We start from the raw sequence: 143,617 nt of genomic DNA on the forward strand, positions 1-143,617 counted from the left end.
AGACAATGTCCCCGCAGCAGGAGTGCTCAATAATTTCTTGAATGAAGCAGCTCATAAAATATCCCCAACATGCAGCTACATATAGTAGTGTCACTCCAATTGGTCTATCTGAACTGACCTCAATAGTTAGTGCTTCTAAATCAACAACCTGTTTTTTAAATCCAATCCCAACTCCACTATTTATCAATCAATCAATCAATCAATCTTTCATTTGTATAGCGCCAAATCATAATCAATGGTATCTCAAGACACTTTACAGTAGAGCAGTCTTAAGGACGGACTCTTCATTTTATGGATACACACATATGCATATATACGTATATACACATACATATGTATCCCACACCCAACATGAATTCATCATGGCGGCAAGGAAAACCTTCTGTTAAGCAGCAAGAACCTTGTGTGGATCCCATTCCTATGATGAACAGCCATCCACGTTATGCTGTGTTGGGTGTGTGCAGAGGAAAGGGTGGAGACAGAGTTGTTGAGACTCTGTAACTCCACACTGAGGATCCCACGGACCTGCAAGACAAAAGCCAGAAGGAGTACAGGAGCAAACACACGAGGGAAGAAGCAGACATAGAGGCTAATACAGGAGTAATGTGATCTCTTCCCCTAGTTTTAGTCAGTACACGTGCTGCAGCATTTTGAACCAGCTGAAGTGTCTTAAGCGACTTGCTCGGGCAGCCTTCAAAAGGAGAATTACAATAATCCAGTCGAGAGGTAACAAAAGCATGGAGTAGCTTTTTGGCGTCGCTCTGAGACAGGATAGGTCTGATTTTAGCAATGTTACGGAGATGAAAGAAGCAGTTCTTGAAGTTTGTTTTATGTGAGAGTTGAAGGATAAATCCTGATCAAATAGAACCCCAAGGTTTCTAACAGTTGTGCTTCGTGCCAGAGTAATGCCATCTAGGGCAGTTAGGCTAGCATAGGTTTCTCTAAGGTGTCGTGGGCCCAGTACAATGACCTCAGTCTTGTCTGAGTTAAGAAGAAGTAAATTTTGGTCCATCCAGGCCCTAATGTCCTTTAGACAGGCCTCAAGTTTAGATAGCTGATTTGTCTCACCTGACTTCATTGATACATACAGTTGGGTATCATCAGCATAGCAGTGAAAGTTAAAAGAGTATTTTCTCATAACATTACCAAGGGGGATCATATAGATACAGAAGAGGATTGGACGTAGCACAGAGCCCTGAGGAACCCCGTAGCTTACTTTAGTGTACACAGAAGACTTATTATTCACGTGTACAAACTGGTACCTATCAGATAGGTAGGACTTAAACCACTTTAGGGCAGTCCCTGTGATTCCAAGTAATTCCTCTAATCTCTCTAGTAGAATATAGTGATCTATAGTGTCAAAAGCTGCACTAAGATCTAATAAAACCAGCACTGAGAGTCGTCCTTCATCTGAAGCCCAGAGTAGATCATTAGTTACTTTAACTAAAGCAGTCTCTGTGCTGTGTTGAGCTCTAACACCTGACTGGAAGTCCTCGAACAGGCTGTTTATTTGAAGGAAGTCACAGAGCTGAGCCGCCACAACTTTCTCAAGAATCTTTGAAATAAAAGGAAGATTAGATATAGGCCTGTAGTTTGCTAAAGTGCTGGAATCAAGAGTAGGTTTTTTGAGAAGGGGTTTGATTACAGCTACTTTAAAGGACTGTGGCACGTAGCCTATTGATAGGGATATACAGTATTTATTGTCTCCAACAAAGATGGGTAGACTAGGGGAACAACTTCTTTAAACAGCTTAGTTGGGATCGGATCTGAAAGGCAGGTCGATGGTTTGGAGGATGAAATAATAGAGTTAAGTTCCTGAAGTCCTATATGTGTGAAACAGTTTAGGTTAGGCCTATTTACATTTAATGGTACAGCAGGCCCAGGTGAAGGCAGGGAGTGGCTAATTTTATCTCTAATCTTATGAATTTTATCGTTAAAAAATGTCATAAAGTCCTCACAGCTGAGGGCTAGAGGAATCATGGGCTCAATAGAGCTCTGACTTTGTGTTAGCCTGGCTACAGTGCTGAAAAGGTACCTCGGATTATTTTTATTTTCTTCAATTAGTGAGGAATAGTATGTAGATCGAGTATGTCGTAAGGCTGTCATGTATTTACTATGGCTTTCTTGCCAGAGTATTCGTGACTCCTCTGTTTTATTGGAGCGCCACATTCTCTCTAATTTACGGGTTGTTTGTTTGAGTGTGTGAGTTTCAGAGCTAAACCACATAGGTTTCCTCTGACGTTTAATAGTTTTTTCCCTCAATGGGGCAATTGAGTCCAAGGTGGATTTTAGTAGACTAGCAGAGCTATCGACAAGCAGATCAAGTTGAGAGGGGCTATAATTAATATCATAGTTATTTATTGGATGGTGCACTGAGTTTAAGGCAGCAGGAATGGCCTCTTTAAATTTAGCCACAGCACTACTGGACAGATTTCTACTCGGAACTATTTTATTGCACAGTGCAAGATCCTCTAGGATAATGTTAAAAGATATAAAAAAGTGGGGCGGTGTTTTGCTCAGTGGGTTGAGCGCCCGCCCCATGTACAGAGGCCATAGCTCCCCACCTGCAGCGGGTCCTGGTTCGATTCCCAGCCTGGGACCCCCTCCTGCGTGCCATCCCCTGCTCTCCCTGACCCCCCCCCTGTCAAGCAACTGTCATATAAAGGCCACTAGAGCCAAAAAAAAATCCTTTAAAAAAAAATAAAAGATATAAAAAAGTGATCTGATAGCAGAGGATTTTCAGGGTAGACTTTTAGTTCATTAATATCAAGGCCATATTCTAAAAGATCAAGAGTATGGTTTAAACGATGAGTAGCTTCATTAATAGTTTGAAAAAAGCCAACTGAGTCTATTAGGGACATAAAGGCTGAGCTCAGGCTATCACTATCTTTGTCAACATGGATATTAAAATCTCCTACTATCAGTATTTTATCAGAACTGAGGACTAAGTTGATATAAACTCAGAGAATTCTGATAGAAATTCAGAATTAGGGCCTGGAGGACGGTAAATTATCGCAAATAAGACTGGCTGGCAGGTTTTTGATTCGGTATGAGACAAATTTAGAACCACGCTTTCAAAGGAATTTAAAGATGTTCTTCCACTAATTAGCACTAAGTTGAACTGGATTAATACATCTCTAGTAACAGGTTAGGTGCCACAGGCCTTTAAAACCACTGTAATCAAACCTCTCCTTAAAAAAACCTTTCCTCAATTATAGACCAAATATCCAATCTCCCTTTTGTTTCCAAAGTTCTGGAAAAAGTCATTCCAGGTCAACTATGTGATCACCTACATAGGAACAATTTATACAAGAGCTTTCAGTCTGGCTTTAGAGATAAGATTATATAGTAGAACGCGAACATTTGATTCAAACACGATCCACCATCTACACATAGCTCTAATGGGCTGCAATGGGATGACGTCCAGTCAGACACAGTTGTGCCGGGTTGTAGACAACTTCTGTACCCATTGCATAACCATTCATACTGCACACAGTGCTTCACACTGATGTTACGACTGAGGTCGTATATGTGAGTGTGTCTGTCTATGCTGTGTGTGTGTGCTTTGGTGGGTGTGTCGTGTCAGCCTATCATCCGGGATTCATTCCACCTGCGGAGGAGGGGATGGAGTGACGCGTCCCTTCCTGATTGGTCTAACCTGCACAGGCCGACCAGTCAAAGGGGAGGAGACAACGCTGCCTGACGGCACGGCGGGGCAGAGAGAGGCGCATCGTGTCACTCTTTACTGGTCTCAACCATTGGAGCAGACAACAGTCAGGAGTGTGGGACGAGTGTGAGAGACTTTTGAGCGGCCGTATTTTATTTGTGTTTATTTTGGCCCACAGCTCCCTCCTTTAGTTAATTCTCTTTTGTGTTATAGAAAATTGTGAATAAATAATTGTAAACTTAGTTTTGTCAATGTGTCTGCTTGAGAACAGGGAAAGGTGGCACACCTTCATCTTACGGTCCAGTTCTCCTAGGCTGGGCCGTAACACTGATGTCCACCCCATATGTCATTACGTGTGACCAGTACAAGACAAAACCTCATCTGTTGTGGTAGCATTTCAGAGCATGGAGGATGCCGCAAGACGTTTAATGTTACCCTAACCACTAGGGACGAGTGTATCGTGTTTTTCCTGCAGTCTGTGCCTTCTCCTTGCCCTCTTTTCAGTTTTAGGTGTCTTGATGCTGGAGCTGACAGTTCCTGATCAATAGTTCGTGGCTCAGCTAGTCTGAAACACTCAGATGGACAGATCAAAGGTTCGCGACTTAACTTGTCTACCTTCTATCGTATTTTGTTTGCCCTTCTGTTCACTAACCCCAACCAGTTGAAGCGGATGGAGTTTTTTCTTCCCAATGTTGCTAAATGCTTGTTCATGTGGATCTTGTTGGATTCTTTATTTCTTACTATGGACTATATTGTGTTAAGTGCTTCAAGATGACTTTGTTGTAATTTGCACTATATAAATAAAGTTGAATTGAACATGTATAGTATACTTGTTTTGAAAAATATTTTTTAAGAGATTGATAATTAGTGTAATCTATAATTATTAATTTGATCACATCATCACCTAACTAATTTTTTCTTTTTTTAATTTTCTAACTTGATGAACATGGGAGTGAGAAAAAGGCCATCAAATTTATTCACGTTCTAAGAGTGTCACCTTCACAGTAAAGACAATGAATAAAAATTGCACATTGAAACATCAGGCCAAAGGTTGTTTGATAATTTGGACACACCTCTATACATATTTCACATTACTTGTTCAATACACACACAATATCCCTCATATGGTTCTACACCAGATCTGCAGTCTCTTGATGTGTTATTTTACACTGAGAGCATGTTATTACTCTGAAACCAAAGTAACATCAGTGAGGCTCCTGAATCCTCGAGACAAAGACAAGCTGGGATGGTGATGCCCTCTGGTGATCACTGTGATGTTTGAGCACTATGAGGGATTCTGTGAGTTCTCCTAGCTTCTAGTGGTGAGTATCCATCTATTTACCTTCTATAACTATGTATCCGCATCAGGATCGCAGAGCACTAAAGCCAATAAAAGCTTCAAATGATATTAGAGCCTGTAAACCCAAACGCAAGTGATTGTAAGCTCAAGTCCTGGAGGGCATGTTTTACGTGTTGCTCTCCTACTAAGTACTGGAACATGAAGCCATATCAGAATGTAACATGGCCATTGGACTGAGAATATGCATTTTATTTTATTGGCTCAATACCATTTCTTTATTTACATCATAAAGTGATTAGATCTCTTCCACATGCTTCCCTTCCATCATGTCTCTTGAACGGGACACAGAAATAATAGTTTAGATTGTCAATTATTTCGTGCAAATTGCATCTTTTTACAACACTTCATCCTGAATATGACTTATGGTTCAGGTGATAACTTCTATTATAATACAGCCTGTGAACTCCCCGTGTATTACAGGGAAACTCCCTCCGGAAAAAAGGGAAACCAACACCGGGCGTTCCCCGGTAATACACGAACTGTATTATAAAGTACTCGTTAGTTTACATGATATTAAAGGATAAAAAGTTCATGGTGGTGTAGGAGGACAAGGGTAGTTAATAATGGGTTATATGAATGAGAATATTCATTATTATTAATATTAGTTCAACGAATTACTGGGTGCCACCTCTTAAAAAGAGGAAATATGTCTAAGTTTTTCTTTAGACTAAACAAAGTATTGAATCAGGGAAGTGGATTTGTACAGCACATCTACACCTAAAATACACAGCTTTAATAAATCAGAGGAATCAACAATTACAGTTTAACCTTTTATTTGCATAATTCAGTAAGAAACCAAAACAATGTGGTGATTAAACCATGATGAAATGCATTTCTAACCTAATAAAAGTGGGGATTAGATGTAGTAAAGTGAATCACTATTCTAAACTAATCTAGTCTAACTTTTGTAAAAACAAAGAATAGAATCATAAAGCAAGCTCATTAAACAAAGAGGAAAAGACAGACAGGGGAGAACGGACAAACATGTGGTGGATTGTGAGTGAAGTATATGTAACTGGAGTGTAGATATGAGTGTTTGAATGAGGATGTATTGTAGTTTAGATGAGTCAGTTCTGCTGACCAGTGAACCATTGTTCACTGGTCCATACCTTGAGATGCGGTCTGGGTTGGACCTGGAGGCGTTCTGGGTTTGCAGGAACAACGTCCGTGTGTCAGTATAGCTGCACTGGCGTGCCGCCGTTGAGTTCTGTTTCATTAAACAGCAGGGTTTCTATTGGCCGGTCCACAACCCCTTCGGGGATGATCGCAGCCGGTTTCAGACTAGGAGAAGGGACCACGTTTTGGTCCGCGATTCAGATGTTGGAAGGTCGGCTTTCAGGCACGCTCTTTTGCGTCTTAGGCTTTCGCTGCGAGCAAGGTTCTTAAAAAGTCTAACTGATGCAACTACAAATAAAAGAAAAATTAAATGAAAGACTGGAAACATGAGGGACACGTGTGAGCATGAACGCCCGCGTCCAAAACTAAAGTTTCTGGAGTGCGTCTTTTTTTAAAAGAATTTGGAGACGCCTTTTGGAGGAGGTGTCTTGGTTGATCATATCGGTGATTGGTCAATGTCTCTGCTTTCAGCTTGTGGTGTGAAGTGGAATGACAGACAACAGAAGGAATTCCTAAACATAGAAAAATGCCTAATAATTAATTCCACATATTTCAAAACATTTTTTCAACATCATATCTTAATATATCATATATTATGAAAAAGTCAGATACCAGACACGGCTGAAAAATAGCATAGTTAGTACTTCATAAACCTGAATGTCTAAATTCATGTTAGGTTTTTTCTTTAGCATATGGTTAACTGTATAATACCTTAAACTAAGCTTTGTGATGTTTTCTAGTATTTCAAGCACCTTTTAAATGATGAAACATTTTAAAAATAAAATTCCGTTGGTTATTGAATTACCTAAAGAGTGGCATAGGACAGACAATATTTGCAATTTCAATTTCTGCAACGTCCTGTGGGACCTCTGGTTTGGGTTCTGGAGGTGACAAAATCTGTAGGGGGTCGGAGCCAAGAGTATGAAAACTTAGCATGTAAACATTGACTAATTGTTTCCTTTTGATTGTAATGTAACAGAGAGGCGATAACAGGAGCAAAACTGTTCTTGGATTCTCCTGTTCCTTTGTTCGGACAGGAATTGGGAGAAGGTCCCCCTGTGGGGCACGTTTGCATTTCACAGTGGGAGACAGACCTTCTGACTCCATTGAATGTTGAAACTAGTATCCCTAGGTCAGAGTTCACCTTGGAGGATTTGATTCCCTACAGTGGTATGTTTGTCTTCTCAGAGTCTTGCTCTTCTGAGAGTTCTTTGGCATCATAACTGTTCTTAGCACTGCACACTTATAGGCTGAGGCTTCACATGTTGTTCTGGAATCTGTTGAAGCCACCAGTTCTTCCTGTTTGGGACTCACTGCCCCAAGTGCTCCTATACTACTGTACTACCATGTGGGTCTTTACCTTCCACATCTTCTCCAGTTGGTCTTTTAGCCAGCAGCTGTTTGTCAGTCTAAGGCTGAAATAAGTTGAGCACAAACGGTAAGGACACGTGTTTGTAGATTATTTTTGTTGTAACAATGATTCTTGGCAGCAAGTCTTATAATGTTAAACATAAATGCTTTAAAATGGGGCCATATTTGTACAGACCTGGCATTTGTGGGGATGAGGATGTGGGTTGCACCAATGAAAACCATATTAAATCGTCCGTGCCAATCAGCTTATTATGACATTGACTGTTGTTTTGTGTTTGGTGGATTGATGTCTACAGAAACAAGACATATTGGTAATTTAAGTAAGTTATTCCTTATTTTACATAAAATCATTTTGTCAGCGTGCAATTTTGTGAGAACGTTTGGTGCTTGAATGGCGTCGGAGTTTTAAAATCGTCAGTTTTAAGAATTTAATGTTAAAACAGTGAAATTGCATAAAATATTGAATAACACAATAAAAACAATATGCAGCTAAATCCATCAACTCTTAGAACGCTGGTTTGATAGAAGAACCAGTGTCCTCGTCAAACTAAATCCAATAAATCAGAAAGCAAACAGCAGGTAATTAAAGTGAACAGTGAGCTGTTTAATATTGAACTATTCTAAGGTGAAGTTTCCTCAGAGTTACAATCATCAGAGTCTCTGAGCATGGCATCATCCAGACCAACCAGTGTCAGATCAGACTGGACCTCCTCCTCGTCCGACTGAACCAGAGGCTCCTCAGTGTCCTCACAGGCCACGTCCTCCTCCTGCTGAGCCACAGCGTCCCACTGAGGAGGATCCTTGGTTTGGACAAGAGCTTGGCTCAAAGACTCAGAGGAGTAAGAGCCTCCGTCTGGACCTTAGAACAGAATCAGGAGTTTACACTTCAATAAATCCACACAAAAGCATTTTAACTAATTGAAAAACAGTATTAAGAGTTGAGTTTGGATGCATTGGTTGGCTGTGTTCCTTAGATATGTTGATTTTTTTTTCTAAGTAATTAAAATGTAAGAAAAAATATGTAGATTTTTTCTACGTAGATTGAACATAGTTACTTTCTCATATTCATAATTGCAAAAAAAAATAGTTTGTCAATCAATCAATCTTTATTTGTATAGCGCCAAATCATAACCAATGGTATCTCAAGACACTTTACAGTAGAGCAGTCTTAAGGACAGACTCTTCATTTTATGGATACACACATATGCATATATACGTATATACACATACATATGTATCCCACACCCAACATGAATTCATCATGGCGGCAAGGAAAACCTTCTGTTAAGCAGCAGGAACCTTGTGTGGATCCCATTCCTATGATGAACAGCCATCCACGTTATGCTGTGTTGGGTGTGTGCAGAGGAGAGGGTGGAGACAGAGCCGCTGAGGCTCTGTAACTCCACACTGAGGATCCCACGGACCTGCAAGACAAAAGCCAGAAGGAGTACAGGAGCAAACACACAAGGGAAGAAGCAGACATAGAGGGAGTGTTTGAGAGAGGAATGGGACCCTCTCCGGTCCCTCTCTAGCCTAAATTACCTCTCTCTTAACGCCCTCTCCAACCTCTCTCCAACCGAGCATGCCAGACCCCCCCCCGGCAGTCTATGCCTATTGCATCTTAATTATGAGCTATGAGCTGGTTCCTAACTAAAAGCTTTACCAAAGAGGAATGTTTTGAGCCTAACCTTAAAGGTAGAGGGGGTGTCTGCCCCCCGAACCGTGGTTGGTAGATGGTTCCAGAGAAGTGGGGCCTGATAACTGAAAGCTCTTCCTCCTATACTACTTCTAGAGACAAATGGAACAACGAGTAGTCCAGCATTTTGAGAGCGTAGTGTTCTGGGGGGATTGTATGGCACTACAAGCTCCTTGAGATAGACTGGTGCCTGTCCATTTAGGGCTTTATAAGTGAGAAGAAGAATCTTGAATTCTATTCTATATTTTATGGGAAGCCAATGCAGAGAGGCTAATACAGGAGTAATGTGATCTCTTCTCCTAGTTTTAGTTAAGTTTAGTTAAAATAATTCTAGCACACTTTCTGTAAATCGAATAAACTTTATTTCACTTCTCAAATATCACTGTGTTTGTCTCCTATATGATAAATTTAACTGGAATTTGTTATCCAAACAACCAATGATTTATAAAGGAAAATCATGAACATTTACAAGGGTGCCCAAACTTTTTCATACCACTGTATAGGCCTGTAGTTTGCTAAAGTGCTGGAAGGTTTTTTGAGAAGGGGTTTGATTACAGCTACTTTAAAGGACTGTGGCACGTAGCCTATTGATAGGGATATATTTATTGTCTCCAACAAAGATGGGCAGACCAGGGGAACAACTTCTTTAAACAGCTTAGTTGGGATTGGATCTGAAAGGCAGGTCGATGGTTTGGAGGATGAAATAATAGAGTTAAGTTCCTGAAGTCCTATATGTGTGAAACAGTTTAGGTTAGGCCTATTTACATTTAATGGTACAGCAGGCCCAGGTGAAGGCAGGGAGTGGCTAATTTTATCTCTAATCTTATGAATTTTATCGTTAAAAAATGTCATAAAGTCCTCACAGCTGAGGGCTAGAGGAATCATGGGCTCAATAGAGCTCTGACTTTGTGTTAGCCTGGCTACAGTGCTGAAAAGGTACCTCGCATTATTTTTATTTTCTTCAATTAGTGAGGAATAGTATGTAGATCGACTATGTCGTAAGGCTGTCATGTATTTACTATGGCTTTCTTGCCAGAGTATTCGTGACTCCTCTGTTTTATTGGAGCGCCACATTCTCTCTAATTTACGGGTTGTTTGTTTGAGTGTGTGAGTTTCAGAGCTAAACCACGGAGCTTTCCTCTGACGTTTAATAGTTTTTTCCCTCAATGGGGCAATTGAGTCCAAGGTGGATTTTAGTAGACTAGCAGAGCTATCGACAAGCAGATCCAGTTGAGAGGGGTTATAATTAATATCATAGTTATTTATTGGATGGTGCACTGAGTTTAAGGCAGCAGGAATGGCCTCTTTAAATTTAGCCACAGCACTATTGGACAGATTTCTACTCGTAACTATTTTATTGCACAGTGCGAGATCCTCTAGGATAATGTTAAAAGATATTAAAAAGTGATCTGATAGCAGAGGATTTTCAGGGTAGACTTTTAGTTCATTAATATCAAGGCCATATGTTAGAACAAGATCAAGAGTATGATTTAAACGATGAGTAGCTTCATTAATTGTCAGTACCAAATGAAGTGAATGTCTACGGACACTGACTCATCAGGGTTTCTTCTCATGCCCTTGTTACATCCTTTTAGTTTAAAATTAGTTTAAAAGATAAAAAACATTTATTAGTGGCTCTTTTGGAGAATCGTCATTTCTGTGCAAGAATGATATACTGTAAAGTATCAATCTTTATTTCAGTGTTAGAGTAAATAAAACCAGTACCTGAGGTCAGGGATGAAGTGCTTGTATCGTCATCAACAGAGTTGAGAAAATCATCCAAAGCTTCCTGGTCTGATACACTGGCGACAGTCATTTCATCAAGAGCACCAACTTCAGTCTTTGTCGGCTCTGAAAAAAAAAAAAAAAAAAATGTGCACAGATCTAGGTCAGCTCCAGGTAAAGGTTTAGCTGTTCAGGTGAATCCAACTAGTCAGTAATGTGCATTAAATATACTGCCTATGTTGCTTTTCACACCATCAGCTTCTTTGTTTTCAAATATCTTTTTTTGTATGCCCATTCATGAATCCTACCTTTAGAATGCAGGTATCCAGCGAATAGATACTGCTTCATATCATGGTTAAAAGCTTCCTCGTAGACTTTCTGTCGTTCTTTGAGTTTTTGCTGCATGGCCTGTTCCAGTTCTGCAACTTTCTGTTCATGCTCCGAGTCCAGTTCCACTGCAGACACACACAGAAACACGCTGAGATCTCAGCTGTGGGTAGAGGTGATGAAAACTAACTTTGCGTCAGCCTCAAAGAGGTTGTTCTCAGCTGAGAGCTTAGATCTTGGGGTGAGGACTGTGTCCCAATAAATGTCATTAATTAAGTCAGGCAAGCACATCATCAGCATATTTGTAATAATTACAGTACTAACACACAGTGACAGTACTGTGTCTTAGTGCTGTACACAGTTTACATTGTAAAACTGAATTACTGATCAACAGAGTGAGTGAAGCTGATACTGTTAATATTTAGAAATGGGAACAATCAATGTTGTTTTTCAGTTCCAATTGTTTCCTTTTCTCCTTCCTTAAAATAACACTCTTCCTTGCTTTAGCTTTTCTTCATTTGACAATAAAAGCTATGTGATACATCGGGCAAGTAGACAATTACATGAAACCAGAAAGAAGCAAAAAACAATGCATGTAGAGTCAATCATTTCAATAATTAGGCCACAGCGTCTGGCATCGTAGAGACTATTACCTAGTACAGATGTGCTATAAATCCTATCTGTGCTAAAAAAAAACAGGATGAATTACGGCCGGGCCCACGGAACTTTTCCGTGCCAAATAGCACTTACCATGTGCCGGGGAATTCAGTCAAATGTCTCGTTCCACCGAGTAAAGAAATGGGGCACCTGTGGCACATATGGAGTAATGGGCCCCATTCATATATTGGTATGTGCCAATGATTCGGTACCACCAACCGTCATAATATTTGACCCACTAATAAAAGAGAAAACAACTAACGGAAGTTACGAAAAAAAGAGGGGGTGCAAAGCATAATCGTAATCTACATTGAATTACTTTTGAAACAATATATCACACAACTATGTTCCCATAAATTTGGAAATTACCGGAAATGGGGTGGGGTGGGCCCTCGGGCCCCATTTCAAAAAAAGGGCTCACAGCATCTCATCATATTCATTCATAAAGTATGAACACCAAACTGCATTCTGATCTAACGAGAACTAATGGAGGAGTAGTCATTTGAAAAATGTGGGCCCCTGGCACCCCCGTGACACGTACGGGCTAATGGGTCCCATTTATATATTGGTATATGCCAATAATTGAACCATCTGAATGAACCATCTTAATATTTGACTCGCTAATGAATGACAAAATGACTTTAGTTTTTCAATCAAAAATTTGGCTCCAAACGTCGATGCGTACACACCAATAGATTATACCTACCAATTTTCAGCCCGATCAGTTCACGAATAACAGAGGAGCAGCGATTTTAACTAGTGTACACAACAACAAGAAGAACGAGACAATTTCCGCAGAAATCGTGGGAGGGGCTCTTGGGCGGTTGAAAGGTAGAAATCCATAAAAAAATGGCCAAACAGTTAAAGTTCTAAGTTTTAGGTGTTTAGCCTTGCGTTAGCATTAGCATTGCGCTAGTATTAGCATTGCGCTAGCATTAACACTGCGTTAGAATTAACATTAGCATAACATTAACATAGCATTATCATTGCGCTAGAATTTGCATTAGCGTAGCATTAGCGTAGCATTAGCATAGCATTAACATAGCATTATCATAAGCATTCTGTTAGCATTAACATTGCACTAGAATTAGCATTACGTTAGCATTACACTAACATTAACTTTGTGTTAGCATTAGTATTGCATTAGCATTAACATAAACATTGCGCTAGCATTAGCATTACGCTCGCATTAGCATTGCATTAGAATTAACATTGCATTAGCATCAGCATTGCGTTAGAATTAACATTAGCATAGCATTAGCATAGAATTAGCATAGCATTAGCATAGCACTAACATTGCGTTAGCATTAACATTGTGTTAGCATTAATATTGCGTTAGCATTAGCATTGTGCTAGCATTAACATTGTGTTAGCATTAACATTGCGCTAGCATTAGCATTAGTATAGCATAGCATAACATTAACATAGCATTAGCATAGCATCAACATAGTGCTAGCATTGCATTAGCATTAACATTGCGCTAGCATTGTGCTAACATTAATATTGTGCTAGCAGTAGCATTGCGCTAGCATTAACATTGCAATAGCACTGTGCTAGCATTAGCATTGCGATAGCATTAGCATTGCGCTAACATTAGCATTGTGTTAGCATTAGCATTGTGCTAGCATTAACATTGCGCTAGCATTAACATTACCATTAATGTTAGCATTAGCATTAACAATAGCATTGCACTTGCATTAACATTACGCTAGCATTAGCATTACGTTAGCATCGTGCTAACATTAGCATTGCGCTAGCATTAACATTGCGCTAGCATTAGCATTGTGTTAACATTAACATTGTGCTGGCATTAGCATTGTGCTAGCACTAGCATTGCACTAACATTAACATTGTGCTAGCAATAACATTACACTAGCACTAACATTAGCATTGCGCTAGCATTACGCTAACATTAGCATTGTACTAGCATTAGCATTGTAGTAGCAATAGCATTACCTTTGCGCTAGCATTGACATTGTAGTAGCATTAGCATTACCTTTGCGTTAGCATTAGCATTACCTTTGCGTTAGCATTGACGTAGCCTTAGCATTAGCATTGCGTTAGCATTAGCATTGCGTTAGCATTAGTGTAACGTTGGCATTAGCGTAGTGTTGGCAATAGCGTAGCGTTAGCAATAGCGTAAGCATTAACCTCGCATTTGCAAAAGCTTTACATTAGCATTAGCCTAGCATTTACATTACCCTACCATTAACATTAGCCCAGTAAACAGTAAGACCAGTACCACCAGGTAGAAATCCAGTTCACACAGTAGTGTGTTTAAAAATCCCAGTATGAGCTGAAAGTGAACAAACAGCTGAACATGTCAAAGTTTGAATGGTTGAAATCCATTAAAAAATGACTGAGTAATTAACGATTTAGGTTTTAAGTGTGAAATGAGAATCTGCAAACCCCACACTAAAAAAGAATTGGCGATGAAGAGGAGGGGTGATGAAGAGCTGAATTTTTGACACATTTCGGAGTTTGAATGGTGAAAATCAGTTGAAAAATGGCCAAACAGTGAAAGTTTGAAGTTGTAGGTGTGAAAAGAGAACCTGCAAACCCCACACTAAAGGTGAATTGGTGATGAAGAGGATGGGTGAAGATGAAGAGCTGAATTTTTGACACATTTCAGAGTTTGAATGGTGGAAATTGGTTGAAGAATGACTAAGTAATTAACGATTTAAGTTTTGAGTGTGAAAAGAGAACCTGCAAACCCCACACTAAAGGTGAATTGATGTTATGGCAATTATTATATTCATCATCATATCATCAAATGTGTGTTCATGTGTACAATTTGTCATGTTTTAATACATGATGACTGCATTACTCTTTGCACTTTTGAACAGCTGAGTCATGTTAGATTAACAGTACAGATCGTATTGTATCCACAGTTCAACACACAGTCTCTACTGAAGGCCAAACTCAAGCTCACATGCAGATATACACGCACACACACTATCAAGGACAGATAACAGTGACGCCAGCCTTCCTCATAATATACACGTCTTCATCATCCTCAAACGTCTCTCACGCGATTTCCGACCATCACGCACGTTTTGATGCAACTTTTGCGTGGGTTTTCTCAAAACTCTGGGACTAGTTACGCGCCGAACTTTTGGCAGAAGATGAATAATTAGAAGAGACACGCGGAAGAGGCATCGAGCCACTCATTCACTCCATTGGAGTGAATGAGTGGCTCGATGCGAGGCCGCGAGCCCCTAACAAGAACAAGAAGAACAAAGTGAGTGGCGTTATGAGTCTGGTAGCCCGGCCTGAAAACGAATAACAACACAGAGGCCTTTACTACGAAGCTGGATGAACATATCTGGGATATCTCTCCGTTAGCAGGCTTGACTTCACTAAACAATCACAATCCCAGATCAGCTGTAGTACAAAGGCGGTTATGAACACCTTCAATTAATCCAGGGGTCTCCAATCTGGATCAGTGCATGCATAAAAGCGGTGGAGTTTGCAGCATCTGATCAATCACGAACATGGAAAAACTCTGCAGAGGAACAGACGATTATTCTCAAAATAAAATCCCTAATCCAGGCCCAAAAGCAACACTGTCGCTGCAGCAAAGGCCAGGAAGGAATGCCAGCAGACTGTGTTAATGTTTAAACTACTGAGATTACACAATAATAATTATCCAAACAATAAATGGACAACACTCTGATCAGTCAGTTTTACACTCTTACTGCACACATAATTACACACTGACAGAACGATTAGTTCTGTGTTCCATGTTTCTGCAGTTAGAAGACAAGAACTTTCAAGGATTGTACATTTTATCGCATTGTGTTATGTGTATATTTGTAATTTTATTCCCTTTAGGATGACGCATAACTGTCCAGGGCCTACAGATGAAAAATAGCTCTTAGGCTAATTCTGACATATTTACAGAAATGCATATTAATATGCACTGTCCCTATAATAAATAGAATAAATAGAGGTGTCGCTTCTCTGCAACTACTGGTGCGTTCTTATGTGAGGAATGCATGGTTGAAAGCTGCTCAAAGAGATAACATGTTTTAAAGGGTACTTGACACCAAACGTCAAGTTGATGCTAAATGCAAGACCACATTCTAAATAGTAAGTCCACCAAATATTTTACAATATTATTAAACAATTACATTTTCATTTAGCAGATGTTTTCAACGATTAGAAGAAAGTAATCACTCAATTGATGAAAAGGAAATGACAATTAGACAAGGGCCCATGTTAACTCACTCAGTGCCATTGACAGGATAACTCGTCATTTCAAATCCAAACGCTCAGTGCCAATGACGAGATAACTCGTCATTTGCGTTTTTTCACGGGGATTACTAGAAAACACCCTGGTGGAGGTCCCACATCAATATCTAAACTGTGGGGTGATGTAGTGACCAACTGTGCCCTGAAGATGGCAGCAGTACACCTTTAGACGAGAGATTAGCCATTGATGCTACGATTAGCTGGGGAGGAGAAGCAGGAACGAGTGAGATTATGGCGTGTCGGGGGGGGAGGGGTACAAAATACCCCCAGCCTGTGAGCCAGATAGCAAAATAATAGGTGACACGTAGGAGGGTAGCAGTGAACCTTTGGATGAGATATCATCCATGCTCAGAGGTCAGAGGGAGAGGAGGAAAGGCTTATGAGACAGAAAATGGCGCTACGTACAGAGTTGACGTTCCCAGCAGCGCACACTCGACCAGAGCATGTGTGGAACTCATGGATAGTGTGGCGATGGTGAGATAAAATAAAAAAAACAGGGAACGCAGTGACAATCGGCATGTCCGGGAGGAAGAGGACATTGCGTGTGTACAGACTGATGGGAGAGAAACTTGGAGGAACGCCAAAATACAGTAAGAAATCCATTCAACTCTGACCCAGATAGCAAAATATTAATAATTTTGCCATCAAAAGCCCTGTCTGTGTTTTGTTATATATATATATATAAGAAAACAATGTTCAGATGCTAGAGTTGTCACTAAAGCAAAAAAAAAATTGCTTTAAAGTCACAGAGGGGTTTTTTTTAGAAAAAGGCTGTTTTCTCAGCTTTTTGCTCTGAAACTGAAAATTTGTGTAAAACTTGCTCTATTTAACGGCTGATTACAAAAGAACGAAACGAGCCAGAAACAAATTCTTTTTTTTTTTTGATGAAAGTAGAGGCTTCAACCTTTCAGAATCTGGTGTGAAAATTTTCTGTGGGTCTTTAAAAATCAGTCAAAATGCTCAAAAACAGCTGGCACTGAGGGGGGTAGAAAATCTGAAAATGGCTGGCACTGTATGAGTTAAGCTAATTTGACTTTTCTGTGCTTTAAACATCATCAAAGTGCTATTTGGGCTTCACACACATGCCCAAAGTGTTTTTTTCATTGATTCCCTCAATCGTTTGAGGATGATTTGCTCCTTTCTTACTGCAGGGCGAGCCCAAACACCTCGCTTCAATTTGATGACGCGTTGACACGGCACTGAGCTGGAAAAGCCGCGCCTCCAGGAAGCTCTCTTCCGTTATTGACACGTAAACAGACACTCCCACGAAGGTGAGGATTTCTGCATCCTTTGCGAAGTGCTATGTATGTACAGTATCTTCTAGTCTATGTATGTACCTGGCGAACGCCCAGTCCCCACACTCTGTCTCGTGTTCATAAAGCAGCATGAGCTCAACTACGGAGTGGGTGGGAGGAGGGCGGGCCGTTCTCTGGCCCTACGTCACCGTGTGGGGAGGAGGAAGTCAATGTCTCGTCTATAGACACGCCCACTCATGAATATGTATAAGTAGGCCGCAAATCAGCCTGTTTGTTTAGAGTTGCTCAGAAAGTGACTTTTCAGAGGCTAAAACTCTGGAAAACAGGCGAGTTTAGGAAGAAAAAAAAAACCTCAAATACTATGTTTTTGGGGTTCTTAGAACAAATGGAGATGGGTGAAAAATAGCATGATATGGGACCTTTAATGTTACATTTTACTGTTGCTTTTCGTGCATTTCAGATCAGGTTTTTGGAGCATGACCATATATGGTCACACTGTCATTATCATTCTGACGAGTTAGGCAACGTCCTAATTATTATCATAACACCAACTACGCTCAATGATGACTCCATTCTCTGTAGCAACTCATTGTAAGAAGACTTCTGGGAATGGAGTTTCTTAATGGCGGTGGCTATCCGTACGGTTGCTGTGTCAATTTACTGACATTCTATCCGTACGCAGCGCCCCTATTTGGCTAGTTTAGGTCATGTGATAGGTCAGTCATTTGCCAGTTTAGGTCGCGTGACAAACTAAACCTTACTGTAAACTTAACCCTAACCCTAAATATTGTTGCAATATTGGGTTATAACCCAACCCTAAGACACTACATACTTGTACTTCGGTAAACGTACCAATAGCACCAGGGGTTGCCCGTACTGCAACTGTACAAATAGACACTTTGTTTCTTTACTTACACCTTACCTACAGCAGAGCAGAAAGCAGGGCTGCTTCCTCATCATATTGAGTTAATCTGCAACTCCTGCTTAGATTCATTAGAGCATGAAGGGGAAAATTTTTTAAGTGAACCTTTCCAGAAATCAAACTTTTGTGTGCTTTGCACGTATCGCTACTAGCTGAGGATTCCTGAGCTGACGTCACAGTCAGATTGTTGGATTTCTGCAGTAGTGCTTGGCAGAGGTGGAAAATTCAATGTTCAAAATTACAGACATCATTTGGCACTTTTATTATTGGATATCAGCATGATTTTTAGAGAGAATAAGATGGTTTTAAAAACAAAAAAAGTCTATTTGTGATGGAGTCAAAAAAAATCTTGTAAGCACTATGCAGCAGCTTCAACTGTCGACATTCAAGTAAATTCTCCCGTTTTTCAGAAAAAATACCTTTGATTATTTGATCGATGAGGCCAAGACCAAGTCTTTAAATGTGTTATAAACAATGTTAGGTAGAGTCTTTTGTCAAATAAAAAAAGATAGAAACACACATCTCACCTTCTAGCATTTCCAAGTCCTTCCTGGTACGAAAAACAAAAATTTGTATTAAGATTCATGTTTGTACAGTTTTGTTGTAGAGTTCAATGAATGGATAAACAGGTAGGTCACAGAGTTAGATGGTGTTACTTTTCAGCACAGCTATCAGCACACTTAGGGATGTGTTCACACTGCAGGCAAATGTAGCCCAAATCCAATTTTTTGGGAGTCAAGTGACCAGATCTGATTTTTTTAAATCAGTGTGAACACTCAAATCTGACTCATATCTGATCTTTTCAAATCAGACTTGGACCACTTTTATATGAGGTCCTAAATCAGATACAGATCGGATCTTTTTCAATGCGATCTCAGTGTAAACAGACAAGGAGGATGTATTGCGCGTTTGATACGTTGACGTCAGCAGCTGTGCACTGTCCTCTGCTCACCGTGGAGCAGAGAGGAACAGGGACAGAATTGGTACAGGCTTGAAGCATCCACTTTTTAATCAATCCTTCTTCTGCACACGAACATGGATCATCCTTATATTTGATACGTGGATTATGTAAATAGATCTACTGTCTCTGGCTCGCACTGAGCCTGTGTTTGATGCTGGTTACCCCGTGCGCTGATCGGATGTTGACATTAACAGTTGTCTGTTAATAAAAGCATGCTTCCCACTAAACCAAGCGCAAATATGTCATTTGTATGAAGAAAAAAATTGGTTTTAACTGTCGGTTTTGGGTCGGGCACGGATATAAATACCTAATGTCTGTCGGACCTGTCGGTTACGGTTTTGCTCTATCGGGTTTGGGTCAAAGCTTGAAGGTTCGTATCAATTCAACTCAACTTTATTATATCATTAATATATGTATTATTTATCATAAATGGTCTGTGTATAAAACTGCGCCATAAAAAGTCAAAACAAAATATTGATCTCTTTCTTTTTCCTCATCCTCCTCTGCACCTGCTCATTCATTCTCAGGCTCCGCTGTACAAAAAAATTGAGACAAACGCGACAATGCGCATGCGTGTCAGTTTGGAGCCACAAACCGTTCACATTGGAGAATGATACAGGTCAGATTTTAAATGGTAATGTGAACGGACAAACAAAAAATCGGATCTGAGCAAAAAAATTGGATTTGAGCATTAAGGCTTGCAGTGTGAACTTAGCCTACACACTTTTTGATATCCGCTTGATAAAATATTAAAAATGTGAGCCTTCCTACACTCTAGATTATCAAAAAATTACTTCAAGTAGAAAATACGTAGAAAGTTTTAGTGAGAACTTATTACGCTGGCTAAGCCCATCACTGTGGACAAAAGCTCTGCTGAGGATTCATGCAGTTTTTAGTTTGTTGTTAAGCCCTACTTCTCATTAAATTACTCTAGACCACATTTCATCCCAAAAGTTAAACGATAAAATTTAAATTAAGAGATGATAAAGACTTGACAACTTTTCTGTGTTAGGAGAAGAGTGCGCAAAACTCTTTGGACAATGTAAACAAGTGAGTGTTCACAGTGGAATTCACAACAAACCTTCAAGTGGCTATTTCAAACTGTTACATCTTTTTTGACATCTTTCAAGCCATTTTAATCAGTTAACGTTTGCTACGTCAGCTTATCATCTCATGTAATGAATCAGTTTTCAGTAATATCGGCCAATCATGATCGGCTTCTAATAAACATGAATTTTATTCTAAGATCAAACAAAATGACAACAGAACAGGCAGTGCTCTATCTGGGCTCATACATATTTTGATAACAAGTTTTATTTTTTCTTTAAAGCAGTGGATTATGCTAATCAAGAAGTTCATTATCCACATGATGCTTGATTACAGTTCTTCTGGGATCCCTTACCTCTTCTTCTTCTTATAGACTTCTAATTGTTCGATATGATGATGTTTAATCGATTGTTGGTCGCACTGAGAACAGAGATTCTCCAAGTATGCCAGTCTGCTTTCCATTTCATCAAAGTCACCTTCCAGATGAGCTGCAATTACAAACAAAAAGACTTTGCACCACAATTTAAAAGAGCTGCAAAAGGAGAACAAACATGAACCTTTCAAAGAAATAAAAATCCAATCAGTAATGATGAAATTTTATTTATTAAATGCTGGGAATTTTTCCTTTTCATGATAGTTTTGGTAAATCTGAGATGAAGAGACTTGCAGTAAAAAAAAGAGTTTAGAAATAATAGCAAAAGTTACGACAGAAGGAAGAAGGGTTTATAGTAAATCAATACTTGGGGCCTAATTTTAACATTCAGACAGGGATAGCAACAGCAAAATGTACTTTCAGCTGAAATGTGTTTGGGGTTGCATTTAAAAATGATACTTGGTCACTGTTTTCTTCAATGCTTTGCACTGATTCTCATAATCTTCACTTTTCTCTTTGGATTTCTAGCTTTGAGTTATTTGTATTTACAGTTCACACTTTGTAGCGGTATTTCTAGTTTGAAAACGTCTTCCTCTTTGCAGCAAGTTCTGTCAACTTCTGCCCTGTCTTCCTCTTGAATAATAATAATGCATTGAATTTAAATTGTGCCTTTTTTTTCACCCAAAGCGCTTTACATGGCATTATTCTTTCACCCCACATTTAGTGGTGGTAAGCTACTATTGAAGCCACAGCTGCCCCGAGGCAGATTGGCTGAAGCGAGGCTGTCATAGTGCGCCATCAGCCCCTCCGACCACCACCCAGTGCCGGCATCATGGGGGGGCATTTGCGGGCAGTGCCCCCCCCAGCTGACCTATTGTGCCCCCCACACACACACACGGGGAGCTTTTTACTAATCAAATATATCTGATTGGCTATCGCAACTGACTGTGTCCATTCACTGACAGCGGACGGATTCTGCTTCATAGATATAATATACTGTGGAGTAATTGTTTAACATTTGTGCTATTGAACGTACCCTAGAGCTGTAGTTAGGATCAGCCAATAGAATGTGTATATGTCTATGGCCTGCTCTGTTGATTCACGTGACGTCACTCACATTGCTTCATTGCGACAAAGTGAGAGTGAAAAATTCAGATGGAGGGCAGGAAGTGAAGCTTGAGAATCTGCAGTCGGAAATCATCAAAATGTCCATGTTGTGTGTAGTTTACATCTGCTCCAATCGTTTTAACCGAGAAAAGGGAAAGAGATTTTACAAAGGTGAAAAATGTAAAAAGCTCACAGAACAACGCCGTAAAAAGTGGATTTTAAACCTACGTCTGTGGTCGGTAGAAGCAGATTCTGCTGATGCCCGTGTCTGTAGAGACCACTTTGTCAGAGGTATGTTAGTGAGCTTACTTTGTTTTTGTGGCTGTGTTTATATAGCATTAGGTTGTCGTTAAATGCTCATTTACTATTATTTACCTTCTTTCTTTCACCCCTGCTGCACACTGTGCACATAAAGCTGAACACCCAAATGCTATTTCAGTACATGTCATAAAGTACTATTCAGTAGTAGTATATGTGTATGTGACAAACAAACCTCATGTATCCTTGACTGTCAGGCTAACATCGTCGTTAAGATGTTTAGTAAGTTTGTTTACATTATAACTGTTACTGCTGAGGAGGACCCACCCGCTCACAAAAAAGTTATATGCCTCCATACTATATGCTGATGGGTGTAGGAGGATCATGTTTAAATCTTGAATGGTGTTTTATTTACACATTTTAAATGTTGGAGCGCAGATTTTGGTGCGTGCGCGGGGGTGGGGGGGAATGCTACAAGCGTCCTTATTGGTTGAAATAATTTCCTATTCATTCAATGGCCGATCCATTAACAAAACGTGCTAAGGTTCCTATTAGCAGAAAAGATGATGAGAGATTGATTTAACACAAAATCATTTTGATTACACCAATATGGACAAGGTACCTAACCCACCCAAGATTTAGACAATTCACAGAAATGATCACTATGAAAATGACCTTAATGTTTCTGCTAAAGTGTCTTTGAAAGAACTGTAGTACTTGATTTGTTTTAAATGAGAAGTGTATTATAATTTATTAATATGATAATCACCACTTAGTAAGAGGTTAATAAATAATCTTCAGCAAATATATGAATTACAGTGACACAGCATTTGGCAGAATGAGTAAATTAAAGACAACCATTTATCTTATAGTTATTGACAAGAGAGGCAGCGCTTCCATTCAGCTCCTCCAACATTAGCAGAAGTTTGTTTTTTTTCACTTTTTCGAGTTTTGTTATGTTACATTTGCAAACAGTTTTTGCTACTAATGATATTTAGAAAAAGGTTAGCTCTTGATTATTTGATATTTGTACTCAGTCCTTTGAATTCAGAATATATATATATATATATAACAAAATACCTATATTTTCTGTAATGGCATCGAGTTCACTGATAAAGGTTGGCAGTTTTTGTAGCTGGTCTTGTAATAGTGTCAGAGCTGCTGTTCTCCTCTCCCAGTGCACTGACAGCATTACCATATCTCCATCCAGAACCTGAAATTAGACAAACTGTAGGACTTCAAAGGGAAAGGCTAAAACACATTGCTGAGATTATCACAGAACCGCATCTGTTTTATGTCAATATACTGTAATGCTATGTCAGATCTGGAAACCTCACCAAAAGTACATTTCCTTCCGGCATTTTGTTTTAAGAAAAGGTATTAGTAAAACATTAACAGAGACATATAAAAATTATCTCCAGAGCCCTCACTTCCAGGTCAAAAGTAGTAGTTCAGTCAAAAACCTACAAAGATCCAGCAGGATTTATTAAAACAGAAACCCCACAAATAATGTCAGAAGAATTCTGGCACTTGATGCAGAAAAAGTAAACTGGTCATTTCTCATTGCTGTCCTTGGTAAATTTTGATTTGGAGAATTATTTATCCAATAAAAGCTACCGTACTCACAAATAAAATTACATCTCAAAGCTTCACCTGCAGAGAGAAAGCAGACACGGCTGCCCACTCTCACCTTTATTTTTTGGAATATTCACTGCAGCAGCTGTACCTCAGAACACTCATCCATCTCTGAACACAAAATTAATCTATACTTAGATGGTATTTGACTTTATTAAGAAAAACCCCAATCCACATTAAAAGCAGTATATTTAATCTAACTTCTCAAAACTCTCAAACTATTCTATTATTGGTCAAAATCCGTCAATCCTTCCTTTAACAAAAAAAATGTGGAATCCTGCAGGCCAAAACCCACAATACCCTCCTCCCACAAATACAATTAAAAATCTAGGCATTAATATATCATCAAATTTAGATGAACTAATTCAACTAAACCTTGGTCCACTGTTGGATAAAATAACAGGAGATCGGTAGCGATGGACTACATACTATTCCTCACTAATTGAAGAAAATAAAAATAATCCGAGGTACCTTTTCAGCACTGTAGCCAGGCTAACACAAAGTCAGAGCTCTATTGAGCCCATGATTCCTCTAGCCCTCAGCTGTGAGGACTTTGACATTTTTTAACCATAAAATTCATAAGATTAGAGATAAAATTAGCCACTCCCTGCCTTCACCTGGGCCTGCTGTACCATTAAATGTAAATAGGCCTAACCTAAACTGTTTCACACATATAGGACTTCAGGAACTTAACTCTATTATTTCATCCTCCAAACCATCGACCTGCCTTTCAGATCCGATCCCAACTAAGCTGTTTAAAGAAGTTGTTCCCCTGGTCTGCCCATCTTTGTTGGAGACAATAAATATATCCCTATCAATAGGCTACGTGCCACAGTCCTTTAAAGTAGCTGTAATCAAACCCCTTCTCAAAAAACCTACTCTTGATTCCAGCACTTTAGCAAACTACAGGCCTATATCTAATCTTCCTTTTATTTCAAAGATTCTTGAGAAAGTTGTGGCGGCTCAGCTCTGTGAATTTCTTCAAAACAACAGCCTGTTCGAGGACTTCCAGTCAGGTTTTAGAGCTCAACACAGCACAGAGACTGCTTTAGTTAAAGTAACTAATGATCTACTCTGGGCTTCAGATGAAGGACGACTCTCAGTGCTGGTTTTATTAGATCTTAGTGCAGCTTTTGACACTATAGATCACTATATTCTACTAGAGAGATTAGAGAAATTACTTGGAATCACAGGGACTGCCCTAAACTGGTTTAAGTCCTACCTATCTGATAGGTACCAGTTTGTACACGTGAATAATAAGTCTTCTGTGTACACTAAAGTAAGCTACGGGGTTCCTCAGGGCTCTGTGCTAGGTCCAATCCTCTTCTGTATCTATATGCTCCCCCTTGGTAATGTTATGAGAAAATACTCTGTTAACTTTCACTGCTATGCTGATGATAGCCAACTGTATGTATCAATGAAGCCAGGTGAGACAAATCAGCTATCTAAACTTGAGGCCTGTCTAAAGGACATTAGGGCCTGGATGGACCAAAATTTTCTTCTTCTCAACTCAGACAAGACTGAGGTCATTGTACTGGGCCCACAACACCTTAGAGAAACCTATGCTAGCCTAACTGCCCTAGATGGCATTACTCTGGCACGAAGCACAACTGTTAGAAACCTTGGGGTTCTATTTGATCAGGATTTATCCTTCAACTCTCACATAAAACAAACTTCAAGAACTGCCTTCTTTCATCTCCGTAACATTGCTAAAATCAGATCTATCCTGTCTCAGGGCGACGCCGAAAAACTAGTCCATGCTCTTGTTACCTCTAGACTGGATTATTGTAATTCTCTTTTAGCAGGCTGCCCGAGCAAGTCGCTTAAGACACTTCAGCTGGTTCAAAATGCTGCAGCACGTGTACTGACTAAAACTAAGAGAAGAGATCACATTACTCCTGTATTAGCCTCTCTGCATTGGCTTCCCATAAAATATAGAATAGAATTCAAGATTCTTCTTCTCACTTATAAAGCCCTAAATGGACAGGCACCAGTCTATCTCAAGGAGCTTGTAGTGCCATACAATCCCCCCCAGAACACTACGCTCTCAAAATGCTGGACTACTCGTTGTTCCATTTGTCTCTAGAAGTAGTATAGGAGGAAGAGCTTTCAGTTATCAGGCCCCACTTCTCTGGAACCATCTACCAACCATGGTTCGGGGGGCAGACACCCTCTCTACCTTTAAGGTTAGGCTCAAAACATTCCTCTTTGGTAAAGCTTTTAGTTAGGAACCAGCTCATAGCTCATAGTTAAGATGCAATAGGCATAGACTGCCGGGGGGGGGGGTCTGGCATGCTCGGTTGGAGAGAGGTTGGAGAGGGCGTTAAGAGAGAGGTCATTTAGGCTAGAGAGGGACCGGAGAGGGTCCCATTCCTCTCTCAAACACTCCCTCTATGTCTGCTTCTTCCCTTGTGTGTTTGCTCCTGTACTCCTTCTGGCTTTTGTCTTGCAGGTCCGTGGGATCCTTAGTGTGGAGTTACAGAGTCTCAGTGGCTCTGTCTCCACCCTCTCCTCTGCACACACCCAACACAGCATAACGTGGATGGCTGTTCATCATAGGAATGGGATCCACACAAGGTTCCTGCTGCTTAACAGAAGGTTTTCCTTGCCGCCATGATGAATTCATGTTGGGTGTGGGATACATATGTATGTGTATATACGTATATATGCATATGTGTGTATCCATAAAATGAAGAGTCCGTCCTTAAGACTGCTCTACTGTAAAGTGCCTTGAGATACCATTGGTTATGATTTGGCGCTATACAAATAAAGATTGATTGATTGATTGATTGATAATCTCCCCATCTTACTGCCTACCTGAATAACATCAGTAAAAATGAAAATCTTTCCGAAAATAATTTCTATATCCCACCGAAACAACCAACACAATAATTCCAAAGATTAGATTCTACAATTACAAAGTTCTATGCTATGAATAAAAAACCTTCAACTCACAGTGCAAGTTAGAGAAAGCCCCAGAGAGACAGACTAAAACAGCAGCACTATTCAGATAACTTCTGTCGTATACATTCAACCTGTGTTCAGATTCATTCAGATACATTCAATCGTTTGGCACAGTGATTCAGGGAATAAGCTAAAAGTGTGTATACCTCTGCAGCCTTAGCACAACCTTTGGTTCTTCTGTGCAGCAGGAACCAATCCTCCTCATACCTAAACAAAAAGTTGACAGTGTTATGTTAAACATCTTTTATTTCATGTGAATCAGGTGCTCATCAACCTACATTCAAAACATTCCACTGCTCCATATGTTTTGTTCCAAAGATAACTCTGTGAATGCTATAAAGGACCTCTGAAGGTGTGCAGTAAACTGTGTTTCCCGAAGGTCAACACTCCATGAAGTCAGGCCATGGGGGTCAGGCCCGCCTAACGCAAGCATTGTGCCCTTGTGACAAAGGTTTGTTGTTTTTTTAAATAGGATAATAGCTCATTTTTGTTATTCTAAGTTTGCATTTATTATTATTGTCATTAAAAATATAAAGAAACAGTGTTTGTGTATGATCTTTACTTTATTGATGTAAATCTACACAGCAACAGCCAAATCAAAAAGAAAGTGACGTAAATTTATTTAGCGCGTATGTTTGAAATTATCTACCTACTGGCATATATTTAATCTACTACTACTACTACAAGCCAAAAATATTGACTTGTACACAGCGGTGATGCTAGTAAACATTACATCAAACTGTATAAAGACATTACACAGAAAAAGGCTTTGACCCACTGTGGGTATGGTGCCTGCACCACGTCCTGCTGCAGGACCCTCCAGGACATTTACAGCACCCGTCTCACCCGTAAAGCTCACTGTATTGTGGGTTTTCCGGGGGTAAACTGGACAAACTGCAACATTCATCGTAGTAGAACATGTTTTTTTTGTTTGTTTTTTTTAAGCCAATTGTTAAAAAAAACATCCAAGTGCACCTACTTGGTGCCATTTATCAAATCAGTGTGCCTCTGTATATATTCAAGCCCATTTTATTGAGTATGGAATTGTCAGTGATGCTAAAATGGGGGGAATAGTCGACTGTTTTAAGGTGAGAGTGAAATGTGATGTTATAGTTGTGCATATTGCGCTTCAAGAGGACTATGATTGTAATTTGCCCTATATAAATAAAGTTGAGTTAAGTTGAGTTATTGTGTTGTGTAATCAGTTCAGCCAGTCTGGTGACAAGTGTGGAAAAATTAAAGCGGGCGACACAAAACCCAGCTTAAATGTAATGGTGCTGGCTGTGAACAGAGGGAAGGAGTGAGTGGTAATACCTAAAACTGGTATTTGGGATCAACGTGTCTAAGGTTAAGCCAAGTATCAGCTTATCCCACAGCCCAAGGCCAGTGCGTCCACAACAAAGGTGCTCGAAGGTGCAGCCAGGCCGGCAGCAACAACGGGAGCCAAGGAGCCAATGAAATGTGAGTATTTAGTCCTTCCTGACTCAAAGACTTAACATGTGCTACCCTTTCAACTTTTGTGGAATATGTCGACTGGATTTTGGGTTTTGCAATCCACTGAAATTCCCATTGTTAAAGTGTGACATCCTTTTTTCAACATCAGTTACAAATACACTTATTTGTGACTAAATCATTATTTTTAAATTGTGTACTTTTGTATACTATACTATAATACTTTGAATGTACTTAGATTAAGTATACCTATTTTAAATGTATTAAAATTGTTTAAGTGTAGTTTATTTTAGTACACTGAATTATAACATACAAGTAACTTCAATTTAGTGTATTTTAAACAATTACATAGAAATTATACTTTAAGTATGATGAAAAATAATATTTTTTTTAGTACATTATAGTTGAATTAAATTACAATTTTTATTGATAATATTATTTTACTTAAAAAAAGCACAAATCATGAAAATGTATTTTGAATAAGATTTATCAACTTCAATTATATATATACTTAAATATACTTACCTGGGTGCATTCAAATCTGAAAAGGCACTGGTATTAAAGGGGACATATCATGCTAAATCCACTTTTTTTAGCCCTTAAATGCATTTTGATGTATATTTAGATTGTTTAGAAGTACAGAAAAGTTCAAATTAATCTCTTCAGGTGCTCCGTTGATATCTTTATATTCTGTTTTGGTCATATTTTTCAATCTGTTTCAATTTTTCGATTCTCTATAACGTTTTTTGAACAATAACATCACAGTATTTGCAGCGGAAGTGCCAAATTAGGACATCGACTCCAGGCCCAACACTTCGAGCAATCCGCCATTTTTATTTCTCGCTGCGATTTTGTAGTCCAAGCTCAAGGATGCCGAAGTTACGAGAGGAGAAATCAAAATGTTCGGTTGTTGGATGTAGTAACCCACACGCTTCATTACACCATCTCCCAGCATCAGAACCTTTTCTAAGTGCCTGGTTGAGTTTTATTTTTTATGGAAATGTACCCACATCTGTGGGTAAGGTCATTTTTGTGTGCGCGAAGCACTTCAAGGATGACTGCTTCAGCAACCTCCGCCAGTATAAAGAAGGATTTGCCGAAAGAATTAGTCTGATTGAGGGGTCAATTCCTTCTATCTTTGGAGACGACGAACAGAGCACTTCGGTAAGCTGTAAATAACGCTAAAAAGTGTGATAAGACATCCCTGTCATTGTTTTGTTAGCATTAGCAGTTGCACCGTCTTCAGACTTCATATGTTAGCGCTGTGTGCTCGTTTTAGATCCTTGATGATATGGCCTACGTGATTTAATTTAAGTCTAAAGTTTTCATTAGTCATTTCATTTTGCCGCTTTTGTCTCCGAAAAGACTGTATTAAAATGCATTTCGTGACGTTAGCTTGGCGCTAGCTCGGTGCTTGTGTTAGCTCACTTGTTAGGGTTCTGCAGGTTGGTAAATGGACTTGATTTATATAGCGCTTTATAACCACTCTGAAGCAGTCCCAAAGCACTTTACATATCAGCTCATTCACCCAATCACTCTCACATTCACACACTAGTGGGACAGGACTGCCATGCAAGGCGCTAGTCGACCACTGGGAGCAACTTAGGGTTCAGTGTCTTGCCCAAGGACACTTCGACACATAGTCAGGTATTGGGATCGAACCCCCAACCTTTCGATCAAAAGACGACCCTCTACCACCTGAGCCACGGTCGCCCTAAGGTTCTTCATCTTCATTTTCATCTCGCTCCGCCGGGTCCGACTCTGGCTCGAACATGTAAGGCTGGATGGACAAGTCTTCCGTTGTTGACATTTTGTAAATAACCTCTGAATAAAAAGTTTATGCACCGCTACATAACCGTATCTCTTCTATCAAACTACAAAAATGGCCGAGCAGGGTGGAGTTGAACCGAGTGTCACCTCTGTAACCTGAAGAGGGGGCGGGGTATGGAGTGTCTCATTTGCATTTAAAGAGACCGCACCAAAACGAGTTGCTCTCAGAAGCACATAAGAAAAGGGGCAGAAAAGGGGCCTGTGGAGCTATAATAATGAGGAATTCAGACCCAAGCATTGCAGTTCCGCTTTATATAGACCACAACTGTATGTTTTATATCTAAAAAGAAAGGATTTAAAACCACGATATGTCCCCTTTAAGACAGGTTTAGCTGTTGGTGTATTAGCTGTACTGGTGATGAGTTTACATGGTGACAAGTCATGGCAAAAGCAATAAAGCTCCAATCACATGAGGTTGCTTGGGGTTTGTGCAAAACTTGAGGGTGATTCTTCGGTTGGTGGTAAATAAACTTTTTAAAAAATATGTTTTGAAATTGAGACCATATCACACATTTCCATGGCATTTTTCTTGTTAAATGGGGGGCTGAGGGTTTAGCAGTGTAGCTAAAAGAAATGGTAAACCCTGAAAGAGAAATAGGCAAAATTTCAAATGGAATATTGGAGGTTGTACATTATTAGGTAAAGCTAATAGCACTTTGTTAAAGACTAAGTATATATCCAGTTTAAGGACTCAATATTACACAAGGATTAATACAGTGATAATTGTTTTTAAAGATGCTAGCAGTGTGTGTGTGTGTGTGTGTGTGTGTGTGTGTGTGCGCACCTGTTTAGGACGTCCAAGGCAGCATTGAAGTGTAGAGGGTTTTCCTCAAACCTAAAGAGCAACAGGCACAAGTCAGGAAACAGCAGTGTTACTGTCACTAATGCATTAAGGTCCTGTACTACGAAGCTGGATAAGTATGTCGTGATATCGCTCAGTTAGCGGGCTTCACCTAACCACACATTTTCTGTCAGAGAGCCCCTATCCTACAGAGCTAGATATAGATATGTTTATTTATTTATTTATTTATTCAGTTTATTTCCGACATGGTTACATTCACTTTTTTTTTTTTTTTTTTTACATTTTTTTTTTTTTTTGTACATGCCGAAAAAGGAGACGAGAGAAGCAGTTTGCTTATCTGGGTCCCATCCCCTGTTTTACCATCGCAAATTTACATAGGTTTACGTGTCTCTCTGGTCAAACATTCTCTAGTTGTTCTGAACAGTCCTTTTTTGTGTATTCTCATCTGTAATCAGTGTTGTCTTTTTTTTTTTTTTCCTCCTCCTCTCTATCGTTGTTCGTGTTGGCCTTGTTCCCTGCCAGATGTTGTTAGCATTCCTCCAGTGCAAGAATAGTTCCTCTTTCGAAGGTGTTTGGAAGTTTTTTTTCCCTTTTCATCCATAGTGTCACCACTCGGGAATGTCTCTTTTGGACACACAAGTTTGCAGCTTGTTTTGTCTCTACATCAAGGTTAATCCAGCTGTTGTTAGTTCTATTGGCAGTGTTGTATTTTCCACTGTTAGATTTAACTTGTATAAACACATTATTATATCTTAGTTCATAAGCAAGGTAGTAATTTCATTGAACAGGAAAACGTGTTTCTAACTGCACATGACAATAAACACTTTGAATTTAAATTTAATGTAATCCTTAATCACCCCACCACCTAGCAATTGAAATGAATAAATGACAGACCTTTTTTACTCTAGGTTTCCACATTTAATTCAGTCTCCATAAAATAATCACAGTCTGAGTTTTGTTTCCAGTGTTTATATAGATCTGGGTCCATATCCATGATTACCATCAGTAATGTTGTTGTTTAGGTGGATCCTTCGTATTTTCCCGTCTTCCATCGTTTTGATGAGGATTGGTTTTCCGTTCTCTTCTCCCAGTGGTGTGATGTAAATTCTGCAGTTCCTTGTCCACGTCTTTAAAATCTTTCATCCTTTTTGTATTTGGCGTGCCTTCCATGCGATGCTTGCATATTTTTTTGTCAGGCTTTCATTAATAAAAACCTTTGTTTCCTTCAGCGTTCTTCCTTGCTTCAGTAGTTCTCCTTTGAATTTCATATTCGTGAAGGTTATTTTTACAGCTCTGTTATCATTTTTCTTTGGCAGGAGATGGCAGGAGTTGATGTTGTCAGGGTTCAGGACAATGTCCTTCGACTCCAGGTAGTCAATGACCTGTTGTTCAATCGATTTTGTTTCTTCGTCACTCGCGTAACTCCTGGGTTTTATCTTTAGGCCTGTGATGATGACATCTTTCTCTCTTTCCTTTTGTTGCAGCTGTTCAACCCTGGCGTTCAACAATTTTATCTCTTCAGCATTTCTTTCATTCTTTTCTTTCAGTACCTTTGCTTCGCTTTGTAGGTTTTCCAGTGAGTTTTCCAGCGTCTTTTCCAACGACTTTATCTCGGCAGATAGCTTTCGTAGACCCTCGCGTATCATCTCCTTGACCTCTTCCAAACCCGAATTGGGTTCTGAAGGGCCTCCCTGCGGTTTTTTCACCATTTTCCTTCAGTCTTGGGCCCAATTTTTCAGGCTGTTCAGCTGTAGCCAGCTGTAGCCAAGGTCGTGTTATCGGAGCGAATGAAAACACGTCTGCTCTCTCCAAAGACCAGAGACATCAAGGTTCACTTAAGCAAGGTGATTTCAGCCTTGTTACATGCACGCTCCTGTGACAGGGGTGGTGGAGATAGTAGCGTATGTGTAGAGTAACTTACGTCACAATAGTTCTTCAAAAATATAGAAAATAATTAAAATCCATAATTCAGACAAAAAACAACACTGTCGCTAGGCAGGAAGCTGCAGATATTGTTAATGCGTGAGATTATACAGTATTAATCCATGGGATGATAAACGGACAGCGCTATGATCAGTTTAACTTTATTACATCACAGACGTGTTTCTATTCAGGTAGGGTAGTACTCACTTATCACTGGGATGAGAGCACATTGTCTCACTCTAGTATGTTCCTGCTGAGACTGTCAGCGTCACCATAGCGTATGTATGAATGAATGACTTAATCCGTTTGTGCATACTGAGAGTGCCCAATACAGGCTGCATCCACTGTAGATCAGTCCATCAGATGTGTAGGAGGTCATGTCTATTGCAGATACCACGGCACACTTCTTGACCAATTTGGTCAGAAACAGTTTCCTCCTATTCCCCTTTCAAATAGAGATAAAGAAGCTGAGTACAGGAATTTACGACTTTGCTCTTCCCCCACTGCTCCTTGAAGCACATGGCAGAATCTTTTCCCTTTGTGCTCTACTTTTCCCCAAGAATTAACAATGAAACATCCTAAAAGGACACATTTTTGATAAAAGTTTGAAATGTATTTTTCTATACTGCCACTAACTCTTCATTCACAGGAAGTCAAGGACATTCTTAGAATAAGATCATATAATTGTTTTTACAGTAAAAGTGTTCCTAAGAAATATCTCATTAACTTTGCATAAAGGATATCATGTTTGGTGCCAGAATAAACGGGAAAATATGATCTCCGCTTTCGTCTCGTTTTGAAAGTTATAATCTAACTGGTTTCTGAGTTATATTCATATTTCTTGTTCCAAAAGATCTCTCATTCATTCATTCATTCATTCATTCATTCCGTATCACAGATACATGATAGCCACAACCCACAAAACATCCAAAGCAATCTAATTGGCTCCCGAAAACACGTCGACCAATAGAACCGCTTAGACCATGACAAAACCGAAGCGCAAAATTCAAATCATTGGATTTCGGTGGTGCTGGCACTCCGGTCCCACTGCAGTGTACGTTATTCTCTTTTGTCAACTTTTATTTTCTTTGTAACCTCAAAGTGTTTTAGACCGGTTAAATAAGCTTGCACGTCCCAGAGAAGAAATACCTGCTGTTCCAACGGCAAGAGCTGAAACCTTGAACCAACACAAGAACAAAGGCCTGCATGATCTGAGCTGAGTCCGAAGGCCAATGGAGCAAAGCACGCTGCGCTGATGAAGTCCACGAAGGTCAGTTTTCGACCCGTGGTGAAGAATACAAGTCAGAACCAGTGGAAATCTACTGACTGAACAAGCTGTAAAACGTGCTGAACAAGGAACAGGGCCATTGGTCCTATCACAAGCCAGAACCAAGCTTTGCTCCTCAGACTTTTCTTCAACAACTCGCCACAAGAGACGGACCACCTACCCATCAGAACCGAGGTACTCTGGATCTCAAATTCTAATCTGGCCTAAAGTAATCACATCCACATGGTTCCACACTGATCTTCTCATAGCTCTCACAGACACACACACACGCACACACACACACACTGAAATCATGCTATTTTTCTTTCCTTCTTTATTTCTCTACTAAGCTTTTACCTTTAAAGTGTATATACATTTATCCTTAGTTTAGTGAGCATAGCGCTCTTCTAGCTTTATTGTGTTAGTAGGTTTTAACTTGTTTTGATTAATGAATGTTTATACTTTGAGAAGTTGTCTGTGGTTTATGAAAATATTACAATCATAAGGTTTGTTATATGGAGATCAGACAGTCTTGACAAGCGTTCACAATCCTGGATGACAAGGTATTAACAACCAATTAAGTGATCTGAAACACTAACTCAATTTCAGATGACACCTCTTGGCAAATTACTGTAATATTAATAATAATTAATATTATAATTCTTATCATTCCTTGTCCAAGCTCCTCCCCCTACAGATGTAAAACGATATATTTCCTGAAGGATGTCATCGCTAAATGAAATGATTGCATTTAAACTTTCTTTTCCTAAACGCAGCCATCGCATCTACACCAACCAGGGTCTTCTAACAATGGGCAGGTAATTTTCCAAGAGAACCAATTGGTCAGGAGGTGGGACTTTTGTACTCCCTCGTGTCTTCTCCACTCCATAACCTGATCCCTACCAGGTTAGGTGTTCAGCCTAAATTACAATAGTGATTTAACCCAATAAGACGTTAGCTAGCGCCATAGTGCGCCGCACACCGAATAAATCCCGGAAGTTAGCGCGATAAGAGGAAATCCTGCTTCGTAGTACAGGGCCTAAGTGTGTGATTCAGTTATTCTAAGTAATGATACCAAAGTGTGAAAACTCAGTCAGACTCACAGCCTGAGTGATACTCATTCAAATGTGATGGTGGGGACCAAACTGAAATATGATCACCAAGTATAGTCATTAATATAAGAACTAGTCTTAAAAAGTACTTTTACATACACTACAATGACAGTCATTTCCATCTTTAAAACTTGATCTTGAGACTCAGAGATAAGTATGCTTCAGATGTAGAGTGAAGTTATTCAACACTTGATGCAGACACTAGTTCACCTGCTCATCCTGTTGGTTCTGCCATCCCTGGATTTGTCTCCTAAGGTCTTCAGCCTTGATTAGGGGAAATAAAGAGCAGTGTGTAAGCAGGAAAGAAGCTTCTCTGTTTCTGCATCAGTAACTATCAACTTAAAATACTGCGTAATTTCCCAAAATATTTATTTAAAACCGTTTTAGTCTTTGAAGCATTAATATTAATTCATGCAATTGTATTGCTTTGATTTTAGTAAGATTAGTACACAGTCACAGGCATAAATGAGGTAATTGGCACGTTTTTATGCGTTTAAATTTTCGGTTTTGAATTTTGGAAATAGAATTTTATTTCGATAGTCTACAGAAATACAAAAAATAGGACAAACACTCGATTATCTAACTAATGAGCCGAAAGGGTGTAGGTTGAAACAAAAGCATAGACAGTACACAACTATCCCATCACAAAAAAAAATTATTAGGAAACTAATATTACTATTTTTACAACACATTCAATATATATTCTGCACAAAGCTTTAGATATACAGTTTATGCATGCACATCAAACTTACATAAATAATAAATACATAGAATACACAGACCTGTACATAAATAGTTTACCATTTATTATTTATTACACAAATTTCATCAATTAAATTTTAAATACAAAATATTGCGTGGCAATATTTCAATCCATAATATACTCTCTCCCAATATATACCTTAAATTATGTTTATTGAGCAATTATTAATGTAATAATATGCCATTATATACATACATATAATATAGATGTCATAGGTTAAAAAAATAAAATAAAATAAAAATTTCTCCTCTTTCTTATTCTTACTAACAATTTATGATTTAAAAAGCTTTTTAAACTGGTTTATGTTGCTGCTTTGTTTTATTATTCGGTCAATATTTTTTATTACAGTGCATCGCTATTATATAGAGTAAACCGGTCGTTGTGATTGAATCAATGTCTTGTTTCATTAAAGAACAAACTACAGCTCGTGCTCTGATCGAGGACAGGATGTGTTTTTAATTAATTAGACCTTTAAAGAAGGCCTATCTAATGTTTTTTATGCCATTGAAGAAGCCTGCACAGTGACTAACACACAAATACCTCAGGCATTAATTCCGTCTGTTTTTAAACACGGACAGTGTGTCTGTGATGTCTGAATGCTGGTGTGTTTTGGGGACGAGCCCCAGTGTCACAAGACAACTGACCGTCAGCTGAGAGGGATTAGTACCGACAGTGGGACAGAGAAAAGCCCGTACCCGGTGGTGAAGTCCTGTTGAACCAGGTGAAGTCTTTCCCGTAGTTGTTCAAACATGATGTCAGTCTGCCAGCTATGTTCTGACCCGCTTCCTAAGCCCGTTAAAGAGTCCCAGTAGCACAACCGTTCAACCAGTCTAATGACTTCAGTCCTCCGAGTAGCCACTTCTTCTTCTGTGGCGTTAAAAATTCACGCTTCTTCTTCAATAAGGTTTTATGGCGATTGGCAAACTATGAATTAGTGCATTACCGCCACCCACTGGACTGGATTATAAGTGACCCAATATTTAATTTAGAGGACCAACTAACTTGGGGAAAATAAATAAATAACTAAGGTAAATAATTCCCCCCATGCACCCCCATTAGACTCCGGTAAATCCATCACAGACATGCAGTGAATCTCCAGGAGTCCAACCAGGGGCTCTACACTAGCTTTGCTGTCACTCTCCAACATGCTTTTAACTTCCTCCCATGACAGCTCCTTCATATTTAATAATTTATCTGCCCCTTTCACAATTATTTTAATATTTTCCGTCTTCTGTATGGCCTGGTCAGTGCAATTGAGGACTTATGTAATAAATAGGATTAACCTATCCAAATGAATGTTCCACTAATATCCTCCTTTCTCTAATTGATTTCCATTGTTAGTTTTTCCCCCCTTTCCTCTCTCTGCTCCTGCACCGTTTCCTTTGCTTTTGTTACAATCTTTTCCATTTTCTCTCTCTACTTTTTCTCTCTGTACTGTTTTCACTGCTTCAGCATAACTGATGTCATTAAAACTTTTTACTTTCACCACTTCCTCTGCTTTTTACCTTCTGTTCTGTCCATAACAATAAACTGTTAGCTGTCCAAATAAATACCACATTATTCAATTAAGTTAATGTGTTACAGTACATAGGTCGACATATATTGCCCACTATAATGCAATAGTGCTATTTAGAATCTAAGGCCACAACATATAATTTTTGTTACTTTGTGGCATGACATAAAAAGAAGAAAAAAAAAAAAAAACACTCATTCATTTATGCATACAATCTGTATCCTCCATGAGTAAAATTGTTAATTAATTTAATAATGATAAACTAAGTAGGCCAATAGATGATCATCTTTGATAACACTAATCGGTATTGTTACCGAAATTATATAGCATTGAATACAACTATGAACATACTGTACGTGTATTGAACGCATCATGCTTATCGCTGGTTATTTAATTCCACAAACAGCTGACAAACATTGTTACTTTGACCCTAACGCTAAATGAGGCAAGTCAGTACATTATCAACTTTGATAACACAACCATGTGTTATGAATAACATATACCGTATTTCAATATTGACATTTATCTCTACATAATAGGTTTACAATTGTCTTGTGTTTAACCATTACGAGGTTTATTGGTGCTAGCAAGCAAACTATTTCTTATCTTGTGTCATCCGACGTAGTTGTTGAATTCAGAAATGATTGGATAATTTCAATACTATGAGTTATGTCTCCTTTGCGTTTCGCCCCCTTACTGCGGTTGTATACAACACTGACTCTCATTGACAGTTGTTGTACCACAGTAGTTACCACCAACAGAAAGTGTATCCCGTTGGGTCCGGGTAAAAGCCGTTGTTCAGAGCCACACACTTACTTACTTAGGCCTTCAAAGCAGAGCTAAGTAACTTTTGCTTAGTTCTCCCCCTGAAGGTTCCTTTTGGTTATGTCACTGTCGTAAACAATCTGCACCCCGCGAAGCAGCTGCTCATCCCTCAGTGAAACGGGCAGCGGGAGGCTTCCTAAATGTACCGGGGCAAAATTAAAGCGGTTAATCTTGAATAAGCCTACATTCTGATTGAATTCATGCTTTTGTAACTCTGTAAGTTGACCATTTGCTGCGCAGATCACACTCTCTCGCTCTCTGGTAATGATGTCACTGGAGCGATGGAGTGACCAAAAAGCACCACTGTGTTCAAGGGACTCATCACGGGCTTTATTAAGGTGAAGCTTTAAGTTCCCTGGGAACATAGGCCATTATGAAACTCCTCCATCCTCTGTGGTCTTGTGCCCTCCGAACCAGTTGTTTCCAGGACAGCCTCTCTTCCCTCCAATTTTGTCCTAACCCCCTATCCCTTCCAAACCTGTCTTTGTATACTAAACAAGTGTGTCACGGTTTTTGCATAGGTCTTCTTATGAGTATTTTCCCCTCAGCTTTTCCTAAATGGACTTGAATGTTTGCTACTTGAGATTTCAGTGACTGCTGTTGCTACTCGCCAATCAGTCTGAAGTCCTTTTATCTCCAATATTTCTCCTGATCACAACACACCTCAGTTTTCACCTTCTCAATTCTTCTAATACTTTGTATATTCAACTATGACATGCTTCACCCTCTCATGCCTGTAATGAAATTTGGATTTTCCAAGTGGATTCCCCAGTTGTAGGGTTGCTAAAAACAAACAGAAGCATGATTTAGGCTTTTTTCAGCCACATGTTTGAAAATATTTTGATTTGTGAATATTTCAGGAACTCACAGCTGAACGAAGAAAAGGTTGCAATCAAAAATCTTAGAAGAAAAACGGAGTTTCTTTTAAAACAGAGGTTCTCCATGTCTGGGTAAGAACAGCAGAAGTTTAGTTTTAAAAACTAACAGTAATACGACTTTGGTTCTGCATCTTTATTCATGTAAAGTACATTGTCTTGTGTATGAAATACGCTGTACAAATAAATTGGCATAAAATGCATGTATTCTTACAATTTGTGATATTCTGTATCATCTCACCTAAACACTGCTCCATATTTTCCTTTTTAATATTCTCGTGTAATTTTTTCCGCACTTTAACTTGTGTATGTGTGCAGCTCTTTATTTGAAGATGACGTCAGTCAAGAATCACTGTTAAAGAAAAATTAAGTAAATGTAGAATACATTCTAAGTGTGCTAAGGTCAGGCTATCACAAAGTTTAACTAAACTTGCACTATGAGTGTGTGTTCCCATTTTTCCTAAACAGAAGTGTTCCCTTTTTATACTTGTTCAGTTGAAATATGTCCAAGGAATACTTTCTAAAGCCACTGTATTTATACAATGACATGGTCATAATGTGCTCATTCACAAAGTGATCAATAATGAAACTTGCATGTTCGCATTACGCATATTTTTATTTTCAGGCTGAGAATTTGCACTAAGTTGCCTCTGATGAAGTCTGTTGGTACAATACTTTTTTATCCAACAGTGACTTTTAAAGGGACCCAAACAAGCTTTACCAAACCCCTAAAACTGAAACTCTATTAATGTTTAAAAAAAAAATCACCCATAACTATTGGACTCTGCTTCTATTGACCTTCTCTGGTTTCTGTCCTTTATAATTCGTGCCACTGGAGTTACAGACAACACTCAAAGAACAAGAGCAGAGACAAGCTAGTATTCATTTGGTCTTAAAGACGCGTTTTCATGGATTTACCTTTCCAATTAACTGATGCTGGTAAAAGATTTCCGTTTCACTCGAACCACAGTTGGAATTTTTTATGCAAGAGTTCCATCAAAGGTTGTGAAGCCAACAAGGTAAAGGCACTTCTGATTTCTACCAGTCTTATCGATGCTGTTGACTGACTTCACTGACTGTTACACAAGGTGGAGGCTCATTTCTTTAAACATTTTCTCTGTTCAATCTAAGTGACATGATCTACAGCTCTTCCAAACCAGCATCTCTTTCAGTCATTATTATTGGTGAACTATCCCTGCTATCATTAACGAGCATCCAAATTGTGGGAGTCCAGGCTTTGGTTTGAGTTTTTCCAATTGAATTCAGCACTTTTGTTGTAAAAATGTATGGACACATCAGAAGCGTTGCCGCTTGTATTCTTACTTTTAGGAGTGTGTGGTATTTCCGTTAGCACCACAACGTCTATATCTGTACAATGGTCACTTGTGTTGTAAATTGTGTCCAAATTAGCTGTATTACTAAATACTTTCCCTGAATCATTAAAAATGCCAACCAAAGAAGATTTGGACTCAAACTCTTCCCTAAGCTGATTACTAATGGATGCTCTGCTCTCGTCCGACAAGATGCCATTAAATGCTCCTCCTTTCAGGTGATCAACTGCCATTATGTTTGTTACGTTGCTGGTTCTTTCTTTGGTTGCTTCCTGGGTGATAGTTCCCATTTTCCACTGGGTGGTTTCTTTAGGACCGGTGATGGCACTCCTTTGGAATTCCCCGACTTGGAGGTCTGGATTCACTCCTTTGTTTCCTTTTTTCACAAAAAATATTTCCTCCGCTGCTGAAACAGAAGTCCTTGTGCTGGGATTTCCATCGTTTAGTTTAACATGCCAACCAATACTGGATGTGGTGTGTTTTATAGCTGAGAAAAAAGAAAAGAAAACAGATTTAACAAATCATAACAGTTTGAAAACCAATCAAAATCAAGCATCGAGCCAAACAGGTTAAGTGTTTATCACCCTTAATATTCTTCAAACAGCGATATATTTTAGACAATCAGGTGGCACTTTTTTCACTAAGTCCGTTTAACAAAAAAAGGTAATGTTAAAAAAAGGAAACAAGGTCATGACACACTACCACACATCTGTCCCAAAGCCCACTTCTACTATTGAGTACTTCAGAATTAGAATATATTTTAATGAGCCTAGGGAAAAATTACTTTTGTTACAAAGGCTGCAAGTAGAAATCATAACAAGGTGAAAAGAAATAAACACCAAAGAAAGACAAGGTAAAAGTAAAAATGTCAAAGTGAACAGAGACCAAGACAATGGTTAAATTAACACAAGAATAAAGATTAAATAAAGTTTAAATACAAGTGTGAATATGCAAATATAAAATACAAATATACAAGTATCGTCTGCCAATTACAAAATACACTGTACAATCCAGAAATAGTTGGGTTAAAGTGAGGAGTTTGATAGTCACAGGCAAGAATGAGTTCCTGTGGAGGTCTGTTGAGCACCGTGGTGGGATCAGCCTGGTGCTGAAGGTGTTCCTGGGGCTGACCAGCACATCCTGGACGGGTGAGTGGGACCCAAGCAGTTTTGTTTTCGTCAACAATGACAAAATCATTTTGTTGAAGCCCCTTTTTTTCATGACGGTAACAAGACAGTGACGAGCTAAACGTGGCTCTTTTATGACTAAAAGCAACAAATCCATTTGTATTATTTAATTCCCTCACCCAATGAGAATCGGTAAGGAATCGAATTGATAAGCAGCATCGATAATGGAATCAGAATGGCTAAATTCTTATCAATTCCCATCCCCAATGATGGCAGCTTCAACAAAGGGGCTTAAATGATCCATGTGTTAACCGTTCCAGTTCAGCAGCTCAACGGTGGTCAAAAGGCAGAGGGAGGTTGATTCTCCAGGGCTGAAGTTACTGCTTGAGGGTAAACCTCCTTCACTTTAGCGTTGGATGCAGCACACAGGTCTGTTCTGAGAAATGCTGCAGCTTTCATTACATTAACTGTTGCTCACTAAACATTTGCAGGTAAACTAAACTAACACTTCTCCTCTAATCATTTGGCCAACTTTAATATCCTGCTACATACACTCTCGGCTCTACTGCTCCCTCTCTCTCGCTCGTCCACTCGCACGCACACATGCGACTCATTCTCTTAAAACCTTAAAGGAGCCACACTTAAAACTTTCAGTACAACCTGTAATTCTTCATTCCACTTCCAAACATTTACCTAAATGAATGTTAAAAGACTAAAACTTTAAAAAAAATATTAAAACCTTTTTGAGTTTTCAACGACAAACTAAAACTTGAAATGACTAATCTCTTACTAAAACGAATAAACATTTTCATCCATAAAACTAACAGCTTCCAAAAACAACACTTGACCCAAGATAAATTTTACCTTGGATCACACTAGCCACCAAAGACTCACAGAACATCCTGAGCATTTTCCACCAGATGTTTAATGACCTCAGCCATCTCAAAATAGAGACTGCTGTGGCCCTTCTTGTAGACGGAGTCTGTGTTCTTCCCACAGTCTAGTTTATTGTCTTTTACCAGTTCCAGGTTTTTGTCCTCCTCTACAATGTTCACACTAACTTCTTAAAAGGAAACTGGGATGACCAGCCTCTTAACGAGGGATATGGGCCACTTGGCCCGCAATTTCAGATTCAGAAAATCAAGAGCAATTCAGTTTCAGTTACATCCCGTCCAAGAAAACATGAAAAGACATGACATGGGAGTACAAGGGCGGGAGAACTGTGGGTTGCCACAAGGGCAGCACCCCGTATTTGATGAAAAGTGGGAGGACAACAGGAGGAGATTAGAAATTAAGTTCCCTATTGGGAACCGGGTGCATTCACAGTGACTCTAATATCAGCTCTTAAAGTTTTTAGCTCTCTCATTGATTTGGGGCTGAAGTGGTACTATGTTTTCCAGATGAGGGAGCAGGTCATATAATTGCTCAATCATGTATATGTTCTTTTTGAACGCTCAGCAACCCAAGCTCCAATCTTTAGAGAGAAAATAAAATTATTAGGTACAATATAATATAATTAAATTTGAATAATTTATATGTATGTAAAATGTGTGTATGTTACATTACAACATACCTGTGTGGGTTGCAGTGGAATGGGACAACAAAGCGCCCAGCCTCCACCTTTGTGGCCCAGATTAACAGCCGCACTGTCTGCCCCATGGCTACGGTTTTCTCCAGCCAGTTCTCACATTTTGGACCAAGGTTAGCAAAGGCTTTCTTAGTTGCAGCATAATAATCTCTGTATGTATTTATTAACTATTATAGATTTATTTATTAAAATGTATATGTCACAATCTAATTATAAGACTAATATATTTTTTAGAGCAATTTTCATTATCAGTATATAACATACAATACCTTCTGTGAGGGCGTGTTCAACCTCAATGTGGCAGATCAGAATGTTGGACGGTCTTTTACTCTCAATAGTGTGGGCATAAACAATCTCACACTCTTTTGTGGAGATGTCAGTGTCTCCACCGATCCTACATGATATATAAGGGGCGTAGGTGATTTTATCATCGGTCTTTCCTCGGAGATTGGCAGTAATCACTCCTATAAACTGGGCACAAGCTTTGTCATTGGCATAGGTTGGATTCACATTCAACCCATTTTTCTGATCAACACAGGTTTTATGTTTCCTACTGTCGTTGTGTAAATTAAGTGTTTCTAATTTGAACTGTATTGACCCTGTAACAAATTTGGAGTTGCCTGCAACAGACAAGCCACACTTTTGGCAGTAAATACACAACATAGCCGCCCCCTTGTACCGCAACCACAGATACTGCCGAAGCCATTGTGGTTGAAAGCTTGGCCGGTGTCTCCCTGTCCCTTTTATCTTCTTCAGTACCATCTGTTTTAGGACATAATACGAGTTCTCCCGAACCACCAGCCTCCTCCTCCCTCTCCGCATTTTATCTTTTAAAATAATCGGTGATGGACCTCTTCATTTTAAAATAGCAAAACACTTGTTTTTCTGAAGTTTGTCCGGCTTTGGTGTGGAATAGTGTATGCTCTACGCGTGTACGCTCTATCACTCCGCTCGGCACATTCTGTAGAGCTTGAAGCCACTGAGATGGTGTCTACAACACTAAATTAAAGTATAATGCCCCAAGTCACACAATCTTGTATTGTGGTGGTGACATGTGCCGACGTGGATGAGGGTTATTTGCAGTAGTACCCATTTCACCGAAACAAACTCAAACAGGCGATCGTCAAATAGTGCCCAATGGCACGTTCCTGCATCACTTGAAACAGGCATTGGTGACTGATTGAGCAGCGTCTGGATCAGGGGTTGCATTACCGAATACTTAAAAATAAACCGATTGCATTAAAAAAGACAAAAAATACTGTTATGTAAAAACTTGGCCATCTGTCATTTTGACGGATTGAAATTCACACCCCTGACCACTGGTGGCATGTAAACATAAGGAAGTCCCATTTTGATGCTAAATGCAACAGCACATTAAATAGTGGGCCCATTAAATTTTTTACACTATTATGCCCATCTTGATGTTAAATTCAGGGTTAGGGTTTGAGGTTATTTTTTAACACAAATACATAACTTTGTCAGCCACAGAATTAATTAAAACACCCATTTCTGACAATAGTCATGTACAGGTGTTGTGACAAATTCTGTGGATCGCCTAAATCCAGTAGCCTTGAAGTCCCCCTTCTACTTGCAAACTTCGGATCTACCAAAGTCAGCCGTCATGTTGCTTGTGAGCTGTGAGCATCTTGTAAAGTCACGAGCACATCGCTGGGATTTCAGCAAACCCACGTTGATTTGGATGTTAAAAGGACTTTATGAATACACACAATTGTATCTGTCTATCTCCCATTCCTTGATACATCCACAGCGCAGCAGAAGCACATGTGGGTCGTACCATTTGCACTGCTTTAAAAGGGGGTGGTAATAAGGCCTGATGCAGCATGAATAATTGTTTTAGTGCAAAACTGTGCTAAACAACCAGCTTATTTTCACACAGGGCCCTTTTTGTTCCATTATAAATCTAAAAGTGTTTAAATGCATTTTCATACAAATATATAAAACAGACTTGAGGGCCCCCCCAGCCTTGTGCCCTGGGTACTCAGTACTCAGCACCACAACAATCCCAGTAAAACATGGTTGATCCAAGGATACCCAATTGAAACTTTGGGAATTCAGACAACATTGACAAAACTTACAGTGTTTTTTCTCATTGCACACGGAGTCACAGCAGGCACACACCAGGTTGAATGACTCCATTTCTTCCCACCTAAACACAGAGGTGAGGTTTCCTTAACTGAAATGATCAGCAGTTCCATCACTTGCACAAATATGTAACAGCATCACCTCTGACACAATTGCCTAATATTGTGGAATGCTGTGCTATTGCATGATAGTTCCTAGTTCTTGGCATTGTTCCCACAATCACAAGTGATTTTTAAGGCAATAAATTGCCAAAGTATTAATGTAAATGATATAAACCAAAAAAGAAAAATATTTTAAGCAGTTTCATGGTTGTCCGTCATCCACTTTAACATTCTGATCCTGACACCTCAAGGATTGTTTATATGTGCCAGCTTGCCCTGTATCCCTCTCCCGTCACATGGATAAGTATGGGGTGCCAAGTGTAAAAATGTAGTAGATAAAGTTTTAGCTAACACATTTTCATTATTTATCTCACTTTTCTCATATTTAGCACATTTTCCTACGTTTAACACAACATTTAACCACATATTTAGAGGTACAAAAAAAGCATGAAATCTAAATATTTAAATCTAAATGGTATGTTATATCTAAACGTTAAATCTATATCTAAATGTTAAATCTAAATGTTATGTTATATCTAAATGTTAAATCTTATATATAAATGTTAAATCTAAATCTTAAATGTTAAATCTTATATATAAATGTTAAATCTAAATCTTAAATGTTAAATCTAAATGCTATATATCATATCTAAATGCTTAATCATATATCTAAATGTTAAATGTTGAACTTAAATGTTTCGCACATATGCTAATTGCTCCCGCCCCTTGTAACCTCAACCAATACATAAGCAGAGACACACACAGCCGATCCCACCCACCTCTTCATCGATCCCTGCCTGGGTGATTATGGCTGGTTCTCTACATGCGGTGATCGAGCGCAGGTGGACGAGCTGCCCTTCACAGTACACTCTCGCAGATTTAACATTTAGATTTCACATTTAAATTTAACATTTAAATACAAGATTTCACATTTAGATATAACATATAACATTTAGATTTAGATATACCATTTAGATATAGATTTAACATACCATTTAGATTTAAATTTAAATATTTAGATTCAATGTTTTTTTTACCTCTATATATGTGGTTAAATGTTGTGTTAAATGTAGGAAAATGTGCTAAATGTGAGAAAAGTGAGATAAATAATGAAAATGTGTTAGCTAAAATGTTTATACTACATTTTTACACTTGGCACCCCATAGATAAGAGTAACTATAAATGGGTATTTAGACTGATTTAGCTTTGACTTTCAAATTCTGGCACATTAGACTTCAAGACAATTGTAATCAGTTGCTGGGTTTTACACATGCACCGCTATTACACTAATGTCTAAACTCACAGAAACAATGTCATGGGTATGAGATTCAATTTCTGGCAGGGTAAGACAGGGAAATTTCTGTGTGGAGTTTACATGCATACATACTGTATGTATGTTAGCCGACCTGCAGTGTCCAAATAGCCTTTAGGTCCAGCTTACAGTATGTCCTGTGTGAAATTGAATAAGCACCAACAAACCTCTGCTGTTATTTTGCATGTGGGTAAAGAAAGATAAATAATGGTTTCAGTATGACAATTGTAATGAACTCTAATCTCTTCATGGAAAGCCTATATACCCTGGACATAAACTAGATTGTTTAATTAAACAATTCCTGTCAACATGCAGGCTGGCACTACCACAGATGACCCAGTTTAAGTTCTCAGAAAGCTGCAGAGGAGAGAGCACTAAAGTATTCTTAAAATGTAATTAAGTACAAGTAAAAGTACTGGTCTAAAAATGTACTCAGTAAAAGTAAAAAATAGCTTGCATGGGGTTTGGGTTCTTTCTTCTGTTGTCTAAAAAGAACAATGGGATGCAAATATTAAACCAACTGGTTTTATTCATAGGTAAACCTTTAATTAACTTTAAACTTTTAAATTAAAACTTTTCATTTATTTTTTGCAAGACAAACAATACAATATTAGCTGTTTTACAATAATATATACATAAAAAACAAAATAAAAAGATGGCCTCTGTATGTGTGTGTTTAAGTCTTTGTGTGTGCATACAGATTTTCTTAAAGAGAAGTGTCAAATTTGTCCCAGTGATTAGGTGAGGCGTTGGAGATATAAATGGAAATTATTAATTAATTATTACTACTATAAGTTTCATTTTCATTATCATTGACAACGTCCACAAAATATCATTGAAAACAAACCCTGCAGCCGCCTCCCACCTCCCCCTAACCCTGGGTAGGAATACCAGTCTGTCCTTAACTAGTGTGGCCCATCTATGAAGTTGATTCATTTATGATTTGAATTATGTTTGGAATTATATCTTGACCAGTTTTGAAGATCAGACAGAGCCAACACCCCCCGGCAAAGCACACCCAGACCCCGAGACGGGGGCTCAACCGCCACCACCGCAGAACAGCTATTTTTAAATAGTGGAAGGTACGCCTCTACTACAGTTAATATTATATTCCTATTAAATGGACAGTTCAGGCAAACTGTGGAAATAACACTTTGAGACTGTTTACATAGTTGATCATTAAGGCTGTATATTAAGTTATATTATATTTGCATTTAAACAAGCGATGACTTTAATGGGGCAGAGAAGCACAAGCATAATTAATTAGTCACAAGCTATGTGGTCATACCAGCCTGTCATTGGCTGATCTTATTAAATCTCAGAGGCTAAGCAGGTCTGGGCCTGGTTAGTAGTTGGATGGGAGACCACTGAGAATTGCAGGTGCCACAGTGGGGGACAGTCGCTTCAGTGGTATCTGTCATTGTGTCCTTGGGCAAGGCACTTTACCCACATTCACTGGTGTGAATGTGCTCTGAGGTCCTGGTTCTAGCTGGGTATAGTTTGTGTTACTAACCTTCCAGCAGCACGGTTGTAGTTGCAGGTCTTTGAAGTGTCTGACGCTGTAAGATCAACTGACATTGAACAATGAAGGTACTGCACCTTCACAGTGTGAGAACAGAAGAACAAAAAACATTTCTGTGAGAGTTGCTCACATATTCAGGGAAATGAAAAAATTACTGATGATAGCTTGGTGATGAGGTAATGAGTCATTTTCCATCCTGACTTGCTTTAGTTGACTGAATGAAACAATTAAAGCGAGGCATGTAAATGTATAATCAGTTAACTCAATTTCCTGGTAACACTTGACAATAACTAGGCTTTAGAAGGTGTTAATAAATCATTAAACTGTTAATTATGTATACTTTACTTGATATATATTTGCTAACAGTTTGTTATGGATTTATATCTGTGCCTTATAGATGGCCAATAGATAACTTACAAGCTGTTTATTAACAATTTATAAATTACTTGTTAGCTCTATGTTAATGATTTATAAATATACATATAAATTTGTATAAATTAATTTACCAACTGTTAGTAAAAATAGAAAAGTTCCAACTATTGCGCCTGCCATTGCACTTTAGAGCACTGGTAGCGGCACGCTGTGAACCTGGTCACGCTGGTCGAGCTAAGCAGGCAGTACAACAGCAGTAGCTCGGCCACTCAGAGCCAAGCTGCCTGCCTGCACGGACATGCCCGGATTGTTTCAGCTAACACACAAACGCACATCACACATTTAATGACCCTTTTTTAGCCACATTTCACATCTTTCTCTTTGGGAAACGTATTCAATACAAATTGTGGTAAGTACCGTAATTACAGCCATGTAGATCGCTTTTCTCCTGTTTCCTTGTCCGGAGTGCATTAATACTGTTAGTATAGTATAGGCACAATGTTCATCAGGCATCATGGTTCAGATTCAGAAAACTTTATTTATCCCCAAGGGGCAATTCAGTTTCAGATACATCCCGACCAAGAAACATGAAAGACAATAACATATCACATGGGGGGACAGATACAGGAGTACTGGGGAGCAGCCACAGCAAAGCAGTGCTCCGTTTCTTAGATGAGAAATATGAAACAATGGGTCAAAAGAAGAGGTAAAAAAAAAAAAACTAGGCCCTTGTAGAGAGGGGTGGAGTTTGGAATCATGAAAACTCTTCAGCAAACATTGCGACAAAAACCAACAAACATCATTCAATTCAATTTGAGTGCAAGCAGGGGAAAAAAATGGTTCACTAAAACCATGATAACTAAAGCCAAGTCTGGCTCAATGGATGTCAATGGGCTGAGGGTTGTTAAGGCCATTTGCTGGCAAGAACTTGCAAATGCACAGTTTAAATATTGTAAAGATTCTTTGCTTTTTCCCCATCAACTTATTTAAAATCAACTAATTTAACTTTTGGTGGAGCGGTGTGGGTGTTGTTTCTACAATGGATCAAGTTGAAGAGCAAACCGAGGTGGCCAAAAAGTTCAAGCATTTTATTATTTTCTGTATCGGCTGCACCACAAGTGAAGTACCATGAAACGGAGTCTAATTACCGACAAGGTGTGTGTTTTCTGTTATTACTGCCATGTCTCTGTACCTACAGTTGACATGCTCCAGAGGCTGCCAGAGGAGTCTAAAGTTATGTTTAAAGTCTAGAGCTGGATCAATGACAGTAGACAGTGGTACACTTTTGTACTTTGTTTGGATTGAAGAATAAAATAGACGTTTACAAAACAAATAATGTTTATGCTTTTCCTTACTAACGTGCCGCCATTTAAAAGGGAAGTAAATGGGCTTTACAATGGGATAAGATTTACTGCCATGAAGCAGTTACAGCAAAGAAATAAATCCAATGAGAAATTGTATTTTCTAATTACTAACTTACTTGTGAAGCTTTGAAAAGGAAAGCATCCACAGAGAACCGGAGCTCATTGGCTCCTCTCCAAACAAAGCGTGAATCACTGCCCTCCCTCCTGCTGTCCATCATGCAGCTGCAACCAAAGCACACAAACATGTTTATCAAGAAGATCAAAGTATATATACAGTATGAAACATGTTCATACCCATAGTTTGTGATTAAATGGACTTTGGGCAGGCTGTTTGGGTCTTTGGAGCTTGAAGCATAGCAGGAGTCCACGTAAAGCCTCTCCCCAGACACCAAAAAACCAGCCTGGGCGATGAAATATAACTGTTCCCCCAACAGGAAAGAGCTGCCCGGAGGAACGGCTTCCCACTGAGCTGTTCAAACAAACAAGGCTGGATTAAAGAGTGCAGTTTTTCTATAATCCTATCATTGTAAACAACTCAATATGTTAATCTGCTCTACAACAGTCTATCATAAGTTCAGATATGTTTAATAGGTGTCCTGACACATTTTTCTTACTTTCAATTCAATACCAATAATGCTGTGTTGTGTATCGACCGATACCGATATTGAGCCAATATCAGCAGGAAACATACATACTTTCATGACCTATTTTGTATTGTGGAGTGTTAGAAAAGTCATGATCAATTGATAATATTCAAACAGAATAGTCAACAGTAGGTATGAGAAACTCTGACCCATTTATAAATAACCAATAGGTTATAGACATTTTGACTAAACAAGGACATTCTACAATTGAATAAAACAAAAAAAAACATCAGAAGACCATGGAATGTAACCTAGATAAATTCAATTAAAACAATATACATTATATCAGTGATTTTAGATGCAGGCTGATATATTCTGATACTCTATTTATATCGCTGATATCAGAAAGATTAATAACACTTGTAATATCCTCATTAAAGCCTATTTAGTTTATTTGTGACTGAGGGCTTTTTACCATTGCAGACAGTGAGGCTGAAAACGAGTTTACTCCTCAAAGTCTTTGCATAGATTGCGTGCTGAACTTCAGGTTGAAAGCCCACTTTGTAAGAGTAATGAAACCTGAAAGAGAAAATTAGAGTTTCTCAGCACAAACAGGAGCAATAAGAATCTGACCAGGTGACAATAAATGGTGCTTATCGTCTGGATTACCAGTACATGGACTAAAAGTTTTTTTCAACAAATTTTTTCCATGCTAGTGAGAAAACAACCCTTGAATGCTGATGTCCTCGTCCGACAGCAAATGTCTGTTTAAACAAGCACAAGTGACAAGTTTGTGGCAAAACCAGTTGCAGATCATATTCCATTTTCTTAATACAAGCATTTGAGTCTGATTCACTTAGTAGTCAATCCAAACCCATTATTTGGATACACGCATAATTATATATTTACGTGAATACGATTTCTTAGTTTTCTGTTTTTCATAAATTTGCAAAATTTTAAATAAAAACTTTTTTACATTTTCATTACAGGGTATTTTGTGTAAGAGGATGAAAAATTCATTTAATACAATTTGGAATACGGCAGTAACTAATGCAGAGACGTCCACAGCTGGTAAAACCTTTATCCACAATCGGAATGAATGAAAAACTCTTACCTAAACTTTTACAAGCCATAAAAGAACAGAGATGGAGGATGAGCAGGGGAAGAGGGACGAGTCCCTCCTCTTTCAAGAGCATTGGTCGCTTCTCAGTCCCTCATTCTGCCAACTTGCTTTTATGAACCTCCCCTTTTTTCGCGCTCTTTTTGTATAACCAATCAGTCTTGTGCTGCTCAAATTCTAAAGGGGACTCAACCAATCAGATCACAGCGTTATAAGCTTAACTCCAGCCTCCTTCCTCAGTTCCATGTTTTCCAGTCTTGTCTCAATTTGCGTCTCTGCAGTTCCATGCAGGGAGACGGATGGACAAAGATCCCTCTTTTAAATGGACTTTTATTTTAAAATAATCAAAGTAACTTTTTCATCTTTTGAACCACACTTTTTCTAAATTAGCATTCAATAACTTTAAGTAAACCTTCACGTGTTGATCAGAGAGCTAGTTTGGAGGAACGACAAGCAACATCACCTTTTTACCTTGCAGTAAACATCCTTACAAAAATTGTCCTCACACCTCATACCTTCCACTCAGAATATGTATATACATCAAATATGTGTACAAAGTGTATATAACTTGCTATACCAGTTTAACCAACAGTAACATTTGAGTATCATTGTTGAATTAGCTTATCATCATGCTTTCTACATTATTAATAACTTCACCTGTATAATAACTGCACAAATTATACCTGCTGTGTTATTAATATTTAGATTCATCAGACCTCTATTTAAACGACAAGGACCCACCAGAAGAAATAAGTGTTGATTTAATAACTTATAAAGTGAACACTTAACTGTATTCCTAGAACCGGGTAGTGTTGTGTTCAAGACCACACTATCCGAGACCAAGACTTGCCCGAGACCAGAATGCACCGAGACCAAGACAAGACCAAGACTTTCGGGAGCCGAGACCGAGTCAAGACCAAGACCGAGACAAGCCGAGACCGAGACCAAGACCAAGACCATAAACATTTTTTTTTTCCAATTTAAAAAAATCTATAAATAAATAAAATTATGGCAAGGTTCAACAATTAAATAACATTCTCTCTTTAATTTTAGTTTAAATACATTTGATGGACAAAAAAGGTGCCTGCAAAAAATTAACTAAAATATTAAAACTATTACTGCTACTGATAAATTCACAATTATTCTACATATTTGAAAACAAGATTTTTATGTCAGCTGAATGTACAGCAAGTGTTTAAAAGTATTTCTGCCAAGAAATAATGATTCTTGATTCTGATTCTTTGAGTTTTGCAGTTCAACAGGTCACAGAGTTCACAAGATAATTTTTTAGTTTGAAAAAGCCTTTACACAGGCCATTTTTATTATTTCACTTAGTTGATATAGTTTAATTTGGTTGCTGTAATGTAACTAGGATATTCAATTACAAAGGTTTCCAGCTGTAACTGTAAAAGTGAAACTTTCTGAAATAAAACTACAAACAAGTTGTCATCAGTGTAAAAAACAAAGAGCTACAGGTAGATGTGAAACTAAATAAAACAAACTCAAACCCTGGAACAGTCATGTGACAAATCAATAGTTCTTGTTGAGAATTATTATTATTCTGGATACAGTGGAAACAGAAACTATAAAAAATAATTATATTGTGAACCTGTTTATATTGTGGGGAACATATTATATACATAAATGTAATTGGAGTCTAAAGCCACAAAAAAACACCACTTTAAAAAGAAAATAGACTAATATAAGACCTCTTTACCGTTATTTGGCTCATTCTGTGTTAGTGCAACTCTGCGGCGATGACGCGCTGGTGACGACATAAACCAAGATGGCGGCGGCCCGGACTACAGCCGACACTATGTAATAAAGCCTTAAAAGACATGGATACAATGAAAAGAGTGGATGGACAAAGGCATAAACATGCAGACTTTCACACGGACACACACGGACTTATTAAACACACACAAACTTATTAAACACACACGGACCTCAGTACACACGGTAAACGGAACAGGCTTCACCGCTCGGCTAGCACTAGGACCCAGAAGCAGAGTAAGTGCGTCCCACATCCAGCCTTCACAGGCTGTAATATCATCAGTTTATCATTTTACCTGTTGTTAGAGCTACTGTCTTTACCAGGGAGATAATATTTATTACTGGTGATTGTTTTCTGGAGTTTTACTGGGATTTTTACCGGTGATTAGTTCATATCTCCCTTGCGCTCCGCGATCCAAACTGACACCGTAGCCACACATGTATGAGTGTGTCACACACGTCACTCAGTCACATTAAGGAAGGTTGTGGTCATTATACAGGGTGGATTAAATAATGAATAAAAGATTGTTTTATCCCGTTCTTCTCCGTGTTATTATCACATTATAAAAAAGTTTAAAAATAGCAGGAATTCGTGCTGGTCTCGAACGGTCTTGACGGAAAATCCCGAGACCGGGCAGCCCGAGTCCAAGACAAGACCGAGTCAAAATGCTTCAGAGTCCCAGACAAGACCAAGACCTTTAAAATTTGGTCTCGAGACCAAGACCGGTCTTGACCACCACAACACTAGAACCGGGTCAAAGCAGAACATCAATTGAGAGCATCTGGATGTCTGTATGCTTCACCTGACGATAGCAAAGGCAGCTCAGCTCAGCAAGCTTAGGTTAGCGTGTCATCTTTGTTCAGAAACGATATATGATTGCGTGTGTGTTCGTGTGTGTGGAAAAAGTATGTGAGTGAGAGACATAAAAGTGAGTATATTTATAGATATGCTTTTGGGTATTAAGTAGTGCTGTTCATTGATTGAAGTCCAACTTTTAACATTTTAAATGGACTGGTAAATGGACTTGATTTTATACAGCGCTTTATCACCACACTGAAGCAGTCTCAAAACGCTTTACATATCAGCTCATTCACCCAATCACTCTCACATTCACACACAGTGGGACAGGACTGCCATGCAAGGCACTAGTCGACCACTGGGAGCAACTTAGGGTTCAGTGTCTTGCCCAAGGACACTTCGACACATAGTCAGGTACTGGGATCGAACCCCCAACCTCTCATTCAGAAGACGACCCACTACCATCTGAGCCACGGTCGCCTTTTACTAAAAGTATTTCAAATTTGCAGATTTAGTTGTAAAATGTCAGAGTCACTGCCCTCTAAGGAGTGAACGCCAGCTATTACTATTGAATTTTGCTATTGGCTGAGACAGATTATTTTGATCATCATGCATCACCAACTTTTGCTGTTGGTCCCGCCCCTCCTATAAAAGCTGAGAGGAGGGCGGAGGGTTTTCTCCAATCACAGCCCACAATGAGCATTGATTGACAGCTCCAATGAAGAACTCCTTTCTTCAGCTGTGATATTTTTGACTCTGTGCTTCTATAAATCGAAGCTTCCTCAAGCTACAGGTATGAGTGCATGTACAGACACACTGTGTGTGTATCACCGTCCGTCTCTGCATGTGCGCGGACGGGTGGTTACATCTTGTCCCTGTGTGTGAATCTTCCTGGTTTATGTGTGCGCGTGAGGTGGTGGAAGGCCCATGTTACTAGTCTCTATGGAGAAAACAGTCGCAAAGAGTTCCACAGTGTGCATGTGCACAAGAAGACTGTTAAGGTTAGTTCAGGAGGGGAGGGGGGAGCGTGGAGCGCCTCACGATTCTACAAACTGCATCTTTAACCAACGGTTTGAATTTAAATTAAAAAAAACTCAAATCAAAGATTGGGATGTAATGATGTACTTAACTTCTTTCAATTTGAATACATAGAGATCATGTTTTGGAGAAAAAACAGATTCTTATTTTATTTAAATTGTCGAGAATTTTTTAACTAATATTTTCTTCTTGTAACCTTCTTACAAACTGTTTAAAATGTATATATTTTTTAAACATATCGGGCTAAATTTCGATTGTTATACAACGGATTCGGGGCGGGTTCGGACGTTGCTTGGTAAATCAGGTGATGTGTTTCAATTAGCAAGAGAAAGGTGCATAAATGGATGCTTACTGGCCTCGGATCATTCATGCACGTGCATGGATGTGAATAGTGTTGAGTTGAAACAAGTTCGGGCTTGAAGAGACATCGGCTTTATTCAGGTCAGACAGGATCGGGCCAGGCCGGGTCTTCTTTTTTCGGCCCGAAAAAAGCTCTTCTTCCACCGCTGCTCTTGGTACAGCCCCAAGTGTGCAGCTGAACCAAGAGAGAGACTGTGACATCACAACACACGGCACTAAAACAGCCACAGCAACCTCTATTGTAATAACAGAGTATCGATGCACATACAGTACTGTGGTGTATCGATTTTAATCCTGTCTTATTTGCATCGATTTTTAGCCGATTTAGGATATATCCTTACATCCCTAGTAACTTGTTTACAGTCGGTCAGTGTCATTTACATCTGCCTGTCCATCTCGCCCACAGTGTGCAGGTAAAAAGGAGGAGCAGTGTTGTTTTGATGCGTCCGGTCAGGGTTTATTTTTAATTAGGTTATAGTCATGCTTTGTTGGCTTCTTTTGTAACATTACTGAATAGTAGCATAAATTGTATTATTATTATTATTATTATTCCTTCTTTTTCCTCTCATCATCCTCCCAGGACCCGAGCATTTGCCTATACTGCCTATACCACGGGCCACCCTGGCCAAGCCTCCGAACCCTTAAGGCGGGCATACACTGCAATTTTTGGCTTATTTTGAGCCCATTTTCAACTCGTACATCTATTTTGTGGGATCGTGCGAGTCAGCTAAATCGTGTGTTGTGTAGTATACATGGGGTCATGAGAAGCGACGAACACCTCACGACCAGCTCCCGATCAGCAATCGTATGGTCGTGAGGACATGAATCGTGAGCTGCGCACATTCGGGCTCTGCACCTGAGTCACACAGTTTGAGCTGGAGCTGAGTAAAACGATTGAAAAAAAATCGCACAGTGTATCCCAGCCTTTACCTGTGAAGCTGTCCTGTCGCACTAATCCTTAATGATTGTGGTAATTAGAATCCTGTATATGGAGGAAGTTGTTTTGAATAGTAATACAAGCACAGCTGAAAGTCCTGTGCACACCTGGGGAGTTTAGTAGGGTGCCCATGTTTTGATTAACAGAGATGTATTACCTGTTGTACTGGCAGTGAATTGGGAGGTTCAGTGATGGAACTCTAATGATGAGACTTTCTGGAAGTGAATCATAGAAGAGTGAGGTGGAGTACATCAGTCGATCCGCAACAACCTAAGAAAACACAATTCAAGTTAATATAAAGTCCAAAGCATCACATTCATGTGCATTGTTGTGACTAAGATCTGGGTTTTAATAGCATGTGTTTGGGCTTTGGTTGGCTGGGTTCACATTTGTCAGTGTGATGATACATGACAAAATGAGTGTGATTAGGCATTTCATTAATGTAATGATTATAAGGCTTTAGTTTTTTATATTATAATGCACTGACTGAAATGTGTATGTTTCATATGCAGGGAAATTTTACTGTTTTCATAAAACAAGTTCATTCTTCTTGTTAACCACCACTGATGTGTCAATGTTTACAGAGAAGTTGATTATACAAGCACTGAAATTAGTATTTTCTGCATTAATTTTGTTTTCAATGATCTAAAGTTAATTTGCGCAAACGTCACAAACAACATTTTGGTGAAGCATTATTTTGTATCAGTCCTCCCTTAAAGACTTACAGGTAGGATAGGCGATTTTCAAAAGCCAGCATGATTTTGAATGTAGCCTACCCCGACGGCTCCGCCTTTACCCCCTCCCCTCTCTACTCTGTGCTCCGTCTCACTCACATGCATGCGCACAGCTGCTGCAAAAGCGGAGCTCAGCTCATCGCTTGTATTGTGTAGAAACTTTGTTGTCTCATGTCTCATTCAGCAGTAAGTAAGCACTAAACTTTACCATTATATATGTTAAAGCAGAACTAAATAACTTTTTCACCTAAATAAATCATTTTCATAGTCTCTGTGAGGGTAATTCAAGTGTTTATGGGGTGATCGGGGGGGGGTTTCAACCCTGCCCCCACCCCCCCGTCTCTGGCCAGAAAACAGCACTTGCAACTTTCCTGCCTCTGACCCGGTGGCAAGACGTACTGCTTTACGAAAGCCCAATACAAACTAATGGTGCATTCACACTGCTGTCACTTCAATAGCCCGTGATGAGTTACTTGAACACAGTGGTGCTTTTTGATCACTTCATCACTCTAGTGTCTGTGCAGCAGAGTGACATGAAAGACCAGTTGCTGATCACTTCCTTTATCATCAACTACTCCGTTTTTATGGTAAAAATAGTCAACTTACTGAGTTACTAAAGGATAAGTTCAATCAGAATGTAGGCTTATTCAATATTAACCGCTTTAATTTTGCCCCGGTACATTTAGGAAGCCTCCCGCTGCCCGTCTCACTGTAGCGGGAGGGAGGAGCTCCTGCCTCTGGGGTGCGGAGTGTTTACGACAGTGACATGACCAAAAGGAACCTTTAGGGGGAGAACTAAGCAAAAGTTACTTAGTTCTGCTTTAAAAAAACGTGACTCGCTTTCAGTGTGAGCTCGTGCATGCAAGGGATCGAGAACGAGCAGGGAGACGTGATTGGTTAAAAAAAAAAAACGTTTCGTTTTTTTCCATTTTATTCCAAAGACAATTTCAACCAAAAACTTAAAAAGTGTATCTGGAGAAAATCGCCTACCCTAGCTTTAAACATAACACAACGACATGTGACTAGTTGTGGTCAGCGTGTGTTAAGAAGAGCCACTGTGCAGTATACCCTTTGATTTACTTGGCTGTCATTCATGTGAAATTGAAATTGATGACAATGTTTTGTAATTCCTGTAAAATGGATTCAGTGCAGTCAATGAATTCTGAATTTCTTCAGTGACACAAATAACGTAATGTATTGTGGATGGAATTTCCCATGCTATATCAATTATCGCAGAAGTGCTGTATCGTGATAGTATTGTTATTGTGGGCAAAAATATCACGCTGTATCGTATTGCGAGGTACCCAGCTGGCGATACCCAGCCCTACTGTGTAGTGCATCATTTTGGAGCAGGGCCGGCCCATGGCACAGGCAGTATAGGCAAATTCTAGGGGCGCTAGCCATCATAGGGGGTGCAAAATTGGAAAAGAAAAAAATAATAATAGTTTTTGTTTTTATTAAATAAACAATCAAAGCGCTGATATTATTTGCATACTAAACTTGGTAGTACTATTAATAACTAGCAAGTCTCGTTTTAATGAAAATAAAAAAAAAAGTTTTATTCCCGCCCCCTAAATCGATTGACAGTTCAGTTCTGAAGCGTGAACCAGGGCAGGCAGCTCGGACCGGTTGTTTACTGTTTACTGGTGCTGCATGTGGCGTCATGTCTGTACAACCTAACTAATGATCTGGTGCTCAGGGAAGAAAAAAAATGAAAAGAAGAGGAGGAAAATGTGAAAAAGCTAGAGGTAAGCCAGTGTTTGAAGTTCCACGACAATTTATGAATCCATGATAGTCAAACAAGCTAGCAGAGCGGCCATGCTAATGTTAGCAGCTAGTGCTCAACAGAAACAGATAAAATACTAGCTTAACAAAAACATTGATTGCATGGCAACAGCGGTCTATTAATTTATTACATTGTAGTTTAACGTCATTTTAGGAGAACTATGTATTATTATGTACATGTAAGGAGTGACGTCACAGTTTGTGTTTTATACAGGGGGCCTTTTTTATTTAAGGCCGTGGCTACGGGTACGTTAAACGTATCCGTAGACTGCCACTCTATGAATACGCAGCGCCGCCATTGGCCAGTTTAGGTCACGTGATAGGTGCACCACGTGACTTAAAGTTCCATGTAGCTCATATTTATTTTTAGCTACCCCGCTAACCCTTTTATTTTTGCCCTAACCCTACCTGTAACTCTATCCCTATCTCAATCCCTAACCCTAAAAAGTTTATTTTTGTCGGATATGTATTTTTAAAGGTGTAATTTGCCGTAATAAATGTTAAAATAAAAAAAAATACTTGACAAACGTGAGATTCGAACCCACGTCAGCGGTGAGTGCAGCGCTTTAGACCACTAGACTATCCTGGCCACAGTGGTGACACAAGCACAATACGCTAATGTAGAGATGCTCCGGAAATGTAGCTATAGTCCTGGGGGCTACGGCTACGTTTAACATACCTACAGACACTTTCTCTATTTAATCGATATATATGTACAAATTAATTGACATGATCTATAGATAGGTAAACATATTATGAACGCGTAAATTATTAAGAACGTTAATATTTCTAATTTCGGGCGACCGTGGCTCAGGTGGTAGTGGGTCGTCTTCTGATCGAGAGGTTGGAGGTTCGATCCCAGTACCTGACTATGTGTCGAAGTGTCTTTGGGCAAGACACTGAACCCTAAGTTGCTCCCAGTGGTCGACTAGCGTCTTGCATGGCAGTCCTGTCCCACTGGTGTGTGAATGTGAGAGTGATTGGGTGAATGAGCTGATATGTAAAGCGCTTTGAGACTGCTTCAGTGTGGTGATAAAGCGCTATATAAAATCAAGTCCATTTACCATTTAATTTAGCCGATACTACTACAGATGGACGTTCAGAAGAAATCAAGAATGTTTGACCAGAGAGACATGTAAACCCATGTAAATTTGCGATGGTAAAACAGGGGACGGGACCCGGATAAGCAAACTGCTTCTCTCGTCTCCTTTTTCGGCATGTACAAAAAAAGAAAAAAAAAAAAAAAAAAAAGTGAATGTAACCATGTCGGAAATAAACTGAATAAATAAAAATAAAAAAAAATACCTTTTTACTTTTAATAAAACTGTATTCCATCTGTAAACTTGTGTTTTATTAGTATTCTGGGTCAATTTACTTTATAAATAATAAATAACTTTCATCTAATTTTATCTGCTTTGTGCTACATCTTAAATTTGTACAGCTTTTTTTTCTATTCATGAATATCTAAATATTTATCAATTTCTAATTACATCATGCATATCCTATGACTTGGTTTGATTGATAGACGAGCTAGTGGGTTCACATTCTTTTTTTCATTCAGATTCACTGAGGAAATGTGACAATGTCATCGATGATTTCGCTGGCAGGAAAACCAGGAGAATAAAGTTGTAAGGCTGGACTGAAGGATGAATAGATTGTGTAGGAGGAGGAATTATTAATAATGGGTTATATAAATCAGAACATTAATTATGATTATTAATATTACTTCAACTTTTGCGGGGTGCCACTCCTGTTGACAGTAGAATTATGTCTAAGTTTTTAGACTAAACCCATTAATTTGAAACCAGGGAAAAGTGAGTTCAAACAGCAATCTACACCATCATCACAGCTTTAATGAATCAGAGGAATCAAAGATTACATTTAACCTTTTCTTCAAAATTCAACAATTAACACAGTCAAAATATCAATTGAAATGGGATATTTAAATCATGATAAAATGCATTTCTAGGCTAATAAAAGTGAGGATTATATGTAATAAAGTGAAATCACTATTCAAGGAGAATGCCAGTCTATTAAATATTGAATAAAAATGCAGGATACATATTGTAATAATATCATAAAATCCAAGAATAAAATCATAAAGAGAGCTCATAAAACAAAGAGGGGAAGACAGACAGGGGAGAACGAACAAACATGAATGAACTGTGTGTGGAACATGTTGTGAGTGTATTTAAGTGTGCAGTTATGGAAGTATGGATGTGAGCTATTGTGGATCAAGTTTGCTGATCTGAGTTCATTCTGGTACCTTGAAGATGATGTCAGGGTTGGACCTGGAGGTGCTGTTTGAAGAAATGCAGCGGGACGTGCCACCGTTGAGTTCTGTTGCGTTTCAACAGAGTGTAGCCCTTCAGCCGATCCAGGCAGTTCTGGCCTTCGCAGCTGGGTTAGAGAATGGCTCGTGGCTTACCACATAGGGGTTGAGGGCCGGGCTAGATGCTGGATTCGTCCGAACCAAGCAAGCTGTTGTTTCCAAAAATCTAACTGTTTCAACTAAAAATAAAATGAAATAAATAAAAAGATGGGGAAGGGAAACGCATTGAGCATGAAATGGCCAGTGCCCCAAAACGGAAATTTTTCTTCCTTTTAAAAGATTATCTTTGAGCCTCGCCTCCCAAGAGGAAAGCTTCATTGATTGGTTTAAAGTTGCCAGTGTCTCAGCTGTCTGCCTGTGGGTGTGGTCTTGTGTATCAGTGAGACAGACAACAAAAGGGAAGATTCTAAACATATAAAACCATACTAATCAATTCAGCGTAATTCAAATATTCTCTTCGATATCATATCTTAAAATATCATGAATTATGAGACAGTTTGAAATCAAACACGACTGAAAAATAGCCTAGCATTACTTCAGGAGCTGGTTAATGAATTTTACTTACATTTTACTACAAAAATCATGTTATGCCTCTTCTGTACTATATTGTTGCTGTAGATACCTTAAACTAACTTTTGTGATGTTTTCTGGTATTTTAAGCACGTTTTAAATGATGAGACATTTAAAAGAGCATTCTGTGGGTACAAAATTATCTGAAGAGTGGACTAGGACACACAATATTTGCAATTTCAATTTCGCAGAAACATTACAATAATGTTTTCGTTTGTGACTTTTCAAAACATAGTATGGTTTCTTTTGTTCTCATTATTTCACTAGAACACATCCCAGCAGAGGCCTGGGCAGTGTCCTTGTGTGACAGTTCACCACAGGGGTCAGGGGTCAGTGGGACAGTTCTGTGATCTTACAGGATCCCAAAGGTATCTGTTTGTAAAGGAGGAAGAAGACTGATGTTCTTCCCCCATGCGGAGTCGTAAAAAGAATTCGTACTGAACACTTCAAAGTGTTGGGCCAGTCGTTTTGGCTCCGTTATTGGGTTCAAAGGCCTCATAGTGGGGTTAGCTATGCACCTCAAAGTTGTTGGGGCGGTTATTTTGTAAACAGTTCGTGATAAAGAAACAGGCTCCTTGATTAATCCTGTTAGGCTTGATGTGGTTTGGTTCCCTACAATTGAATGGGGCTTTTTTAGCTTGTGTTGATTAAAACTGCTTTATAAAGCACCACCAGAAAATGACACTATTTTTACTAAATAGTTTCTTTGTGCAATACCTCTGCAAACTGCAATTGTTTAAATTGCTATGTGTTTATTACCGAAATTTGTGTATTGTTATGTTAAACCTGGAAGTTATGCATCTTTTCACAAAAATACTTGATGAGCCAACCCACCACTATCTATATTTTTTTTTATCTGTATCTTCTTTTGTGCAATGCCTTACTCTAATAATATATATATATATATATATATAACCTGTTACTAAGATATTTAAATTGGATTTTATTTACTAGTTTGTGTTATTTTATATTTGTATGTGAAACCCTTTTATCAAAATTAAATAAAATGGCAAAAAGGTAATTTTGCTCATGTTTTCTCCTTATGTAAAGCGTCTTTGTGGATATGGTGAAGACTACAATATGCAAGTGTTAGAAATGAATTTGATAATAACATAACATTGATGTAAATATCAATTACTTGGTATAAAAAAACGCTGTATTAGGGGGCGCCATAAGAAAATCTTGTCTAGGGCGCCAAAGAGGCTAGGGCCGGCACTGTTTTGGAGGCAAATTAGATTAATGTATTGATTCTGGATCAGTTTGATTAATAAAAACGCTCAAAATCCTCTTAACTGCAAGCTTTAAAAAGCACATGGTATCAGAACATGGACTTTTACAGGAACAATCATCCCATTCTATTAGCAGCCCAGTATGACACAGGCTGTGTGAGCAGACTGGGACAGTTCAGTAATAAAAGAGAAAATGCTGACCTTTGACTCCACATCACAGTCCGTCAGCCCGGAGTGGAAGTAGATGAAGCGCCTTGTGACTTTCTGAGGACCACAGGATCCCAGTCTGAACTGAGATGGAGACGGCCAGGCGCGCAGCAGGAGCCGGTCCAGGCGCACGGACACGGAGCTCATCCCGCACCACACCTCCACGGGACGCCGCTCCGCGCCCCCGGGGCTTCCCGGAGGGGCTGGTGGCGGTAGGAGCAGTGCAGTGAGGTCAGCCTGCAGAGCTCTGTGTTCATGTACCGGACGGATCACATCCAGGGCTACGAGTGGCCGAGGCGCGTGCAGGAAAACGGGTAGACGGTGGTAGGAGGACTCCGTTCTCCAAGAGTCAGTCTGCCACGGGTCAGCCTCTGTCCACCGGGCTGTGCGCTGGACAGGAGCTCCAACTGTGCAGCAGAACATAATGAACAGGAGCCACACACAGAGAGACATGTCTATTGACTGAGTGCGCGCGCGCGTGCGTGTGTGTGTGTGTGTGCTTCCTCCTCTTCATTAACACACCTGCTGCTCTGCTAATAATGCCTCAGAATCAGAATTCCTTTATTAATCCCAGGGGGAAATTGATTATGTTACAGCCACATAAAAAATATCACAAATAAAAGAATAAAACGTTTAACAAAGACGAAAGAAAGAATAAATGTTAAATAAGTGTATAGTTAAGTAAAAGACTGTTAAAAAAAATAGGGATCCGATACACATACATTACAGTAGTAGAAAATAAAGTAGAATAGATAATACTAATAATAATAATACTAATATACAAATTATATACAAATATGATACAGATATTTACAAAAAATATACAAATATGATTTAGATATTTACAACAATCAAGCTGTGAGGTTACAGTGATGAATTATACAGTTTGATCGCCACAGGCAGGAATGATTTCCTGTGGCGTTCTGTGGAGCAGCGTGGTTGGATCAGCCTGGTGCTGAAGGTGCTTCTGTGAGGGTTGGACCAGCACATCATGGAGTGCGTGGGACTCATTGACCAAGATGGCCTTCACCTTGGACAGGGTCCTCCTCTCTGTCACCACTGTCAGAGAGTCCAGTTTAATCCCCACAACGTCATAAACATACTGTTTATCCCTCAGACATCTCAAAGTTTAACATCTAACCAGCTTCATCATGAAGAATACGTTTAACCAAACACTATCATTTACCCAAGCACGTATGTTTATTGTGCTAACATCTCCTATATTAAGAAACCACTGGATTATGCTTTGCATACTTTAAAACTGTGAAACAGTGACTTCAAAGGTACTGAATTAGCCGAAGTACGACCAATTTCAAAAGCACTTTCAATTTAATTAGAGGATAAGACAATGAAGGAAGACTAGCAATGACTGAAAATGGTATCAAATGTTTAAAGGAGCATAGGGCAGGGTTTGTGAAAAAATAAACATTAATTTTAAGTCTTTTAATGCTAATGGGAATGAAGCGTGAGCCCACACACATTTCTCCCTATTACAGTGAACAGATTGTGTGATGCATTTTGTACTGCTATTCTGGGGCCTAATTTTTCACACAGTTCTGTAGATGTGATGTCAAATGACGCTGGTGCATGTTCTCAATAGCTTGGAGAGGTGTCCCACTGCCAGAAATAAAGACAGCTTGGAGACTGAAAGAAGACAAGCACAGTGGACTATACTAGTGTTTGGTTCCACAGATGAATGCAGAGGCATCTGTGGAGGTCTTGCAGTAAACAATGAATGGCGAGAAAATAAATAACCGTGTCACAGCACACGTTTACATGGGAGCTTTAATTCCTCTTTAAAGCAAAATAAAAGTTAATTCCTCTTTAAACCTGACCTTGTAAACGCATAATTCCTAATGCTAATTTAATTCCAAACTAAAGTTAATTCCGAATTAGGTGGCAGGTTTATTCCATTTTTAATTCCAAATTAAACTAGAACTGCAAGCAGTTATGAAAGGGGGCCAAGCCTTCCCACGTGACTCGGCCCCCAGGTTTCGCAGAACCCGTGGAAGTACGTCATGAAGGATGACGGGCTCGTGGCGAGCGTCAGGACCCAAGGTCATACCCACCTAGTTTGGTAAAAATCGGTCTTGCCATTTATAAGATATACATTTCCCGTATTTGCAACGCCCCCTTTTTGCTTACACCCTTACAGTCACATGCCAACCAAGGATCTCAGATTTGGCGTTGTTAGCATTTATTTTGACCGAGATATGCAACAGTTATGCATTTTTATAGCGAGCTAGAAAAATTTACTCAGTAATTATTCGCGCATATTTTGAGCCAACAAAATCATTTTATCAGCTTTAGATCAGGTCCCATTGAAAACTCTACGTGCCAAGTTTCATGCAGATTAGACAAAACCCCAAGGAGTAATTTGAAAAAGTAGGTTTTAGATATGTCGTGACTTACAAAGAGCAATGTACTGTGGGAGTGGGCGTGGCCTATGTCAGAAAATACGACTCTATGTAGGGAACATGTGGATATGAAGTTTTTAAAGATGTGAATTAAACTGTGAAAGTTAAAGGCCAAAATGTTTTTGCAATTATAGCGCCACCTAGTGGCGCAATTTTTGATATGGGTGGTCTGTGTGGTCTTCTATATCTACCATGTAAATTTCACTGCCCTCAACATAATAATTCAACAGAAATAAATGTTTGTTTATTTATGAGTTATTATGTCATTAGTCAAGCCCACTCTGACCAATCGTGAATTACTTTGAGATATCGCCTCAGAAGGGAACCAACATCATACCCTTCCCGCGCGACTCGGCCCCCAGGTTTCGCGGAGCCCGTGGAAGTACGTCACGAAGGATGACGGGCTCGTGGCGAGCGTCATGACACAGGCCGACGTGCCATTCGCTGTGAACAGGTGGATATGAAGTTTTGGAAGATGTGATTTAAAGTGTGAAAGTTACAGGCCAAAATGCGTGTGCAACCCATTATAGCGCCACCTAGTGGTGCACTTTTTGGTATGGGTGATCTGTGTACTCTTCTATAATTACCCTGTAAATTTCACAGCCCTCAACATAATACATCAGCTGAAATAAAAGTTTGTTTATTTATATATTATGTAGTAATAAGCCACGCCCACTTTGACCAATCGCGATTAACTTTGAGATACGGTCCCAGGAGTGCACCAAGGTCAAACCCACCAATTTGGTATAAATCGGTTGTGCCATTTAGGAGATATAATTTTCTCATAATTGCAGTGCCCCCTAGAGGACTAATTTTTTTAAATTTGGCTCATACCCCCACTGTCTCATGGCAACCAAGGATCTCAGAATTGGTGGTGTTAGCAATTATTTTGACCAAGATATGCAACAGTTTGTGTTTTTATAGCTCGCTAGAAAATTTTACTCGTTAATATTTTGCGCATATTTTGCCAGAACAATTTTTTTTGCTGAACTGTAGATCAGGTCCAACTGAAGACTCTACGTACCAAGTTTCACGCTGATTGGACAAAACCCCAAGGAGTAATTTGAAAAAGTAGGTTTTTGATATGTAGTGACTTACAAAGAGCAATGTGCTGTGGGAGTGGGCGTGGCCTATGTCAGAAAATGCGACTCTTTGTAGGGAACATGTGGATATGAAGTTTTTAAAGATGTGAATTAAAATGTGAAAGTTAAAGGCCAAAATGTTTTTGCAATTATAGCGCCACCTAGTGGCGCAATTTTTGGTATGGGTGGTCTGTGTGGTCTTCTATATCTACCCTGTAAATTTCACTGCCCTCAACATAATAATTCAACAGAAATAAATGTTTGTTTATTTATGAGTTATTATGTCATTAGCCAAGCCCACTTTGACCAATCGTGAATTACTTTGAGATATTGCCTCAGAAGGGACCCAACATCATACCCTCCAAATTTGGTAACAATTGGTCGTGCCAATTAAGAGATATAATTATTTGTTATTTGTAGCACTCCCTAGTGGCCTACATCATTCAAATTTGGCGCATACACTCACAGTCACATGCCAACTAAGGATCTCAGATTTGGTGTTGTTAGCATTTATTTTGACCGAGATTTGCACCAGTTTGCATTTTTATAGCTAGCTAGAAAATTTTACTCGCTAATAATTTGCGCATAATTTACCCGAACAAACTCATAGGGTTAACTGGAGATTACGTCCAACTGAAGACTCTACGTGCCAAGTTTTCACGGCCCCCAACCCCCAAAGGTCACCGCCCTACCTTGCACGATTTAGCCTGCAGCGCTACTTTTACCGGGGGAAACATAAATATAACTTGAACTGCAAGCAGTTATGAAAGGGGGCCAAGCCTTCCCGCGCGACTCGGCCCCGGGTTCCGCGGAGCCCGCGGAAGTACGTCACGAAGGATGACGGGCTTGTGGCGAGCGTCAGGACACAGGCCTACATGCCATTTGCTGTGAACAGCTGAATGTGAAGTTTTGGAAGATGTGATTTAAAGTGTGAAAGTTTCAGGCCAAAATGCGTTTGCACCCATTTTAGCGCCACCTAGTGGTGCACTTTTTGGTATGGGTGATCTGTGTGCTCTTCTATGGTTACCCTGTAAATTTCACATCCCTCAACATAATACTTCAGCTGAAATAAAGGTTTGTTTATTTATATGTTATGTAGTTATAAGACACGCCCACTTTAACCAATCGCAATTCACTTTGAGATACGGTCCCAGGAGCGTCCCAAGGTCATACCCACCAAATTTGGTAAAAATCGGTTGTGCCATTTAGGAGATATAAATTTCTCATAATTGCAGTGCCCCTTAGAGGACTAATTTTTTAAAATTTGGCTCATACCCCCACAGTCTCATGGCAACCAAGGATCTAAGAATTGGTGGTGTTAGCAATTATTTTGACCAAGATATGCAACAGTTTGTGTTTTTATAGCTCGCTAGAAAATTTTACTCGTTAATATTTTGCGCATATTTTGCCAGAACAATTTTTTTTGCTGAACTGTAGATCAGGTCCAACTGAAGACTCTACGTGCCAAGTTTCACGCTGATTGGACAAAACCCCAAGGAGTAATTTGAAAAAGTAGGTTTTTGATATGTAGTGACTTACAAAGAGCAATGTGCTGTGGGAGTGGGCGTGGCCTATGTCAGAAAATGCGACTCTATGTAGGGAACATGTGGATATGATGTTTTTAAAGATGTGAATTAAAATGTGAAAGTTAAAGGCCAAAATGTTTTTGCAATTATAGCGCCACCTAGTGGTGCAATTTTTGGTATGGGTGGTCTGTGTGGTCTTCTATATCTACCCTGTAAATTTCACTGCCCTCAACATAATAATTCAACAGAAATAAATGTTTGTTTATTTATGAGTTATTATGTCATTAGCCAAGCCCACTTTGACCAATCGTGAATTACTTTGAGATATTGCCTCAGAAGGGACCCAACATCATACCCTCCAAATTTGGTAACAATTGGTCGTGCCAATTAAGAGATATAAATATTCGTTATTTGTAGCACTCCCTAGTGGCCTACATCATTCAAATTTGGCGCATACACTCACAGTCACATGCCAACTAAGGATCTCAGATTTGGTGTTGTTAGCATTTATTTTGACCGAGATTTGCGCCAGTTTGTTTTTATAGCTAGCTAGAAAACTTTTTGGTATGGGTGGTCTGTGTGGTCTTCTATATATATATCCACCGGCTCCCGATGCTGAGTTTGTCCCCTCCTCGCTCGTCTCCCGGTGCAGCAGCTCCAACACCTGCTGCTGCTGATGTTGTGACAATGGCACCAAATAAATTCGCCAATTTCACATATTTAGCAGCCTCAAGTGACTATCTTTTTTACCGTTGTTTCTCAGCGCCACCCAGGCATTTTTCCTCCAGTACACTTTTTTCTTGACTAGTTAAAGTTATGCTGCATTTGATTCCATTCGGAACCCGGATTTTGTCGTCAATTTTGACCTCTGAGGTAAATGCGTTTCATTCAGTAAGCTCGGAAAACAACAAGCTGATGATCGTTTTTATATTTTTTGAGGAGGAAAAATGCCTGCTGGGGAAATATATATGAGCTCCTTGAGGGTAGAGAAGCGTCATACACTTTAAGTAAGACTTGAAGACATTAGCGGGGGTAATCCTGCATGCTTCATTGAACCATAGACTGTAGAGAGTGCATTGAACTATATCATTACTTACGCAGAGCAGCGTTCAAATGAACAGAGTGAGGATGGAAATACCACTACAGAGTTATTCTGCACTATTAGTAACACGTGCCAAATTAGACCGCACATAAAAGTGAGAATTGAGGAGAAAGTGACTGTTTACGTTTAACGGTGGGCACTGCCATTTTGCTAAAATGTCATTCCGACCGACTCGGGCTGCTTGGATCCTGCCCAAGTTCCCGAGTCAGGGTCCCGAGCTCAAGGGCCATTTTACTGCACTTTTTCCATTCGATCTGTCGGATTTATCCAGGTTCCGAATGAAATCAAATGCAGTATTAGCAAACAGTTTGCCCATATCGCCCCAGCCTGGCTCATGTAGTGATAGACCTTTTTCACAATAACCGGAAATACGCAATCGCACAGCAGAAAGCAAAGCAGAAAGCAATTTAAAATGGATCAGAGTCTACACAACTTCCCTTGGGGATTTGCCTATCCTACGTAAAGATTCAGCCGAACAAATCTACCCGTCTTCATTGGAATCTCAGGAATCTAGGGCAATGTTCAGGAACACAGGTAATTATCAAAGACGTTTTATTTCATAACAATGAAGGTGTTAGTGTTAACATTTGCTAAGCTACTTAGCTTTGACTCCGCTTGCATAAGTAGAGCAGATAAAGGCGACACTTTGATTTTGATATGTTTGTTTAGCATTATAGATGCTTTTAAGGCTGACTCTGTGCATGTGCATGATCGCGCTGCTGGTGAGACTTAATACAACCAGAATATCAGTGCAAGTTTGTGTCAAACTTAGGTGCATCGGGATGTCATTCTATCCATCTATATAGGACCTACTGTGTGTGACTGAAGGAATGCTGTTGTATTTAAATAAACATGTTTGTGTGTCGTCTTCATCATGCTGTTCAACTTGTGTTAGCGCTGGTATTAATGATCAAGGTCATATGACACATTATTGACACACTGCTCTTGTTTGATGTGTTTCAATAAATGTTTGATTTGAGGAAATCTCAATCGCATTATTTTATTTAAATGTCCTACTCCTTAGTTGAGTGTAGCATGAACTTTATATTCCCATAAATATATCAAAATAAAAATACAAACCTAATAGTATGTGCTTCAGCAGGACAGGTTATGTTTCTATCTTGGGGCAAAAAAAAAATAACACATGCTGATGTTTGAAATTCAGAATGTGTGGATGTAAAGAACAATTAAATTATCTGAAAAAAAATAAATGTGTGTGCTTACAAGTAGATATTAAACAATGAACAAAATCTCTGTAGAATACAGAATAAATGACTTTATTTACACAAAGTAAAAATAGATTTACAAACCAACTCATATATAAACATTTATTTAAAAAAGGATTCTGGGTTTTCTATTGCAAAGGGCCAAAGCCTGCCTGTATCTGCTCCAAAATCAACACCAGTCCAACCAGTGGTGTGGAGTCCATCATGAGCTGGAAGTTGTGGACCATGGACGTGGTACTGGTTCTGGTCCATGAACTGTGTCCCTGACTGCTTCATGGAAGATTTATAATAATATTGGTTCTTAGTAATAGTTTCATTTATTCATAAACAAAAATAAATTCAAGTAAATAGTTTATAATGATATTTCAGGATGGACCAACAGATAATATAGTTCATGTTGATGTTTGCATAGAATGAATGAATCTTACTGGATTTGTTCTGAGATGAAAACAAGCTGACCAACAGATTAAACCTTGGCTCCAAATCCAAGTCAACAACTCTGAAATGAGAAGAAACGTTGTTACCAACATTAATGTGTCTGATATTTTCAGGTCACTACAGTGATTTTTGCAATTAATGTAAAATTGAATGTAGAAAAATATATATAAAAAAATGTTTAATACCATCTTAGCTGAAGTAAGTGCAGAGGGAGCAAGTCAAGTTTGTTTGTTTGTGTCAGAGAACTACACTGATTTAAAAAAAAAAAGTTTATTGCTAATTATTTACAGCATTGTTGATGATTTACAAATTACTATTCATATAAATTTCGCAAAAGCATTTATTTATTGAATGCCTGTTTTGATATTGTTAGCATGGCCTGTTAAATATTTCACATCCAGAGCAACATCTTGAGACAGTGAATGTGTTGATGGTATTGTCGACTTGTCCTTTAAATGTTGCACTTTGTAGACGGTCCCTGCCCACTGTGCCGCTCATTGACTATAATGTATTTTTATAGCTCAGCAGACAAACTGATGAAGAAAACAACTACTCTGTAGTTACACAGAGTACACAGAGGTGGCATCATCTTTAAAACTTCACCAATAGAAGAATTAAATAACTATTACAAACATTATTTCATTGAAGGTAGATGAGGAGCCTTAAATGATGTATTATGCTACTGGGTAAAATTCGATTTTTTTTTCTGAAAGAACTGCACCAGTGTTCAGATATTTTGAAGAATGTTAATTCAAAAGCTGCATAAAATATTTATGTTAAACATTTACAGATCATCCCATGACCATAACGATACTTTTGACTTAATGGTTCACTGTATACATGATGTATATATTGTATATTTCGTGTTTGTAATGTTTTCTGTATGGATGAGCGTGTCAAAAATAAATAAATAAATAAATAAATAAATAAATAAATAAATAAACCAGTGCTCTCGTGCTCCTCGGTCCCTAAGCACTGAGACTGAAGGGAGAGCCGGGTGCTGATGAGAGGAGAGGCTGCTCAGTAGCTCGTGGCTTCATGTGTTCCGGTGAGTTGAGTGTGTCTTTCCGTGTGTCGAGTTGTGTTGTTCGCTGCATTTTGTTACGATAAATTGGATGAAACGTGTTCCGGGTGTGACCGCTGCACCGCTTTGTCCGCTCGGAGCCGGAAGGAGCCTCCCGGTCCGGCCTGTGACCGCGGGCTCGGCTGGAGGATCTTCTTTGTCTCCTCAGCTCGCTTCAGTCTGTTTACCAGGTTCAATCTCACTGTGGTTAAAAGCTACTTGTTACTGCTCATCGCTGATGCTTGTTGGCTCGTATGTCAATGATGAGTGTGTTGTGTGTGACTCCAATGATCCTAATGCTGAGATGAAGCTGCTCCTGATGGAGAAAAGGTTCACCGTGTGATCTGATCACTGCTCAGCTCATAACATCTCAGAAACAGGCCGTCCATCAGACCTACAGCCCCTTTTCTGCCCAAGGACGGTTTATCATCGTAATAGTGTCATTGTAACTGGATAGCCTTGTTCTGAAAGCCGGGCTGGACGCTTGTTCTTTCAGGTGTTAGCACCGCTGCTAGCAAGGTTAACATGTCACTAGCACAAAGAAAGGTGTAGTAGCACAGGTGGACAGCTAGCTAACATGTATACTGTTGGAATCCATTTGATATTGGTCGGATGCCTAATGGTTGAACACCAATTAATTATGTGTCTTGAATTGTTAAAATAGGATTTAAACATCAAATAATTAGGGTTGAGTGTTTCCAATACACATCACTATATATATATATATATATATATATATATATATATTGCCTTAAAACTGGGCTGTCACTCATTTTAGTTTAAATACAGAGCAGTTTGATCTTAAATAGGATGCAGATGAAGGAGAAAATGAGAAATTTCAAAATAAATGTGTCCTAGTTTATGGAAAGGGTTTGAACATAATTATGATCATGGTGATATCAACCTTAGTTTAAGAGGATAGGCCTAACTAAACACTGGAGTTTGGGCTGTAATTTCAAAAAATGTCTGGATTATGGACAGGGCTCCTGGAACAGTTTAAGACACGCCCATTCTATATGAAATCACAGAAGAACAATATATGTAATGCTAACTCGCTACTCAATACTCACTATACCTCTCTATTCAGAATTCTCTCTATCCAACCTGCGCCCTACAGATTGCAGAGTTGACAGATACTAGTTTATTAGGAGGGGCGGGGCTAACAGTGATGGTTCATGACCACCATTCTCAGTCAATAGCAAAATTTGATTATAATAGCTAGGTTTCCACCCATAGAGGGCAGTCACTCTTACATTTTTACAACAAAATATCCCACATTTTAATACTTTGACTAAAATGTCAAGAGTTAGACGAGGATCAATCAACGACACTGTTTCATACCAAATACATTTGTTTTCAGCAGAATAAAGTGTTTTTTGGGTTCAGTTGCTCTTTGATAAGTGGTAACTACAATGTGTTCAAGTACTCAATTTTGGTTAACTAGTGCGCAGTAGTGTGTCTGAAGAGGGTGCTGAGGGTTCAGTGAGAGCACAGAGTGGCTTCTCAGCAGATTCCCTGGGCCTATTCAGCTGCTGTCTGACCTCCAAGCAGAAGCTGCTGAGGATGGCTGCTGATTGTTGAGTGTTACAATGCTTTAAAATTATTATCTGGGCCTCCATATTATTTAATATAACATTTCTATCAGTGATGCACCAAAAAGTCTGGGCTGAAAATAGCTTAGTTTGCAGCTGGAACACTTTTTTCACCAAAAAAGTCGATCTAAACAGGATGTTGTAAAGACTCGAGCTAACAGAGCAGTCAGCGACGCGCTTCTCTGAAAATGGGCCAACTTGTCTGCAGACTCACGGAGCGACTGTATTTCAATACATCTGAGCACTAAAGCGACTTCTGAGCAGAGTTGACGGGGCAGTAAGTGTGATTTATGTTTCTGTGTTACTTAGACACTGTAGTTACGTGTAGCCCTCCGTCAACACGGACCCCTACACGGCAGCCTGACGCACAGCTACGCATTGATAGCATCTGGTTTCAGAGTCTGTTAGTGCACATTTCTCAGAGATCCTCTGGACTTTATCACGACTGTACTGTGATTTTCATCAAGAACTTCAGTGCACTTTGTGTTTTAATGAGAAGACATTTAATTTGACTCTCTTTCAGCAATTATAGGCCTGCACATTGTTATTTAATGTATGAGCTTATCAATTATTTTTTAATTTTATATTGTGCATTGTCACAATGTCAGATCTAAATTAATATTTTCATATTTGTAATTGATTTATTCTTTGAAACATTAATATTATTTTATATAATTGCAATATTTAAATTTTGTACACATTCAGAGCTTTAAATGCAATAAGACTAATAGTTTTGGTTTTCAGCCTTGGTTTTCTCATTTTCAGTTTCGGCCAAGAATTTTAATTTCTATGGGTCATCGGGGATAAGGTTCGATACTAATGACGCCCGTAACCAATCCGAGGACCCCTCAGGAGCAACACTGCAACCGGGCTGCATGCATGTTCAAAAAGCGTCATTAAACAAACAATAGTTGATGATTGCCTGTTTAAACTCAAAAAGTCTGCACTTCGTCATGTTGGCTTACTGAGTGGAATTCCTTAGAGCAGAACACAGAGCCTGTCCCACCATGTAATGCTGTCTATGATTCTCTAGAAGCAAGAAATTTTAGGAAAGTGCTTTTGTCACCTGTCTTTAAATTTTAGATTTGAAATTTTAAACATTATTTTTGTGTATGTATCAATTAGGGATGCTCATGGTTAACTGGTTGGCCAATAACAAGATCTTTGACTCATTAATACTAATGGTGAGAGTGAGACGTGATGTTATAGTTTGCTTATTGTGTTGAGAAATCCATTCAGCCAGTCTGGTGGCAAGTTTGGAGCTTAAGGATAATGGTGGTGGCTGTGAACAGAAGGAAGGAGTGAGAGGCAATACCTAAAACTGGTATTTGGGATCAGTGTGCATAAGGTTAAGCCCAGTATGAGTTTATCCCACAGCCCAAGGCATGCCAGTGTGTCCATGACCATTGATTGTGCAAGAACTGCTTCTGCAAACCCAAGCGCCGCCCGGGGCCCAAAGATGCAGCCAGGCCAGCAGAAAGAGCGGAAGCCAAGGCATGACCGAGCAGTCCCCCAGATGCCCCCAAGATCCCAAGCCGAGAGGCAGCCACCGCCCCCCACATACACATCCGAGAAAGCCCCAAGGAGCCGAGGACCCAGCGCACCCTGCCACCAACCCCAACCCTAAGGCCCCCCACCAACACCCACACTCCCACCGCCACACACACCCCAGCACCAAATCCCCTGAGGGGGCTCTCTGGGTCAAAGGCCCACACCCAGTAGACGGCCAGAGCGGCGCTGAACAGGCAGCCAGCGGGCGCCTGCCTGTGGGCCCAGAGGCAGCAGAGACCGCCAGGAAGAAACCGGAACAGAAGCAGCCTGTCCAAGGATGACGGCCACATCCCCAGCCAAGGCCCCCAGAGTTCTATCTTAGCAGGAAAAATTGTCCTCTTACTGAATTCAACACATGAGCAGTAATAAATCTCCAAATTGAGTTGTGATTTTTCAAGAAAAGTTTGAACTTTTAATAGGGTAATATTGACGACAAACCAGCAATTGTTTAGTTTCCAAGCACTCAGCTAAATAATGCAGGAGGGCTAATTGGGAACGAGCCACACCTGGGTGCAAAACATGAGGCAGTTAATCACTCACAACCCAAACACACTGACATCACATGTAGTATCCACCTGCAGCCCCGGAGTAGAAGCCCCTGACGGGACACAAGCCTTTGGCTGGGCGGATGTAATGCAGAATACCAGTAACCCTATCCACTGTTCTGGCAACTTTGCAATACTTACCTTTCTTTTTTACTAACCCTAACCGCTACCGCCTCCACTTCCAGGCTAAATTTAAGGTTCAACTTCCTGGCTAAATTCGAGATTTGTCGCATTGAAAAATATCTTCCCCTGTCATGTCAGGGGCACTTCCGTCCAGCCAGGGGCTTGTGTCCTGTCAGGGGCTTCCGCTCCGGTGCTGCAGCTGGATACAATTGGACATCACTGGGAGGTGGAGACACGAGCAGGAATTCCTGGAACACAAAGACAAGAGTTAACAAGAGATCAGCCTCAAAAACAAAATAAACAAAGACTCTCCAAAAAACTAAAAAAGAACCACAAGAGCTACACACAAACCAACATCTTTTGGTAGTACCAAAAGCAAGTTGGATTGAGCTATTTGCATTTTTATATAATGTTTTAAAGGTTTTTTTTTAAATAAGTTACCAATACCAAAGACATCAAGTGCTTTAAACATAAATATGTGATGAAGAGAATCAAACGCCTTGTACAAAAGAATACAACTTCTTCAACATCTTAAATTGTTTCTGAATAATCCAAAATATCAAGCATCAACCTAATATTATTCATCTGCCAGTCATAAAACCAGATTGTGTTTCATTAATTATGTCATCGGGAGCTTCTTTTAGTTTATTTGCCAGGCACGTAGCAATGATCTTATAGCTATTACTCATTATTCAGGAGTAAAACAGGACTCCAATTATCAAGCAACAAAGAATCCTTTTGTGGTTTGGGAATCAGAGTGATTAACCCTTGCGCCAAAGAAGGAGGGAGCTTTCCATTATCTTTCTAAATATACTGTATAAATATAATGTAAAAAACGTGAAAAGTCTCCAGGGAATTATTTAAATAACTCATTGAGTTTCAGCTTTTTAAAAGTATCTTCAATATCTTTCACTCCAATAGGTGCCTCACATAGTTCTTTATTAGCAATATGTAACGATTCACTCAACTCCCGATACGATTCAATTCACGATACTGGGTTCACGATACAATTCTCTCACGATTTATTTTACAAAATGGGACTGTAGACAAATAATGACTGAAAAATATTCCTTTATTATTTTTGGGAAAAAAACTAGAAAATACTGTACTATTTTCCTTTTATTTTTCATTGTCAAAAAAATCCCTTCATAAACTATTCAAAACACAGCAATTTAGCAAAAAATAAATCTTGAATGAAATAAATAAAGGAATCATACAAGTGAAGAAGAAGCCTAATAATTTAAATTCTGGTTCTATAGTAAACAATGCAAAACTGCATAATAGTTCTTTTTCGTTTTAAAAGTGCAACTGAAAATGTATTTCGTGCCTTAATAATTGGACTTAAAAAAAAACAAAATGTCATTGCATTGATTTACGGCAGATATTTGTTTGGACCAGCAGAGGGCGCTGGTAATCCAGTGGTCGGTTGGCATGCAGATATCTTGCAGTGAAGAAGAGAAGCTATGCTAGCAGACAGAGCTAATAGAAAAACGTGACTTTTACAGATATTCACGTAATATTACAGATATTTTTTGGGGGCTAAAGGGGTAAGGAATCATTTATGAACATGTTTAAGAGTATAAGGCGGCCAGAAAGAAAGTAGTAGCAGATTCCGCCCGCCGCCTCTGCATTTGGACAAGAGAAGGATAAATATATAGCGCCCTCTGCTGTTTAAAAAAGAACTGCGATTCAATTTTCACAAAATCAATATGAACCGTGATACCTATGAATCGATTTTTAACTGCCTTACGATTAATCGTTGCATCCCTATTAGCAATGCAAATGCTCTTAATATCACCCTGTGAATCAAAGATGCTTTCCATGTTATTTGTTGACAGCTGAGACTTGTATAGGTTCTTTTTTTATTTCACATAATGTATCTGGGAGATCTCAGGGTCTAGTGTGATGACACCACTACATTCTGATGTTGTTTCTCAAGCAGCGTCACGAAATGCATTTTAATACAGTCTTTTCGGAGACAAAAACGGCAAATTGAAATGACTAATGAAAACTTTAGACTTAAATTAAACCACGTAGGCCATATCATCAAGGATCTAAAACATGCACACAGCGCTAACATATGAAGACGGTGCAACTGCTAATGCTAACAAAACAATGACAGGGACGTCTTATCACACTTTTTAGTGTTATTTTATCGATGAGGGTTTCATCTTTCCTACTAAAACTTGAACATCCTGTAGGCTGACAGGAGTGAAGGAGGACCATGAGCTCACAGGGGCTAATGCAGTGCACAATTTAACCAAGGGAGGAGTGATGCTAGCCTTGATGTCTTGTACTTTATTTACAAAGAAATTTAAAAAATTGTTACAGTCCTCCTGTGTGTGTACAGGCACAAAGGACAGTGAGGGTGCAACAAGATTTTCAATAGTATTGAACAAAACCTTGGGGATTCTCTTATTTTGCAAAACAAGATTAGTGAAATAAGCAGAGTGGGCATGCTTTATTAATTCATTTAGCTCCATTATCTTTTCTTTTACATGGAGTCTGTGCACCTCTAGTTTAGTGGTTTTCCACAACCGTCCCACTTTTCGGCAGCTTCTCCTAAAGCTAAAAATAGCTTCATTCATCTACGGACAAGGTTTCTTATTAGAGCCTGGAGTATTTTTAGCTGGTGCTACTGTGTCCAAAACAGACAGACAATGGCTATTGAAGTTTGTCAAAGTGTCAACATCATCACAACTAGCAGTAGTTGGATCAAAAGAGGCAGAAAATCCACTGATTGCTGCTTCATTAAGAATGCGTCTCCACTTTTTCACATTAGAAGTAGTCTGTACCAGTGTGATTGACAGATTAAATACGATACGGCAATGGTCGCTTATTTGTAAGTCTTCAATACCTAGATGGTCAATCATTAAACCAAAAGAAAAGATCAAATCTAAAGTATGACCTTTAGTGTGTGTTGGACCTGACACATGTTGCAGAAAGTGAAAAGAGTCCATTAGAGACATCAGCTCAGCTGCCATAGGACAGGAGGAATTATCAACATGCAGATTAACATCACCAAGGATTAATACACTCTCCAGTTTAACAATAGATGACATAAACTCAGAGAATTCATCTAGGAATAAACGAGCAGGACCAGGGGGTCGGTAGATTAAAACACAGTAAAAAGAATGTTCATTTCCAACCTTACACATCTGGAGCTTGAAGGAGTTGAACGTGTTCATGTCCAACAGTCTGCAGCTGAAAGCGTCTCGGTATACGGGCGCTAATCCTCCTCCACGTCGTGTAAGGCATGGAGTTCCAAACACGGAGCAGTCCGAAGGGCACAGCTCATTAAGATGAACATAGTCATCTTCCCGTTGCCATGTTTCCGTAATGTACATCAGATCCAACCCGTGGGACATAAAAAGGTCGTTAAGGAGGTGAGATTTGTTGGCTAGCGATCTAGCATTCTGCAAGCCGAGGCGTAGAGTCACATCCTCGTCGGCCTGTGTAGAGCTGCGGCGCAGCGTCATCTGCGGAGCGGCAGGTGACGCAAGCCGGAGACCAGACGCACTGGAGCCACGGGCTGAATCTATCGTAATCCATATGTTAACTGGCATCCAGGATCAGTCTCAGGGTTTGACCTCCAGAACGCCTTTATCCTCAACAGGACTCCACCACGTTTACCCCGTTTTTTGGCACGCTTCCTCCGGAGGACAGGTGAGCGCAGCAGGAAGTCAGGTACTGACGCCAAGTGAGGAGGAAGTCTGGATGTTTGATCCTCGGAGTTGAAGCCCAGACATACATCATGTGAACGATTAAGAAGAATAAGTACCTGACGGTCGTCAACTATCAGCGCAGTGTTGTTTTGGCACAGAAGACCGATCAGTGCGACTACAAACAAAAGTTCCAGCAGACGGCAGCCGGTACATGCTGGCGCCATCTTGTGATGTGACCTCACTTCCTCTCTCTGTTTCAAAGGTAAAAAAAAAAACCAGACAAATCATGCCCCATAAACAGATGACTGTCCTCAATTGTTTCCGTTGTCATTGTTACGGTGAGATGTCGAAACACACTATGGTCGGAATTGTCATAAAACTACTGCACATAAAAGACAACATTTATAAAATGTGTATTTCAGGTGTTTAAAGAAAAAATTCTAAAAGTTTATACTGTAATATTTTTTCTCTTTCAGGAAAACGTGGTATAATTGTGATGCCAGCAGTCAAAATCCTGTAAAGACAAAAGATCAGTGCTTTAAGACAAAATGACCACGGACAGACCGAAAAGGAACATCATAAAAAAAAGTTATGTAAGTAGAATTCTTCATCTAAAAAGCGTGTTCAATGTACAACTGGAATACTGCCAGCCGAGTACTCTCTCACTAGCACAAATTATCTACCGTAGGAGATAAAACAAGTTTTAAAAGGTGTTTGTTTGATTAACTAGTTATTGTTATAAATAATTGTAAATTATGTATATTTTGGATGACAGTTCCCTTCACAATTTGGTCAGAAATGTGGACAGTTAGTAATACACAATAGAAACAAAAATAAATGCTCTTCAATGGTGATTTTTACTGTTTAAGAGTAACTAAACAATGAGGGTTTTGGTTGGAATTTAAAAAAAAATTATGGGCAGGGCTCCTGGAGCAGTAAAGACAGCAAAATTCAATCATAATAGCCGGATTTCAATTCATAGTCACTTTTACATTTTTACAACATACGCTACATTGAAATACTTTGACTAAAATGACAAGAGTTGGACAATAATTCTTTAACAACACTACTTCAAACCCAAATGTATTGGTTTTCAGAAAAAAAGTGGTTTTGGGCTTAAGTTGCTTTTCAAAACTAGTGTAACCCCGTGACCCTGAAAAGGAGCAATGAATGGATTATGTGTGAGAATGGTTGAATCCTGACTAAAATTAGGCACTCCTGTCTGTGTGTACAGGACATCAGTGATGGAATGCCTTGGTATGAAGAACGTCTGGTCCGTAAAGTGCTTTTTATCTCACTCAGGGAATTCAGAGACAAACACAGTGCTACACAAAAGCGCTCACACATACATAAAGCAATGCGCAAATGTGCTTCCAAAAATACACTTATCCAAACTCGACTGAAGACGCAAAGTCAGTCTCAAAAGCATCTACAGAAAAACACATGCACGAGAAAGATTGTGCAGACTAAGCTCAGACTGCAGCGCACAAAACTCAAACAACAAAAAACACACAGACAAGAAGACACGCACGCCAAGAATAACACGTGTATTTCAAAACATCCAAACCTTAGATATCGCACAAGCCGAGGCCAAAAACCACAGCAGTCCCAGAGCTCACGCTCACCCAGATACACATGGCCACGCTTATCCTTAGGGAAGGTTCCTCCCACTGTGAAACACCAGCATCAGCAGGGACAGGCCTGTGCAAAGGCTTCATCAACCAGGACACTCCGTTCACATAACACACAAAACACAGTGCGACTGCTAAATACTGACACAACCACACACTCACACACAGACCCACACAGACATTCTGTAAGAAACACACACAGAAGTGGACACACACGCACCCTGCTGAGAGCTTCTGTCCTCGCCAGATCTGTGAGGTCACGACCGCCCGCAGCTGTCAGAGGTCAGTGTTATATAGATACTTTATTCATTCTTACCTGCCTTGATTCTGGCTTACTTTAGCACCTTTTATGGCACACTTAGAATAGAATAGAACACAATACAATACAATACAATACAATACAATAGAATCAACTTTATTGGCCAAGTTATACACATGAGGATATCTCAATCTGAACATTGGTAATTAATTGTATAAAAACTATTAAATAAGATTAATTATTTCTAAATCTATAACTGTCGATGGAAACTGCGACCAAAAGTGTGCTGCAGACAGAGTGGATTCATTCAGAGTCAACTGGACCAAATATCCTGGGGGTTCTTCTGCAGCCCCTTTCCCTCCCCAGGCCTCACAAAGAAGATAGGACTGTTCAGAATTTTTTCAGCTGGTATCCAACATGATTTCTACAAGCAGTTTTCTGCTACCGCTCCTGTTTTAATGAAGTCTGTGTTGTTTCAACTTGTAAAAAGCCTGCTTACTTTAAGGTTTGGTTTTGTGGCGTTATGATCCAAGTAGTATCCAAATAAACAAGTTCAGATTAACTACAGCCGGGCCCGCGGAACGTCTCTGCGCCGAATAGCACGTACCACGTTCTCGAGAATTCAGTCAAATGACTCAGTTTCACCAAGTAAAAAAAGACTGGCATTGGGCGTGCAACATCGATGTCAGATTTGGTATCAGTGTCACAGCGATACAGAGCGAATACCAAAACTCGTTCCCAACATCGATATCGTACAGGGCTAGTTTTCAACACTGATGAAGTGGTCAAATCTCGTTCCCAACACGACAGCGTGATCAAACCTCGTACCCAGTACCAATACCGTGATCAAAGCCCGTATCCAGTACAGTAATTATCGGGAGAGAATGTACATCAAATCGCTAAAATGTCAAAGCTCAAGATTGAAGTAGCCCGATCTAAAAAAGAGTTGCATTTAGTGCAGCATGGGTTCTGATAAGTTTTAAAAATGCTTAAAAATGTAAAGTTTATCTGGTGCTCTTCATTGTGGGGATCCAACTTGAAGTTTTGAAGAGATCGGAGGCACTCAGAGCAACTGTTGATTAAAAAGCCTTTATTCCATGTGGGCTACTACTGGATTAAAGGCTTTCTGTAGCCTCCAAACTAAACTAAACTCAAAATATTTTTTTTTTGTCCAAGCCAAAAAATTTGTCCCAGTCCACTCCATGTGCAGTATGCATAACATAATCAGTGACTTTGGTTTTGAGTTTACCCACTGCTGGATGTTTGCAATACAAATCAATAAAGAAGTTTGGGAAAGTGCATTTTCTTGGCTTTGCCAGATAACTTTATCACTATATTAATGCAAATGATAAATTATAGACATATAATTACCCTATACCCTTAATCATGTGTAGAAAATACTTTTAAAAGGTAGTAGTTGTGGTCCTATGACAGAACATAAAGCTGCAGTTTGTAGAATCGTGGACACTCCCCCCTCCCTTCCTGAATGAAACTCATGCGTCTTCTTGTGAACGCTTTCGTGCACGTGCACACTGTGGAACTCTTTGCGACTGTTTTCGCAATAGAGACTATTAACAAATGTAGGGACTTTATCTGGTGTTTTTGGAGAGTTTTCTGATGTTAAAGCACGTATCACTTACTTCTGTGTGGACAGTAAGAGGCTCACAGCCACTCCACACATACAAGCAGCTGCAGCCAAGCCTAGCTGATCAGAGCAGACACTCCACATCCGCACTGCAGACAAATTGCGTCTGTTCTCTCCACCTTAGATAATGTTTCTTTTAGGTTTACAAGCTATTTATCCCGTCTGTTATCACTCTCTTTCTCTGACTCGGGGCAGATTGCGCACAGACTGAAAATGGATCACGAATCATGCGTAGACTTTTGATGAGCAGCTCGAGCAGCCAGTAGTAACACTTTAAAAAAGCTCATGGCTCTGTTGGTAGAAAGATCTCCGATTGACTGAAGTCCAGCGTCATGCTGCTGGATTTCTAAAGCTTATTTACAGAGCCAGGAAAAGGAGAATACATTCACTGTCCTCTCAGAACACTTCGGATTACAATATGCTCAAAGATGATTATGAATATTTGACCAAATAACACAAAAAAAAAAAAAACTTACATACTGCAGCTTTAACAACAATGACCATTAAAAAAAGAAAGAAACAAACCTTCCTTCCAAATCATACACTAACTTCCCAACTTACTGAGAAAGATACACTAGTATCTGCAATATTAGCAGCTGCTTCTTTTTACATTACTCTGAGATTGTGTATGTACCAATTCTTCTGTCAAAGTGAACCTCTATTCATCAGCTTTGTTGCTCTTCTTCTCTGAAGGTTCTGGCATCCCCCAGTGTAAGTCACTGCGAGCCTCAGAAAGCTGGAGCTGGTCGTTGCAAACACAGCCCTCACAGCCCAGGCTGAGCAGCTTTCGCTGTAACAAGGAACAATGTTCTAACCAAAGGTGAGCTCCAGGATCTGAAGGGGCTTGTATTCTCCACAGTGCTGCTCAAAACGTCTGATGGGTCAAGGACTATCTATATATTTATTTATCCATCTATCTATTACCATCACTTGTACGACAAGTGCTAATGAAATTCAGTCCTGAAGTCCCAGCTGAATCCACATTTAGAATAATGTAATGAAAATAAGAATTAGAAGAGATATGTGAACACAAACATATTTGATCCAAGTTATTTGAACATTATTGATTTTATTTTGCTTTTCTTTGATATGACACCATTATAAACAATAACACAAGTATTGTCTACACAGTTACACTAACATTACAGTGGGCTGCTTTTCCTGAAAAACGTATGCTTTGCCAACAACAAAAAACAACTTAATACATACTATAAAATCAGTAGTACCATTAGTGAGGAAGAAACAAACACAATATAACAAGTGAACTATTATAAAATTAGCATTACTTTTTAAAAACTGTTTTACTCATTTTAGGAAAAGCTGCACAGACATCATGCCTACTTTCCTGAATTATTCAGAGAAACTCTGAAATATTTAAATGTCATCAAAATTTATTTTGGAGAAATTCTTAGTTAGTAGCATTTCAACTGAAAATACCAATAATGAACAAAGAAAAAGACCAGTAACACCATTATGGAATTGTCAAACATAAAGAAAGAAACCCCTTCAAATGTTGACGGTAGATGTCGGGGACATAAAGTGCAATACTTCTATTCACCTACAAGTGTTGCTTCAGGCTTGTCATCTTTTTGTCTTGATGTTTATTCCACACAGTTTGGTACGGTCTGTCCTTCATTCTGATCAAATGTTAAGTGTATCACACGTCTGTTCTGTTTTCTGCTCCAGGTTTTAATATTCTGTCGTACAGTCACTGACTTTTATTATGTGATCGCTGTTAGGGAGCACGTGAGCCGTCTTACTTCCTCAAACATAATCAGCTTATAGTCGGGGAGCCAAAGTCTCAAAAGCTCAATAAATTGGGTTGAACCTGACATGGTCTGCCATACTTTTTATTTGTGTTTTTTCTGTTAACTTTGACCCTAAGAACCAATAATTGGAGGGTCTGCTCTGCTGGAAATATTGCAAAAAAATGTCTTAAAACACATTTCTACATGATTTTACATCAATTTAATTCAAAAAAATTAGGTGTTTTCTCACGTTTTTTCCGATATATTCATCATTACTTCATTGGCAATCAACTATTCCACCAAGTTATGGCATCAGTCAATATGCCAATCTTTTCAACAAACTGTATATTCATGTGGTGGGTTCCCCCATATCTAAATGTTGATGTGAAGATGTGAAGAATTCTCCGCGGACACCTTCTTGATATAAACATAACATTTTATTAATACAAAGTGAAGATGAGTGTCCGAACTAGACCGTTGTAGCGTTCCAGCTGTTTGAGGTTATTTTCCATTTCACAAATCCAGCCGTTCACGCCCACTTATCACCATTCATCCAATAATCACACACTGCCAACCCGTGGAGCGCTATTAAAAACACCCACAAGCATCCACGTTGGATATCTGCTGAGAGACAGACATGCCAGCAACAGTGTAGATCTCTTACCTGCTGCTGAACTACTAGTTATCCTTCGATCGTCGTCGTGAGTACCGAGCTGTGACTACCGTGGCATTCCCCAACTGAACCCAGACTCTACTGCAGTGATCCTCACTATTTTTTTCACAAGAGCCACATTGGCAGTGCAAAATCAAAAGGCGAGCCACTTTTACGACAACATACTAAGTCACCTTTGCAAATGTAAATTGGACATCCCACAAAAAGAAATAACACGGCCAATACATTTTCATTTAAGACCAGATTTATTTTAATACTGGGATGAGCGGAAGCTGGCATGCATGCCCTTGACTTTATTCATGTTATATTTGTAGTTTGTTGTTGCAATCACAGTGAGGCATTCAAGATGAGCATGGGTCAGTCGGTTTCTCTGTTTCCTCTTGATAATGTTCATGGTCGAAAATGTTGACTCACAGGTGTATGTGCTCATGAAGAAAGACATCACTTTCTGTGCAAGTGGTTTCAAAGTGGGGAAGTCTGCTTCAGAAACCAAACTCCAGAAGTGGCCAACACCTGCTCTGAGTTCAACTTGGAGAATGTTATTTGTTTGCAGCTCAATTATTTCACTCTCCAGAGCAGCACGATTATCAGGGCAGAGCTGTGTGATGGTTGGCATGAGGGAGGACACATCCACATGGAAGGGGTTTTCAATAAAATTGAAAATCTCCTTATGTTCAGTCACATCACTGAATCTGGATTCAAACTCACCCTTCAGCTCCTCCAAAACTTCAACAAATCTGCTGTAGCTGAAGTGCTGCTGCAGAGATGGGTCCCTTGTGGTTGTTGCTTTGAGTTTAGGGCAGTGGATGAGTTCTCTGTCAGGTATCCACAGAGAAGTTATTTTGTTTTCGAATGCTCTGACTGCCCTCAGCATGTCACTTGGAAGCTTGTCTCTCCCTTGGAGCTGCAAGTTGAGAGTGTTCAGGTGACAGGTAATGTCAGTAAGGAGGGCCAGCTGTATGATCCAGTTTGGGTCTTTCAGCTCTGGCTGGTGTTTCCCCTTGGTGTCCAAAAAACTGTTGATTTCTGGAAGGAGGCTCAGGAACCGCTCCAGCACCCTTCCACGGGACAACCATCTTACTTCACTGTGCAACACTAAATCACTGTACTCTGTGTCATAGTCCTGGATTAACTCTCTGAACTGTCTGTGGTGTAGTGCTCTTGAAACAATGTAATTGACCACATGCACAACCCTTTGCATCACATTTAGGAATTCACTGTTTCTGAGCTTTGACACCAGTGCCTCCTGATGGATGATGCAGTGGAAGCTGATGAAATTGCCGATTTCATCTCTTTTCTTCATGAGGCCAACAAGACCCTTCTCTTTGCCTCGCATGCTTGGAGCACCATCAGTACACACACTTGCAAGTTTGGACCATATGAGATGATTTTCCACAAAAAATACTACAAGCGCATTAAAAATATCCTCACCTCTTGTTTGGCCACAGAGTGGTAGTAAGCACAACATTTCCTCTTGAAAAGAGTTTTCTTTCGGGAACCTCACCAAAGTGCACAGCTGAGCAATGTCAGTCACGTCTGTGCTTTCGTCCACTGCGATGCTAAAACAAGGTGCAGCACGCAGATCAGCCAACAACTGGCCATGTACTGTATGTCCTTTCCGATGTCTTCCATTCGCCTCATTATCGTTGAATCAGAGAGCTGTAACCTTTTTAGTTGTTTAATGATGGCGTCCTTGTCAAAGTCTGTGAAGAGTATTTCTGCTGAAGCCAAAAAAACAGTCTTTCACTATTTCTGAGTCTGAGAAGGGTTTTTTAGCCCGCGCCAAAATCCACGCTATTTCATAAGACGCCTCTGTTAAACGCTCTGCAGTGGAAGTTGTCCGGTGGATAAGATTTTGCTGCTCACAAAGTGAAGCAGTGAGATGTGCTATTTTTTTCTTTCTTATTTCACTGCCAGACGGATAACTTTCATTGAATTGTGGATGCGCCATTTTGAAATGGCGCTCCAAGTTGCTTCGTTTGAAACCGACACGGGTTTGTTTGCATATTAAGCACAGAGGGTTCATGCCATGCAGAACAATTAAGAATTCGTCTGTCCACTTATCTTGAAATCTTGTATGCTTCGTATTTTCCGTTTCTTGCTGGGTAACGTCACACCTGCCGTTTTTCTGCTCGTCCCCTCTTCGGTGTCTTTGTGCTGATTTTTGATTGCTGCTTCCTCAGACTCATTTTCCTCATCTGCTCCACTATTCGTTCCAACACTGTGTGTCTGTCTGTCTGGTGTTTGAGCTCGTTTCTGTCCCTTTTTTATTAAAAACCGGTCCATTTTGTGTTTTACGCTAGCTAGCGGAGCTTACTGCTGCCTTCATGTGAAGTGGAAATGTCCAGCGCGTCGTGTTCAAGTGCTTTTGTTGTCATAGTGAAGTGAACCATAGCGGACCCAGTCTGTCCTGAACTGCTATTGGTTAAAATGTTTTAGACTGCTAGCTAGTATCTGCTCTCAGGAGTTAAAACCAAATAATAACAGTATTTTAATAAAACAACGCTAAGTTTAAAATATGATGTTATTTAAATTCTGTTTGCTGCAGCATCATGTAGGCTTCAGATTAACCAACTAACAGCAGCAGAGCACTTTTAACATAATGCAATGCTCAGCATCCAGGAGGTTTTCTTTGCTCTCCGTCATGTTGAAAGGTCAAAGTTTATCTCATCTCGGCAACTCAGGTATCATAAAGATTTTCCAGTTTTCCAGTGGAAAATACAACATGAGTGGGTGTTCATGTGCAATTTCGATGTCGGTTTTTGGTATTAACCATAATTACGATAGCACTTGAAGGCAGCATACGTTGCCTGCCTGCAGACGTGGGCCGCGGTCAAGTTTTGGCTGTGTTACCACGGCTACAGCGTGTCCCACTTTCATTCGCGCTTTCCGTGATTCAGCTGCGTGAAATCTATTACAACTTATCAAAGGCAAATGGGCATTGTGAAACTGTAAGCTACCATGCAAGCCGCCAATTATAGCGTAACGAGCCGCATGTGGCTCGCGAGCCGCGCAATGAGTAACTGTGCTCTACTGATGGGAGGGTGGGATCCGTGGTAAAACCCGGAGTGGAGTTTCCTTTTCATTCGAGTGTGAGCAATAAGGGAACGGATTCACGAAACCGATTGTGGCGTAAAATACGAACTGGAATTTCATGGAATGGACTGAGCATGTAAACTACCTGTGAAATACACAAACTGAATTGAACTTGATGTCTGGTGTATTTTGTGGAAATGTGTATTGATTGTTCATTATACTAATTCTGTTTTGTACGGGTTATAGTCATTTTGTTTTGAGTGGAATTTATTATTATTTGTCAGACCTGACGCTGACTGGCACCCTTTCCTTTACGACATCCCGTTACACCGTCCATGGTAAGGTCTGAGAACAGCAAAGCCAAACACCACTCTAAGGGAAAAAAGCCAAGCAAACACATATATGATCTGACGAGAAACCTGAAACCAACATGTGGTGTCTAAGGCTTTAGCCTTGGGACAAAGAAAGGAAGCAACAAATGTTTACTGTGGACCCTAAAGGTGATAAAATTCCTATATATCAAAGCGCCGGAGCTAAAATTTAACACTTTTATGGTATACAGCTGCAGCTAGTCTGGGACAAAGGAACTTCTCTGTTTCCTAAGTCAGTATAACACTCTAGCAACTGTGCTGTTTTGATTTAATTGTGAAAACATGTTTTCAAGCATGCAAAAGGCCAACACTCAAATCAAGGTAAAAATGTGTATTGCATTAAATGAATATCATGTGAAGCAGTCACTACACCTCACTTATTCCACAGAAAAAATGATTAAAATCCAACCAAAATCATTGGATCTGTGATGATTTAATTACCATTGATCAACAGACTCAGACCCTCAAAATTCTGAAAATTCTGAAAGACATTCTGGATATTTAACATGGTTGCTGAACTCCACATTATTAAACATCATGGTCGAGACCAGGGGTCTGCAACCTGCTACTCTGGAGCCTCATGTGGCTCTTTGACTCTTTCTCAATGGCTCCCTATGTCTTTAAAAAAAATATTATGAAAATGCATTGTTATTTCTTACAGATGGTATTGATTATTAATGACATTAACTTCAAAAAAAATTATGGAAAAACAATTTGTTAACCTAAAAATAAATCAATTTGCGCAATAAGTCTGCCACCTTCCTACTTCACCTCCTGCAACCTCTACAGACGTTAGATGCTGCTAAGATAACTAAACCAACAAAAACACTATTCTGGAAGAAAATAGAGGTTTTATGTGTGTGGGGAAAGATTTATTTAACTGTCAACATGCCGGTTTAATATGCATGCTTGATATGTTGCAAGAAATTAGCATGTGTTGACCGACATGATCACGTGTTCTCAAAGTCAAGTTATATTTTGTAGCCCTTCAAATCCATTAATTCATCAAATTATTCAATATTTTTTTAACTGTATATTATTTTATACACTGAATTGTCTTCTTTAAGAAGATTTTTTTCTTTTATTTTTTGGCTCCGGAAGGACTTTAATCCAGGTAGTAAAGTTACCCCTGGCCTAGACAGAACTCTTCACTGGCATCAGTCAGTAGCCAGCGACCATGAAGAAATACTTGTTTTTTTTTCTTTCTTTCACTTTGTCTGCACATGCTGTCAAAGGTCAACACTACAAGAAGTGTAATCTTTTTTAGACAGCAATGCATGTTTTGATATTGCAATTAATACATTTATTTTATTGCATAATTGTGATCATCACCAGCCCTCTTTAAGGAAGTGTAAGAAACACTTTATTAAAGGGAGAATATAAAAAGAGAGGGCAATGTTATACCTGGGTGAGGGGGTGGGGGGCAGGGAGAAGAGATTCAAGGTAGAAAATGGAAGGGTGGGGAAGAGTTGATTATTGTAAAGTGAGAGTGAGATGTGAAATTGTAGGCATGAGGCTTAGGTATAATGGTGGTGGCTGTGGACAGAGGGAAGGAGTGAGTGGTAATACCTAAAACAGGTATTTGCGATCAACGTGTCTAAAGTTAAGCCCGCTACGAGTTTTATCCTAGAGTCTAAGGCATGCCAGTGCATCGTAGAGCTTGTAAACCTACAGAACTCAAGCACAGCAAATACTGACGTTGTAAGAGAAGCATGCGTTCCTTAGGATGCTGCTGTGCAAGAGCCAATGGGGGGAGGGGGGTAATTAAATCATCACAGATCCAATGATTTTGGTTGTATTTTTATATTTTTTTCTGTGGAATGAGTATACAGTTTGTTGAAAAGAATAGCATATTGACTGATGCCAAAACTTGGTGGCAAAGTTGATTGCGGAAAAAAGTGAGAAAACGCCTAATTTATTTGCATTAAATTGAAATCATGTAGAATGTGTTTTAAGAGTTATTTTTGCAGTGGATGTTGTCAGCACACGTGTTCTGTGTATCTGAAATGCGTTTATTGACAGCCTACCCTACCCACTGAGGATTTTAGGGAATAAATAGTTTTTCACATTTTTCTGATAAAAAATAATTATTACCATATATTGGTCCTTAGGGTCAAAGTTAACAGAAAAAACACAAATATAAAGTATTGCAGACCATGTCAGGTTCAACCCATTTTTGAGACTTTGGCTCCCCGACTGTTACTTCCTATTAGATCACCGGCTAGTCCCGCCTTCCATGCAACAAAAGAGGAAAAAATGTGACGTGTCTATGAAAACTGACATAAATTTTTTTGTCAACAAAATTAACGGACAGAGGCAAATTTCATTCATGTTCCTTTGTTAGAAATTAATCACTTTGTCTGATTATTAACAATCATATTTGTTTGATCTATTGTAAAATGCAGCTCTAGTTTATGTTTTTTCTAATAACAAGAGACTTCTATGTATCTGTATGATGTAATAAATTTAATCAAAATAATGAATTTCAAGTTCGGTATGATTACAAACACATTTAAACACCTACAGTACAAGAGCTGCTTATAGTATACTGTATGTTTGTTTATCTCTTTTTATTTATATATACATTCATTAGGTCTATGAATATTATCTTGTTAACTTTTTGTTAATTTGTAAAAATCAATAAATAATTTAAAATTTAAAAATTGACCCGTATTTTTATTTTATTTTTAAATTAAGAAATTAATTGAAAAATTATAAATACAAGAGACTTTAGCAAATCAATCAGTAAACATTTGTATTTCATATACGTTTAATTTATGAGTGAAAACTAGGGCACATTCATGTTGAAATTGTATGTTTTTCCCATCTACATTCTAGGGCCCTCTTGAGATCTAACTGGTCCATGTTTGGCCCTGAACTAAAATGAATTTGACACACTGGTATAGAGAAAGCTGGAGCTCTGGCTTAGAGAGATCCTCAACCCAAAGTACTAAAGATAGCTCAGCTAAAGACTGTTCTCTGTACGCTTTCCTATTAGGAATGTGAAGTGGTTTAGAAGCTGCAGATGCAATAAAAGGCACTTTAAATGCACGCTTGTGGATGGCCGAAAAATCCAAAATAGCCATGCCCTCATAAAACAGGATACCACGTGTGTTTGAGGCTAAAATTTGATATAAATGACTCCAAAGACAGTTCTGACAGGAATTAGCTACACAGTTGTATTATTCAGCTTTAGAGCGATCATCTAACTTGCATTCATAAGATGGGTTGATGTCACTTTAAGCAACCTTCTTGATCCTGGCCTTTAAACATGTGCGACTGAAGACAATAAAACAATAATAGGTTGATTGTTTAGTTCTGCTTAAAGGTGCAGTCCGCAACTTTCAAATCCCTCTCTCCCCCTCCCTCTTCTCTGCTCTCTTGCCCTGCCTCCAAACTTTCCAAAGTCCTTTAGCAAATATGAGAAAAAGTCACTTTTCTAAGAGTTGCAGACTGCACATTTAACTAAGCACTTTGTTTTCACTTTAGGTTTCATTATTATTGTCTTTTAAAATCATGTTATTGTGCAGACCACGCCTTCAAGCGCAGCGGAAGTTTGCGCAGTCCCCTCCCTTCTCAGGACCTTCAGTGCTGATGTCATCATCACAACGTAACCATACTCATGACCTGGCTGTTGTCACATGTTTGAACAAACAAAGACCCAAGACTGAGGACTTCCTGTCTTTCCTCTGTTTGAGAGGTAGGTCAAAAGAATTAGGGTTTTTTCTTAGCTGGAAGCTCTCAAAACCCTCAGCATTAGCTAACCTTCATACCATTTATACCAAGCCTCTCTGAATCAAAGTGTGCTCTGCAGCTGTGTTCGGAATATTTAAAAAATTAACTAAACCCAGATTTTTTCCCCATGCTGGAAATTTATAAAATGCTTTGGTTATGGGCAGGGCTCCTGGAGCAGTTAGAACACACCCAGTCAGTCTCCCATCAACAACACCAGTACAAACAGCTGGACACCACCCAGCTGTGCGGTCCTACACCAGGAACAAACGCTCTCCCATCCACACACATCCATAACTCTCACTGTTACGTATTAAGTGTCTGTGCCCTACACAAAATATCTGCAATACACACACACATTCCTGACATGTGGCTCACCCATGCACACACAACCCTCCAGATTCAACACCATACAACTATGGCAAGCATCGCCCAACTGTGCGTCCAACTGAAGGACACACATACCAAGGAGACAAGGACACAGAGACACACAAGGAGCCGCACAGAAGGAGCCAGAGACAGACGGTGACAGACACAGACAGGGGATACACACAGTATGATCACTCCTACACCCACCCGAGATCAGACGCTCTCATCCACCACCTCGAGATGCTTAGACAAATTATTTCAACCTAACTGAGTAGGGAGAGAGATACAGACGGCCACTAATACACCGCTTCATGTTGGATGTGCAGTCCCACTTGGTCTCCGGCTGTTCGCCCACGCATAACTTAATTACCCTCTGAGAAGACCAGTTTTAATAGGACGGGCGGGGCCAACAGTGGTGCTCCATGAACAAAGCGTCACAAACCACCATTCTCAGCCAATAGCGAAATTCAATTGTAATAGCTAGGTTTAAACCCATAGAGGGTCATCCACTTACTTAAAGCATAATGAAACCCCTGCTTTCTGCTGACCTGCCACTAGGAGGGAAATTCAAAAAATAACTTGATTATGGGCATTACTGTTGTAACAGTAAGACACACCTACACAGCTGTGCGCAAAGACAGACGGTAATGGACACAATGATGTGTGTGTACACACACACACACAGTGAGTTCATAAGCTGATAATTTGTCACTACAACTACAAACGCACACAATCACGACGTGAAGCTCACACACAGCCTTACAGACACCACTCAGGGGCAAACAGTCCTGCTCTCCCACGACCTCGCACACATAGCGATATGTACACACACATAGACACACGCAGAGACAGACGGGAATACACATATAGCATAGATGTGTCTGTATATACACTCACATAGCTTGACGAACCCTCTGATTAGACCAGAATCTGCTGTTTATAGAAGCACAGTCAAAAACATCACCGCTACAGCGGGCTGTTTCACATGGAACACAGTGGACTTCCTCATTAAATTGTCAATCAATTCTCACTGAAGGCTGTGATCGGAGGAAAACCTCCTACGTCCACTCAGCTTTTATTGGAGGGGTGGGGCCAACAGAGAAAGTTGATGACGCAGGGAAATCTAAAGAATAAGTTTCAGCCAATAGCAAAATGCACTTGTATTAGCCGGCGTTTAACCTTTAGTGGCCAGTAACTCTGACATTTTACAACTAAATACGCAAAATTTAAATACTTTTACTAATATGTGAAGAGTGGGACTGGGATTAATAAACAGCACTACCTAATACACAAATACATATGTATTCAGCAGAAGAAAGTGGGTTTGGGGTTTAGTTACTCTTTAAATTGAAGTACTTGCTAAAATGTCAAGAGTTGTACAAGAATCAATCAAAAACACTACTTCATACCTAATAAAAAAAAAAATTCAGCCAAAAATAAAGTGGTTCTGGGGTTCAGTTACACTTATGTTAAACTTATGTTACAGTATGTTACAGTATGTTAAACTAGATGTTTGATTTGATTAGATTGATGTCAGCCACTGACACACAGGTCATAATACATGTGAATCCACCCTTTAGTTCTCCTGTTGCTCTGGCCTCTGCAGCTTAACCAGCAACATTACCTTCTTAGCCAGTAAACCTAAATAAAACCATCTTTCAGTCATCCTTTGTATTTTCTGTTTGTCCCAGCAGCAGATGACGGTATGGACATTTCTGTCTTCAGGAGAACAACAGGTAATCAGCAATCAGTGGTGGGGAGCAAAGTTATTAACCTACTCAACAGGACAGTCTTTCTTTAATATTGATGTATTTCATACTTTCTCTATGTGTTCGTCCTGCCCATGTTCCACAAGGTTTCAGCTCTATGAGGATGAGGTCTGGAAGTTCTGCAGTGGTAACTTCCTGTCCTGCAAATCAAAGAGGAAAGAGAAACCGAGTAGAGACACACGCTGAAAGAGGGAGAGCTAGACGAGACGAGGACAAAAGAACAACAGAGTGTAATCGTCTGAGACCTCGGCCATTCACTCTGAAGTCCTGGACAACTGACAAGGTCTGTGTAGCACCTCTAACTACTGACCTGTAGTGGAGAGTTAAACTGAACCTTGTTAGTATGCAGGAACTGCAGGAGATTTCTCAGAACAATTTTATTATAGTTTCTTCTGAATGCTATTAAATCAAGTCTCAATCAAAGATCAGAATTATTTTAATACATAGATTATTGATCCATATTAAACAGACGAGAACTAGAGCACTCAGAAAGTGCAAATCTCCACCCGCGCCAAATAACCTCTTTGCCAGATGGTAGCATTTATCTGGATCAAATTTGACATTAACCGGTCTCACCATGCTGGCGAGAGTGGTCTAGGACTCTCTGTGGGCTCAGCCGGTGTTCCTGGGTGCCGGTGGGACGGCTTGCTGCGAACCCCCGATATCCGCTGTGTTTTGTATAAACATTTACTGCAGCTGATCTCTGTGTGTGTGTTTGCACCTGCTTGTCAGTTGTACTATTTTCTGGTGCTAAAACAATCACAGCAAACAGTTAAAGATTTGATGAATTGTATTGCGCCTACTGCATTCATTTATTTGCATGTCCTCCGCCCATTTTTTTGCTCTCCTTGTGAGCTCCTCCTACTTTACATATTAATTAGAGAGAAACGCGCTAAATGGATTGAGGGTGCATTGCGACGTGTAGCAGCCGCGCACTCCTGATTCCCTGGGGTTTGTACGGCTTATTAGCGTGTGGAATGAGGTTTGCACACGTTTTAATACCCCCAAACCTTTAGTGAATCCACACCTGAGTGTGCCCACCTCAGGCGCACAGTGTACAAAGCCATTGCACACATGGCGGCTTGATGTGCACCAGGGTTGACCTGAAGGTGCAGGTGAATAAGCAAATGTTTTAAGTGTTTATAGGAACAAATATTAATCTTCAGGGGTAATGTAACATAAACTAAATGTTTAGGCTATTGAAATTATTTTAATAATAAGCTTGTCTAATCTTATGTGGTCAGATATGAATATGTATCTAATATTTTGGTCCATCATTCTTAACTTATATTGCGATAAATTAAAATGCTTTTGCAGCTTTTTGCACATTACAGATGGGAGACATGACACTAATTGATCCAAACAAAGTGGCAGGGCAGATACAGTTTGGAACCAGCGCCATTGCAGGAGTTGAGACAAACACAAACGACTAATTATTATTATTATTAACTTTGGAGCCTTTTCTACAGCCGCCCCCAAATGTACAATGCATTTGCTCATCATTAAAGGCAACAAAGTGCTAAGGTGGAGCTGAGGTTGCTGGAGTGGAATGGTCCACATCTTCTCCCGAAGGAATTGCGGGAAGCACCACCAGCCTGGCAACCGGCCGGGTGTAGACTCTCTTCTTCACCTTCACGTCAGCCGACCTGATGCGCCCGTCAGAGCTGGGATAAGTTTTGACCACCCTTCCGATTGGCCATAAGGCTCTGGGAAGTTGTGGGTCCACGATCATCACCACACAGTCCAGTACGATGTCAGCTGGTGTATTTGGCATGCCACTTCTGGCGAGCTTGAAGACTTGGCAAGTAGAGGTGAATGAAACAAGCCCAGAAGTGGTCCACCAAAACTTTTGAATGTTTCCAACGGCCGAGACTGAGGAGCTCGTTCTCAGGGTAGACTACTTGAGGTAGAGAACCATCGGGCCGCCCCATCAGAAGAACATTGGGAGTCACCGGATCTGGGTCGCTGGCATCCGAAGAAACATAACCCATAGGCTTGCTGTTGAGAATCCCCTCCACCTCAATACAGTGTTAAGTACTTCTTCAGAGAGAGGCTGATCACCCATTGTGGCATAGAGTGCACTCTTAACCGAGCATGTCTCCCTTTCCCACACCCCTCCAAAGTGGAGGGGTTGAATCGGAAGACGATCTTCTGTGGTGCAAGAAGCGTAGTTCAGGAGAGATTCTCATGAAGGTCTCACGGAGTTTTTGCTCACCTCCCTTGAAATTTGTCCCCTGGTCTGATAACAGCTCTGCTGGCATTCCTCTGTGGGCAATAAATCGGCGATGGGCCATCAGGAAAGAGTCTGTCTCAATGCTTGTGAGGAGGTCCAGGTGAACTGCCCTGATAGTGAGACACTTGAAGAGGATACCCCATCTCTTCTCCCGGCGCCTGCCCACTTTAACTTCAAATGGCCCGAAGCAGTCCATCCCTGTGGAGTAGAAAGCAGGCCTGAATAGGCGCAGACGTGCCGCTGGCAAGTCTGCCATCCTCGTGGCAGCGGGTTTGGCCCTCCATCGCCGGCAGTTTGCACAGCTATACTGGTGGCGCCGAACAGCCTCACGCCCCCGCAGGATCCAGAAAGATCTTCGAAGCTCAGCGAACACCCACTCTGGGCCTGGGTGGCCAAGGCGGCGGTCGAAATCTTCAATCAAGAGCTTGGTTACTTGATGACCTGGGTCTAAGATGATTGGGTGAGGAGCTGCCAGTTCGTGGTCTTCTGCTTGACGGAATCATCCTACGACATGAATGAGCTCTTTCCTCTCATCCAGCTCAGGAGACAGAGTGAGGGGTCGACTGCTTCTAGGGATTGGCTTACCAGCTTTCAGTAGACTGTACTCATGCTGGAAACTATCCATCTGAGCCCTCTGGAAGATCAACCGCTCTGCTTGTCGGTAATCTTTGGCAGTGGGAGGATCCTTGGAGTTGGCCACCCCATGCAACCCTTGCACACTTCGTCGACTGGAGATGACAGCTTCTTCAGCACCTTAAAGGAGCGGCATGTCCTTTCGACGAAGCAATGGGGTGGCATAACGTAGTATGCCATCAACCTCTACTCTGGTGGGTTTGGATTCAATGATATTGATGGTCCTGCTTTGAACGAGTAACCAGTTTCTCACTTCTGAATGGAACAGTACCAACCTGTCATAGTCCCTCCATGTTCTTCATCAACTCATTCACCTGGGGGGCTACTGTGGTGAAAAGGCACTGATGTGGTCAGGTGAGGTCACAGACTACACTAGCTGGGCCCTGCAGTGTCCAGCCTCGTCGAGTGCGAATGGCAGCAGGCCCTCCTGGAGGTCCCAACCTGACGGGTTCAATGGGAGTGGTGAGATGGGGTGGTCACTTTTGTGAGATTACGTAGGGGAAGGCCAATGAGGTGCTTGTACTTCTTTTGAAGTTGCTTGATGGAGTATGTATGGTAACCTAACCCATTGCGAGCTGAAGTGAATGCCCCTGAAATCTTGAACCTTTTCTTTGGCTTTGTAGGAGAAGATACTGTGAATGACACCGATGCACCACCGAGGGTATGTACATCCTGTCTGATTGTACGTAGAGGTAGATCTTCTGGGGTCCCTTGCACACCTAACTTATCCGCTGCTTCAGGTAACAGCATAGTTCTCTCTGAACCATTGTACAGTTTGGCAAAGGTGTCGAGTGTTCGGTCACCATGGTGAATCTCGCACTGTGCAATAAAATAGTTACAAGTAGAAATCTGTCCAATAGTGCTGTGGCTAAATTTAAAGAGGCCATTCCTGCTGCCTTAAACTCAGTGCATCATCCAATAAATAACTATGATATTAATTATAGCCCCTCTCAACTGGATCTGCTTGTCGATAGCTCTGCTAGTCTACTAAAATCCACCTTGGACTCAATTGCCCCATTGACGGAAAAAATTATTAAAAGTCAGAGGAAAGCTCCGTGGTTTAGCTCTGAAACTCGCACACTCAAACAAACAACCCGTAAATTAGAGAGAATGTGGCGCTCCAATAAAACAGAGGAGTCACGAATACTTCAATAATTCAGCACTGTAGCCAGGCTAACACAAAGTCAGAGCTCTATTGAGCCCATGATTCCTCTAGCCCTCAGCTGTGAGGACTTTATGACTTTTTTTAACGATAAAATTCATAAGATTAGAGATAAAATTAGCCACTCCCTGCCTTCACCTGGGCCTGCTGTACGTTAAATATAATCAAAAAACCTACTCTTGATTCCAGCACTTTAGAAAACTACAGGCCAATATCTAATCTTCCTTTTATTTCAAAAATTCTTGAGAAAGTTGTGGCGGCTCAGCTCTGTGACTTCCTTCAAAACAACAGCCTGTTCGAGGACTTCCAGTCAGGTTTTAGAGCTCAACACAGCACAGAGACTGCTTTAGTTAAAGTAACTAATGATCTACTCTTGGCTTCAGATGAAGGACGACTCTCAGTGCTGGTTTTTTTAGATCTTAGTGCAGCTTTTGACACTATAGATCACTATATTCTACTAGAGAGATTAGAGGAATTACTTGGAATCACAGGGACTGCCCTAAACTGGTTTAAGTCCTACCTATCTGACAGGTACCAGTTTGTACACGTGAATAATAAGTCTTCTGTGTACACTAAAGTAAGCTACGGGGTTCCTCAGGGCTCTGTGCTACGTCCAATCGTCTTCTGCATCTATATGTTCCCTTTTGGTAATGTTATGAGAAAATACTCTGTTAACTTTCACTGCTATGCTGATGATACCCAACTGTATGTATCAATGAAGCCAGCTATCTAAACTTGAGGCCTGTCTAAAGGACATTAGGGCCTGGATGGACCAAAATTTTCTTCTTCTTAACTCAGACAAGACTGAGGTCATTGTACTGGGCCCACGACACCTTAGAGAAACCTATGCTAGCCTAACTGCCCTAGATGGCATTACTCTGGCACGAAGCACAACTGTTAGAAACCTTGGGGTTCTATTTGATCAGGATTTATCCTTCAACTCTCACATAAAACAAACTTCAAGAACTGCCTTCTTTCATCTCCGTAACATTGCTAAAATCAGACCTATCCTGTCTCAGAGCGATGCCGAAAAGCTAGTCCATGCTTTTGTTACCTCTAGACTGGATTATTGTAATTCTCTTTTAGCAGGCTCCCCGAGCAAGTCGCTTAAGACACTTCAGCTGGTTCAAAATGCTGCAGCACGTGTACTGACTAAAACTAGGACAAGAGATCACATTGCTCCTGTATCAGCCTCTCTGCATTGGCTTCCCATAAAATATAGAATAGAATTCAAGATTATTCTTCTCACTTATACAGCCTTCTGGCTTTTGTCTTGCAGGTCCGTGGGATCCTCAGTGTGGAGTTACAGAGTCTCAACAACTCTGTCTCCACCCTTTCCTCTGCACACACCCAACACAGCATAACGTGGATGGCTGTTTATCATAGGAATGGGATCCACACAAGGTTCCTGCTGCTTAACAGAAGGTTTTCCTTGCCGCCATGATGAATTCATGTTGGGTGTGGGATACATATGTATGTGTTTATACGTATACTGTATATGCATATGTGTGTATCCATAAAATGAAGAGTCTGTCCTTAAGACTGCTCTACTGTAAAGTGTCTTGAGATACCATTGGTTATGATTTGGCGCTATACAAATAAAAGATTGAGTGATTGATTGATTGATGTCCTTTTCAAGTTGCACTGGGCCGCTTGGTGTGGTGGTGCACAGCGCCAACACCTCTTATTACTCCTAATCCACTCTGTCAGCTGCTCCTTGGTTAGCTTGGATACTGCTATACACTGGCTGAGGAAGTGCTCTTCATTGTTACAGAATGGACAGTATGGCCGGCTTTTGTTCCCTTTAAAGGAGCTACCTGGCACTGGAACTTCGGGTTTTCTAGCTTCTTCCTTCGCACCATGGAGGACAGTGATTGATTGCTTGCCCTGTCATCCTTCAGGTTTGGACACCAACTTCTCTCGAGCCCATCTTCCTGCTATTTGTTCTTCAGAGTCCTGGCACCAAGATATTTCAACCACTCTGAAAAGCCCGGTAAGGTGTGGGTGCGTGTGCCCTGATGGAACATTCAGCGGCGAAACTCTGCTCTCTGTTCAGGTGGCAGCTTACTTAGCAGACGAGCAACATGAGAGCCACACTGTATTTCAATTTCTCCTTCGGGCCGCAATGTTCTCAGCATTCCCACCAGTGACTGTATCTGGAGTGCGAACTTCTCGAATGCAGCCAGATCTCCACACCTGATGTCCGGTGCGTCCAACACAGCAGCTATACGCCTCAGAGCTATTTGATGTGGTTGGCCGTACTTGTCATTCAGGGCGACCATCATGTCTGAGAAGGGTGTCGGAGAGTTGAAATAGGCGTTGGCAATTAACTTGGCCTCTTCTAAGTGCAGGTGATCGACCGACACCTGGTACTTAAACAGCTCGGTTGCGGTCTGTGGTAAGAGGTTCTCCAGTGAGATCTTGAGCCACGCAAACTCACTTGGGTCTCGACTTGAGAAGTTGGGGATTGTTGGGCGTGGCCCATGATAACTTGGCTCTGAGATGAGGTAATTATTTCCCTGAGGCCGTCCGGCGGGGAGTTGCTGTGACCTTGGCATGCTTGAGTGTTGCTGTGGGGGGGCCGAGTCATATCCAAGCTCTCTCCAGTGATCACCAAAAGCTGCAGGGAACTTGAGTCCAGCTGCAGGACAACTGTTTCGCTGTGGCGGAGGCTGAATAGGCTTGAACCAGGGAGGTAACGGGTATTGTCATCCAGTGGCCTCTTGGTAGGCAAGACTTTACGGAATGAGTGTGGAATTTTTGATTGACCCACAGAGTGATTAATAGTTGGGGTTGACATGGCCTCTTCTTTAACACAGGGAAGCACTTCTGCCGTCATATTAAGATGATGCAGCTGGGATTGATTGCTCGGTGGTAGCGCTTCGATTACAGGGTCTGGCCATGGTGCAGGACAGTCATCCTCTTCCCCACTATAGGATCCACTTCCAAACGGTGACTGTGACGGCATCACCCTTGACTCTGAGTTTTGAGCATGAAGAGAAGATGGAGTCTGCAAGTTACGGACAGCATCCACTAGTTGGCTCATCTCTGATTGCAGTGTTCTCAGCTCAGCTAGCTCTGATGACATGTGCCTCTGTGTTTGCTGGATGATGTGTCTCTCACGACGAATGCCCTCAAACTCTGTTATGCAATCCTCATATGGATGTCTGGGGTGTAGCACGAGGGGTAGGGGAGTGAAGTGATCTGGTGACCGGTACCTAGTCTCTTTCTCTGGAAATGTTGGGGAGGCAATCTTGTTCCCCTGAATGTACCGTTGACCCTCAGTTCCATAGCACAATTCCACCTCTTGTGGCGTTGCATCCCGTCGCTGCATGCGGCTTGATGTGGCATAGTCATAAGGGGGGGGGTTTGGGAGGTCGTCTTGACTATATGCTCCTCTTCTGGCATCTTTCCCTCCTCTCTATATCTCTGACTGCTATAGCCTCGATGAACCACTTCATAGTCGGCATAACGCGCAGGGAGGCGAACGTCTCGTCTGGGGCGTGCACCATGGGCCTCATACTCCGGTAATTGTTCCATCTCTGACGTAAACCCAGTGTTATCCGGCTCGAAGGACCATTAAATGTAGTGGAGATAATAATGATAATAGCTCAGGCTAGGCACACCAGGGTGTTGGCCAGAACAGCACTTAAGGCCACTGTTCCGAAGTATGATGGAGAAAAAAGCAGAGAAAGGTTTTAGACTCAACTTCTTCTTTACTTGGTTTACGTGTGTGTGTGGTTTGCTTTCATTTACGCACACCACTTCTAGTTAACTCGTCTCTTTACTGCCGAAGCCCACTGATCAACTTGTCAACCACTTAAAGCGTAACACCCATTCTCCGAGTCTCGTACTGATCACGTAAGTCCACCTCTCGCGTTACCAGCAGTGAAAACATCTTCCGCACACAAAAATAGATAAAACACAAATAATTATTATTATTAACTTTGGAGCCTTTTCTACACCAGAAGCTTTTCCTCAGAAAAGATGTGGCTGCAATGGTTTTTGACAGTTTTCCTGCTGTGCAAGAAGCAGGTGGCACCAGGTTACATGATTACTGGTGGCAGGTAAAGCCAACAGGTAATCGTGACATCCCTACTGACCATGTTAACTGGTGATCGTCTTCCATTGTGGTGCTACTTTTTACAACAATGGCAGACATCATAAAGTATGATGAAGGTGATTAATGTTTTTTTTTTTGTTTTGTTTTTTTTTTTACCATTTTCACCACCATCTGTGTCAATAAAGAAGTTAAGTGTGGTACCTTCTTTGTTAAAAAATATGCACTTTTCGTCAGAATCAGACTTAATGAAATAAGTGATAGAATGACGTTGGGACCTGGAGAACACACAAGGAGGAAAAAAAAATTAATTCAGAGATGCTCAAACAAAAGACAAAATTGTGAGCGAAGCTGAATCATGCAGCCCTAATGAAGAATTTGAGAATGAAAGAATGTAGAAAGTGGATAATTAATAGTGGTTGATGTTCAAGAATCTTGACCCTCATCTTTTTAAAGACGAGGGAGTCCAGCTCTAAGATTATATAGAAGTCAGTGAAGGCAATGAAAGGGTTAACCACTGCTTTGAGGACAAGAACAATCTTATCTGTTGTGGTAGATGACAGGAGTGTGGGCACATCTCTTTGGGCTCCACCCATTCACTGGAGGGTTAATGTTGATCATCTAAAAAGCAGGAGGTCATTTTTGGTGACACCATTAATGCATTACTCAGATCTACAAACAAATCTCTTCAGAGTCCTCATATGCAACAACTATTCATACCTCGTGGTAGCATTGATTCCCCCGAGGCTGTTGAAGTGACTGCAGCTGAGCAGCTATATGGTATTTACATTTATGAGTAATAACAGTGACAATGGTGCTTGTGTCAATAATCTCCATCCTTGCTTGGTCACATCATTCCATATTCAGTTGGTCAAACCACCTTACACTGTTGTTTATTTGTGTTGCAGATTGCAGTGGTGAAACCAACAGTACTCCACAGATCAGTAACTACCTTAAAGCAAGAAACTGCTCATCGTAACAAACAGCCTGTCAGAACCTGTACAAAGACTAGAAAAACCTACAAAGTAAAGCACCGGTCCCAAAGAAGGACAGAGGACATGAGCGTCACACACCCGTCCTTACCTCGCAACGACAAGCGACCTCAGAACCAACACACAAACCCTACCGCTGACTGCATCACCCGTTACTCCAGGAATAATAATCTCCAGTTATCAGCCAGAAACCTTCCCAAGACTGCAGCTCAAACACCTGTGACCAGTGGCACCACAATAAGGCAGCAAAAGGACAAAGCAGGTTTACTGAGGTTGTCCAGAAGGAGAAGAGGCCTCCCTCCTGACGTGATCCCCAGCTGTCTCACTCAGTCCCGTTTGGACAACCGCTGCTCAAAAAAAAGCAAGACATTGCAGAACAAAGAAGAAAAAGGTACTCACTACCACAGTGAGAAAACACAGGAGGACACATTTCATCTGAATCCACCCAGAGACACTCAGAGTCGGGACAGAGATGGTCCTGTTGGAGAGGTGATGTTACAGTTTGGCTGCATTAGTGAAGAACTACAGGAAAACATGAAGTTAGAAAATATAATTAAAAGCACAACAGCCTCCCCGGAGTCTCGTCAAGAACAAGATACCTCAGCTAAGGACCTTACACCAGTCCGAAAAGTCAGACACAAACCTGTGGTAGAGAAAAGGCAAAAACAGTTACGACTCAGCTCAGTTACACAAACTGTTAACAGGAGAAATACTAGCAGGGGTGCTACAAGGGCAAGCAAAACTAAAGCTTTTACCAAATTAATGATCTCCAAGCACATCAACACCTGCTCAGTAACCGCTTACTCACACTCAGCAAAGCATACCTCTGCACTGACATACAGGTCCATTACCAACAGTTCATCACCAACAAGTAGCCATGCTTTCCTTAATCATAAAGGTGCTATAAAAAAGTCTTCTAAGGACAGCACAGAGGAGCTGAATAAGGACTGTGGACCTACCACCACATTTATAAACTCTTACAGAAGTTCTTTAAGATGTCATTCCCAGTCCAAGGCTCCTGCCTCAAGAAGTGGGACAAGATGTAGCCCAAGACTGCTTCCAAAGCACTAACGCAGAAGATTAAGCCAGTCCTAAAACACAAGCTCAATATAATTTAAGTTAGGCTTGGTCTTATTGCAGGGGATTATTTATGGAACAGCATAGCAAAAGGTATGGTCATATAAGACAAAGCTGAAAATGATGCAACATCTGTAATTATTCCTTGTTCAAAATAAGAACACATTATGTTAAACATGACATATTTATTCATGACAATTGTTTTTAAACAAAACAGTGAAAAAACTTGCACTTGTTACTACCTACTTATATTTTGTATTTTAGTGGTAAAAACAACATTTTTACAATTGTCCTTTGTGCCAAAAGATGGTAGTTACATTATAATATAATGAGGAAAAAATATAATAATATGAGGAAAAAATTAAAGTTTGGAAATGGTTAATTTCAGTGAAGAATTCTACTTTAAGATTGTTGAGTGCCTCTTACCGCTGTTCATTTACAAGCATTCCTGCAGTCTGCTGCAAACACACAAGATGGCAGCGCTAGTCACGCCTTTCCAACGGCGATGAGGCTTTTACATATATGGTGTCTACGGTTTGATCAAGGATGCAAATCCTGTTATTCTATCTACCGATAGTAATTATATCGCCAGAACAACCGATGTCCGATACCTAATTTTAAAGCCAATATCAGCTGATACCGATTACATGCCGATAATATTGTGCATCACTAGTCAAAGGTCTTAATCCTGACACAACAGCCAAACGAAAGAAGCAATGTGACATACTGTGGATGTTGTAAGATTTATGTAACATTTTTACAGCCAATGACATCACAGTAAGAAATCTTTCCTTTGAGATATGGACCTTGTCTTGTTCCCAATGTGAGCTTGTTTAGGCACCAGTAGACAATCAGCAGCAACCTCTCCGAAGGAGGAATAGAACATCAATCAATGAATGAAACACCCAGTGCTGCCATTACTACAGAACTGGCCAAAGTTTGGCCCAGTTACACCCTTACACTGGTCGTATACTGGTAAGAGTTTCACCAGTCAGTGGACATACATACTGTACATGTGACAAGTGGCCAAAATACAATATTAAACATATACCCGATTTAAGCTGTACTACTTAATAATACACTGTGTGCTAAATGATTCACACGAGTTAAACATCCTGAAGCTGTCATTGGTCAGAGGAGCAGCTTTGGCGATGTTTTAATATGATTGGAAGTATTGAGGACATCCAGATTCTTTCCATTAGATTTCTTTTTAGCTGGAAAAGCTTTTGAATTAGACTTGTATATAATTGTTAGGGCTACCTATTATAGGCCTTGTATTTTTGTATGTCATTGTTTGTATCTGTAGATATGTTGGTGATGTTAACAATGATCAGGATGCCCTCAGGCACAGTCTGCTACATGGACTTGTTCTACTCATGTGTTTTCAAAGCTGATGAACTGAACTGACAGGCACAAGCATCATCCAATTAAAAAAAAAAGTTAAGCATCTTCCACACCCTAATAACCATAACCACACTGACTGCATGGTTTTTGATGCAGCCAAAGCAATGCTCTCTGGGTAAGCCTACGCATTCCTTTTGAAAAAAAACAACCTTGTTTTGTGTTGTAGAGGTTACACAATAAAACTGTTTCCCAACCTTGTCATCATTTGGGGCCATTCGACAAGCTGCCTGTAACCTATTATTATTCTGCATGTTCTTCTTCTCTAAGGAAATCCTACTTCCAATGGAAGGAAATATAAAATTTTCCACAAAGGTCGTCCCATACTAGATTGCTTCATCTGTAAAAACAGGCCAATCTTCCGAAAGATGGCTTTACAGCAAGCCTCTAAATTTCAACATTTAAAAAATTCACAACAAAACAACCATATGTGCTACAGAATGGCAACTTTCACCAAAATGTAGCTCCAACACTGAAACAACTTTTCTACATTTAAAGCTAATTATAAAGTGCATCACTTCACAACAATCAATTCACAACAAACGTGCTAAAGCTCATATTCAGACTGTCCTACAAAAGCGATCTACACAGACTTTGGAGTCAAAAATTGAGCCTACAGTGCATCGAAATGTTTGACTGTAAATGTAATGTAAACATAAACCTGCAAGTTCTCAAAATCCATGTTCAGTGTTTATCTTTTTTTAAATGACAAAATTTTGGAGTCATTGCATACAATGTTTGGAAAATATCAGAATGTTATCTCAAAAGCCGCATTTGGAATTTCGCTCTCCCATTACACTATAACCAGATGAATAAAATGAAGGCAAATAAAATAAAGGAGTGAATGCGTGTGTGTATGGTTTATGTCAATCAGTCACTGTGAGTTTATCATTTAAAGTCCAATTGTCAATTTAGGATCTCTGCTACCTGAATGTCCCAATGATTTTTAAATCCAATGTGATGTCATACATGCTATCTTTTACTTAATTATTCAAAGTTTAACTTAATGACATTGCTTCAGAATGCAATAGTATTGGAAATACTGCGGTATTTAGGTTTTCAAGATGCTTGCGATAATGCCGTGCCAGGTGATGGTATCACACTAAAACTTGGAGTACCTCAGTATGTAGTTTTTTTCTGGCGCTAGAGCGGGAGCGAAAAACATCTACTTGGTCATGTTGCGATCTTCCCGCTGCTCTCGAAGGACTCAAATTTCAAAATAATTTGACAAAACATCTACTTTAAGAAATGGTCTTTGAAAGAGCTTGTAATTAAAATGAAAGTGTCTTATTTGTACGGTTGTCGTACGGACAACCCCCGGTGCTATTGGTACAGTTACTGATGTACACGTACTTAGCGTCTTAGGGTTAGGGGTTAGGATTAGGTTATAACCCAATATCGCAACAATTTTTAAGGTTTAGGGTAAATTTAGTCATGTGACCTAAACTGAACAATGACTGACTTATCACGTGATCTAAACTGGCCAAATAGGGGCGCTTCATACGGATAGAATGTCATATTGATTCGACAACAGTACAGATAGTGCAGTAACTTCAAAATGGTAGCAGTGGCCAATATAATTGATGCTTGCGCCCCCTGGTGGTATCGCCGCACAAACTTACAAATCACTGCAGGTGACTTCTGCAGCAAGCATAATCCTACAATAAAGAGACTCTTACAGGAAGTACTTTTAAGTTCCGTTTTCTTTATTATTCTTATTATTTTTCTTATTCTTCCGTGCAATTTGAAGAGCTACAACTTTGTCAAATCTTAACTGATCTACACTAATCAAATATCAAAATGCTCCACTGCATAGTGAAAATTCTGCTAAGTAAATTGTGAAATGCTAACACTTATACTTTTAATGTAATATTAGGTTTTATGCTTTTACTGTAAACTGCCATATCTCTGTTAATATTTAACTCAGAGACTCAAATTTAGCACTAAAATGTAGCCCATTCTGTAATCTACAATTATCAGTAATTTGTAGAGGTTGCACTCTGACAAGAAAAATGTATATGAATTTTTTAATTAATGCGCCTCCTACTGACCAACCGCTGGGAGGGAGGAGGGTTGGAGCCAGAAGAGACGGTGACAAATATAGGATATGTAGTGATGTAGGGGGAGTGAAAGTGTTCGTTGAGATAAGCCTGTTTACTCAGACTCTGCTGCTGACTCTCACATAGAGATGACCTCGAGAGTTTGTTGGCAGAGCCGGGACCAGGTGTACATGAAAAGTGAGGGAAAGGTCAGAGCGTCTTATCAACATTCCGTCCTTGGAGAGTTTGGAGAGAAGAAAACAGACCACAGGCTGTTCAATTGGGGGGGGGGGGGGGGGGGGGGGAATGAGAATAGAGAAGGTGTTTTGAGACGGGCTAGCCATAACATGGCTGCCAGCCCTACTGTTCCTGGTCAGTTCAATAAGTAATCCAATAGTGTGGCCATATCCTGTGAGACAAACTATCCTCCTCTTAAAGTTCCACGGTGGAATCCATCTGAGAGAGTTCGGAGAGTTTGGCTCCTTTCTTCGTTAACTGCGGCTTCCAATAGTGCTGCCAACGTAATCCAATTTTTGCGATGATTCAGGAAAATGCCAGATCCAATCAGCATAAGACCCGATATCATACATTCCAATCTGGTGATGGATGTCTTCCACATCCTCAGGACTTGTGAACTCTCCCATTGCCCGTCCTTCTAGTAGAGAAATTTGACCAAAAGCGAAGAAAGACCAGATAATCAATTCCATAATTAGACTCAGGATTGGGATGCTGATAGAGGCTCCTGTTAGATTTGAACAAGACAAAACAAGACAAAAGAGCTGCAAGCAGGGAAAATGAGGGAGAGGGGAAAAAATAGCATCCGTCTCCTCTGAGAGCAAGCAGGAAAGTGTCAGTGTTATTGTGGTGGTTTCCCCTTTATCCTAATGTTGATGTGATGATGTGAAGAATTCTCCGCAGACACCTTCTTGATATAAACATAACATTTTATTAACACAAAGTGAAGATGAGTGTCCGAATTAGACCCTCCATTGCAAGGTCCCGAGTGCAGCAGAGCCAAAAGCTACACTGAGGGACAACAGTCTCAGACACACATATATGGATCTGATCAGAAACCTGACACTTAACAGGTGGTGTTTAAAGCTTTAGCTTTAAACAAAGAAGGGAAGGAACAAATGTTTATCATGGTGGTAAAACCCCCCTTGCTCAGCAGGCTAGCCCGGGATGAAGCCACTTCCACAATTCACAAGGCAATAAACATTCCAACAGCAAGGCTGGTTGAGTTTGATTGTGAAAATATCCAAATGGCTAATACTCAAATTTAGGTAAAATGTACATTGCATTAAATGAATATCATATGGCGCAGTGAATATACCTCATTATAACGTAAAGTAGCACTGTGGATTTTTTTTGTTTGACATTTTGGCACTCTTTCAATTAAGAAAATAATAATGACAATTTTGTTTTTGTTTTTTTACAGAATCACTTCAAACCATCGAGGTAATAATGAGATCTGCTGTAACCTAGTGCATTTCATGAGAAATTACAGTATTAATAACATAAATCAATCGTTTAAACTACATTAAACCATGCAAAGTTATTAAAAAATAAAACAACTAGACTAAAAGCAAATAATGATTTTTTTTTTTTAAACCAATCTAAACAGGAAAAAAAGCCTTTAATGTCATTTTTTAAACAAACTAAATTATTTTAAATGAACTAACTACAATTCTTGTCTTGATTATTTGAAATAATATTTAAAAAAATATTGTTAAAAAATAAATAAATATATATATATACATACTGCTTTTGGTATTCATTTGTTGACATTTGTTTATTATTTTTTCCTGTAAAAGCCCTTGAAACAACAAATAAATAAGACATAAAACATCCTGCAGACATAAGCAAATTGTGGCTCATTTATTCTCACTTTGCTTTATTTGATTGTTTTTTAAACTACTATTATTATTATTAGCATTTTCATTGTAATAAATACACTGCTGTTGTGTTCATGTTCAAAATTAAATTAAATCAAATTAATTGATGAGGGTCCATGATGAATGTAGTTAGAGTTACTCAAGCCTGGTATAGGTACTCCACTAATAAATACTCACAGACACTGTATAGACAAGAAATAACATTTTATTATACTGTATAGTTAGCTATGCTTAGCACACCTAACTAACGACACACATTAACGTGTGCATTAATTTGTAAACCATTACATGTGTGCAGATGTCCCTGGGAACCATTGGATTGTAAATGATCAATAAATCAACATGAACCCTGACAAAACCCTGGTGTAAAATAATAATAATAGTCATAATAATAATACAATGGCAATTTATTGATAGAAATTGGCTCAAGTTAAGATACAAAATACTTGGTAAATTCTTTAAAGAAATATAGGGTTGGAATGTATGCATCATATTCTGTTTTCAGTATCAGAACCTTATATTAAGCTAATCTTTTGTTGTCAGAAAAGGAAAAGTCTGTCTAAATGTCATATTCCATTAATCTTCTTCTCCATGTGTGAGCTGTCAGTCTAACACAAGAACTGATGAACAAACATCTCAGTGATGAAGATGAGCTCAGATTCTGATGGAAAGTGAGTTGGTCAAGCACACAACACATTTCACCAAGTTCAATAGTTTTTCATCTAAAGTTTAAACTAAAGCAGTCTGTGTTAACACTGCAGCGCTGGTGTCTCATTCTCTGCTGTGGTGACGAACATCTGGAACTGTCTGATTCTCCTCTGAAGCAAAATTCTGCGATCAAACACATGACAATTCACAGACATTAGTATAAAAGTCATCTTTATTTTTACATTAAACGTGTGTCCAGATTCTTTTTTGTGTAAATGAGAGGCTTTATTTACATCGATTGTTTTTGCTTAATAGAAGTCTTTCTGTCCTCTGCTGATGTTTCCTCCTCAGGCTGCTGTGGATACTGGTGCTCCTATCAATCAATCAATCAATCAATCAATCAATCAATCAATCAATCAATCAATCTTTTATTTGTATAGCGCCAAATCATAACCAATGGTATCTCAAGACACTTTACAGTAGAGCAGTCTTAAGGATGGACTCTTCATTTTATGGATACACACATATGCATATATACGTATATACACATACATATGTATCCCACACCCAACATGAATTCATCATGGCGGCAAGGAAAACCTTCTGTTAAGCAGCAGGAACCTTGTGTGGATCCCATTCCTATGATGAACAGCCATCCACGTTATGCTGTGTTGGGTGTGTGCAGAGGAAAGGGTGGAGACAGAGTTGTTGAGACTCTGTAACTCCACACTGAGGATCCCACGGACCTGCAAGACAAAAGCCAGAAGGAGTACAGGAGCAAACACACAAGGGAAGAAGCAGACTTCATCCTCCTCCTCCTCCATCAGTGGATGCCGTTGTTGCAGTCCAACATTTTACAGGCATTAGTATGAAGTCACCTCTATTTTTACATCAAACATTAGTTCAGTGTCTTTCTGTGTCAATTAGAGGCTTTACTTACATTGATTGTTTTGCTTTCTGCTGAACACTCAGTCTACTTATGGGACTACTGCTGTGGGTGCTGGTGCATCTGTCTCACATTTTACAGACATTATTATAAAGTAAAATGTATTTTTACATTACATGTGTGTTCAATATTTTTTGCGTACATTGTTTTGGTTGATAAAGAAGTCTTCTTTGGTCTCTGTCCTCTGCTGATGTCTCCTCCTGTCGTCACTTGCTGGGATTAAAAAGGTTATCTCTAATTCTTAACTCTAACCTAACTAAACCTAATATATCATGCATGTTTTATAACAGTGACAGGACAATCACTCCGGCTGTGGCCCGTCATAAAGTAACAGGTTCTTTTGTGTCTTCAGCTGCTTCTGGAGGTCCATACCAGACCGGGACAAAACCCAGAGGTTCGACCCAGCCCGGGACCCACCCCAGAGGTCCAGCCCTGCCATGGACAAAACCTAAAATAAATACGTAATTGAATGAATAAGAAAATAGATTAGTATACAGTGATTTTAAAACGTCTTCATTTCATCACTTTATGAATATTTGAAATACATTTGGACATTCCTTTAGTTGTATCTTTAAACTGTTCTACAATCTCACTCCACATACAGAAACACCAAAGCTTTTTCTTGTTTTTCCTTTAATGATTGTTGTGAAATTGCATTTAATGCTAACACTCAGTGGGGTGTATTTGAACACCAGGACCTTGCAGAACACACAGAGACAGTACTGAACTACATCAAGTACTGCATTGGAAATGTCACAATGGGGAAAAGAAAATCGGGGGTTTCTCCAACCAGAAACCCTGGATGACCAGCCAGGTCCGAATGCTGCTCAGAAACCGTGACGGGGTACCAGGGGAGGTGCTCAAAGCCTGTGCAGAGTCAGACCAGCTCTCACAAGTCTTCACCCGCATCTTCAACCTCTCCCTGTCTCAAGCCACCATTCCATCCTGCCTGAAATCAGCCACAATCTTACCTGTGCCCAAGAAATCATCCACGGACAGCCTTAACGACTACCGTCCAGTTGCTCTAACTCCGGTCATTATGAAGTGCTTAAACTTGGCAACCACGTCTCCTCCACCCTCACACTCAGCACCGGCTATCCACAGGGGTCTGTGCTGAGTCCTCTACACATACGACTGTAGCCCAACCCACCTTGGAAACATCATTGTCAAGTTCGCAGATGATACCACTGTGGTTGGACTCATCTCAGGGGGACACAAGTCTGCTTATAGGGATGAGATCCTGAAGTTGACAACGTGTCCAGTGAACAACCTGGCACTGAACCCCACATACGGTGACGTCATGAACCCGGAACCGGAAGTGGCGCGCTCTTACCGAGGGAGCCGTAATTATAAAATTAATGTTTTGACCGTTTTGCATCACCAAATTACTCCAAAATAACAGATGCACACACTCGGGGTATTTGGAACGTGGATGAATAGCAGTGTATTCACAGTTCATCTGTTTCGCCTTCAAAATTGATGCCGGAAGTCGTCTCTCAACAGGTGGTGAGCTAGCGCCCCCTCACACCCTGTGGTCAAAAGTTGAATAGGTTTCTTTCGGGGCCGCCCAGAAGTGAAATAAAGTTAAAATAAACATTTTTGAAATGACCAAATTACTCCAAAATAACAGATACACGCACTCGGGGTATTTGGAACCCGTCGACCGAGTTTCAGGTCCAACTCGCACCGCGTCGGGGAGATAATTGCTCCACACACACACATCCACACACACACATCCCCACATCCACACAGACCTCCCTTGAATTATAGTATAGATATAGATATAGATGGTATTTACATCAGATATTTGTTTGGACCAGCAGAGGGCGCTGGTAACCCAGTGGTCAGTTGGTATGCAACTATTCTAGCAGTGAAGAAGAAATGCTATGCTAGCAGACAGAGCTAATAGAAAAACATGACTTTTACTGATAAAGGAATCTATCTATCTTAATCACGTCTTATTATTAAAAACATTCACATAATTACTATTACTTCTTTATGTGTGCTTTATGGAATTATTTTCTGCCGTAACATCAAGGAAAGTTGCATTTGTGCTTTAAAAGGGTGATCCTGATTTTGACAGGTCAAAAATGCAGCCTGAAAATCTATAATTGAAGAGGCCATTGTACGTAACATAAAATAAAGCAGCCGATACTCCTGTGCTTGATGTAATGCTTAATGTGCTGAGAGGACACTTTCTGACAACAGGTTAACATAAACAAAGTTAAAAAAAAACAGGTATAGGGTACATGGCAATTACATCATTTATTAGGATCACGAAACATCATTCAAAAAGCAGCAGAGGTGATTAAAAAGTTAAACGACATGACCCACATAAAGCCGTTTGAAAGTACGTTCAACAGTGTCGGTCCGCCCTTGCTGAATGCGTGCGCGCTTCCCGTGTCTAGGGGGTGCCGATTTTGACGGGGGAGACTGTCACTGTCCTGGAGCACCTCCACTGCAGGCTGGATACATATCCTGTGGGCAGAGGGACCAGTGTTACTTGGACCTGGGATGTCCTGGTTGTGGAGCGGTGGGACAAAATCAGGGTCTGCCACCACATCGTCACCTTTCTCTTCATCACTGATGGCAGGGTGGGCTGGCATGACAGCAGTCACCCTCCTCCTGCCGTAAAACACCCACGCTGAAATTGCCTATAGATTACACACAATATAACAATCGTTAAGATGTCATAAACTGACATATCATCCATATTCACTAAAACAGACAAAGGCAGTTGACGGCCAGGGGGCCACATGCGGCCCTCAGTCTAATTTTATGCAGCTCCCAAAGTACAAAATGACAGAAAATACACAAAACAAGAGCAAGAGAACGTTAAAAAATACAAAGACTTACAACACTGCAGGAAAATACAGTAAAAGACAAGAGAAAAAACAGAAAATACTCCAAAAACACAACAAAAGTACACAAAAAGACAGGAAAAACACGAATAATGACTCCGCAAACCCACAGTACCAACAGAAATACACAAAAATGACTCAAAAAATGCAAAATGGCAGCACAAATACACAATATGACTGTAAAAATCATATATTTTACAGGAATAATACACAAAAAGACTACAGAAATGGACAAAATGCCTCACAATGAGCAAGACAAACATACACAGAATGACAGAAAAACACACAAATTACTATAAAAACTCAGTTTTTTCCTGTATTAATGCTCAGATCACTCATTGTTCTAAATGCTGACATGAATGTTGATCATTTTTGTGGCCCCCGCTATGATTGCCTACCTCTGCACTAAAATGTTATAAGAAAGGACAAAAGTAGTTAGCTCTCTTATTAATCTAAATTATCAGACATTTCAGGGGACCCAATTTGGATTCCAGGCAACCCCAAGGTTGAAAAACACTGCATTGCATTGCATTATTATGTTTTTGAAGTGTGCAGGATTAGGAGGTACATGGTTTCAAGTTAAATGTCTGAAGGGGTACGGGACTGTGAAAGGTTTGGGAACTACTGGGATAGATGAAAAACAAGATGAAACCAAACACATACTTAGGAGGTGAACAAGGTGCATTAATGCATCTTGGAATGGTCCAAAATGGTTGTTCACAGTTTCTTCTTACAGCACTGTCATGTCAGGGTATGCCTCTGTGAAGCGCCTCTCAGCCTGTTGATGCTCCAATGCATCGACAAAGGGGTCCATTCCAAAAACCAATGTCCTTGTTTGATGTGCGTGGTTTTCCGCATTGTACAAGTCCGCAGCCTGACTTGCAGATGGGAGCTGATCTTCGGTGAGCTTCACCCTACAGTCACCATCCACCAAGACATTTGGAATTCCTCTACCTGGGAAGAAAATCACAAAAAATGGTGACATCGGGGAGTGTGTTTTGGGGGTTGGTAGCCCTATGTGTTGGTTTTATTCAGTGTCTTTCATTCGCTCCCTCTTATTACACTAATCTCTTACTTAATATTTGTGTTCAGTGTTTCCCCTCGAATATTATAGTTATAGAAGTGGAGATGGAATAGAACAATTTTTTAGTTACATGCAATTAAATTAAATTATAATATATGCCTTTTTGGACATAGTCTTCCGTTGCCACACACATATTGGGAAATATTAGTTTTAGTAGCAGTACAGTGTTGTTGTTTTCTTATATTTATTGCCTACTTTTAAATCATGGACTACCAATTTAAATCTTTTGTAATCCATGGCTATATTATCAAAGTCATTTACGCCACACAGTGCAAATAAAACATTGAATTACAACAAAAACATCCCTTTAATTTACACCTTTATGAATTCAAAATAAACTGAATTTCCCAAAAAACTAAACTGTGCAATATGATCTATGAAACTTCAGCTTAAATTGTCTTTTTAGTCCACAGAAAAATCAGGAAGAACATCCACCAACGTGGTCGTTCACTCATCCAAAACAAACTCAGTCCATCCAAAAAAGTAACAAAAGTAATCCAACAAAGGTAGTCGATCAGAATAAAAAAATGATTCTCCTTCTTTTTCCTGCGCCATATGCTGCATATAACCTTGGCAATATTCATCATAATACCACGATTTCCCACACATATGTCATTCATCTTGGGATTAATTTAGGCTTTTATTATTTTCTTTTTTTCTTTTAAGACGTTGTGGGCCGGATGGTTTGCTCATGTGTGGTGTAGATCATAGTAATTACACATTTATTAAGGCTTACAAAATCTTAAATGAAATGTCGCTGCTTGCTGTGGAAAAAAGTGTGTTACTGGATCCAAATAATAAAATACCTTCAACTGGATGGCAATTCCATGCATCCACAAAACGTTGGAGTCCAATGCTGGCAATGATGCATGACAGATTAGAAACACAGAACTGCACAGCATTGTCCTCCATGTCGATCCCCTCCTGATCAACAAGATTTATTATGGCAGACTTCAGGGGATAGGTCACACGGCTGTTGACCTCTAGCCACATGCGCTCAATCCTGTGGTTCTGTAAAATTCAATTTGAAAAAAGGAATGAGAATTACAGAAAGAGTGATGATTGATGATTAAATATATCTAAATAAGGTTAAAATAACAAAAACTACCAATAATTATCTGCATATCTTACAAATACAATGTCCTGAGGACTGTGATCAATTGATCGTTAAATGTAGTCTGGTTTAGTGTGTCTACCTCTGGAGAGGTAATACACTCAGATGTGTAACTGACAGGAGACACAATTGATGTAGAAATAGTTATGTTTTGCTTTCCAGTTATTGTTGTCTCCTTGTCTATTGATCCTTGTGTTTGAACCCTGTCTGCTTTTGCCTTTCCCTCAAAAGTTCTGCTTATGTTTTTGACTGTGTTTGCCTCATGTGTATGACACTAGCAACATGCTATGTGAAATGTATGTGATTCTGGTGCTGTTGTGTCTTGACTGAGCCTTTCAATTTAAACGACTGTACAGTGATTAGACAGCCCTAATTAAACAGGGATAAGGACACACTTTCAAGGACAAAGAGTAAGGAAATGCCATATTAAAATTTTTGTTTTGTGTTCCTTTTTGTACTATTAAAGATAACGTAATTAACAAGGAATACATTATTTAGAGTAGGCTGGTAATGTGATGATGTTCCTTTTTCCCATGCTGCAACCTAGCGAAACCCATTTTAGTTTCATGCAATGCAAGCTGGCACATTGCCAGTGATGGATACTTAACTAGATGGACATTATAGAACAAAATGAATGTAATCAAAATGTAAATATGCATTTTCATGTAATTACATTTTACATTTTTCACATTTATTTTAGCAACACAATGAATTCTCAGTTATGAACTTTGTTTTACTGTAGGGCTTTAAAGTACAGCATTAAACTAAACTTTCTTAATTTTGTCCTCATCAATCACAACATTTGCACCCAGAGTACAACAAGAACAAGTTGTGATTTTGTTTGTCTATGATTTTAACAAATTTGAAAAGGATTTAAATCTATTTTCAGGCACGTAACATTGTCAAGTAATTTGAATTCAACAGAAATAAATTTTGATGCGGGAAAAACAAACCTTTGTGGACTGGGTTTGGAGATACGGTGGTCTTTGTTGGTCAAATCTGTAACTGGACAGTTTCTCTTGTACAAAGAGTGACAAGAAAAATTCTTGACCATGGTCAACGCTGACTTGATCCCAAAGGCCATATTTGAGAACTGCAGATCTATTAAAAAGTTGAGAAAACAAAAACACATAACATGGTTGTTTTTGCTAGCAAGGTCATTCTGTCCTTGGGTGTATTCCATAAAGGAGGTTTAACAAACTCTGAGTTTATCCATAAACGCTGGATCAACATACCCCGCGATAGGAAACTCTGGGTATCTGATTCCATTACAGCTGGTATAAAGTGGGTAAATCATCCCTGAGTATGAAAACTTTGGGTTACTTACATGCACGTGCATGGTAAAAAGCCATCATCAATGGAGCAGAGATTACTCACGCTGCCATGGCAACCACCCGGAAGAACTCCACTTCAGCGACTATAGTTTTTTAAATCGCCCATGATTAGTCTTGCTTTTTAGTTGCTTCATCACTTCATCACGCCAGGGACGTGACGACCATTTTATAACATTAATAAAATGTGTCTGAGGAGACGTGGCAGCAGCAGAGGGCTCCTGCATATAGCCCTCCCACTACAGTGGCTATAAAGACAGCAAAGGCAGCTTAACATTGCGTCATTTATATTGATTTTTAATGTAACGTAGTCGCCAGAGTCATGTCGACGTCCAAAAAGACATCATAAAAAAGACTGAGCCAGGGATCGAACCCCCAACCTTATGGGTGCCATTCTCTATGCTTTGCTAAGCAGCTGTGAACAAACTGGGCAATTGATTCTGTAAAAGCACAACACATGCTTGTCTCCTTATCAGTTACTTCACCAAGTGTTTCAAATGTCCATCATTTCACCTAAAGAGTTATGTAGTTGCTTGATTGAAGTTGCTTGCTTAATTCAACTAATAGCCAATTTCATTCATTTGACAAAGTTGGACTACATGCTCATCTGTACACTTCATCATATATGATGAGATTGTTTTTAATGGGCATAATGGAATGGCCGACCATTTTGCCGCTGTAACCATCTGTAGCCATCACATACATCATGCCAAACATGACCATCTTTTCATTCTGGTCAATGTGTAGTTTATGGCCCGTGTATGCCGCATGGTAGGGTATAGGGTTCAGGTCTCTTAATCCCTAGGAGAGATAAAACAGGTGCATGAACACTAATGACCCATGCCAAAAACACAATGAGATCAGTTTTTGGTACTTACGGTATGTAGATATTGTAATGATGTCATGGTCAATGTAGGACACATTTTGCAAACCACCTTACTTGAGTCAAAGACAGATACCCCTGAACTTCACTACAAGTTAAAGTTACTATGTCCAATTTTGATTTATGTTAAAATACTGTAGTACCTGAATTTTCTTCCTTTATTAAAAAAAATTGTCTTTCTAAGTATACAGTATATGTTTTTTGATTGGCTTTCATGCTGCATGTATTTATTTTACATGTAAATAAATACTTCTGATTAAAATGTGTTTCTTCTTTTGGCTATAAATTGTGTTGAGGTAAAGTAGCCGACAGTGACTACTTTACTAACAGTATCAAAAGCTGCTATCCCCTGATCTCTCTGGCCTTGGTGAATTATGAATTTTTTTATACTTAAAGAATCTTAACTGGGAGATATGTCCACCTGTAAGATTAATAGCACAAATCTGGAGAGCACAGGGTTAGTCTAGCACTAAATCATTTCTGAGCTCTAAAGCAACATTTGAATGTGACCCATCCTTTTGTCACTACATACTGTAATACTGTATATTACAAAGTATTTATATCTTTTGACATTTCTATGAACAAAAAAAAGTGCCACAATAACAATGAAGAAAAATGTCAGGCACATTTAAAATATTGAATATACAGTAACTGACTGTGATGGTGGAAGCCCGTCCCTAAACGTACGTTACGGCAAAGCATGGTAAGCGGCAGGCAGTAGTCTCTCTCTAACCACATCCACACATACACACACTCCATAGTTACTTACCTGTTTATCCGCTCGGTTTCTCCATCCATCCATCCATCCATCACAGTAGTCTTGGGTGCACACAAGGCCACCGTGAAAATCATCCATAGCCATAGTTTAGTAATAATAAATGTCCCGATTTTTACATATATGTTAGGGTGGAAATGAATGGGTTATTAGGTAGAAAACCCTGATTATGTTTTTTAATGGACAAGGGGGAGGAGCCAAGGGCTATAGAAGGGAGCCAGTCTCTGCTCTCCCTGTCAGTGTATGTCCTGCCTGGGTACAATGAAGCGCTCCTCTTCATCCTGGAGTTTTTTGTTGTTGTTTGTAAATAACCACAGGTATATTTCTGTTTATAAACAAGGTTTAAAGTGTTTTATTTTGGTGCTTATATCATTTTTTGCAGTTAGTTTTAGTTAACTTCCGGTTTAAAAATGTAATGCTTTTATTTTGAAATCATCACTTCCTGTTTGCCGTTTTATGCTTGAGGTAGCTTGATGGTGATGGAAACACACGGAGAAGTGTGAAAAAACGACACGGAGCGGTTTTAAAAGTGTTTTTATGTTTAGTTACCCCCTTGAAGACGCACAAGGTACGTTTAAAATGATTGATAATGTTGCATCAATGTTTGGTGTGTCCAGAGTTGTACCTTTGTTGGGTTCTGTGATGTTTGTTTGAACTTATGCACGTGTAGGATTTTATGCAGAGATGTAAGAGCTTAGCGTTTAGCTTATACTTTGTTTTTATATATTTCAGCTCTTACGGTGAATTTGAGGTTTCCTGTCAATAAACCTGTTTCATCAGTAAAGTCTCAACCTTCATTCGGGGGGTATGCTACAGTAAGAGCTTACCTCCAAGAAGAGTGAGAGCTGGTCGTGGAGAGAAGCACGCGCTAAGCTAAAGTGTTTCAACGAGCTGTCAGCAACCTCAAGGAACGGCACGGCTACGGCGCGGAGCAGCGAGTTGGAGCAACGATCTAAGGATAAGGTGACAAGCAATCGCTCTCAAAATAGAAGGTATGGATGAAAAACTGGAGGAGTCGCAATGTGAAATTGATGAAGCAGCAATTGAAACATTACCCAGGCGATCAGAACGGCCTAGTGTGCCCACCGAGAAAATGTTTCTATTTCAAAAGGATGAACAGACTAAAAGAGAGAGAAAGTTGGAAACTATATATGAACATTGGAAAGGCCAGGTCGGAGTTTACAGAGAAGACTTGAAAAGCGATCTTTCAGAATCACGTTTAGCAGACATGGCCGATGACATTGAAAGGACAGTAAATGACATGATGAAAGTATACAATGATTTAAGAGAGCGTCATGCACCATCCCATGTCATAAGGCGCAAAATGGACTCTTGTGAATCAGTGACAAAGGACATTATGAAAATAATTTTTGAGCGCTTAGCAGCAATCGATGAGTATGATGGAGAAAAGGAAAGACAGCGGCTCCATCAGCTCTTGCTTTATGAACATGCTAAGTCCATATTTGGTACTGCATCACAGTCAAGTAATCACACTGAAGCAAGCATTGCCGCCAAAAGAATTGAGGCAGCCGCAGAGTCAGCTGCAATGGAAGCTCAGTATAAAATCGCACAAGAGGAAATCAAACAAAGAGAAAAAATAAGAGAAATGGAAGAGAAACACAGGAGGGAAATAGATGCACAAAAATCTGAACTAGAGCGTTTACAAGCAGAAAAGGAAAGGCAAGCTGCACGTGCAAAAATAAAGATTTATGACAAGGAATTAAAAGTCGATATGGACAGTCAGTTAATGTTACAATCTCAAATGACTTCTCCTTTCAATCAAGGCTTTGCACAACCAGTTCCAATGTCATCCACAGGTTCAGATCACCCACTAATGCAACAACATGTATCTATTCCTGTTAACAATCCTGTACAACAATCACAACCTCAAGTTATCACTCCATCGCCTCCCACAGACTTTTCCCAGCTAGCTAAAGCTATCCAAGACAGCATAGCTGTAAACAGAATCCCAGTGCCAGTGCCCATTGTGTTCAGTGGAGATCCAATCGCCTACATTGAATGGAAGGCTTCCTTCATCTCACTGATAGACTGTAAAAGTATTTCTCCTGCTGATAAACTGCACTTGTTAAAAAGATATATCACTGGCCCAGCACTTAAATGTCTGGATGGCACATTTTATCGCAGTGATGAAGATGCATACAAAGATGCATTGAAAAGACTCGATCAACGCTACGGTCAGCCTTTTGTTGTTCAAAAGGCAATAAGAGACAAATTATCAAAGTGGCCTAAAATCCACTCAAAGGATGCAGAAGGTTTGCGGACATTTTCTGATTTTCTTACAGCCTGTCTCCAAGCAACACCACATATAAAGGGCTTGGAGATATTGAACGACTGTGAGGAGAACCGAAAGTTACTGCAAAAGGCCCCAGAATGGCTCGCAACACGGTGGAATCGTAAGGTCACAGTTGCTCTGATGGAAGGTAAAGATTTCCCCTCTTTCAAGGATTTTGCAGAGTTTGTAGCACTTGAGGCGGAAATTGCATGTAACCCAGTGACTTCTTCATATGCACTCTATGCAGGCAGTACATATCTGGTAAAAGGACAAACAAGAGTTTAAATCAAACAGAGCTGCAACCCAAGTCTTTACAACACAAGCTACTGTAAATGTAGATACAGCAAAGTCAAATAACACAAGATTTAAAGTACCCTGCATGTTCTGCAAAGATGAAAGGCATCAGTTATCAAAGTGTCACAGCTTCTCAGAGAAGTCATTAGATGAAAAACGTACATTTGTTAGGGACAATAAACTCTGCTACGGGTGTTTGAAGGTGGGCCACAATGCCAAAGACTGTCGTCATTGCCACACGTGTGACAAATGTAAAGGACGGCATCCCACTTGTTTGCATAATGAGAATTACAAAACAAATGAAAGACCTCAATGCCCTGCAAATGCTACTACAACCACAGAAATCGGAACCACGGCAGCCACAGCTCTGAACGTTACAAAGGTGGGTCAGTCAGGTAGTACCTCCATGATTGTTCCTGTGTGGGTCTCCACTGCCCAGAATCCGTCTAAAGAGAAGTTAGTGTACGCTTTATTAGATACACAAAGTGACAACTCATTCGTCAGTGAAGATATAATTCACCAGCTGCAGGCAGACTTCCATCCAGTCAAGCTAAAACTAACCACAATGCTTGGAGTGCACATGACAGTTAAAAGTCAGAGAGTATCAGGGTTGCGTGTGAGAGGTTATGATTCGGACGGTCATATTGATTTTCCACAGTTATACACAAAAGACTATATTCCATTTAACTGCGACAACATACCTACAAATGATACAGCAAAGCAATGGCCACATCTGTCTGAGATTGTTGAGAAAATACCACCCCTCCTAAGTTGTGATGTTGGGTTACTCATTGGATTCAACTGTCCTAGAACTCTAGCACCAAAACAAGTTCTACTTGGAAAAGACAATGAGCCATTTGCAGTTAAAACAGATTTAGGGTGGAGCATTGTTGGTGGCTTCACCTCAGAACCTAACGAAACCAAAATAAGTCTGTGCCACAGAATTACAGTGAGAGAACAACCTCCTGTAACACCAATGGACGTGCTTACTGTTCTTGAGTCAGATTTTAAAGACACAAAGACGGGTGACAAAACAGTCTCACAAGAAGATTTAATTTTTCTAGACAAACTTAAGGAAGGAATAAGGAAAAATGAACAAGGTCACTATGAGATGCCTCTCCCGTTTAAACAAAGGCCGCAATTACCAGACAACAAAAGGTTGGCTGAAATCAGACTCGAACACTTAAAGCGAAAGATTAACAAGGATGAGAGATACAAAAAGGACTATGTGGCATACATGAATGACATAATCGAAAGAGGAGATGTCGAAGAGGTTAACAATGAAGGAACAAAAGGTGAACAATGGTATATCCCCCACCATGGGATTTATCACCCAAAAAAGCCAACAAAACTGCGTGTCGTATTTGACTGTTCAGCCAAATATGGCGGAACGAGTCTCAATGATCATCTCCTCCAAGGGCCAGACTTAATAAATAATCTGACTGGTATTCTGTTAAGGTTCAGACAGCATCGTATCGCTTTAATGTGTGACGTAGAAAAAATGTTTCATCAGTTTCACGTCGATGAAAGGGACAGGAACTATCTCCGCTTCCTCTGGTGGAAAACGGTGATACAAGCACACAACCTCTAACATACAGAACAAAGGTGCACCTTTTTGGTGCAGCATCTTCTCCAGGCTGTGCAAATTACGGACTTAAGTATTTAGCAAAAGAAAACAGCGGCACTCATCCCTCAGGTTCACAGTTCATTGAAAGGGACTTTTATGTCGATGATGGGGTTACCAGCGCGAACACTGTGGAAGAAGCAATACAGTTGGCACAGGATGCCAGAGAGATCTGCAGCAAAGGTAACCTCCGTCTCCATAAATTCGTCTCAAATGATCACACTGTTTTGCAAAGCATCCCTCTATCAGAATGTGCCGTAAACATAGACACAAAGGACCTAACGTTTAAAGACATGCCTCAGGAAAGAGCCTTAGGCATCCGATGGAATATAGGAAAGGACTGTTTCAAATTTGACAACACACTAAAAATCCAGCCAGCCACACGCAGAGGCATTCTATCTACTGTTGCTTCAATCTATGACCCGCTTGGTTTTTTAGCGCCATATGTACTAAACGGAAAGAAGATCTTGCAGGAAATGTGCCAGCGTGGTGTTTGTTGGGACGAAACCTTACCAGACACACTTAAACCAAGAAAAGCTAAACATACCTCGCTGCTATTTCCCTGCCGGTTTTGGTGAGCTAAAGGAAATAGAATTGCACCATTTTTCTGATGCAAGCTCGAGTGGTTATGGACAATGTAGCTATTTGAGAGCCAAGAACGCAAAAAATGAGATTCACTGCTTGCTGATAATAGCTAAGGCCCGAGTTGCTCCAACCAAACTGACCACAATTCCAAGACTAGAACTAACAGCAGCTGTAGTTTCAGTCTCAGTCAGTAACATATTGAAAGAAGAACTGTGTTATGATGTGAAAGAATATTTTTGGACTGACTCGAAGGTCGTATTGGGCTACATTAACAATGATGCACGTCGTTTTCACATTTTTGTAGCTAACAGAGTTCAAAAGATCAGACAAAGTACGAGCCCTTCGCAGTGGTTTTATGTGCCATCTGAAGTGAACCCAGCTGACAGCGCATCAAGGGGTATAACTGTCTATGAGTTAATGAAGTCTAGCTGGTTCACCGGCCCAGCCTTTTTGTGGAAAAATGAGCTACCCACGCCACAAACTGTTAAGCTGGATCTGGCCATCGGAGATCCAGAAGTCAGGAAGGAGGTCCAGACACTGTTAACCAAAGCCACAGACACTACAACTCTTGCGGATCGTCTTAGTAAATTCTCATCATGGTCTAACGCAGTCAAAGCTGTAGCGCAACTGATAAGAAGAGCTAAACAAATCAAGTCAAACACACCAACTACAGTGAGTGAACAAGAAAATGCTGAAAACGTGATCATTCGTGATGTGCAGTGTCATACATATGGTCAAGAGATAAATCTGTTGAAAAGAGGAAAATGGCTCCCACATCACACCAAACTGTATAAACTGGACATTTTTATGGACTCAGATGGTCTCCTCAAGGTGGGAGGGAGACTGCGACATTCACCAGATAATGACTCTTTCAAACATCCAATTGTGATTCCAAAAGATCATTATGCATCCAAACTAATAATATCTCACTGTCACAACAAAGTAAAACACCAAGGAAAAGGATTCACCATAAATGAAGTCAGGTCTAAAGGCTACTGGATTCCCGGTATGAGTAAAACCGTTGCTTCATTCATTCGTCAGTGCGTGACCTGTCGCAGACTCCGCAAACTTCCAGAGGGTCAGAGGATGAGTGACCTACCTCTTCAACGCTTAGAGCCCTCTCCTCCCTTCACACACTGCGGCATGGACTGTTTTGGCCCATTTCTCACAACGGAAGGAATGAAACAACACAAACGGTATGGACTTCTATTTACTTGCTTTTGTTCCCGTGCTATTCACATTGAGCTATTGGAGGACTTGTCCACCGATGCATTTATCAATGCATTAAGGTGCTTCATTTCGATCAGAGGTGCAATTAGACAAATCCAATGCGACCAGGGAACAAACTTTGTTGGCGCTCGAAATGAGTTTAAAGCTGCCTTAAATGAACTGGACACTCATCGATTAAGTGCTTACTTAACTGAAAGACAGTGTGACATTGTAATGAATGCACCCCACTCCAGTCACGCAGGGGGAGTGTGGGAGCGTCAGATAAAAACTGTCAGAAGTGTACTGAACACCACTCTGACACTTTCCAATGGTAGACTTAATGATGCTTCATTAAGGACTCTATTCTACGAAGCTATGGCTATAGTCAACAGCAGACCTCTGGCTATTGATAACTTGAACAACCCTGACAGCTTGGAACCGCTTACGCCCAATCATCTGCTTCATCTGAAATCCAACGCACCGTTGCCCCCACCTGGTGCCTTTTCAAAGGAAGACCTATACTGCAAAAAGAGGTGGCGGCGTGTCCAGTTTCTGGCAGAGCAGTTCTGGAGCCGTTGGAGACGGGAATATGTGCACAGCATCATTTCGAGGCAAAAGTGGCATTCACCAAAGAGGAATCTAACAGTTGGTGATGTTGTGTTGGACATGGACGAACAAGCGCCCAGAAGCAAATGGAAACTTGCAAGAGTTTTAGAAACTGTCAGTGGAAAAGATGGACTTGTGCGAAGAGTGAAGATTTCACTTGGAGAAAATAAATTAGATAACAAAGGGAAACGCTCTAGCAAGCTTTCAGTTGTAGAGCGTCCAGTGCAAAAACTTGTTTTATTGTTGGAAAGCTCTTAAGGTGACCTGTGTGTAATTTTTCATGAGAAAATTATCTGTTGTTTTGATGTAAACCAACAGTTATAATTTTGATGGGAGTGTAAATAACCACAGGTATATTTCTGTTTATAAACAAGGTTTAAAGTGTTTTATTTTGGTGCTTATCATCATTTTTTGCAGTTAGTTTTAGTTAACTTCCGGTTTAAAAATGTAATGCTTTTATTTTGAAATCATCACTTCCTGTTTGCCGTTTTATGCTTGAGGTAGCTTGATGGTGATGGAAACACACGGAGAAGTGTGAGAAAACGACACGGAGCGGTTTTAAAAGTGTTTTTATGTTTAGTTACCCCCTTGAAGAGGCACAAGGTACGTTTAAAATGTTTGATAATGTTGCATCAATGTTTGGTGTGTCCAGAGTTGTACTTTTGTTGGGTTCTGTGATGTTTGTTTGAACTTATGCACGTGTAGGATTTTATGCAGAGATGTAAGAGCTTAGCGTTTAGCTTATACTTTGTTTTTATATATTTCAGCTCTTACGGTGAATTTGAGGTTTCCTGTCAATAAACCTGTTTCATCAGTAAAGTCTCAACCTTCATTCGGGGGGGGGGGTATGCTACATTGTTGGTGTTCACTTTATGGAATAAAAGCACTAAAAATGTATATCCTGGCTATGCCATCATTTATTTAATCAAGAACCACGTCACACTGACATTATGTAAAATAATACATAGGCAAGTTTTAAAATTATAATTACAAAGTAAAATGTTAAAATCAACATATATGCTTGTTTTTTTTAGACAACAGTTGCAACTATAGCATAGAGGAAAATAGACATCACCTGGGCAAGTTACTTATTGTGCGTATTCACATCATGCAAAGGTCCCTTACTGTAAATGCTACTAGTCTCTCATTCAAGGCATAAGCCACAATAAAAGCAAATTTCAATGCGACTGTCACCAGTTGAGACAAATATTCAAGCAGATGAAGTGGGATTTCAAAAGATGTCAAGTTTCGCCTTTCTAAATTGTATAAATATTCATCTAATTTCATCCTTGTTAGTGTTTAAATCAAGTGTTAGTAAATATATTTAAAATGTACAATATGTCAGAATTGAGAATTGCTCTTGTTGTCCCCTCACACAATATGCACATGATGACATGGAGCATTACTTCCAGGTTCCTTGGGAAAACAATGTCAGAATAATCCTGTCTATAATTCAAAGCCACACTGTTGCAGTGCCATTTTAGCCTCTTCTGTGTTGTGTGTTAATGCAGACTAGAGTCATACAGTCAATTTGCCATCTGTGAACTTTGACCTAGGTCTTTCACTGAGTTGTTGCTATAATTTAATTTCCCATTTAAAGTCAGTGATACATTGATTATTGGTTTAAAGCATATGAATGTTCATGTCCAAAAATTAATTTTAAAAGACTGTGTTCATTTCTTTTAGTAGTTTGTTGAACAAACACTCTGCACAACATATAGAACAATTTCCTCTTAACTCATATACTCCGAATTCTGCTGACTCTAATGCATTTGGTTGGAAAAACACTGAAAAATAATCAATCAATCAATCAATCAATCTTTATTTGTATAGCGCCAAATCATAACCAATGGTATCTCAAGGCACTTTACAGTAGAGCAGTCTTAAGGACGGACTCTTCATTTTATGGATACACACATATGCATATATACGTATATACTAGGGATGTAACGATTAATCGTAAGGCAGTTAAAAATCGATTCATAGGTATCACGGTTGATATCGATTTTCTGAAAATTGAATCGCAGTACTTTTTTTAACCAGCAGAGGGCGATAACCACAAGTGTAGGCGGCAGGCAGAGTCTGCTAATACTTTCTTTCTGGCCGCCTTCTACTCTTAAATATGTTAATAAATGATTCATTACTCCTTTAGCACCGAAAGAATATCTGTAATATTACTTGAATATCTGTAAAAGTCACGTTTTTCTATTAGCCCTGTCTGCTAGCATAGCTTCTCTTCTTCACTGCAAGATATCTGCATGCCAACCGACCACTGTGTTACCAGCGCCCTCTGCTGGTCCAAACAAATATGACGGAAATCAGGGCAATCACGGTTTTTTTTTTTTTTTTTTAAAGTCCAATTGTTAAGGCACAAAATACATTTTCAGTTGCACTTTTAAAAGAAAACGAACTATTATGCAGTTTTGCATTGTTTATTATAGAACCAGAATTTAAATTAATAGGCTTCATTTTCATTTGTATTATTCCTTTATTTATTTCATTCAAGATTTATTTTGAGTTAAATTACATTGTTTTGAATAGTTTATAAAGGAATTCTTTTGGCCGGAAACAATAGTCGGTAAAATATACATGTTACCCTCTGGTCCTTGTTTCAACTCCTCTCGCATATTGTTGGTTTGCTGTTTGCCAGCTAACGCACTTGCAGAGAGTGGAGAAAACTTATCAAAAGGCAAATTGTCATTGATTTCCATGGTCGACGGCCTTCGTGAATCATTTTGGTGAGAGGATGATTTTTATCTTAAATCACACCTGTACCAAACTGATAAATGCTAACTTTACCAAGTGTATTGGAGGCTGGTGCTGTTGGTGTCAGCTGCACACAGTGTCATGAAGTATTTCACTTACAATGATGGCTTTTTATTTATTAAATCATCTCAGGGCAGATATTTTTACTGTGATGCTGAGGTTGTTCGTTACTTCATATTGACGTCTTACAATATATTTATATTTATACAAGCGTCAGTTGATGAATAAGATGACTGTGAGCATTAATTTATTGTTGTGAATGGTGTCTTGGACTTATTTATTCTTATATGGTCCTCATGCTATTCCACTTAGTTGATTGCCAGTGTTGCGTCCAAACAGTGATTTTCTGTTGGACCCCAATGTGTTGTCTTACGGCTCACCGTTATCGTCTGTACTCTACAGGTGCTAACGCAGAAGATTCTGCAGAGGACTCTGTGTGTCGCAAACCCACAAAATCCTCTGCAGAGAGCCACAAATATTTAAGTGACTTTTCCCAGAAGCATAACTGAGGAAAATCTCTTAAAAACAAAATGCAGTGTCTCCCACCCCTCCCACATACCCTGCTCTGAATGAAATGTGCTGAGAGCGCTCGGTCAAGTCTGCAGGGGTGGTTCTCATGCAGTACATAGAAAATGATGGCAATGTTACACAACTTTTATGTTTTAATTTTGTCATCAGCATTTGGTTTTGGCCATAGCTGTTCAATCAAAGCACATTGTGAATCGCAGGAAAAGCCAAAATGAACAAATTTATTTTTGTAAGCTCGGTAGTAGAAATCAAATGGGCCTCTTATGTCTGTGTGAAGCAGCCTCATTATGCTGAAGTTTTAAAAAGTCGAATCTGCAAAACTCACACAGCTTCTTTGTTTTTCATTAAATATGAAACATTGTCACTTATAAGTGTGATTTAGTCAAGGTTAACCTGACAAGTCACTACATATTTGTTAACCATTAGACTGGAAACCCATCCAAGGTGCCCCCTGCCTCACAATCCTGTTAGATTCAGTACATACAGGAAGGCCAAACTTTGTTTGAGCATTTTTACAAAAGGGTTTTTTGCCAACCATTGATAAAATGTGCTTACGGGCTGTTTATAAATCAAGGACACAACGTCAATGCTGTTGATTTACAACGTCATGGTCAAATTCCACGACATGTATAAAAAGAACGGCGAGGAACAAACACTTCCCCATATCAGGGCAGGAATAAATGTTTTTCCAAATAAATGTAAAGTTGGCCAACACTAATAATTTCCTAGAAAAAAACCCATCTCTGTGTTTAGTTTTTGTCCAGGGCCGATCTCTGTTTGCTATCTATTTGATAATGGTTCTGTTCCCAACGTCCAAACGGGTTTACTTTTACTACAATGCTGTCTCTGTCTCACGTGTAACCTGCCTGCCGTAGGGTCCTTAAACTTCTGCAATGGGTCTCAACGCTCCACTGATTGTCTTAAATAGTTTCGTTAAATTTCCTGTTTAGTTGCAAAGTCTTCTGAGTTCTTGTAATGTGGGTGTGTACATATATTTTTGTTCGGCAAGTGATCATTGCCTGCTGTATTTTTTTTTTACGATGTTTAATGATCAAATAAAGCTGAAGAAAAAAAAAAAAAAATAAAGGAATTCTTTTGACAATGAAAAATAAAAGGAAAACAGTACCGTATTTTCTAGTTTTTTTCCCAAAAAAAAAATTTGTCTACAGTCCCATTTTGTAAAATAAATCGTGAGAGAATCGTATCGTGAACCCAGTATCGTGAATCGAATCGTATCGGGAGTTCAGTGAATCGTTACATCCCTACTGATAACTGAAAGCTCTTCCTCCTATACTACTTTTAGAGACAAATGGAACAACGAGTAGTCCAGCATTTTGAGAGCGTAGTGTTCTGGGGGGATTGTATGGCACTACAAGCTCCTTGAGATAGACTGGTGCCTGTCCATTTAGGGCTTTATAAGTGAGAAGAAGAATCTTGAATTCTATTCTATATTTTATGGGAAGCCAATGCAGAGAGGCTAATACAGGAGTAATGTGATCTCTTCTCCTAGTTTTAGTCAGTACACGTGCTGCAGCATTTTGAACCAGCTGAAGTGTCTTAAGCGACTTGCTCGGGCAGCCTGCTAAAAGAGAATTACAATAATCCAGTCTAGAGGTAACAAAAGCATGGACTAGTTTTTCGGCGTCGCCCTGAGACAGGATAGATCTGATTTTAGCAATGTTACGGAGATGAAAGAAGGCAGTTCTTGACGTTTGTTTTATGTGAGAGTTGAAGGATAAGTCCTGATCAAATAGAACCCCAAGGTTTCTAACAGTTGTGCTTCGTGCCAGAGTAATGCCATCTAGGGCAGTTAGGCTAGCATAGGTTTCTCTAAGGTGTCGTGTGCCCAGTACAATGACCTCAGTCTTGTCTGAGTTGAGAAGAAGAAAATTTTGGTCCATCCAGGCCCTAATGTCCTTTAGACAGACCTCAAGTTTAGATAGCTGATTTGTCTCACCTGGCTTCATTGATACATACAGTTGGGTATCATCAGCATAGCAATGAAAGTTAACAGAGTATTTTCTCATAACATTACCAAGGGGGAGCATATAGATACAGAAGAGGATTGGACCTAGCACAGAGCCCTCAGGAACCCCGTAGCTTACTTTAGTGTACACAGAAGACTTATTATTCACGTGTACAAACTGGTACCTATCAGATAGGTAGGACTTAAACCAGTTTAGGGCAGTCCCTGTGATTCCAAGTAATTCCTCTAATCTCTCTAGTAGAATATAGTGATCTATAGTGTCAAAAGCTGCACTAAGATCTAATAAAACCAGCACTGAGAGTCGTCCTTCATCTGAAGCCCAGAGTAGATCATTAGTTACTTTAACTAAAGCAGTCTCTGTGCTGTGTTGAGCTCTAAAACCTGACTGGAAGTCCTCGAACAGGCTGTTTATTTGAAGGAAGTCACAGAGCTGAGCCACCACAACTTTCTCAAGAATCTTTGAAATAAAAGGAAGATTAGATATAGGCCTGTAGTTTGCTAAAGTGCTGGAATCAAGAGTAGGTTTTTTGAGAAGGGGTTTGATTACAGCTACTTTAAAGGACTGTGGCACGTAGCCTATTGATAGGGATATATTTATTGTCTCCAACAAAGATGGGTAGACTAGGGGAACAACTTCTTTAAACAGCTTAGTTGGGATCGGATCTGAAAGGCAGGTCGATGGTTTAGAGGATGAAATAATAGAGTTAAGTTCCTGAAGTCCTATATGTGTGAAACAGTTTAGGTTAGGCCTATTTACATTTAATGGTACAGCAGGCCCAGGTGAAGGCAGGGAGTGGCTAATTTTATCTCTAATCTTATGAATTTTATCGTTAAAAAATGTCATAAAGTCCTCACAACTGAGGGCTAGAGGAATCATGGGCTCAATAGAGCTCTGACTTTGTGTTAGCCTGGCTACAGTGCTGAAAAGGTACCTCGGATTATTTTTATTTTCTTCAATTAGTGAGGAATAGTATGTAGATCGACTATGTCGTAAGGCTGTCATGTATTTACTATGGCTTTCTTGCCAGAGTATTCGTGACTCCTCTGTTTTATTGGAGCGCCACATTCTCTCTAATTTACGGGTTGTTTGTTTGAGTGTGTGAGTTTCAGAGCTAAACCACATAGCTTTCCTCTGACGTTTAATAGTTTTTTCCCTCAATGGGGCAATTGAGTCCAAGGTGGATTTTAGTAGACTAGCAGAGCTATCGACAAGCAGATCCAGTTGAGAGGGGTTATAATTAATATCATAGTTATTTATTGGATGGTGCACTGAGTTTAAGGCAGCAGGAATGGCCTCTTTAAATTTAGCCACAGCACTATTGGACAGATTTCTACTCGTAACTATTTTATTGCACAGTGCGAGATCCTCTAGGATAATGTTAAAAGATATTAAAAAGTGATCTGATAGCAGAGGATTTTCAGGGTAGACTTTTAGTTCATTAATATCAAGGCCATATGTTAGAACAAGATCAAGAGTATGATTTAAACGATGAGTAGCTTCATTAATAGTTTGAAAAAAGCCAACTGAGTCTATTAGGGACATAAAGGCTGAGCTCAGGCTATCACTATCTTTGTCCACATGGATATTAAAATCTCCTACTATCAGTATTTTATCAGAACTGAGGACTAAGTTTGATATAAACTCAGAGAATTCTGATAGAATTTCAGAATAAGGGCCTGGAGGACGGTAAATTATCGCAAATAAGACTGGCTGGCAGGTTTTTGATTTGGTATGAGATAAATTTAGAACCAGGCTTTCAAAGGAAGTGTAATTGGCCTTTGGTTTGGGATAGATTAGGAGAGAGGAATGATAAATAGCTGCTACACCACCTCCACGGCCTATGTCTCGTGGCATATGAGTATTTAAATGACTGGGAGGAGTGGATTCATTTAAACTAACATATTCATCTTGATACAGCCATGTTTCAGTTAAACAGAATAAATCAAAGTTATTTTCTGAGATAAGGTCATTTACTAGTAGAGATTTGGATCTCAGTGATCGAATATTTAATAGAGCACATCTAATGGTTTTATGTTTTGGTGTTTCTAGATATGAGATTTTAATTTTTTTCAGATTTTTATAATTGATAGCTCTTTTATTTGATTTTATGTTAAAATCATTGTGAAATATGGGTCGGGGGACAGACACCGTCTATAAAATAATATTCATCACCATCACAACAGTTGCCATGGCGATGAACACAGCTATAATAATAGCAATGGGAGGGAAACTGTCCTAAGGCAAGCGCAGAGGGGCGTGGAGGACTCCACCTCTGAAACATGGTCTCATTCATGAGATGTCATAACAGTGACTGTGCCATGTTTTCTGATAGTAGAGATGCTCCCTCCAAAGTAGGATGGATTCCATCTCTTCCTATCAGGTTCGGTTTTCCCCAGAAGGATCTCCAATTATCAATGAAGCCCACCTCGTTTTCTGGACACCACCTCGATTGCCAGCAGTTAAATGATGACATGCGGCTATACATGTCATCACTGGTCAGATTTGGTAAGGGACCAGAGAAAATTACGGAGTCCGACATTGTTTTAGCATAAGCACAAACTGATTCAATGTTCACTTTGGTTGCTTCCGACTGACGACGTCGGGAGTCATTAGTGCCGACATGGAGGACTATCCTATCAAACTTACGATTACTCTTTGCCAGCAACTTTAGATTTGATTCTATGTCGCCCGCTCTGGCCCCTGGGATGCACCTCACGATGCCCGCTGACTTCGCTAGCTTCACGTTTCTCACTATGGAGTCGCCAATTATCAGAATTTGTTCCCCGGTGAGTGTGTTGTCCTCACGGAGGGGGGAGAACCTGTAAATAAACAACCTGCACTCGGCCACTAACATTTTCCTTATCCTTTGTCTGTATTAAATTAAACTAGACAGAAAGTCGGTTTGGAAATACTTGACTCTGATTTGGAAGGGAGTACGTTTGAGAAAGAGAGTTGTCCCCTCGTGTATTGAAAAACTTAACTTTAACTCCCACATTGACTGTTGTATTGGTTACTATGGTTACTGTTTGTGTTCCTCCCTGTGTTAAGTGTTTATATAATGTGAGTCCACGTAACAACTGCACAAGCTTGGGACAAGTATTGTATGTATACTCAACATTTCCTGGACTTCATTATGTGAATGGAATACAAATGTCTAATTACTTAACTTAATATCAGAGTACTCACATAGAAAAAGTATCTTGGCTGTCCTGATCTGGTAACTCAATACCAACAAAATTCATACACCACAACACATTTATCACATTACAAAGTGTCACAAACTATCTTTAAGTACAATTACAGTCACAAACTATTTCTCTTCCTGGGAGATCTTGGGCGACCTTGGTTCCTGTTGGTTGTTGCTGCAGTCGACCTGCTGTTGTTTAGCATCATTGTATTAGGCATGTTTAGGAGAATTAAGTGTAAGACACAATTAAGGTGATACTTATTATTGGTAGAAACTTTCACGGGATGTTTGGTGTGTTGTTATAGTATACGGAGAGCACATAGGCCCTACACCTTTTAGACCGCTGTACGCCACGTTATGAAGTAATAGAGAGATTTATAATGGAAATGTGTGGACTATCATTTGAATATTGCACATATGGCATTAATGGAGACAATCACTGAATGAGAAATAAATATTCTGTAAACAAAGAAGATATTAGACTGTCTTATTTCACAATCTTACACTCAGGAGAAAGCCGGCAAGCGCGTCAATTAATAGGCTAGAGTCTATACAATCCCTCAGTGGCTTTACGTTTATCACAATTATAATGCTGATGTTGATCCGAAAATTGCTATGTTCATTTAATCAGTTCTAACAATATTTTAAATAGCATATCTATAAAAGCAAGGAATCTCTTTCTGTGTGTGTGTGTGTGTGTGTGTGTGTGGGTGTGCATGTTTTGTTTATTCAGCCTGAGCATGTTACAGTTTTTACCCATTGCTTGAACACTATATGCACATGCTTAAACAAATACTGAGTGACAAAATTGAACACCAATCAGCCAGCTACAAAAAGGCCTCAGTTTAGACATTTTATGAACTTTGCAAGCATGGAGGCATGGAGAGGTAGAGGTAGAGGAAGACAGAGAGGAGGACGTGGTTGAAGAAGCCATTCAAGGACAAATATTTCAGATGACGTAAGAGCAACTTTGGTGGACCACGTCAAAAACCATTGTCTCAGCTGGGCGGAGAGTCCACCCAAATCTAAACCGGTTCATAGTTTTATCCATAATAATGACATTCCCACTGGAAAACAGGTATGTCTTCAGCTCACTACTCTACTCAGAATGTATCTTGAGTATTTATAGTACTGTACCATATCACGTTACTGCACTTCATGATGCAGTGGTACAGGATAGACCAGAGCAGCCCAGGTTTGTTATTGTCTGGGATAATGTTGGTTTCCATCAGCCTGCTCTGGTCCACAACTGGTCCACCAACCAAGATCTATTGGAAGTTGTGTACTTGCCCCTTTACTTGCCATTTTTTAATCCTATACTGGACTCCTCTGGGAGATGGCGCGCATATGACCGCCAACTACATGCCTGCATGCCTCTTCTGCAGGAAGTGGACATTTTACCAATGTTTAACAAAAGAAGACATTGCTTGGGATGTTGATGAGATGCCAGGATATATAAGCCTACTTGTGCACTGTTTTTCTGTTTACAGTAGTGTATTGTTTTTTCTTAATTGTTTTTTTTTAATATTATTTCTGCTTTAACTGAATTTACTGTACTGTTAAATACATTACTGTAATGATTTTGAATTGAGTATTTCATTTTTTAGTTGATGTGAAAACATGCCTTCTGTGGAACTGAATAAAAACAGTGAAAACTAAAGACTGCAGTGTTTTATATAAAGTAGACTAGTGTGTTACTGCTCATTTAAAGTGTATTCATATGATAGAAGTGTGTATTATTTTATTATTACAGTGACATTTTGACAAAGGATTGTTAGGTTTTGATAGCAGAGTTTCAATTTCACATGGATGTGAATGGTTTTTATCTCAGTGTTGTGTCTTCTTTGCTGGTGTTTAGAGTTTTGACATAATGAGCAGTTAAGTTTTGCAAAACGTGATCAAGAAATGGGCAAAAACTGTAAGAGAGTCCTAGAGCGGAGCGATGCATTCGTGTTTATTTTCGCTTTCACAGCGGACACTTCTGTCTGTTTCAGGACAAAGAAGCACGTATGTGTGTGTGCACCTCACCTGCACTGTCCACCTGTGAATATGGACTGTAATTTTTATTTTGCCAATTATTCAAAGCGGCAAACAGTTTCAATCTTTTTGCATTTTAAAGTCTTTATGGGCTTTGTAAAATTTATATTTTACAAAACACAAAAGTGTTTTTCTTTTTTTTGGCTTTACAGGAGGAATGAATAAGTCACATTCGTACACAAGGTCGTAGGATCGATAACCGTCATCAGCTGAGTGGAGGTTTATTAAGTGCAGGATATACAGATATGGAAAGATTTGTTTTTGTGTTGAATGTTTTTATACTACAAGACTTATTTCCTAATACAAAGGTATTTAATTCTGTTCCAAGTTTATACATGAATTAGGGGTTTGATTTTGTATCATTATTACAGTATTATTTATTTTTTACTGTCTTGGTTTCATCAGTTTGCTGTGTAAGATAGGTCACTGTACACAGCAGATACACAAAATTAACAATAAATTGTCATGTCATACATACTGTACATAACAGTTGACTGTAGCCAGCTAGCTAAATGAAAATCAGAGGCAGCCGTAGACATGCACCTGCTTAACTAAGCTGCTAAAAATGTTTATTGAATAAAGCATCATGCAGTGTAATGGGTTGACTGATGAACTTTTATATTTTTATGGGCTATAATTGGAGAAAAGCTTGGTTTGCATCTACCTCTGTGCATGATTTGAAAAGTAACTACTGTCTCTACATAAAAACAAACTATAGTATTGATATAACAACTTTATTTGGCAGTGAAACAGTTGAAAACAAAAAAAAAAAAAACAACAATAATAATTACTTCAAAGCCACACTGGCTGCTGGGGATTATTTGTAAAGATTAAGGCAAAGTAAAAAAAAAAAGTAAAAAAAAACAATGCAAAAGCTATAATTTGCTGTACTACAAACAGATAACTATCCACTGCATCAATTTATGAATAATTAAATAACAGCTCAGGTTTTTTTTTTTTTTTTTTAAGTTTGCAAAATAAAAAACAAAAAATGTGGATTTAATAATATGCTAAAAAGAAAAACATGAACTACATATACAATATAAAACTAGACTCAAAGCAACTTATTTTTAAACAAATCAATGTATGTCTCAATGTACCAGTTGTATACAAGTTGTGACAGATGATGTGGTAAATGGGACTCGAGGTAATGGATGGAATCATATTTCAGAAGGGATTTGGTGTCTCACATTGTTTGTTGGGACGTGGGGACCTCTGCTGGTCATTTTGGATTATGTTTTTCAAACACGACAGGAATGTGTAAGCAATTTCATGTCGACATTTAAAAAAACACCAAAAATTTATCTTCATGTATCTTTTGTAAAGCTTTTAATGATATATCACCCTCTGTGATAGATCCTGTGCCTGCTTCATATTCTCTCTCCCTCTATGCCTTTATTCTGACACGATCACTTCCGCATCATGTCAGCATCGTGTCACGTGACTTCGTTTTCCGTTTCAGAGTTCAGAACGGAAAAAGGAAACAGCTGATTTTCTATTTTCAATTCTAAACGGGGAAAGGAGAATAGAAAACGGAAACTGCTGTTTTTCGATGTTCAATTGTAAAAGGGAAAAGGAGAAAAGGACACGGGACAATCGAAAAACGTGCCAATTTTGATTTGTTTTATGGTTTTTTTTTTTTATTAAAACGGTTTTCTTGTTTTTTGTTTGAAAAGGAGAGGAATAAAAACGGTTATTTTATTTTGGTTTACAGATGAATTTGGGAGTATCCAATGATACCCAGACCTGAGTGATGTAACATTTAGGGCCTGTACTACAACGCTAGATAAGTGAAGCCTGGCTTTAGCTCCATTAGCGGGATTCACCTAATTTAACATTCTCCGTCAGACAGAAGCTGGACTACGAAGCACAATATAAACTTGCTAATTTAACCTAGGTGATTTCAGACAGGCTGCATGCACGCTCCTGTGACAAGGGTGGAGATTAGTGTCAGACCAATCACAAACACAGACACTGTGTAGAGCAATTTACTTTACAATTGATAAACAATTCTTTAAAAATATGAAGAATTAAAATCCATAATTCAGAACAAAAACAAGTGTTGCTGCAGAAAAAGCAGGAACTAAAGAACACAGGCAGGAAGCTGCTGACATTGCTGTTAATGTGTAAAAGTGTGAGATTATCCAATATGAATCCATGAGATGATAAACAGACAGCGCTCTGATCAGTTTCACTTTATTACAGCTCACACGTTTTATTCACTTAGTCCTCAATTTATCACTCACACACTGGGATGAGAGCACATTGTTTGTTCCTGCTGTCAGTGTCACTATAGGATGTAGTGTATGTAAGAATGAATGATCAGGGTGCCTCATTCCTGGTTAGAGTGCTGGTCTATGATACGGACAGATCATTCCTTCATCTACAGCTGACTGTAAATCAGTCCATCAGAGTTAAAGCTTTTCCTAAAGGAAGTCAATGGTAAACGAAAAGATTGCATTTATCCATTAATAATCTTTCTTTCCTAAACTCAGCCGTGAGATCTGCACCAACCCGGATCTTCTAACAATGGGCAGCTCATTTACAAGAGAATTGATTGGTCAGAAGGCGGGACTTTAGTACTCACTCAGATCTTATCCAGCTCTAAACCTGTTCCCAACCAGATGAGGTGCTCACCCTAAATTACAATTGTGATTTGCCCGGGAGGAAGTTAGTCAGCATCATGATATAGGACACACCGATTAAATCCCGGAAGTTAGCGCAATAAGAGGGAATCCAGATTCGTAGTACAGGCCCTTAGATTTAACATTTCTATTGAACTTTTACATTTAGATTTGCCATTTATAATTAACTTTTATGTTTACACATTAACAATGATATACAAAATGCTGTTTTACATGAATTTGTCTAAAATGAATGAAAAATGAGCAAAATGTTCAGAATATGTCAGTTATGAAACAGTGTCTAAGTTTTTACATTCTACACCCTGTATCTATCCAGAAGGAATTTTACTGCCTTACGCCCCATGACTGCTGGGATTGGCTCCAGCATCCCCTGCGACCCTGTACAGGAAAAAGCAGGTATAGAAGATGAGATGAATAAGGCCAAGACTCATTGGTCATCAGAAATGTTTTTAAGACAAAAAAGTGCGCACCAACACACCACAGCAGCCATCCGCGGCGCCATCTTGCCAGGAGAAATCAGCCTATCACACTCCACCCAGCATTGACAGCAGTGCTGTAGAGGTGGTCAACAGCACCAATAAGCTAAGTGTGTAGTTAACAGATCATCCGGACTGGTCATTACACACTTCATCTATGGTCTAGTAAAGCCAGCAGCATCTGAACTTGATGTGTAGGATGTCCACTACATTCTACTGGGGAATCATCAAGCTGTATGTTCCTCTGCTTCAGCAGCTTCAGACAATAGGTCTGCAGTGAGTGGTGAGGATGGCAGAGAAGCTTATTCATCATGTGGACCTTTTATTTGGGAAGAGGTTCCACAGCAGGGTTGTCATAGTTTAGTTCAGGGGCCAAACATGGACCAGTCTGATCTCGAGTGGGCCGCAAATTTTAGGCAATTTTAACATTATTCTGCCTCATAAATTCAATGTAAAGTAATGGAAGTTTCACACAATATCTTGTCTTTCAATTTCCTTGAGTTTGTAACTACATTTTAAGCAATTTAAAGGAAAAATGTCAAATAATTTGAATACATTTTGGAAAAGATAAAGCTTTGTTTTTCAACAATTTATGATTGATAATGACTGCCACCATGCGATATAAGCGTGGGAGAACTCTGAGCCCTGGCAAATTTTGTGGATATTCATTTAATTTATGTTTTTGGAACGGCTGAGATATTTACAACTGAATTACTTGGTTCTTACACAATGATTCATGCTTTCTGTAATTCCCACTTTATCCTGCGGGCCACATTTGATGCTCTAAAGCAGTGTTTCCCAACCAGGGGTACGTGTACCCCTAGGGGTACGTGAGCACATTGCAGGGGGTACGTGGAAAAATTAAGAATTTATTTCCAAGATAAAAAAAATAAATAAATATTCTCAGTCATTTTATAATTCCGTCAAAAACGGTCCGTGTGCGCTATGACTTGTTTCCCTGGGGAGAGAATAACCTGTGGCACAATCAAAACAGCGGAATCCTTTTTACCTGCAGCAGGTGTAAATATGGATAGATGGATGAAACGTCCTGTTGCTGTGGATACAGGAGGGGGAGAGGAGCCTGCCGACAAACGCAAGAAAGATGCCAAACCTAAACCAAGGCCGTATAGTGAAAACTATGTTTTATTTGGATTCACTTCTACGTCCGCGGACCCGCCGCAGCCTCAGTGCTTCTTTTGCGGTGAAATCCTGGCAAATAACTCCATGAAGCCAGCCCATTTACAGCGACACCAGAGTACCAAACACTCGAAAAGTGTCGGTAAAACTGAGGAATTTTACAAACGTAAATTGTCGGAGTTTAAATCAAGACAGGATGTAATGATGAAGGCTACGAGTGTGTCAAACAAGGCACTGGAGGAATCTTACGCCGTATCCCTGCTCGTGGCGAAATCAAAAAAGCCTCACTCGATTGTTGAAGAGCTCATTCTCCCTGCAGCTGTGGCTATGGCTGAAATTATGATCGACAAGAAAGCAGCCGACACACTCAAGAAAATCCCCTTGTCGAACAACACCGTGTCCCGTCGGATTGATGATATGTCGGTGAATATTATTGAACAAGTAGTGAAAAAAATTAAAAAAGCCGGTCAGTTCGCTTTGCAGCTGGATGAAATGACAGATGTGAGCGGTGATGCTCAGCTCCTGGCCTTCGTTCGTTACAAAGATGTGTCGGACATAAATGAGCACATTTTATTTTGCAAAAAGCTCCCAGGAAAGACAACCGGGGAACAAATGTTCCAAATTATAGACATCTTTTTCAAAGAACACGATTTACAGTGGAAAACCTGTGGTCACATTTGTACTGATGGAGCTGCTGCGATGACGGGGAGTGTGAAGGGACTTTTCGGACACGTAAAAAAGGTAAATCCCGACATTAAATGGCTGCATTGTATTATTCACCGCGAGGCACTGGCAAGTAAGCGAATGAGCCCTGATTTAAGCGATGTTATGGATGATGCTGTGAAGGTGATTAATTTCATCCAATCCCGGCCACTGAATCACAGATTGTTTGAAACTCTTTGTGATGAGAGCGGTACAGAGCACGGACAGCTTTTGCTTCACACGGACGTCCGCTGGCTGTCCCGTGGGAAAACACTACTCAGACTTTATGAACTGCGGAGTGAAGTTTCTGTGTTTCTGACGCAGCATCAGCATCCTCTTGCTTTGGTGTTTGAGGATGCTGAGTGGGTGGGGCGCCTGGCGTATCTCGCCGATATATTTACCAAACTTAACGAGCTCAACCTATCGCTTCAGGGAAAGGAGTCACACATCCTTAAAATGTATGACAAAATTAAAGGATTCACAAAAAAGCTCAAACTATGGGAGAACAAATGTGATGATGGAGATGTCAGCTGTTTTCCACTACTTGATTCCCATCTTGCCACCACTGATGTTGCCAGGGGTCCAGTAGTCAAACTGGTGCAAGCACATCTGTCCAAACTTTGCATGGATTTCAACCAGTATTTTCAGGCCGTTGAAAAAAAGTCAGAAGGACTGCATTGGGTGAGGAACCCATTTATTGTGAGTGAGAGCTGCAGCAAACTTCCTGCAAGGCTGCAGGAGCATCTGATGGATTTATCATGTGATCAGGGTCTGAAAATGACCTATGATGAGAAGACATTGACTGAGTTCTGGTGTGATGTGGAGAAGGAGTATCCTGAGCTGGGAAAACATGCATTGATTGAGCTTTTGCCTTTTGGTTCTACTTATATGTGTGAGGTGACATTCTCAGCTTTGACACACATTAAAACCAAGCAGAGGAACAGACTGGATGTGGAGAACAGCCTGGTAGCAGCTGTTTCCACATTGTCCCCAGAACTATCAAAGCTTATGAAAGACAAGCAAGCTCAAGTGTCTCATTAATGCCCAGATTAAGAAAAGAAAGTACAGCTGATACAGTGAGTTTAAATTACAGTTGTTCAGTGTTTTGTTTCTGATTTTTCAAGTTCAAATGAGACATGTTCAAAGAAGCTCGTTTTGTGGGAAATCTCATAAAAGTTATATATAACACATGCAGGTTAATTATTTTTTTGCTATTTATTTATATTTTATCTAATTTCAACTTTCTAGTTTTTCTTTAATAATAATGTATTAGTAATAATAATACAGTATTAATAATAAAAATGTTTATTATAATATTATTTCTTATATTTATCATTTTTATTGCCCTGAAGGCAACACCATTTTATGTTCAATTTGAGTTGAATAAGATAATGCCTGAATATTATTTGTTCAATTTAAGAATAGGAAATAAAATGACGCTTTGAATATTCAGTTGTGTTGTGTTCTACTTTTGAAGAATCATGCACACACATGAGT

General features: G+C 39.7%; 3 protein-coding genes and 1 long non-coding RNA gene across 13 annotated transcripts; 1 reads left to right on the forward strand and 3 right to left on the reverse strand.

The window, feature by feature from the left end:
• Positions 1-5,882: 5,882 nt before the first annotated feature.
• On the reverse strand, positions 5,883-36,725 carry LOC114478574 (dysbindin-A-like). Of its 4 annotated transcripts, XM_028471736.1 has the most exons (12): positions 36,541-36,725; positions 35,293-35,346; positions 30,763-30,813; positions 26,843-26,903; positions 23,178-23,310; positions 20,715-20,847; positions 18,879-18,901; positions 11,244-11,390; positions 10,936-11,061; positions 8,201-8,373; positions 7,690-7,804; positions 5,883-7,558 (listed from the first exon to the last, which is right to left on the reverse strand). In XM_028471736.1, exons 1-12 carry the CDS (start codon positions 36,594-36,596, stop codon positions 7,548-7,550), a joined length of 1,083 nt encoding a protein of 360 aa, XP_028327537.1. In that variant the 5' UTR covers positions 36,597-36,725; the 3' UTR covers positions 5,883-7,547. The 4 variants fall into 4 exon arrangements, with proteins under 4 accessions (XP_028327537.1, XP_028327536.1, XP_028327540.1 ...); XM_028471735.1 differs by having other exon boundaries at positions 5,883-7,804; XM_028471739.1 differs by having other exon boundaries at positions 5,883-7,804; positions 36,490-36,625.
• A 3,164-nt stretch (positions 36,726-39,889) lies between these two features.
• Positions 39,890-75,633, reverse strand: LOC114478453 (zona pellucida sperm-binding protein 3-like). The gene is made up of 10 exons (XM_028471550.1): positions 75,440-75,633; positions 71,128-71,237; positions 63,341-63,753; positions 56,647-56,759; positions 50,938-51,041; positions 50,173-50,347; positions 49,995-50,100; positions 48,134-48,219; positions 45,201-45,271; positions 39,890-40,876 (listed from the first exon to the last, which is right to left on the reverse strand). Exons 1-10 carry the CDS (start codon positions 75,631-75,633, stop codon positions 40,263-40,265), a joined length of 1,986 nt encoding a protein of 661 aa, XP_028327351.1. The 3' UTR covers positions 39,890-40,262.
• Positions 72,106-106,687, forward strand: LOC114478566 (uncharacterized). 7 transcript variants are annotated; one of them, XM_028471712.1, is made up of 9 exons: positions 72,114-72,185; positions 79,628-79,938; positions 80,153-80,269; positions 80,911-81,589; positions 83,905-84,031; positions 92,570-92,739; positions 94,832-94,876; positions 94,996-95,192; positions 103,906-106,687. In XM_028471712.1, exons 3-9 carry the CDS (start codon positions 80,225-80,227, stop codon positions 105,058-105,060), a joined length of 2,418 nt encoding a protein of 805 aa, XP_028327513.1. In that variant the 5' UTR covers positions 72,114-72,185; positions 79,628-79,938; positions 80,153-80,224; the 3' UTR covers positions 105,061-106,687. The 7 variants fall into 7 exon arrangements, with proteins under 7 accessions (XP_028327511.1, XP_028327515.1, XP_028327518.1 ...); XM_028471710.1 differs by lacking the exon at positions 79,628-79,938 and having other exon boundaries at positions 72,106-72,185; XM_028471714.1 differs by lacking the exon at positions 79,628-79,938 and having other exon boundaries at positions 72,106-72,185; positions 94,835-94,876.
• LOC114478583 (uncharacterized) lies at positions 99,430-116,362 on the reverse strand. The gene is made up of 3 exons (XR_003675879.1): positions 116,352-116,362; positions 107,012-107,014; positions 99,430-99,662 (listed from the first exon to the last, which is right to left on the reverse strand). It is a non-coding gene; the product is annotated as an uncharacterized LOC114478583 (long non-coding RNA).
• Between the last annotated feature and the right edge of the window lie 27,255 nt (positions 116,363-143,617).

This window comes from Gouania willdenowi, chromosome 16 (assembly GCF_900634775.1).
Source record: "Gouania willdenowi chromosome 16, fGouWil2.1, whole genome shotgun sequence".
In the NCBI taxonomy this organism is placed as follows: Eukaryota; Metazoa; Chordata; class Actinopteri; order Blenniiformes; family Gobiesocidae; genus Gouania; species Gouania willdenowi.

Bases quoted from the DNA above. Each gene is read 5' to 3' on its own strand.
- LOC114478574 (XM_028471735.1), bottom strand. From the start codon at position 36,596: ATGTTTGAACAACTACGGGAAAGACTTCACCTGGTTCAACAGGACTTC. The intron at 30,814-35,292 runs GTGAACTAGTGT...GTTGCTCTTTAG, and splicing joins AGAACCAACAGGATGAGCAG to GTTTGAGGAAAACCCTCTAC. The intron at 20,848-23,177 runs GTATTTTGTTAT...TTGTAATTGCAG, and splicing joins TGCCATTACAGAAAATATAG to CTCATCTGGAAGGTGACTTT.
- LOC114478566 (XM_028471710.1), top strand. From the start codon at position 80,225: ATGACCACGGACAGACCGAAAAGGAACATCATAAAAAAAAGTTAT. The intron at 80,270-80,910 runs GTAAGTAGAATT...CTGTGTGTACAG, and splicing joins ACATCATAAAAAAAAGTTAT to GACATCAGTGATGGAATGCC. The intron at 92,740-94,831 runs GTAGGTCAAAAG...TGTTTGTCCCAG, and splicing joins GTCTTTCCTCTGTTTGAGAG to CAGCAGATGACGGTATGGAC.
- LOC114478453 (XM_028471550.1), bottom strand. From the start codon at position 75,633: ATGTGGCCGTCATCCTTGGACAGGCTGCTTCTGTTCCGGTTTCTTCCT. The intron at 56,760-63,340 runs GTCAGCATTTTC...GTGTTTTCTTAG, and splicing joins ACTGTGATGTGGAGTCAAAG to GTTGTTGCGGATCGACTGAT. The intron at 50,348-50,937 runs GTAAAAAGCCCT...TTGTTTGAACAG, and splicing joins CAGCCTCACTGTCTGCAATG to CTCAGTGGGAAGCCGTTCCT.